This window comes from Rhinoderma darwinii, chromosome 1 (genome assembly GCF_050947455.1).
Source record: "Rhinoderma darwinii isolate aRhiDar2 chromosome 1, aRhiDar2.hap1, whole genome shotgun sequence".
Taxonomy (NCBI): Eukaryota; Metazoa; Chordata; class Amphibia; order Anura; family Rhinodermatidae; genus Rhinoderma; species Rhinoderma darwinii.
The window spans coordinates 591,064,863-591,209,041 of record NC_134687.1 but is presented as its reverse complement, the minus strand read 5'-3'; the positions used below and the strand labels follow the sequence as shown (position 1 = coordinate 591,209,041).

The 144,179-nt window shown below is 43.5% G+C and overlaps 3 protein-coding genes and 1 pseudogene across 13 annotated transcripts in view; 3 read left to right on the top strand and 1 right to left on the bottom strand.

Moving 5' to 3' along the window:
• Positions 1–7,423, top strand: part of UNC13B (unc-13 homolog B) — a 352,877-nt gene extending 345,454 nt beyond the window's left edge. For all 8 annotated transcript variants that reach the window (XM_075839917.1, XM_075839926.1, XM_075839936.1 and 5 more), the window contains 4 exons: positions 252–399; positions 3,174–3,266; positions 3,911–4,070; positions 5,868–7,423. In XM_075839917.1, coding sequence (XP_075696032.1) covers positions 252–399; positions 3,174–3,266; positions 3,911–4,070; positions 5,868–6,153 — 687 coding nt within the window. In that variant the 3' untranslated portion in view covers positions 6,154–7,423. The remainder of the gene's footprint in view (positions 1–251; positions 400–3,173; positions 3,267–3,910; positions 4,071–5,867) is intronic.
• LOC142722488 (U2 spliceosomal RNA) lies at positions 5,223–5,289 on the bottom strand (annotated as a pseudogene).
• Positions 7,424–30,657: 23,234 nt separating the features above from the next.
• Positions 30,658–127,900, top strand: FANCG (FA complementation group G). 4 transcript variants are annotated; one of them, XM_075854938.1, is made up of 15 exons: positions 30,658–30,754; positions 31,126–31,286; positions 40,130–40,220; positions 45,059–45,193; positions 45,424–45,614; positions 46,610–46,766; positions 48,640–48,770; positions 51,432–51,578; positions 53,895–54,055; positions 55,665–55,731; positions 57,357–57,661; positions 73,350–73,390; positions 77,056–77,196; positions 80,948–81,080; positions 127,531–127,900. In XM_075854938.1, exons 2-15 carry the CDS (start codon positions 31,203–31,205, stop codon positions 127,634–127,636), a joined length of 1,890 nt encoding a protein of 629 aa, XP_075711053.1. In that variant the 5' UTR covers positions 30,658–30,754; positions 31,126–31,202; the 3' UTR covers positions 127,637–127,900. The 4 variants fall into 4 exon arrangements, with proteins under 4 accessions (XP_075711053.1, XP_075711055.1, XP_075711054.1 ...); XM_075854940.1 differs by lacking the exon at positions 80,948–81,080; XM_075854939.1 differs by lacking the exon at positions 30,658–30,754 and having other exon boundaries at positions 30,857–31,286.
• An 8,564-nt stretch (positions 127,901–136,464) lies between these two features.
• Positions 136,465–144,179, top strand: part of VCP (valosin containing protein) — a 20,181-nt gene continuing 12,466 nt past the window's right edge. The window contains exon 1 of the mRNA XM_075839863.1: positions 136,465–136,689. Within this exon, the coding sequence (XP_075695978.1) occupies positions 136,673–136,689 (17 nt within the window). The 5' untranslated portion in view covers positions 136,465–136,672. The remainder of the gene's footprint in view (positions 136,690–144,179) is intronic.

Below are 144,179 nucleotides of genomic sequence, written 5' to 3'. Positions count from 1 at the left end.
CCTTACTTAGACTGTATTTTTTTAGCTTCCACTCTTTGCTTTAGGGTCGTTTTTTGGGTCCTCAGTTAATTGAAATCCAACACCTGTGTGGGACCAGTGGAGAGGAGGGGGCTCCACACAGATGAGCCCTATATCCGACCTCTTTATAGTCCATTGGGGAGTTGAATTTAGTGTTTTGTTGCTATGGTGTCCCCTGGGGGTTCTTCCTGGGTACTGCAGTCCTCTAAGCTTCTCCACTTCCTACTTTTCAGCAATACTTCCATGCAGGAGGAAACGGGCTTAAGAAGACCTTCCTGGAGAAAAGCCCGGAATTACAGTCTCTGCGCTATGCCTTGTCTCTGTATACGCAGACTACAGATACACTCATCAAAACTTTTGTGCAAACCCAGACGGCACAAGGTATTGTACATGACACTAATGGGGTCTAATATTTGCTGTAGAGCAGCATCCCCTGCTGGTCAAATGGCAGATACTATTGATCAAGGATCCGAAGTGGAACTTAGGACATTGTGTGTTTAGGAATTTTTTTCAGGGGTTGTTTGAGAGTAACATGAGAAGTCAAAACAAAAACAAAAACAAAACTATATAAAAATGTTTTTTAATATATTTGTAGTAGATTTATCTAAAATGATATGAACTTTTTGTTTCCTGCCTCGGTTATGATTGTAACATGATTCACATGAACTGCGACGAACAATCATTGCAGTAATCACCGGACATCACTTTGCATGTAGCATCACAATGTTAGAATAAGTAGAATATAACGTTTTTTTATTTTATACGGAGGTCTTTTTAAAAACCTCTCACCAATATATGTAGTTTAAAGGAGGCCTTTATTGGTGTAAAAATAAAGCAATATGGAGTGAGCAGCGGGGGCTGGGAATGACCTCTGCAGATACTTAGGGAATGGAAATCGTTAGGTCCTACCTCATAAAATATGTAAAGATCTGAAAAAAACAAAACACGCTCTCGCTGATCTTGTGACGACACTTCCTCTCTCTCCATACGGTTTTTTATTTGATTACATCTGTTGCTGAGGACAGTCAGTCTCTGTAAAGCATGTCGTTGTCTTCGCTTGTCGATCTTGTGCTTGTCTCTGTATAACTCTCTCTTCCTCTTCTCTCGCTTGCTGTCTCTTACATTCATGTCTCAGTGCATGATGGGAAGGGTATTAGGTATACGGCTAATGAGGACATTCACCCCGAGAAGGGTATGTGTGACCGTATCGTTGTAGTATGTGCTATAGAGAGACCAACCAAATCCCTCTACCCTATATACTAGTCACTGAGACACTTTACATCACCCCCCCCCCCCCCCTGCGACCATTCTAAATTAATCTTACAGGGATCCATAGAGCTGCTGTTTAAAGGGTTTGTCCTCCTTAAAAACGTAATCTTACAATTTATTTATAGAATAAATTAACAAACATTTGAGTCAGTGTGTACATACATTACGTATCTCCTGCGTTAAAGCCTGTATTATACTTCAGAGCTGCATTTCCAATTCTGCATGCTTCAGAGCTGAAGTTTCCCAGGATTCACTGCTTTTTCAGTCTGTGTACGGAGCTTGCGCTGGTGATTCTGGGAAGTGCTGTGCTGACACCATCATTTGATATTGGAAAAACTAGCCGTCCTCCATGCGTTATAGGAGTTCAGTTAACCTGGAGGTGTCCTTAACCTACTTGCTGACTGTTTCCTGTAACAAACCGAAGAATTAGGACTTCAGCTCTGGTGAATAATACAGGTTGTAACTCTAGGTCGTATAATGTAATTACAAAGTAACTCAAAGTGTCTATTTCCATCAATTCTATATGTAAACTATAAAATGCTGTTCAGAGGCACAGGATGATTGATTCTAGCTGAAATAGTAGTTGGAAGTCTTGAACCGCTGGGCTTGGGCCATATTCAATACTAAACCCCTTTTAAGTAGAACTTAATATTTGAAACTGTATTCTTCTAAAGGGGTTCCATTGCCTGACAAAGCATTCTGGGACTTATAGTTCTACTAATCTCTGTACTGAACCCCGGCTGTAGGTTTCTAGCATGTTCACTGCTGCGTGTGTTAATGTAACCGGGAATGATTCGGTAGGATGATTTAGTGCATAGATTAGAAGTAGTGATTGTAGACGTCGTCATGTGTCCGGCGGATCTTCATGTTATTCTCTGTCTTCCATGTCTTTAATACAAGCCACCGGGGATAAGCTATCGTCTTCTGCTGTGTACTATGCGGAAACCGCATATGAACATCATTTTACATGATAAATGTATATAAAATGTGAAGACATTTAGCAAATATTTCACTTCTCTTAAGTTACATCCAGTCTTAAGCTGGCCATACAGTTCAGATAGCTGTCAACAGAATAATCGTTCGGCCGACAGCTATTCCTAACGACTCTCACCAAGTATTTTCAATGGGGAGAAGGGATAAAAAGCGGCTGCCGAACTCCTCTGGCAGCAGCTTATCTACTAGCAAACTAAAGGAATGGGCATGTTGAATTTCAACATGCCCGACCGTTCCCTCCCCCAACATCTGCCGTCGGGGTAGAGTCGGGATGCCAGCATACACATTAGATGGTCGTCCAGTTCGGCCGACATAAATCTAATTTGTATGGCCAGCTTTATACTCCATTCACCACCAGAACTGCATTCACAATTAGATAGGCTCCTGTTGGCTCTCAGATGGGGCTTTAAATCTGCACACCGCAAGCAGTGGCCGCATTGTAATGAGATCTCGTGTTTACACCAGTACCTGTACCTCTCAGGAAAGCAATACATCTCCCATACACAAAGACACAGAGTGCAGTGCATTAAGAAATCTCCGCTAAACTGACAAGTGTGCAACTCTCTGTAACTTGGAATCCAATAACTAACATCGTGGAAGCAGGTTTGGATGTGAATGGAGGATACGGCAGGATATGTATGATGTATAGGATCCGTGCAAGATAAGTATTTGCATAGTTATTCAACGTTAATATGTAAACTTAAACTGTACAATGATGTTCAAATGCAGACCTTAGGTGTGATGTGTATGAACTACTGGGACGTGGGCCCGGGTATACCTACTGACTGGTAAAAATCCACCACCAAACTGCAGAAGCATCACTACTGTGGGCTGGACACAAAAGCACCGGGCTCACTGTACAGTCCTTCTATACCAATCTTTATTTTTCCCAGGCTCCGGTGTTGACGATCCTGTTGGAGAGGTGTCTATACAAATAGATCTGTTCACACACCCAGGGACCGGAGAACAGAAGGTGACGGTGAAAGGTACGGAGATCACGGCTCCACATATTACTTCTTTTTGTTGTCCAATAAGCACTCTCCAGATATAGGAACTGGGCAGAGCTGCAATGTATGACCTGTTAAGATCAGGAAACAGCTGCACTTCTCATATGACTATCTAATGGACACCAAGCAATTTATCAAGGTCTCCAGGCTCAGTCTGTGTGGCAGTTTCCTGATCTTTTTCTGACTGATGGTTTAGTAGCTTGTGGTTTATAATCCTTGTACTTTTCCTGTAATGGAAATGAGATCTCCAGTGCATATACAAGCTAATCAGAACTGCAGTGTAAAGCATAGGGGAGGTGCAGAGCAGCAACCTAAGAAAGAAGATTCATTTAAGTCTTGCAACCAAGGTGGAGCTGGTTAGAGCAGTGGTCCAATGCAGCAGTGCTAAAGAGTAGCGAACACTGGAAAAAAAAAGCCAATAGGCATTGTGACATATGTTCAAGCCCACATACGAACAGTTACTTCGCAATAATAGCGAGAACTTCATGAGCTACGCTTGTGTGAAATTCACAAACTTTTGCAAACTGTACGTTATTTTCATAAGTGGTCAGCAAATTCAGCAATACCTCCGTCAGCCTGTAGGGGTGTGAACTTATTAAAACTGGTGTCTTATTTTTCTACAGTGGTTGCAGCTAATGACCTGAAGTGGCAGACAACTGGAATGTTCCGACCATTTGTGGAGGTTACCATGATCGGTCCTCATCAGAGCGATAAGAAGCGGAAGTTCACCACTAAATCAAAGAGCAACAACTGGGCTCCCAAGTATAACGAAACATTTCACTTGTGAGTATAATGGTGTCATCAATGAGAATAGATATTAAGGGTGTCAAGAAATGTGGAAACCAGTGACATCGCTGAGAACACATGCAGTCTATGCATTTATTAGAGAGCAATGACATCACTGAGAATGTAGCCTACCAATTCACTAGCGAGTGATGAGCTCACTGAGAATGCCGCTTATTCCTTCACTAATGAGTAGTGTGACAGGCTGCATTCTCAGCTATATCGATTTACTAGAGAGCGAGGACATCACTGAGAATGCAGCCTATCCGTTCACTAGAGAGCAGTGACATCACTGAGAATGCAGCCAATCCTGAGCAGTGACATCACTGAGAATGTAGCCTTTTCATTCACTAGAGACTGTTTTTTGTTTTTTTTAAAGCCTGAGCCGTGCTTTCTATCACCCAGGTGCAAAAAAAGTGCAGGGGTGCCACACAAAAAGTGCACAAGGATGCAGTCTATCGCAGCCCTTCTCTTAAAAGAGAGAGGCCCCGCATAACCATTCCCCAACCCTCCAAGCCTTAGGCCAAGAGGATCGATGATCCCCCCTTGCCGGAGCTTAGGGAGACCCAACAACACTCCGAGGCTTCTACCTGGGCTGCCATCCCAGTGTCCACCTTGGAGCCTTCTTCTACTTGCACCTCCCTTCCGAAGAAGGGAGGCCGGGTTGCAGGGGAAAACGGAAACAGATGGCCACACATTTTCCCCCTAGACCTTGGAAGGGTCCCAAAAGGGCACCGCATCTGAAATCATGTGACAAACACACAGTGAAAAACAAAATTACATAAGTGGATGTGCGCTGTGATACAGCCTGGACATCCGCCAGGTATAAAAATTCCTCATCTCCCAGCCAGAAGGCCGGGAGAATAAAGGTGTGTGCTCAGAAGTGTGAAAGAGTGCGTGCAAATGTGCCTTCACTCAGTGGGATCCCACCCCCAGTGAGTTAGGGCACCCCAGGGTCACCAGCCCTGGGGCACATAGCAACTCGGGCTTCCAAACTACCTGACCTCCTGACCTCGATCCGGCTGTCGCCTGGTCACCTACAAATGGTACCTTTAAACCAAATGCGTACACCAGAACGATGACCGTTGTGGTTCCCTGCCCTCACCTCAGCGTTCTGTCATCCCCCTACAATGGCCACTGTACCACCGGCAGAGATGATTACTAACCTCAGCTTGAGCAGGTACTACACTTGATCTTAGCCAAAAGGCCGAGAAGCGAAATTCACTAGAGACTGGGGACATCACTGAGAATGTCGCTTATTCATTCACTACAGAGCAGTGACATCACTGAGAATCCAGCCTATCCATTCACTAGATCGATGACCTCACTGAGAATGCAGCCTATCCATTCACTAGAGACTAGTAATATCACTGAGAATGCAGCCTATCCATTCACTAAAGACTGGTGACATCATCAAGACTGTTGCTTATTTATTCACTAGAGAGCAGTGACATCACTGAGAATGCAGCCTATCCATCCACTATAGAATCACAGATGATGCAGCCTATCCATCCACTATAGAATCACAGATGATGCAGTCTATCCATTCACTAGAGACTGGTTACATAACAACAGTTCCGCTTATCCATTCACTAGAGAACGGTGACACCGCCAGGAATGTGTCTTATCCATTCACTAGAGAGCAGTGACGTCGCTGGCAATGTAGTCTATCCATTAACTAGAGCAGGAACTTGATTGTAACAAAGCTGCCCTTCAATTCATCAAATGCTACAGTGTCGTAGAAGATAGCTGCCGCTATGGTATTTACGTGACTAATTCTTGTTTGTGTCTGTCTAGTATTCTGGGTAACGAGGACGGACCAGAGTGCTACGAGCTTCAGGTGTGTGTGAAGGATTATTGCTTTGCCCGTGAAGACCACGTGTTAGGAATAGCAGTGGTTCAGCTGCGGGACGTTGCTGACAAAGGCAGCTGTGCGTGCTGGTGTCCGATGGGGCGCCGCGTCCACATGGACGAAACCGGACTGACCATCCTACGCATTCTCTCGCAAAGGACCAATGACGAGGTTGCCCGCGAGTTTGTCAAGCTGAAGTCGGAGATCCGCTCTACAGAGGAGGCCAGCTGAACCCAGACTGTGTCCTCTCTTATGTGCCAATTCTTTCAGCTTTTGCTGCCTCTGAGTTCCCTGTCCGATAGGTTGCACAAGTGGACAGGAGCTGACAGCAAGCTGCGCAGATTATTTATTTTTGTGTATTTCTTGATGCCACCGGAAACCTTCAGTAAGCAGAAGGCGTCTGGCATCTTGTACATAAGATATTTATATAAAATTACTCATTTTGCCCTCTGAGGAGCGATGGGTTCTGGACGTCCCGCGATGGTTGCGATCACCTGCTGTTCTATTTATCTGGCTGTTAAGGCAATAAGTCGCCGCTGGCTGTGGTGCAGGACTGTGCTACGTCCAGATGTGGAGTTCAGTCGTTCTTAAAGGCGCAGACACGTGAAGCATTTAAAGACAATTATCGGTTATGTGGTTTTCAGGAACAACAGTCCCCCGAAGCCCAACTTCATCCTCCATCTTTTTATCACCTTGCATTACACTTTGTTTGTCGTTGTCTTTTTTTTATTTTTTATTTAACATATTTAAAAACTTGTTTTAAGGTCAAATCATTTTATCTTCATTAAGGAGGAGTTGTAACTTTCTACATGTAGACCTCCATCTTTTTATTTTTATATATGTATGTATACTCTCACTGCAATTATTTTTTTTTTTAATTGTTCCTGAGAGAACTTTGCATAGTCCGGTGGTATAGTAGTTTTAGTCTATATTAATGATAAGTCGGGAGAATGCACTTTTAAGGGAGGAAGTGTTACAATAACTCTCTCTCTAAATATATATAATGTGCCATATAACGCACGGCGGGTGCTCCGCAACAGGCGCCGGTTTTCTTACAGCTGAAAGGTAGATAGAATTTTTTTTTTTTTTATGTTACATTTTGCACTAATTTGAGGAGTAGGTATCTGCATTCAGCATCAGATCTACTGTGGGTGAGAAGAACAAGACACGAGGATGGAGAATGTTCCTTCAGTCATTGTATTATACAGTGTAATTAATCCTAGTTGCTGAGTTTTGCCCTACAATTCCTCTCCTTTTAAAATCTACATTGTACAGACATGAGAAGCCCCCATTTCCTTCCCCCGGGCATGTAGTGTTCATTGCTGCTCCTGATAAGACTGCATCTCCTCCCCGGTGCTGCCTGTACAGCACAATAGCCGCCATTTGGGGCGTAACTGTGCATTGAGTGTAAAGGGTGAGAATATAATGTAGACTTGTCATTGTAAGTGCCATTGTCACTGATCACATAGCTCCGTCCTCAATAAAGATCTTTATTGCAGCATCTCGCATCTGTTTGTGTAATTTGTCACGATCCCACCGAGGTTGATTGGCGGTAATAACTGTCCTCTAGTCAACTTTTGGTCAGCAACTATCATATGATTCGGACCGGATTATAGCCTGTGCCTGTTTAGTACACAGTGCAACCCCTAGATTCACCCTCAGCAGACACGAAGGGCATCTGTACCTAAAGCTCTATGGACCTTATTCCAAACTGACTTCAGCATCCTGACCCTCTGTCTGACCAACGGAACTCCAGGGCCAATGCCCCCTGTAAATGAGAATGCTTTGGGATGAATCCCGTAATTACAGAAGAAGGAAGAAAGTGGATGCATGGTAGGAATTGTTAGATGCACAGTCTGCCTACGCCAGAAACCTTTGCGACACTAGAGATACTGCTCTAAGGTCTGGTTCAGCCTCTCTGTTTGGCCGTTAGTTTTTGTGTAATAAGCAGTGGAGAAGCTCAGAGCAATACTTGAAGTAGCAAAAAAAAAAAAAAAAGACATCAAGAAGCCCCTGTCTGACACAATGTTTTCTGGTATGCCATGGAGCCTGACCACATGCTGGACAAAGAGGGTCGACAGTGTAGCGACAGGGAAAGCCGGGCATGACATTTTTGTGAATCTGTCTACAACTACCCATATAGTATCCAGCCCCCCTTAAGTGGGCAACTCGACAATTCCATGGGTATGTGAGCCCATGGTCCCCTGGGTGTGAGTAATGGTTAACTGACCAAAGAATAGAGCCCTGGGTATTTTATTGCAGGCCCAAATCTCACATTCCCCAATAAATCTCTCCACGTCTTTCCACGTAGCTGGCCATCGCCGCTGATATAGGCAATTAACCCCTTAAATGCGGCGATCGATTGCGGTCGCCACATTTTGGGGGGTTTGTAGCACATCGGCAGCCCCCATGCAATTGTGGGGGTTGCTGATGCTTGTGATGGTATCCAGAGACCAGACAACAGCCTCCGGGTCTGCCATGTATTGAAGCCTATGAGGACCAACCTCTGGCTGGTCTTCGTAGACTTACTGTCAGAGTGACTGTAACGTCACACTAACAGTTGGAATACATTACACTACCGTTGTCATCCGTGTTACACCCGTATTTACGCAAATTCACGACTTACAGATTTCACAAACAGATCTACCGCTGGACAGATAGTCATTGCAGGGAAACGTTTAGACTTAGCTCTTATAGATAAAGGAACTTTACCTGAAGGATCATATTCTTGTTCTTTCAACAGTTCCTCTAAGTTGTGTAGGGTTTGTTGTTCCGTGATGGTTGTAAAAGTTTCATCAAATTCAGGCCTATGAAAGAATTTTTTATAGATCAAAGATCTGCCAAAAATATGGAGGTCTTTTATTGCAGAGAAACTATCAAATCGGGCACATGGGGAAAAAGTCAATCCCTTTTCCAGTACGTCCATGTCTGAAGTAGAAAAACTATGCGAGGAAAGATTAATTACCTTGAGATGGTTGGAGGATTCCCCCGTCCCAGGTTTCCTTTTGTTTGATGTTTGTTTCTGTGTTATTTTTCTTTTTAGTCTTGTGTCATAAGAATGGTAGGTCCGTTGACGGGACCCACCTTCAGACTCACTTTGTGAAGATAATGAAGTTACTGAAATAGAGCGATTTAATTTTGTCCAAAGATGTTTTTTTCTCCATTTATATACTTTTTTCTGTGCATAGTCATTAGTATCACTGGAAAACGTTTTCGATTTGGTTTCTTTAATCTCTTTTTCCCATTCTATTAACTGTTCTTCCAGTGTCTGATTGAAAGTACATAGACCTTCTGATGTCATTTTTAAGTTCAGCTGAGATTGTATGGTTTCAATCTCTGTGTCTAGTTGATCCAGCATAGTCTGGTTCAAACCTACAAGAAGTTCCATAAATCCAAAAGAACTATGATTGCATATATCTTCCCATAATTAGCATAAATCTAAAATTGTTCATAACTTGCTCAAAAATGATCGTTTTTCAAAATAAAAAAGACTTATCTATATTACAACGCCGATCAGATTATCAGAGGCTCTGTCACTAGTTTATAACTTTCCTTTCTCCTACCTAATCTATTAGGCGCTTTGATGTAGATAACGACTGTTTTTTTTAAAAAAACACATTATTGACCAAGTTATGAACATTTTTAAATTTATGGAAATTTTTTCTAAATGCCCAACTGGGTGTTTTTTTTTCCATTCACCAAGTGACGTCATACACTTCTCTTCATTCCAGCCCAGCTTGATTCATAGCACTGCGTGATCTCGCAAGATCACGCTGTGACGTCTCTTCCTCCCGCAGGTCCTTCACCGGAGCGACGGAAGACTGAACAGACATCGCCTCCAGCCACTGCAGATTCGGATAAATATCCTGTCACGGCTGGAGGTGATTTCTGTTCAGTCTTCCGTCGCTCCGGTGAAGGACCTGCGGTAGGAAGTGACATGACCGCGTGATCTCATGAGTTTGGCATTTAGAAAAAGTATGCATAAATCGAAAAATAAATAAGTTTTAAAAAAAACAGTAGTTATCCACATCAAAACACCTATTAGATTAGGTAGGAGATAGGGAAGTTATAAACTGGTGACAGAGACCCTTTAAGCCGCTGACAGATATATTGCGAACTATAAAGATCCCATTCCGATGGCTGTTCCCATTCGGGCTTGCTAACATGTGCGATGTAAAACAAGTTACTATCAAACACCCAGATGATCTCCAAAATCTGGCATAGACTTGATATTCCTACTCGTGACATCCCATCTTGGTTGCCTATCTGTCTTCAAACACCTTTTCTGGATATCCCGAAACAAGACGGTTGGCTCACTTACACCAAAGGGAAATCTCCCAAATTCAAATCTGGTGACCGCAACTTATCAGTACCCTAAAGATTGGGCTGGAGATTTCACGTAGAACTTGAATCACTTATCAACTTTACCTGGAGGAAGAATTGACTGTCTCATCTATGACCAATTTTCCTTTCTCTCAGGTTACACGAGTCTGTTCATATTATTTGCTATGTAGATCCGTTACTACCTTTTCTCCACAGGTCTAGTCTATGACTTCATGACGAAGCAGACTATTTTCCTAATGTATAGCACTTGTTAAGTTTTACCCTTATACGGCACACATCTAACGGCATTTAAGGGGCTATTATTAACCTTGAGTGCAAGTCTCTTGGAAGACCACGCCCACTAAAATTCTACCCCTAATTGCAATGTGATTTTATCTCATTGCGTTCTTCCCATTCAATACAATAAGTTCTGAGATTTTATATACTGTGACATTGCGGATAACCAATGTACTCCCTTGTACTGACAGTTCCTGTGATGTGTATTGTTTGCTCAATATTTTGGAAAAGTATTCTTCCCATGTTCTATCCGGCCATGTTTTGTACAAGAAACACATTTCCGTCATTCCAATGTTCCCTCACTTTCACACACTTTTTTCCCGACATGGTTCCACAGCACGTACTCATCTGCATCTAGAGGTACCAGTATTGGGATTAATAAACACAGTCCCTACACGCTAATTGCTCACCCACTGGACCCTGATGCGAGATACACCTTTGTAAAGTGGAAAATAGGAAATGCTCGGATTTTTCTAGCAAATTTGTACGCTCCTAACACGAATAACAATGCGTGGCTAGCTTCCACCCTCGAATCCCTTCATTTGTTTGCAGAAGGCTTATTGATTGTAGGAGGTGACTTTAAACTGTATAACTGACCCTATACTAGACATCACAGCTAAAATTCCCTCCCTCTCCACAAGAGTGACAAAGAAAATTAAAATGAACCTATCTGACATGCATCTCATAGACCCTTGGAGATTGTTATACCCGAACGAAAGGGACTATAACTTTTTCTCCCAAATGCATGGTACTTTTCATAGAATCAATAGACTCTATATCTCATAGAGACATGTCAAGGGACTAGTAGCTGTTTCAGACCACGCCCAGGTTTCAGTGACTTTATCCATTGCTTCTCTACCAACTAAGTCCTGGACCTGGTCTTTGAACGAGACTTTGATAGGTGATCCCAAAATTTTTTAATTCTTACAAAACTGTCTAAAGGAATACTTCGGCTTTAATGACATTCAGGTGATCTCAAGGCCGATTTCATGGGAAGCCCACAAATCCTACATCAGAGGATTTATAGCCTTAGGCGCAAGAGTTAAAAAGTCGTACAGCAAAGATGAACTCGCTCCTTAGTCAAATCTTCCTTCTAGAGAACCTAGCCAAAAGATCTAGGCTCTGTGATGCACAGAGTGATCTCCTTATAAGTCAGGAATAAACTTTGAGATCTCCCCAAAGTCAAAGCTGCAAAGAACCTACTAAGGCGTTAACACAAATATTATGCTCATGGTGATAGAGGATCCAAGATAATGTCAGCATTGGTTAAGAAACAGATAGAAAGATCCTACATTACGGGTGTATGATTGAGCGATGGTGGAATTGCTACTGTAGATATCGCATCCGAATTTCACAAATTTACATGAATTGAACTCCAGACAGGACTCACTAGACAAGATGAATCTAATATCAGCTTTCCTAGACTCCATTAATATGCCCAGTCCTTCATCCTCGTAACAAGCAGTCCTCACCTCCCCTTTCACGACTGAAGAAATTTCCAAGGTTATTACAACAATTCATGGAGGAAAAAGCCCAGGTCCTGACGGAGTGTCGATCCTGTATTATAAAACTTTTTCTGACATTTTACTCCTGCATTTTCTTTCACTCTAACTCCCTCCTCCAGGGTCAATTGCTCCCCCCGCCAAATGCTAGAAGCATTTATCACTATAATCCCCAAGGAGGGTTAAAACCCAATGAGGTGTGAAAGCTACAGACCCATTTCACTTCTCAATGCTCACACGAAGTGGTGGGCCAAACTATTAGCACACAGAATAAATCCTCTGTTGCCCAAACTTATATCTCCAGAACAGATTTTGTGCCTGGACGCGAAGGGAAATTTAACACTACCAGATTGATTAACGCTAGCTTGTATGTCAAGAAACGGCATATCCCATTAGTGGTATTAGGAACGGACACTGAGAAAGCCTTTGACAGGGTTTCATGGCAATACATGGAGGCTGTGTTGGGGAGAGTGGGTTTTCCGAGTGTTTGTGCAAGCTATACTTACGCTATATAGAGAACCACACGCCAGACTAAGAATAAATGGCACATTATCACCTACTTTTAAAATAAACAATGGCACTAGACAAGGGTATCCACTCTCCCCTTCACTCTTCGTTCTGACAATGGAGACACCGATTAGGAAAATTAGCCAATCCCCTGAAATACAAGGATTGAAAGTCGGTTCCCAGACCCATTCGATCGCAGCATTCGCAGATGACTTGCTAGTCTTCATTACCAACCCCATGCAGGCGTTCCCAAAACTATTGCACATATTTGATGAGTTTGGGCTCCTCTCAAACTTTAAAATTATTAATGGAAAATCAGAAGTACTTAATATTAGCGCCCCACCGTCCACTATTACAGCCTTGAAGCCACAGATTCCATTCTCTTGGCCCCAATTTACGATCAAATACCTGGGAGTAACGGTTTCCTCGAACCCTAATGAATTATACTCCAATAATTTCAAACCCCTACTACATAAGATAAATGTCCAACTCTCACAGCTCCAGATCCCCTTCGTCTCATGATTGGGCAGGAAAAATATTGTTAATACCTATGTTTTGCCCCAGATCTTATACACATTATTAGAAGCGCCCATTAAACTCCCTAAGCACTTTTTTGATCGAACAAATGGTACCCTTCCTCATGTTCAAATGGAGAAAAGTCTCCTTGGGAAAGATAATTTCACATGCCTTTGGTCAAATGTACGGTTACCACAGGCGAAAGATTACTTGACTTTGAGGGGCACTCTTCAAGTCTCCCAGGATTTTATTACTAACACACACTCGCCACACAGTGTATCTCCTCTCACGCCGATTAGCCTTACACCGGCTTTTGTTAGAGGGGAAACGTAAGCACCTTCTCTAAATTCGCTGTTGTCATCAGCTGGAGAGCATGGCATGTCCTTTTTACATGACATATCTTTTAAAAATATGTGTCAAAAATTCATTGAAATTACCCCGACTCCCATGAGAGAAGCCAATTAGTTAGAATCCCTACTTGTATCCCCGCAGCTTCCCAAGGGATTACTCTCTAAAATATACAAACAACTCCTAACACGGGATGGCCCGATTAAACCTATCTTTGTTTCCTCTTTGGAGAAATAACTTTATACCCAGTTTACTCCCATAGAGATTAATAGAATGCTCGACAGCTCTCACAGCTTCTCTAGGTGCATTAAGATACAGGTGAATTCCTTCATAACAATAACAAGGTGGTATAAATCCCAGTATCAGCACAGGGTCATGGGCTACACCCAGGATGATAAATGTTGGAGGTGTTCAATGGACACAGAAACGATGTCACATATTTGGTACAACTGTGCAAAAATGAAACCCTTTTGGCATAATATATAATCCCACTGTCATGTCCATGGCCACGGGCCGTCATGCTCACTCGTTTCCTGATGGCCGCAGCCATGGGTCTGCGAGCGCTGGCCCCAGTGCGCTCACTTCCGCTTACCTCGGCCGGGTCCCGCAGGGTGCACGCGCACGTTCGTGCCCGCTCTTAAAGGGCCAGCGCGCGCACCTGAATTTAATGTTAAAATTAGCACATGAGTACCCTGGACTATAAGAAGGGCTCAGCCCCTTCCTCCCTTGCCTAAGCGTTGTTGTCATACCTTAATTTTGTCTAGCAAATGGTCTCCTAGTGTTTTCCAGTTCCCAGTGTTCCCCATTCCTGTACCTGTATCCTGTATCCCGTGCTACCTGGTCAAGTGCCGTGCTGAGCTGTAGTCGTGCTGTATTCCACGCCTGTCCTGCTACACCACGCCTGATGTCTGCCTGCTGCCTAAGTCCCAGCCGAGCCTGTCATTGCTACTGTCCGAGCTGCCACAGGTACACTGTACGAACTATAGACTGTGACCTGCGTCCTGTTGGCCAGCTGCCATACCGTCAAGGTGGTACGGCCCAGTGGGTCCACGCACCCTACGTGACACCCACATTAACCCCTCCCCGCTGCAGCCACTTTTGACCTTCCTGACAGAGTCTTTTTTCTCAAATCTGACGTGTCACTTTATGTGATAATAACTTTGGAATGCTTTTACCTATCCCAGCGATTCTGAGATTGTTTTCTCGTGACACCTTAGACTTTAAGTTAGTGGCAAAATTTGTTTGATACATTCAGTATTTAATTGAGAAAAACAGCAAAATTTAGCAAAAAATTTCAAAGATTTGCATTTTTCTAAATTGAAATGTTTCTGCTTGTAAGACAGATAGTAATACCACACAAAATAGTTGTTAATTAACATTTCCCATATGTTTACTTTAGATTGGCATCGTTTTTTGAACATCCTTTTATATTTCTAGGACGTTACAAGGCTTAGAACTTTAGCAGAAATTGCTCACATTTTCAAGAAAATTTCAAAAAGCTATTTTTACAGGGACCAGTTCAGTTGTGAAGTGGTTTTGAGAGGCCCATACAATACAAACCCCCATAAGTCATCCCATTTTAAAAACTGCACCCCTCACAGTATTCAAAATAGCATTTAGAAAGTTTCTTAACCCCTTAGGCGTTTCACTAGAATTCAAGCAAAGTGGAGGTGAAATTTACAAATAATTTTTTTTGCAGAAATTCATAAATTCATATTTAACCCCTTCCTGCCACAGTCATTTTTCAGATTTTAATTTTCGTTTTTTCCTCCCTACCTTCCAAATGCCATAACTTTTTTATTTTTCTGTCAACATAGTCCTATGAGGGCTTGATTTTTGCGGGACGAGTTGTAGTTCTTCGTAGCACCATTTATTATGCCATATAATGTACTAAGAAACAGGAAAAATGTGCGGTAGAAAATGAAAAAAACAGCGATTCCTCCATTGTTTTTTGCGCTTAGTTTTTACGGAATTCACTGTGTAATTAAAACAACATGTTAACTTTATTCTGTGGGTCAATATGATTACGGCGATACCAAATATATATATAGTTTTTTCTATAGTTTACTACTTTTACAAGTAAAAATAAAATTTATTTTGTGTCGCCAAATTCCGAGAGCCATAACTTTTTTATTTTTTCATCGATTAAGTGGTATGAGGGCTTATTTTTTTGCGGGATAAGCTGTCGTTTTTAATGATACCATTAAAACGTTTTGATCACTTTTTATTTAATTTTTTGTGCGAGATGAGGTGACCAAAAAAATAGAGATTCTGGCGTTTACAATTTATTTATTTTTACGGCGTTCACTATTCTTCTCAAAAACGCACTTCTCCATCTTGGCATACAGACGATTCTCCCTTAATTGCAGCAGAACTTGACGGACATGTCTCCTATGAGTCGACGGATCTGGAGAAAAAATCAAAATGTAATCTAGATAGACCACAACACAGACCTAGTGGAGATTTCAGAAGATATCATTGACGAACTATTGGAAGACCGCGGGCGCGTTACACAGACCGAAGGGCATTACCAGGTATTCATAGTGCCCATCTCGAGAGTTGAATGCCGTCTTCCATTCGTCACCCCGGCAGATACGGATCAAATTATAAGCCCCCGCAGGTCTAGTTTAGAAGAAATCTTGGCTCCTCGTATGCAGTCAAATAGTTTGGAAATTAGTGGCAACGGATAGTAGTTCTTTTTTTTTAAATCAAATAGTTTTTATTGACACGTGTTTTCATAATATACAAACAAATAACATATGAGACAATAACATCCCATCTGGCCGATCCCTCCCCCCCTTCCCATCCCACCCACTCGCAAAGAGTACTATGCACTGTATACCATTCATATGATTAACCAATTCACTATATGCAGGTGAAGATGAGTCACCTCATAGCTATCAACTTACGAGCCTGATACAGTACTTTTTGAATCGTCAATCTTTGGAAATTAGTGACTTCAAGATCCTCCACATAAACCAGAACACCCACTAACGGATCACGTGGCACCCGAAGATCAAATACCCTATCTATCAATTCAAAAATGTCTTCCCAATACCTCTGCAAAATGGGACACCCCCACATCATATGAATAAGGTCTGCCTGTTCAACGGATATTCAACGGATATTTGTTCTTGACCGTGATTTGATTGAGACCACAGTGGTCAATGCAAGGCCGAAGAGATCTGTCTTTTTTCTTGACAAAGAAGAACCCGGCCCCAGCCGGAGAGAAGGATTTTTTTATGAAACCACTCTCCAGATTTTCCTTGATATAGGCTGACATAGACTGAGTCTCTGGCAAGGAGAGAGGGTATACCCGTCCACGGGGAGGGGACGCATTTGAAACCAGTTCAATGGGACAGTCATAAGCCCGGTGTGGGGGAAGCGTCTCAGCCTCCTTCTTGCTGAAGACTTCCGCAAACTGAGAGAAATGAGGCGGTAATCCTGCCAATGACTGAGGCAGAGGAGGGTGGACAAGATGGATCTGCAACAGACATCGGTCGAGAAATTTGGGACCCCATTGGAGAACCTCTCTGGAATTCCAGTCCAGAACTGGGGCATGTAGTCGAAGCCAAGGCAGGCCCAGTAGGACAGGATTGACCGCTTTGAGCACGATCCCGCTCGTTACTCTGAAGTGTCGGCTGTAACATACAGCCGACACCGGCATTGTATGGAACGGGTTCACTCCGTGAGCCCGTTCCATACTGCCCCTACCGGACTTTGGTGTATGGATACGTCAAATGTCGGGAAGGGGTTAATTAATTTTTTTCTGTAACGCAGAAGGTTTTACCAGAGAAACGCAACTCAATATTTATTGCCTGGATTCTGAACTTTTTAGAAATATCCAAATATCCCTAGTGTGCTAATGGACTAAAGCACAGGTCTCAGAAGCAAAGGAGCACCTACTGAATTTTGGGGCCTTTTTTTTTATTAGAATATATTTTAGGCACCATGTCAGGTTTGAAGAGGTCATGTGATGCCAAAACAAAGGAAACACCCCAAAAAATACCCATTTTGGAAACTACACCCCACAAGAAATTCATCTAGGGGTGAAGTGAGCATTTTAACCCACAGGTGTTTCATAGATTTTATAAGAATTTGGACGTGAAAATTAAAAATTTTTACTTTTTCCAAGAAGATGTAGTTTTAGCTAAAAAAAAATACCATAAGGATTAAAGAATAAGAAGCTCGTAACATTTGTAAAGCAATTTATCTGGAGTACGGAAATACCCCATATGTGGGCATAAACTGCTGTTTGGGCACACGGCAGGACTCAGAAGAGAGTCGCACCATGTCGCTTTTGCAAAGCCCCTAGTTACCAGTACACTGGAAACTACCCAAAAGTGACTCCATTTACGAAACTACACCCCTTGAGGAATTCATCTAGGGGTGTAGTAAGCATTTTGACCCCACAGGTGTTTCATAGTATCAGAATTAGGCAGTGAAAATAAAAAAAATCCTTTTTCTTCAATAAGATGTAGCTTTAGCTCAAAATGTTTCATTTTCTCAACAAATAAAGGAAAAAAAGAACCCTAACATTTGTAAAGCAATTTCTCCTGAGTGCAGCAATACCCCATATGTGGTCATAAACGGCTGTTTGGGCACACAGTAGGGCTCAGAAGGGAAAGAGTGCCATTTTGCTTTTGGAGTGCAGATTTGGCTGAATTGGTTTCTGGCGCTATGTCGCATTTGCAGAGCCCCTGTGGAACCAAAACAGTGGAAACCCCCCAGAAATTACCCCATTTTGGAAACTACATCCCTCAAGGTATTCACCTAGGGGTGTAGTGAGTATTTTAACCCCGCAGGTGTTTTGCAGAAATTAGTGTATACTCAATGTTGCAGAGTGAAAATGGGAATTTTTCTATAGATATGCCAATATGTGGTGCCCAGCTTGTGCCACCATAACAAGACAGCTCTCTAATTATTATGCTGTGTTTCCCGGTTTTAGAAACAACCTACATGTGGCCCTAATCTTTTGCATGGACATTCGACCAGACTCAGGAGTGAAAGAGTACCATGCGAAATTGAGGCCTAATTTGGCGAAGTCTTGGTTCATAATTGCAGGGTGTCACGATCTGTGGGTAGGTGGACCCACTGGCCCGTACCACCGTAGCGGGATAGCAGCTGGCCAAACAGTGTACCAAGTCAATGTATATATAGTCCAAGCACAAGGGTACCTGTGGTAGTTCAGACAGTAGCAACGGCTAGGCTCAGATGGGACCTTGGCAGCAGGCACCAGGCGTGGTGTAACACAGCAGGCGTGATCGGTGGCACAACACGACTCCAACTTTCTAAGGCACAGGAACAAAGGTAGCACGGGATACAGGTAGCAGGGTACAGGAAACACTGGGAACAGGAAAACACTAAGGGACCATTTGGAAGACTAACATGGCTAAACACAACAATGCTCAGGTAAGGAGTATAGGGGAAGGACCCTTCTTATAGTCCAGGATGATCATGGGCTAATAGATGATTATTTTCATGTGCGTGCGCTGGCCCTTTAAGGCCAGGCACGAGCGTGCATGCGCACTCTACGGGACAAAGCAGAACGGAGTGGAAGTGAGTGCTGGCATCTCCTAGGGAGGAGATGCCGGCCAGCGCTCACAGATCCATGGGTGCGGCCGTCGGGGGCTGAGTAATACTGACGGTCCGTGGCCACTACAACATCCCCCCTCTTACGCCCCCTGTTCTTGAGACCAGAGCGAGAGGGGAACTTAACGAGGGTAGGAGCATTGAGGTTCTCTTCTGCCTTCCAGGACCTCACCCCTTCCAATCCACCAAATAAAAAGTTCTTCCTCCTACTTTTTTGAAGTCCAGGATCTCCTTAACCTCGAACACGTCAGATGGGAGCCACTGCGGGACCATAGGTCTTACTATAGCGGTTCAGGACCACAGGCTTCAGGAGGGATGTATGAAAGGAATTGGGGATTCTGAGGGTAAGAGGCAGCCGAAGTTTATAGGAGACAGGGTTATTTGTTGTATCTCAAAGGGTCCGAGGAACCTGGGAGCAAACTTGTAGGAAGGCACCTTTAGATGGATATTCCTAGAGGACAGCCAGTCTTTGGTACCCGGCAGATATTGAGGCGGCTCTCTTCTCCTAGTATCCGCCTTTCACTTCATGCGATCTACTGCCTTCAGAATAGAGGACCAGGTTTGCTGCCAGACCTGTAGAATGTCTCCAAATGCAGAGTCAGCGTCAGCTGCGGGTACCTGGGATGTAGCCGGAACAGGAAGAGGGATTTGTGGATGTTGGCTGTACACAATGTGGAATGGTGTAGAAGCAGTGGACTCACTTGTGTGGTTGTTGTATGGGAACTCGGCCAATGAAAGAAGCTGTACCCAGTCATAATGGCGCGTGGAGATGTTGTGGCAAAGATAGTTCTCCATGATTTGGTTAATCCTCTCGACTTGGCCATTGGACTGGGGATGGTAGGCTGAAGAAATTCCAAATTCACGTCTAGGAGTCTACAGAGAGCTCTCCAGAATTTCAAGGTGAACTGAACCCCCCGATCAGACACGATAAGAAGAGGCAAGCCATGCAAGCGCAAGATGTGTTGGATGAAGAGGTTAGCCAGTCGAGAAGCAGAAGGTAGGCCGGTCAGCGGAACAACATCAGCCATCTTAGAGAACCGGTCCACCACCACCCAGACCGTATTGGATACTGCAGAGGAAGGGAGGTCTGTGACAAATTCCATTGCTATATGCTGCCAGGGAGCATTGGGCACAGGCAGAGGTTGGAGCAGACCGGCAGGCGTGGAGTGAGCAACTTTGTTGGAAGCACACACAGTGCAGGACGAGACAAAGTCTACAATATCTTTGGGGAGCGTAGGCCACCAGAAATGACGGGCAATCGGATCTCGGGTTTTACGAGCACCAGCGTCCTCAGCCAGTTTGGAGCTGTGCCAACCGCAAAAAAGTCCTCCCTGGAGGGATGCCTCTAACTTGCAGAGGATTAACAGAAATAATACAGGATGGATGAATGATACTTTGGGAGACTCCACAGTGTTTTGAATGACCTGGACAGGGCATCGGCCCTCACATTTTTGTCAGGACGGTAGTGGAGCACAAACTGGAACCGGGTGAAAAACAGTGACCACCTGGCTTGATGGGGCTTCAGCCGTTGGGCTGACTGGTGAGGTTCTTGTGGTCGGTATATATCAGGATGGGGTGAGCTGCACCCTCTAGTAGATGTCTCCACTCCTCCAGAGCCACTTTGATTGCCAGTAACTCCCGATCCACAATAGAGTAATTGCACTCTGCAGGAGAAAAAAGTCTGGAATAATAGCCACATACCACTGCCTTCCCTTTGGAAGCTCTCTGGAAAAGAAGTGCACCTGCACCAACAGAGGAGGCATCCACCTCCAACGAAAACTGTCGAGATACGACAGGATGATGGAGGGTCGATGCTGACATAAAGGCACTCTTAAGTCTATTGAATGCAGATTCTGCCTCTGGAGTCCACACCTTGGCGTTCATACCTTTTTTGGTGAAGTTAGAGATCGGAGCCGTCAGTGAAGAGAAGTTTGGGATAAACTGCCGGTAGAAGTTGGTGAATCCCAATAAACGCTGTATAGACCGCAGGCCTTGAAGACGTGGCCATTCCAGGACAGACTTTACCTTCTCAGGATCCATCTTGAGGCCTTGATCCGAGATAATGTAGCCCAGGAAGGGTAGAGAATTCTTCTCAAAAACGCACTTCTCCATCTTAGCATACAGACGATTCTCCCTTAATCGCAGCAGAACTTGACGGACATGTCTCCTTTGAGTTGACGGATCTGGAGAAAAAATCTAAATGTAATCTAGATAGACCACAACACAGACCTAGTGGAGATTTCAGAAGATATCATTGACGAACTATTGGAAGACCGCGGGAGCGTTACACAGACCGAAGGGCATTACCAGGTATTCATAGTGCCCGTCTCGAGAGTTGAATGCCGTCTTCCATTCGTCACCACGGCAGATATGGATCTAATTATAAGCCCCCGCAGGTCTAGTTTAGAAAAAATCTTGGCTCCTCGTATGCAGTCAAATAGTTTGGAAATTAGTGGCAACGGATATTTCTTCTTTTTTTTTAAATCAAATAGTTTTTATTGACACGTGTTTTCATAATATACAAACAAATAACATATGAGACAATAACATCCCATCTGGCCGATCCCTCCCCCCCCTCTTCCCATCCCACCCACTCGCAAAGAGTACTATGCACTGTATACCATTCATATGATTAACCAATTCACTATATGCAGGTGCAGATGAGTCACCTCATAGCTATCAACTTACGAGCCTGATACAGTACTTTTTGGATCGTCAATCTTTGGAAATTAGTGACTTCAAGATCCTCCACATAACCCAGAAAACCCACTAACGGATCACGTGGCACCCGAGGCCCAAATACCCTATCAATTCAAAAATGTCTTCCCAATACCTCTGCAAAATGGGACACCCCCACATCATATGAATAAGGTCTGCCTGTTCAACGGATATTTGTTCTTGACCGTGATTTGATTGAGACCACAGTGGTCAATGCAAGGCCGAAGAGATCTGTCTTTTTTCTTGACAAAGAAGAACCCGGCCCCAGCCGGAGAGAAGGATTTTTTAATGAAACCCCTCTCCAGATACTCCTTGATATAGGCTGACATAGACTGAGTCTCTGGCAAGGAGAGAGGGTATACCCGTCACGGGGAGAGGACGCATTTGAAACCAGTTCAATGGGACAGTCATAAGCCCGGTGTGGGGGAAGCGTCTCAGCCTCCTTCTTGCTGAAGACTTCCGCAAACTGAGAGAAATGAGGCGGTAATCCTGCCAATGACTGAGGCAGAGGAGGGTGGACAGGATGGATCTGCAACAGACATCGGTCGAGAAATTTGGGACCCCATTGGAGAACCTCTCTGGAATTCCAGTCCAGGACTGGGGCATGTAGTCGAAGCCAAGGCAGGCCCAGTAGGACAGGATTGACAGCTTTGGGCAAAACAAGAAACTAAATTAGTTCAGAATGAAGGGCTCCAGCTTCAGTGGCTTGGTTTCAGATACAATTGGGTCAGGCAGAGGCAGTTATTTCACCAAGGCAACAGCCAAAGACATCTCCAGAGGGACTGTGGGCAACTGGAGAAGATCAACTAGGTATTTTTGGATGAAGTTTGCTGCGGAACAAGAGTCCAGATAGGCAGAGATCCGGTGCTTCTTTTCGCCGGACACTATGGTCACGGGGATGGTCAGTTTTGAAGAGAATCTTTTATTCTACGCCGTACCGCCTAGGGTTGTCTCTCCAACCAATCCTAGGCATTGAAGTTTTTGGGCTTCTGAGGGCACAAACGCACATGGCCTCTGAGGCCGCAATACAGACAAAGTCCAGAAGTGCGTCTGCGTTGTTTCTCCGGGGCTGACAATTTGAGCCAGTCCACCTGCATAGGCTCCTCTGGTGGAAGAACTGGTGATGGCGACAGAGATTGCTGGAAAGTAGAAGTCAGCCTGGGGAATCTTCTCTCCTGACGAACCTCTTGGGATCGCTCCCGTATCCTCATGTCAATCCGGGTGGCAAGAAGAAGGAGGTCATCCAGGGTAGGTGGCAGATCACAAGCGGCAAGCTCATCTTTAATCTCGGAAGACAGTCCCTGCCAGAATGTAGCGACCAATGCCTCGTTGCTCCAGGACAGCTCTGCCACCAGAGTGCGACACTGAATAGCGTACTCGCCCACGGAGATGTTTCCCTGGCGAAGGGCCAGCAGAGATGCAGCTGCAGACGAGACTAGCCCAGGTTCCTCAAATACCATGCAAAAAGTCTGTAGGAAACACTGGAAGTCATGGGTCTCTGGTCCCTGACGTTCCCAAATAGGATTCGCCCATGCTAGGGCCTTGCCAGTAAGGAGCGAGTTGATGAAAGCGATCCTTGCAGCATCATACAGAAAAGCTCTGGCATGTAGGCTGAAGAGGATCTGGCACTGGTTCAGAAATCCCCTGCAGGTATTCGTCTCCGTTGAAGCGAAGCGGTAGTAGCAGCAAGACTCGGGAGTCGGCACCGGTACTGACAGGAGGAGTAGAAGGAGGAACAACCGGAGCAACGAAACAGGTGCCGTGATGGCTGCTGCTTGCGCATCCAGTCACTTTGCAATGGAGTTCACTGCCTGGAGGAGTTGGTCTTGTCGTGACCGAAGGTCTTGCAGGTCTGCCTGCATGGCTTGTGACATCGTCATGGTCTTGGGTTGATCAGTGGGGTCCATAGCCTGAGCGTACTGTCACGATTTGTGGGTATGTGGACCCACTGGGCCGTAGCAGGATAGCAGCTAGCCAAACAATGTACCAAGTCAATGTCTATATAGTCCACTGTAGCAAGCTTCGGATAGCACTAGGTAAACTGTGGGTGCATGTGTAGGGGCCCAACCCGATCCAATGGAAAGAAAGTACTATGCACACCAAATGGGAGATTTTCCAAATAAATTGTAAAGGATTTGCCTGACACAGCTTCTGTGTCGACGTCCGTGGTTAATCAGCCTGCATCTGTTCCTAGGTCTGCTAGAGTGACTCGATCTGCTACCACTCAGGCTGCTAGGCTGAGGAGTGGGAGAGCCTATCGCTGCCTGGCCAGACGGTTCTAGCTCCCGCCCTTGGTCTACTTATACCTTCATTTGCTGCTTGTCCTTTGCTTGTGATTCTCGTTTCCTGGCTCTGCTGTTACCATTGACCTCTGCTTCATATTGACTCTGGCTTGACTGACTATTCTCCTGCTCTGCATTTGTTACCACGTACACTCCTGGTTTGACTCGGCTCGTCCACTACTCTTTTGCTCACGGTGTTGCCGTGGGCAACTGCCCCACTTCCCTTGCTTCTGTGTACCCTTGTCTTGTTTTGTCTGTCGTGCACATATTGAGCGTAGGGACCGTCGCCCAGTTGTACGCCGTCGCCTAGGACGGGCTGTGCAAGTAGGCAAGGACTGAGTGGCGGGTAGATTAGGGCTCACCTGTCTGTCTCATATCCTGACATTACATAAATTATTTATTTTTAGCAAGTAACAGTGCGTGCGACTTTTCGGTCAATACCATGAACTTCTTCTGCCACTGTGTTTGTACTGGATCCTGTGTGAAGGCGCTTTCGTATGGCGGCTGACCGCTTGAGAGAGGCTCTACCTGAGAAGCAGGAGATTCCTCTCTTTTGTACTTTGCTGCGAGTGACCACATAGCCACTCGCAGCAAAGTACAAAAGAGAGGAATCTCCTGCTTCTCAGGTAGCGCCTCACTCTAGCGGTCAGCCGTCATACGAAAGCGCCTTCACACAGGATCCAATACAAACACAGTGGCAGAAGAAGGTCATGGTATTGTCCGAAATGTCGCACGCATTGTTACTTGCTAAAAATAAACCATGTATATATAGTCCAAGCACAAGGGTAGCTGTGGTAGTTCAGACAGTAGCAATGGCTAGGCTCAGATGGGACCTTGGCAGCATACACCAGGCGTGGTGTAACAAAGCAGGCGTGACCGGTGGCACAACACGACCCCAACTTTCTAAGACACAGGAACAAAGGTAGCACGGGATACAGGATAGAGGTAGCAGGGTACGGGAAACACTGGGAACAGGGAAACACTAAGGGACCATTTGCAAGACTAACACAGGTAATTACAACAACGCTCAAGCAAGGAGAAAAGGGGCAGGGTCCTTCTTATAGTCCAGGGTGATCATGGGCTAATAGATGATTATTTTCATGTGCGCGCGCTGGAGCTTTAAGGCCGGGCATGAGTGTGCGCGAGGCACCACACGGGACACAGTAGAACGGAGCGGAAGTGAGCCCTGGCGTCTCCTAGAGAGGAGATGCGGACCAGCGCTCACAGATCCATGGCTGCGGCCATCGGGGTGTGAGTAATCCCGACGGTCCGCGGCCATGGACGCTACACAGGGTTCTGATGTGAATTAATAAAAGAAACCCCTGAGAAGTGACCCCATTTTGGAAACTACACCCCTCAATGCATTTATTAAGGGGTGTAGTGAGCATTTTAACCCCACAAGTCTTTTCTATAAAAGATTGAACTGCAGATGGTGTAAAGTAAAAATATAAATTTTTTCCTAGATATGCCATTTCAGTGGCAAATATGTAGTGCCCAGCTTGTGCCGCTGGAGACACACACCCCAAAAATTGTTAAAGGGGTTCTCCCGAATATGGCGATGCCATATATGTGGAAGTAAACAGCTGTTTGGGCACACTGTAGGGCTCAGAATGGAGGGAGCGCCATTTGGCTTTTGGAGCGTGGATTTTGCTTGGTAGTAGTTTTGTTTGGAGTTTTACTGGTATTTCAGTTTATAATGTGGGGGTACATGTAAGCCGGGCAGATTACATCAGGGGCATAGTCAGGTAGTATAATAATGGGGTAAAAAAAAAACAATAAAATAATTCATAGATATGTGTTACGTTGTGAACCAATCCTTTATGCACAGACCAGTGTCGCACTGATAAATTATGTCCTTCATTATCCCCCTTTTGGTCCACACTCGGCACCTTTGCAGTTTAGGGAATTTTGATGGGAAAGTGTTGTCTTGGTATAATACGGGCACCCTTGCTTCCAGCAGATGTGCTTGGGCCCTACCCTTCCTGGTTCCCTAATTTTAGGGCCTTGATAAATCGCCTCTTGAAACAGTAGAAATGTTCCCCTCGGGCCTGCACAACTGCATATTTTTTATTTCCTGACTTATTGGAGCCTTAACTTATTTTATTTTTTCATAGATGTAGTGGTATGAGAGCTATTTTGTTGTGGGACAAGCTGTAGTTATTATTGGTACCATTTTGGGGTACATGCAACTGTTTGATCGTTTTTTATCCTATTTTTTGGGAGGCAAGGTGACCAAAAAATAGCAATTCTGGCATAGTTTTTTTAGGTTTTTTTATACAGCGTTCGCCATGCATTATAAATGACATGTTAACTTTATTCTGTGGGTCAGTACGATTCCAACGATACCACTTTTTTATGTTTTACAACTTTTTGCACAATAAAATTATTTTTGTAAAAAGAATGTATTTTTTCTGTCGCCTTGTTGTGAGAACCATAACATTTTATTTTTTTAGTCGACGGAGCTGTATGAGGGCTTGTTTTTTGATAGACGAGCTATAGTTTTTATAGGTGTCATTTTTGGATACATGCGACTTTTTGATCACTTTTTATTCCAAGTTTTGTAGGGCAAAGTGACCACCAAAAAACAGAAATTCCGGCATAGTTTTTAACTGGTTTTTTTTTTACGCCGTTTACCGTGTGCAATAAATAACATAATATTTTTATAGTTCAGGCCGTTACGGTCATGGCGATACCAAATATGTGTGGCTTATTTTTTTTCAATAATAAAGTACTTCATAAGGGCGTTGTAAAGAGTAGTGTATGACGCTGTCCAATCAGCGTCATACACTTTTCTCCATTCATTTTTAGCAGTACTTGCAACGCAGCGTGATTTCGCGTGATCACGCTGTGCAGTCACATACTCCCACATTAACTTTACTGAAGTGTCCTGAGAGTGAATAGACATTGCCTCCAGCCAGGACGCGATGTCTATTCACACTCCCGACACTTCGGTAAAGTTTCTTGGGGTTTTACTCACACAGCACTGCGTGATCTCGCGAGATTACAATGTGCTGTCATTCACAGAAACTTTACCGAAGTGTCGGGAGTGTGAAAAGACATCGCGTCCTGGCTGGAGGCAATGTCTATTCACTCTCAAGACACTTCGGTAAAGTTAATGTGGGAGTATGTGACTGCACAGCGTTTTCTCGCGAGATCCTGCTGTGTTGCGAGTACTGCTAAAAATGAATGGAGGGAAGTGTATGACACTGATTGGTCAGCATCATACACTTCTCTTTACAACGCCCAGTTGGTAAAAAAGTTTAAACACGCCCAGTTGTCTATTAAGAAACCAATTAGCATAAATCTAAAATTGTGCATAACTTTCTCAAAATTGATTGTTTTTCAAAATAAAAAAAAACACTGTTTGTTATCTACATTACAGCGCTGACCTATGTAGTGCAATGTATTAAATCTGTCAGTCATTCACTGACCGCAAGCCATTGTTAGGCCTCCTGTTGCCATAGCAGCAGTTGGCAGCCCTGCGATCGCATAGCAGGGCTACTAATCTGCTGCCAACCACTAAGATGCAGCGATCGCTGCATCTAAGGGTTAATGGAAGGAATCTGAGCTAGCACCGGTTCCTGCCGTTACAGGTGGATGTCAGCTGTAACATACAGCTAACATCCACCGATGATGACGCCGGCTCAGCTCCTGGAAGTCCACGGAGGGCTTCCATACCAGGCAGACCGGGTGGCCAGTATTAGGCCTCCGGTTGCCATTACAGCTACCGGCATCCCGGCAATTTCATTGCTGGGGTGCCGATGAGCTGCAAATCCCTTAAATGCAGCGATCGCTTTTGACTGTTGCATTTAAGGGGTTAATGGCAGGGATCAGAGCTAAGATACAGCTGATATCCGGGGATGGTGGCACCGACTCAGCTTCTGAGCCGGTGTCCACCATTTGTCGTATGGATACGGCAAAATGCGGGAAGCACTAGCTTTCCATGACATATCCATACGACAAATGTCGGGGAGGGGTTAATAGGATATGCTCCTTCTCTTTATCTCAGGAACTAATCTTGTTGTGGTTACCCACTTCCAAATTTTCTCCCCCCAAAAATTATCTACCCACCATTTTGCTCACAGAAGCAAAACTGCTATTATCTTTAGGCATCATTTACACGAGCGTAATATATGCGCATGCTTTTCACGCGTGTCGTACGCACCTATATTACTCTATGGGGCAGTGCAGACAGTCCGTGGGTTTTGCGCAGCGTGAGTCTGCTGCATAAAAGTCACGATATGTTCTATATTTCGCAGTTTTTTGCGCATCACCACCCATTGAAGTCAATGGGAGCGTGAAAACCACGCAGGTCGCACGGAAGCACTTCCGTGCGAACTGCGTGATTCGCGCAACAGCTGTCAAACTCTGAATGTAAACAGAAAAGCACCACGTGCTCTTCTGTTTACAAACATCCAAACGGAGTGTCATAATGGTGGCGGCTGCGCGAAAATCACGCAGCCGCGCATCATACAATGATGACACACGCAGCTGTTAAGTGCCTTTTGCGCAAAATCAGGCCTTATACTGGAAGTCGCCTATCCTCCCACCTCTTGACCGGAGGTTTGAGAGTATAAACCAGATAGCTAGACTGGAAGAGGTTACTAGTTGGGAGACGGGAAGACGCGCTAAATTTTTGCTTGTTTGGCAACCTTGGTTTGATTTCTAAACCTCCCAGTACTATTAATTTCCCTTAGGAGATGACTAAAGTTTTATCTCTATCATCTATCTAATCTATCTATCTATCTATCTATCTATCTATCTATCTATCTATCTATCTATCTATCTATCTATCTCTCATCTATCTATCTATCTATCTATCTATCTATCTATCTATCTATCTATCTATCTATCTATCTATCTATCTATCTATCTATCTATCTATCTATCCTACTCACTGAGGTCGGTGATAGCTGATAATGATGCTGGCCATCTCCCCGCCACCGACTAGATTCGTTTTTTCTTCTGTGGATCCCTACCCATCAGCTGTATCACACATCTCTCACACTTCAGACACAAGACACCGAAGCAACATTCTCCCTATAAACCAGCTTGCTCAACTACAGAAGGATTACATCCTAAGGCCTGATTCACACGAGCGCTGCGCATATCGGACGTGAAAAACTGCAGTTTTTCACGTCCGAGGTGCATCCGTGCTCAGCGCTGCGGGACGCGATGTCACGCATCCCCCATAGTTGAGAGTCTATATAGGGATGCGTGATGCGTCAAAAGATAGGACATGTCTGTGTGAATGGCCACATTGAATTACATAGGTCCGTGGGACGGCTGCTGTTTCAACGGCCGTCCCAAGGACATTTAACACGTTCGTGTGAATCATGCCTTATCCATACGTCTCTTTCCCACTGACCCCTCTTCTTATGTACCGATCAAGAACGCTTTGAGAGTCATTTAGTCTTGGCCTCCATGTCAGCCTTTTGCTATATTACTGTTTCTTTTGCTGTCCTTAGTAAAAACAGAATTGAGAAAAGTCTTATGTACCCCGAAATGGTACCAATAAAAACTACAGCTCGCTTCGCAAAAAATAAGCTCTCTCACTGCTCAATCGACGGAAAAAAGTTATGGCTTTCAGAATACAGCGACAGAGAACAAATTGTATTTTTAACCCCTTATCCTGCACGGTGAAAACAGTTAAAAAAAAAAAGAATTAAACCACTAAAATCACTGTTTTTTGGTCACCTCATCTCCCACAAAAAAATGGAATAAAAAGTGATCAAACACAAAATGGTACTAATAAAAACTACAGCTCGCTCCGCAAACAACGAACCCTCAGACCCCTGATTTGACGGAAAAATGAAAAAGAATATGGTGACAGAAAACAAAGTGTTATTTTTAACAATTGTTTTTTTCTTTGTAAAAGTAGTAAAACATAAAAAAACTAAATCAATTTGGTATTGCCGTAATCATTATTTTTACCGCAGTGAACGCCGTAAAAACAATGCCCCAAAAAAAATCTGCTTTTTTCCTATTTCCCAGTATAATATATGGTACAATAAAAGGTGGCGTAAAAAACGACAGCTCGTCCCACAAAAAAAGCTCTCGTACGACAGAAAACGAAAAAAGTGATGCCTTTTGGAAGTCGAGGAGGAAAGAACATAAATAAAAAAGCAAAAAATGACTGCAGCAGCAAGGGTTAAAGTGCATGGTCGGCGCCCTAAAACTCTAATGGGGTTCATTTTTGGGTCGTGATTTATTCAAAGTGAGGGGAGAATTAGAGAAAGTGACACGCAAATAAAATCTCAGCCTTGTGTTGTGTGGAGTTCATGTCACCTCAGGTGGAGCGTTTTCATTGATTCTGTAAAGATAGAGCCCTAGCAGCAAATTAAATAGTTGCTTCCATTTTCTAAACTATGAGAGCTGGAATCTGATTGGCTGTTATGCGCAGCCCCTCCAATTTATCTCTAGTTTAAGCGCTATTTGTATCTTCCCATTTTTACATTACTTGCCCTGTCCCTGACGTTTCCTTCTCCACACGCAGCCCGCCGTAAACTTTCTTACCTACCGGTCATAACGCTGCTTATTACAGGCAACGAGCACAATGCATGTCGGGAATCGTAGTCCACGACTCAGCCGTCGTCCTCACGTATATTACAGTATAAACTACAACTTCCGGCACACTCTGCGGTAGCCAATAGGCAAAGCGGAGCGAATGTTGTACTGGAAGCGGCGGCGGCGGCACTTGCGAGCGATGGCTCCTCATAGAGACTGAAGGTACCAGCCGGGGGACAAGTAAGTGTCATAGGTGTAAGTGTGTATATATATATATGTAATGTATTTGCTGTTATTGTGTCACATAACCCTTTGTTTATAAAGTTTGTTGAAGGAAGTAATGGCTGTGCTCATAGGTTGTAGTATATTATATGCTGTGAATTAGGGACTGAGTTCTGACCCTGGGGACTATGGTGGCAGCACGGAGGGGTGATGTGGTGAGACGGTGGATGGCCATCCCTTACTTTTAACAGCTGGAGTCGAGTGCCGGGCTATCAAGTAAACTTCTAATCGGGCACCAGGACTAAATTTGTACCATACCAGATCAGCAGGATTTCTGAACCTTTGGCTGACAGTTATTGGACTTTTACTGTAGATCTGTTTTTTCCTAGCTGTCATTATAGACTTAAGTCCCCGGCTCCTCTCTGCCCCACAAACTTCTGAAGATAAGTGGACACCTCGACCAGAGATGGAGATGGACACTGAGACGAGGGAGGAGAACTGCCGGACATGGTGGACGCAGGAGAACAACAACATCATTACAACATGGAAGGTAAAGACTGGCCAAGAGCGGTTGGGCTGCTGCATCGGCATCGTGTTCATACATGGAGCTGCAGAGCGTTGCATGTTTTGCCTCAATTTGTCCAGTACGTATAAGTGAATGGAAGTCACACACGACCATCAGACTTCTATAAAATAATACCAAATGCAGGAGGTAAAACCTCAATATCTTGTATCTATCATATATTACATATCACTAGGATAAATTCTAATTGTTTTGAAAAATGGGCAAAAGAAACTCCCAGAAATTCAAATATCACCAGTTGAGATCCAGGAAAAAAAATATAAGGGTTGGAAGAATACCAACATAGTGGTAAAATATGAGACTAAAAGAGACCTTCAATGGAAGATAAGTATTGTTTATACTCATTTTAATGTGGGGTTCGGACCCAAGAAAATTGAGCTGTCAAAATCCTGAGACCAACAAAGTCCAACTGATGCATGTCCAAAATGCTCCCTTCCCAAAGCTGGACCGTGGCGTTCTTTGTGGAAGTGTCCACAGACTCGATCCAGCCAGGACGGGATGTGTATTCAGACTCCTGACCACTTATGAATCTTTTCTGTGAGATTTCCAGCAAGGAAAACGTAATCTTGCGAGATTACGATGTAAACTATCATTTACAGCGAGATCTTGTTGTGCTGTGCTGTAGTCTCACACATATGCTACAGAAGTGTCAGGAGTCTGAATACACATCCCGTCCTGGCTGGAGGTAATGTATATTCATTGTCAGGACACTGTAGTAATGTTATAGTGTGTATGTGGCTGCACATAGGGATATAGCTATATCACCATCTGCAGTGTAAATGAATGTGGAGAAGGAGTGTGTTATTTTCCCCTCTGGCTTCCATGTACGCGTGCGCAGTATGCCACACTTTTGATTGTTAGACGCTATTTGCTTGACAACCTATCACGTGACTGTGGGCCACGCATGCGCAGTTGTGTTTAATGGATGCTGCAGCCGGAGTAGTGTGATGCGTTAGACCCATGAGTGCGATGTGCCTTCGCTTTGGGTGAGTGCCAGTGATTATACACTTATGTATTCCCTCCATACATCTGAAACTCTACAGCTGGTGAATATTAAACTTTGAGTCTGATTTAGGATATTGTGATGTTATTTTTATTATGTCACTGATGCGGAGTATTGCTGTTCATATGTTCACATATACGTGGTTTTTCTATGTTATGATATTGACACTACGGATCTTGTATGATCAATTGTGCACTTATAAAATGTTAAATCTTTTTATTAAGATATTTCTGATTATGGCTCCTCCCATTATGGGTTGTATAAATGCACTGAACCATCTGTTTTATTTATTTTTTGAATACATTTTGCTACTTTTGACTTGTGGAGTGCTGCCTCTTTTTTTCAATTTTTTTCTGCATTTGGGGATTTACGAGTCGGATCCCTGGAGGCCTGCACCCTAATACCCTGGAGGTTTTCTGTTCTACTGTGCTGCCCGCTTCTCCTTTGGATACCTCCACTGACAAGTTATAGACTGCTGTTACTGGAGATTTATTTATTTATATATATATATATATATATATATATATATATATATCCAAAAAGAAAATTCAGCAGCACTCCAAAGATCAAAGTGAAAAAAAGTGAAATTTATTGAGCCAACATGGCAATGCAACGTTTCCGTCCCACCTTGGGACCTTTCTCAAGCATAGTGATACATACAAATTCAGTGGTTTATATAGTGTGTATACAATCAGTGTCATCAATCTCATTAGAATAATGAGGTTGATATATACATCTCAAAATAACGTGATACAGCAAAGAAAGAGTATCGAAGCGACATCAATCGATACAAAAAGTGAAAACAATACATTGAAGTTAAAAACAACATAAAACATACATTTGTCATGCAAGAAAATATAACATTCTTTAAATCGTAATATTCACCAGCTGGGTGAGACTCAGAGACTGCATGACCACTTAACCAATCAGAACGCAGGTATTGTTGTAAGACGTGTAACACTTGTCATTTCACAGCCAGTGTCTGTCCAGCTCCACTGCGCATGCGTCGGATCAGTCCGGACCGGATATGACGTCTCGCAATAGTAACTAGGATACCGATTGTTAGTAAACAAAGTCCTCATAATATTCAATTATATGTGGTCGATCCGTATAACCCGGAGATGACACATCGCTTCCAAAATTAAGACATATCAATCCTCCGAAAAGGCCATTACATACAGTACAGATAGAAAATATGAATTAACTAAAAAGATCTTTTGCTCATCTTGTCTTTACACAGCACCAACAGGGTAAATATACCCAAGTCTTATACCTGCATGGGAATAGGCAGTTTACCGCACATCATAATTAGGGTAACAAAAGCTCATACATAGTAATATATCAGTAGAGTCCACACGAGAAGGACGGGATCCCGACCACATTCCGTGGGCGGCGGTCTCCATCAAACAGGTTCGTGGAAAGAAACGCACACCACATCGTGTACGCGATCCCAACCATATCACCTGTAACCCGTGTAACGGACTCACTATATTAAAATAATAAACATAAATATAAAAGAAAGGGAAAAGATGTGCCGTAAATATCACCCAGCCATGGGAAAGGAAGAAACTAATAAAATTCAAATATGCTGAGAAAAAGACACATTGAGCAAGAGAACACTTCAACCACCTTTCCATCACAGATATAGCTAATATTGGTTATCGTAATATCAATAAAGTTGATCTGAAGTGGTCCTGCAGTCCCATGTTTATCTATAATAGAAAAATTATTTATTAAAAACATGTCAAAAATTTATGTATCACACATTATTTCTTTAAAGAGGAGAACATCACCAGAAGTCCAGACACAGCAGGAGGTAACGGTCTCAGGAAGCAACTCTGGCTACATTAAATTCAACGTTAAGACCATTAGGTCGCAAGGTATTCAATTGGAAAATCCATTGAAGTTCGCATTTATGTAGTGCTCTATGTCGATCACCACCCTTATAGGATACAGGGATATGGTCAAGGATCATAAATCTTAGATCCTTTTCCGTATGGCCATGATCAGTAAAATGTTTTGCAACAGGTAAGTCGCCTTTCTTTTTTCTTATTGAGTACCGATGGTTATTCAACCTTGTTTTAAAATCACATGTAGTTTCCCCCACATACAATAAATGGCAGGGGCACCAAAGTACATAAATAACCCAGTCTGTATCACAAGTTACATGGTGTTTAATTTTAAATACCTTATGTGTCACAGGATGATCGAAAGTATTACCCCTCTGCATAAGATTGCAATTAATGCATCTATGGCATGGGAAATTACCTGGTCTTAAAGACTTTAATAATATTTGTGTCCCTTTTAACTGTTGTTCACCAACTCTGGTCCTAACAAGGTTGTCCCGTAGATTCTTAGATCTACGGTAAGACATTAAGGGTGGATTGTTAAGTTCACAAATATGGTTATAGCTATTTTTGATAATAGGCCAATGTCTATTCAAAATACTGGATATACTGCCACTCAACACATTATATGTAGATATAAATGGTAATCTTTTGCTTTTCATGTGTTTATACGGTTTAGTCAATGTTTCCCTCGGAATACTCTTAATCTTCATTTTGTGAGTATATAATAGATGTTTAGGGTATCCCCTTTGTGCAAAATTAGCGATCATGAGGTCTAAGGACGTATCTAAATCATTCGGATCATCTACAATTCGTTTTGCTCTCATCATCTGACTCAATGGCAAAGACCGTATCATGTTCTTAGGGTGACAGCTCTCAAACTGTAAGAGGGTATTACGATCTGTATCTTTCGTATAAAGCCTAGTAGTTAGGACATTGTCCCTCAGTATTACATTGACATCCAAAAACTGTACCATTTCATTAGAATAGGTCATAGTAAATTGGATGTTTTGATCAATCTGATTCAGAAACTGGTGGAAAGACTCCAAGTTAGCCACAGTATCCGTCCAGATGAGGAAGACATCGTCTATGTATCTCCACCACCCCAGTACATGGGTGAAGTGGTGGGACACATAGACGCATGTGGGACGGAAACGTTGCATTGCCATGTTGGCTCAATAAATTTCACTTTTTTTCACTTTGATCTTTGGAGTGCTGCTGAATTTTCTTTTTGGATATACGTATGGTCTTTGGATCGGGACTATCAGCTGGCACCCTTCATTTCTGGAACCTATATACTGAATTTGAGTGCTGCCGTTTTTTCTACTGGTGTGTATTGGATCCTATCAGCCGGCACCTATTATTGGAATTTACTAAATTGTTTTCACGATGGAACGAAATGATGTTAATTATGAAATATCGTCTGCCAACACTGCTGTTGTTTTTACGGAGGAGGATATCGCCAGAATTCTTAACGGAGCAGAGGGTGACGTGTCCTTTTTGAGTACACCTTCATTACCGGATGTTAAGTGGAATTTGGAGTTTGAGTCCAAGAAGCTGATCAATGTCGATTTACATTTACTAACACTTGGTCAGTATTATAAGAATAAAATGGTTCCACGTGGGATGCGCCCACAGATGAAACCTACTATGCATGTACAACATGAAGAATTTAGATCTAAATACGAGCAACTGTCAAATAATTACGCTCTTGATACGATATTGTTGAATATGGATTTCTTACATCGAGACCAAATTAACTTAAAGAAAAAAGTTCAAGAATTGAGTGAGATATTACGTACCCTTATGTCTATTGAGGAATTTGGATTGCACATGGATAAACTACAGGTCACTCTCTCTAAAACACGAGCCGAAACAGAGGAAGTCAAAAAACGCAAATGGTATAGAGATCAACTTGACTATAAAACGGGTCAAATATTTATATGGGACCGTGCTTATGATCGAGTGATGGATCCATCAAGGAGGGAACAAAGAGGACGTGGTCTTAAAAATTATTCCAGTGGAGAAAATCGATATCAGGAACATCGACTAAAGGAAAATGGTCAATACCGATATGAAAATCAGGCCAATGATTTTTTAGGAGGAACAAGTATGGAGCACAGAAACCAAAACCCACCAGGAGGGCAGGACATAAAAGAAACCGAGGAAGGAAGAACCCGCTCACAAAGGCAACAGCGTCTAGTGAATCAGAGGACTGTGTACAACAATCAAAAACGGAGTGTAGTGAAATCGTGGTAAATATCTCTTCCCATATATTGTCTGATGCACAATTGCAATTGTTAGCCAGGGGCTTGTCTTTCTGTCCGAGTCAACGTCTAGATTGGTTTCAATTAGAACTTGATTTATATAATTTTATTAGATCAATTAAACTGAAAGTGTGGTTTGACTCCAAGCCCCATGACAATATAGTGGAGATTGAATCTAAACCAATTTGTCTCAAAGACTTTGGCTTATTTAATAAGAGTGGCTTTCAGCCACCTGTGATATCGAATTCTATTGAAACATATGTGGAGTTAGTCAAGAAAGATCTGTCTAAATTACGTGTACTGAACAATGATTGTCTTAATCACCCAAATGTCACTACTGCAGAGATGACAGCTATGCATGAGTTGATCCATAACCACGACCTCACCATCAAACCCGCTGACAAAGGGGGTGCGGTCGTGGTTATGGATACCGCTACATATCTGTTGGAAGCTCATAGGCAGTTGAGTGATACAGATATTTACAAATTATTAAGAACTGACCCTAGGTGTGATATTGAGATGAAGATTAACAATTTTCTGACATCAGCAGTGGATGAGGGTATTATCGACTCTGCGTTATATACCTTCTTGCTTATAGATCATCCAAATACTCCTTGTCTCTATTTACTTCCCAAGATTCACAAGGGCTTAGTGAATCCGCCAGGTCGCCCGATTGTATCGGGTAGGGGTTCCCTTTTAAACAACATTTCGATTTTTGTAGACAAGGCGTTGAGACAATTTGCAACAGACACTAGATCCTATATTAGGGACACCACAGATTTCCTTCAGAAATTAAAACAGATAAGACCTCCAGCAGGAGCCCTGCTGGTATCTTTTGATGTTGTCTCCCTCTATACCTCTATAGGACATGATAGAGGTATGGAGGCAGTGAGACGGAGACTAATGGATTCTGACTATGATATCCCGTGTAGGGAATTCATTGTGTCTCTCCTAGAACTTATTTTGACTAATAATTACTTCATGTTCAACGACAAATTTTACATTCAATTGAAGGGGACGGCGATGGGGTCCAATATGGCCCCCACCTACGCTAACATTTTCATGGACATGATGGAGGAGACATGCGTCTATGTGTCCCACCACTTCACCCATGTACTGGGGTGGTGGAGATACATAGACGATGTCTTCCTCATCTGGACGGATACTGTGGCTAACTTGGAGTCTTTCCACCAGTTTCTGAATCAGATTGATCAAAACATCCAATTTACTATGACCTATTCTAATGAAATGGTACAGTTTTTGGATGTCAATGTAATACTGAGGGACAATGTCCTAACTACTAGGCTTTATACGAAAGATACAGATCGTAATACCCTCTTACAGTTTGAGAGCTGTCACCCTAAGAACATGATACGGTCTTTGCCATTGAGTCAGATGATGAGAGCAAAACGAATTGTAGATGATCCGAATGATTTAGATACGTCCTTAGACCTCATGATCGCTAATTTTGCACAAAGGGGATACCCTAAACATCTATTATATACTCACAAAATGAAGATTAAGAGTATTCCGAGGGAAACATTGACTAAACCGTATAAACACATGAAAAGCAAAAGATTACCATTTATATCTACATATAATGTGTTGAGTGGCAGTATATCCAGTATTTTGAATAGACATTGGCCTATTATCAAAAATAGCTATAATCATATTTGTGAACTTAACAATCCACCCTTAATGTCTTACCGTAGATCTAAGAATCTACGGGACAACCTTGTTAGGACCAGAGTTGGTGAACAACAGTTAAAAGGGACACAAATATTATTAAAGTCTTTAAGACCAGGTAATTTCCCATGCCATAGATGCATTAATTGCAATCTTATGCAGAGGGGTAATACTTTCGATCATCCTGTGACACATAAGGTATTTAAAATTAAACACCATGTAACTTGTGATACAGACTGGGTTATTTATGTACTTTGGTGCCCCTGCCATTTATTGTATGTGGGGGAAACTACATGTGATTTTAAAACAAGGTTGAATAACCATCGGTACTCAATAAGAAAAAAGAAAGGCGACTTACCTGTTGCAAAACATTTTACTGATCATGGCCATACGGAAAAGGATCTAAGATTTATGATCCTTGACCATATCCCTGTATCCTATAAGGGTGGTGATCGACATAGAGCACTACATAAATGCGAACTTCAATGGATTTTCCAATTGAATACCTTGCGACCTAATGGTCTTAACGTTGAATTTAATGTAGCCAGAGTTGCTTCCTGAGACCGTTACCTCCTGCTGTGTCTGGACTTCTGGTGATGTTCTCCTCTTTAAAGAAATAATGTGTGATACATAAATTTTTGACATGTTTTTAATAAATAATTTTTCTATTATAGATAAACATGGGACTGCAGGACCACTTCAGATCAACTTTATTGATATTACGATAACCAATATTAGCTATATCTGTGATGGAAAGGTGGTTGAAGTGTTCTCTTGCTCAATGTGTCTTTTTCTCAGCATATTTGAATTTTATTAGTTTCTTCCTTTCCCATGGCTGGGTGATATTTACGGCACATCTTTTCCCTTTCTTTTATATTTATGTTTATTATTTTAATATAGTGAGTCCGTTACACGGGTTACAGGTGATATGGTTGGGATCGCGTACACGATGTGGTGTGCGTTTCTTTCCACGAACCTGTTTGATGGAGACCGCCGCCCACGGAATGTGGTCGGGATCCCGTCCTTCTCGTGTGGACTCTACTGATATATTACTATGTATGAGCTTTTGTTACCCTAATTATGATGTGCGGTAAACTGCCTATTCCCATGCAGGTATAAGACTTGGGTATATTTACCCTGTTGGTGCTGTGTAAAGACAAGATGAGCAAAAGATCTTTTTAGTTAATTCATATTTTCTATCTGTACTGTATGTAATGGCCTTTTCGGAGGATTGATATGTCTTAATTTTGGAAGCGATGTGTCATCTCCGGGTTATACGGATCGACCACATATAATTGAATATTATGAGGACTTTGTTTACTAACAATCGGTATCCTAGTTACTATTGCGAGACGTCATATCCGGTCCGGACTGATCCGACGCATGCGCAGTGGAGCTGGACAGACACTGGCTGTGAAATGACAAGTGTTACACGTCTTACAACAATACCTGCGTTCTGATTGGTTAAGTGGTCATGCAGTCTCTGAGTCTCACCCAGCTGGTGAATATTACGATTTAAAGAATGTTATATTTTCTTGCATGACAAATGTATGTTTTATGTTGTTTTTAACTTCAATGTATTGTTTTCACTTTTTGTATCGATTGATGTCGCTTCGATACTCTTTCTTTGCTGTATCACGTTATTTTGAGATGTATATATCAACCTCATTATTCTAATGAGATTGATGACACTGATTGTATACACACTATATAAACCACTGAATTTGTATGTATCACTATGCTTGAGAAAGGTCCCAAGGTGGGACGGAAACGTTGCATTGCCATGTTGGCTCAATAAATTTCACTTTTTTTCACTTTGATCTTTGGAGTGCTGCTGAATTTTCTTTTTGGATATACGTATGGTCTTTGGATCGGGACTATCAGCTGGCACCCTTCATTTCTGGAACCTATATACTGAATTTGAGTGCTGCCGTTTTTTCTACTGGTGTGTGTGTATATATATATATATATATTTTTTAAATTTATTTATTTTGATTTTTTTGTCAGGATACGGAAACCTACACGGATGCTCACATTAGGAAGCAGAGGAGGCAGCAGTGTCACTCAGACTTATCCCACCTCCTCCAGAAAATACAAGGTAGCGGCTGTCTTGGTGGTTGTCAAAGCCCCGCCTTCTCCCTCTTACCAGCATCAGTAAACATGGTCCTAAAGGGGACTATACTGTAATGACATGGTGCCCAGATGCTGGGATCAGCACCGTTTAAAACATATACTCTATCATGATTACACCATGTGTTGTTTGTGGGATAACAATGGACTTCAGGTAAGGCTGGCCATACAATTTAGATAACGGTCGGCCAAATTGCTATTCCTCCTGACACCCCCCCACACACATGCACGCTCGGCAGCGGCTTCTCTAATAACAAACAAAAGAATCGGGCGTGTTTAAATTCAACATGCTCGACCCTTCTCTTCCCCGACGGCAGATATCGGGATGCTGTCATACAGATTAGATGGTCGGCCAGTCCCGCTGAAACAGCCTGGTTTGGCCAACATACATCTAATGTGTATGGCCAGTTTAACACCTACTGCTTTATCTGTGGTCCGCTATCACTCTGTTATCGGTGGTGTTAAAGGGAATGTGTCGCTAGAAAAATATTATTATTTTTTTTTAGTTAAACTGTTAGTGTATAAATGATTACACATTGTTCAAATTTTTTTCACAAGTCAGGAAATATTATAAATTAGATTCTAATTTATAACATTTCCATGTGCTGGTCACTAGAGGGAGGAATTCCCAAAATTGCATCATTGGCATGTGGTAAAGCAACCTCATTGCTTTATCCTGCAAAATTGAAGAAGACACACTCGCTCTAGTATCCTCAAACAATCCCCCCTCCTTTATCCTGGCTACTGCCAGGAGAAAGGAGGGGGTTGAATGTTCAAACCTCCTACACTGTGCGCCGCCATTTTTTGAGTGAATGCACAGTGTAGGAGGATTAGATACAGTGGTAATCACACAGCATATCACAAACCTAACGTACCTGCTCCTGCCGCTGCATCCGCTCCCTCCGCTCCTAGTCCTTGCTTCTGAACATATGGACGGAAACGGCGACCGGAAGTAGTCCTCTTACTGTCCGGCCGCGGTTTCCGGTCCACATTAAAATGGCGCCGGATGTCGCTCTGCCGAAGACCTTCCTTTTGGACTGTGTGGGAGCGGCGCATGCGCCGTTCCCACACAGACGGCCTACGCTATAGTGAATGGAACGGCTACTGTTCACATTCTCTATGGGGATGTATGTGCCGTATTCCATCTCTGTATGTGTCGTTAATCGACACATACAGAGAGGAAAAAAAAAATGGCAGCCCCCATAGAGAAGTAAAAGTAAGAAAAAAGTACAACACAAATAAATAAAATGTATTTTAATGACATACTAAAAGCCATAACATATAACATTTTTTTTTTCGTGACCCCCTTCCCTTTAAAGAGGCTCTGTCACCACATAAGTGGCCTATCTTGTACATGATGTGATCGGCGCTGTAATGTAGATTACAGCAGTGTTTATTTAGAAAAACAATCAATTTTGACGGAGTTATGACCTGTATTAGCTTTATGCTAATGCAGGGGCGTAGGTAGGGGGGGGCAGGCGGGGCACTTGCCCCGGGCGCAGTTCAGAGGGGGGCGCCAGCGCCCCCTCCTCCTGCACTATAATTGTACCTGTGTCGCAAGGACACAGGTACAATTAGAAGCAATGAATGACCGGGCACGTTCCGTGCCCGGCCATTCAGGCCCTCTCCACGAATGAAGCGACTGGTACCTTTTGTACCAGTGACGCTTCCATCGATGAAAGGCGCTGACTGACTGGCAGGGAAAGTCATCCTGCCCAGCCAATCAGCGCCTTTCATAGACGCCGCGTTCAACCCCCAGGAGACCTGCGCAGAAGAGAGCAGGTCTCCATGGCTGTCGGACGGCGTGGGAGTGGGAATAAGGTGAGTTTGAATTATTTATATTTTTTTTAATTGTAATAGAAGTGTGGCTGTATCTGCGGGGGGGACTTTGTTTACGAGGGTGTCTATCTACAGGGGGACTGTATCTACAGGGCTGGGCTATATACAGGGGGGCTATATCTACAGGGGGGCTATATCTACAGGGGGGCTATATCTACAGGGGGGCTATATCTACAGGGGGACTATATACAGGGGGACTATATCTACAGGGCTGGGCTATATACAGGGGGACTATATCTGCTGGGCTATATCTACAGGGGGGCTATATCTACAGGGGGGCTATATCTACAGGGGGGCTATATCCTGGAGTGGGCTGTCTATAGAGCACCATATACAGGGGTGGGCTATATAGTATATAGCCCCCTGTATATGGTGCTCCATAGATAGCCCACCCCAGTATATAGCCCCCCTGTAGATAGTCGCCCTGTATATAGCCCAGCCCTGTAGATATAGCCCCCTGTAGATATATTCCCCCTGTATATAGCCCCCCTGTGTATAGCCCACCCCTGTATATAGCCCCCTTGTACATATAGTCCACCCATGTATATAGTGCTCCACAGATAGCCCACCCTTGTATATAGTATATACAGGGGTGGGCTATCTGTGGAGCACTATATACAGGGGTGGACTATCTGTGAAACACTATATACAGGGGTGGACTATATACAGGGGTGGGCTATATCTACAGGGGGGCTACATACATGGTTGGGCTATCTGTAGAGCTCTATATACAGGGGTGGGCTATATCTACAGGGGGCTATATACAGGGGTGGGCTATCTGTAGAGCACTATAGGGGGAGTTATTTGTGGGACACTATATACAGTGGTGGTCTATATGGGGGCACTATCTACAGGGGCTCTATGGCAGGCACTATCTACAGGGGGCACAGTGTGTGTGTGGGACACAGTGTATGGTGCTATTATAATTAGAGGTGCAGTGTATGGCGCTATTATATTTAGGGGTGTACTGTGTGGTATAATAACTTTATATTTATTTATAGGTGCAGAAATGTTGGAAAAGTGAGAAGCTGAAGACCTCTAAGCGGCAAACTGCAGAAATGGACCGGGAGAAGTCATCATAGAGGTCTGGACCAAATGGAGAAAAAGAACTAGAATCTGAGACGTCACCGGTGAGTCACTTAATGTAAATGTTCATTCTGCCTCTAATCAGTATTGTAGTCACTGTGTGATCTGCAGCGAGATGATTATGATAGGATTTATTTTTTGTGAAACGGCATCTCCCAGCATATCCTTATCATTGTTCGGGCCATGCTGGGAGCTGTAGTTTTACGCCGTACACACCTATACAGCAGGGGTTGCACTAAATTGAGCTGTATTTGTGCTGGTGTTGTATATATGTAGTGAGCTTGGTTCTTGTGTTGTGTATAGAACCATATTGCTTGTGACATGTACAAATAATTGTATGCTCGCGTTACATAAAAAGAAATGACACGTCGATTGGTAGAGAAAACAAACACGGCGAGGGAGAAGGAGATGTTGGGGGGGGGGCAAAAAATATTTGCCCCGGGTGCTGGAGAACCTAGCTACGCCTCTGGCTAATGAGTTTCTCAATGGACAACTGGGCGTGTTTTACTATATGACGAAGCGGGCGTTGTACAGAGGAGTGTATGACGCTGACCAATCGGTGACCAATCATCGTCATACACTTCTCTCCATTCATTTACACTGCAGATAGCGATATAGATATATCACTATGTGCTGCCACATACACACTATAATGCTACTCATGTGTCAGGACAATCAATATACATTACCTCCAGCCAGGACGCGATGTGTATTCATTATCCTGACCACTGCTGTAGCGTTTGTGTGATTTACAGCATAGCAGGCGTAGTCTCGCGAGATTACGCTGTAAACTGTCATCCACAGCGAGATCTCGCTGTGCTGTGCTGTAAATCACAGACGCTACAGAAGTGGTCAGGATTCTGAATACACGTCCCGTCCTGGCTGGAGGTAATGTACAGTATATTCATTGTCAGGACACTTCAGTAATGTTATAGTGTGTATGTGGCTGCACATAGTGATATAGATCTCTATATGCAGTGTAAATGAATGGAGAGAAGTGTATGACGCTGATTGGTCACTGATTGGTCAGCGTCATACACACCTCTGTACAACGCCCACTTGGCCATATAGTAAAACGCGCCCAGTTGTCCATTAAGAAACTCCTTCGCATAAAGATAAAATAGGTCATAACTCCGTCAAAAATGATTGTTTTTCTAAATAAAAAACACTGCTGTAATCTACATTACAGCGCCGATCACATCATGTACAATATAGGCCACTTATAATGTGGTGACAGAGCCTCTTTAAGCTTGCCATACATTAGAGATTAGACGGCCGTTTTTTCAATAACTTGTCGTTCTTGGTTTGTCTGTGAATGTTGTCGTTTGGGATGACAACTGCATAAGTAAAAATTATAAATCGCCACTCGTCTGCTTTGACCTGTGCCTGGCATGGGCTTCTGTAGATCTGTCGTTTAGCGTGAATGACTTTACAAGACTGCACCCGACAACAACTGAAAAAGTCCATCACAGCAAGTCAACTTTTCCATCGATCTCTGCCTTCAGTCAGCGTCTGTTATTTATCCTTGTAAAGGCGCCTGACAGTCAGCAGAAAATGGTCTAAGTCGGCCTTTTTGGCCGTCCAAAATCTCTAGTGTATGGCCAGCCCTACATAGGACTGGTGGTCAGTTCACTATTCTTTATTCTCTTCTCCTGGGCTATTACCCGGGACCTGTGCTGCAGTTTCTGATTTATGCTGGACCCTCCGCACCATTTCTTGTCCGTGTTCGTGGCTGCGCAATACTTGATCATATACAGACTGTGCTGCTGATGTTAGAATTTTCAGCGCTGTGTCCAGAACTGTCGCATTGTAGATTTACTTTCCATTCACTGATGACTGACTAAATAATATAATTTTTTTTTTCCCCATATATAATTGCAGGGTTACCTCCGGATCTGCTCACCCTCCCCCTGGAGCTGACCGTCTTGTATAATATGGTAATCATACACAGTAATATACCTGGTGGTGGATTCCTTACTGAACACTCGGCAAAGGCGCAGGATGCTCTGAACAGAGGTGAGGAATGTATGTGGTCCATCAACTACAGTAAATAGAAGAAATCTGCAGGCTTCATAGCTGAATTCTCGCAGCATTCCCTGCTTGTTCAGAGTCTGAACAAAGCGTACTCTGGTAATTTGAATTGTTGGAACGTCGTCTTTACGGAAATCTTATGGCGAAGAAACAAACTGCCCTCCTGCTTTTATAGACCATGTGTAGTAAATGTGGTGCCTCTCGTATCCTTGCAGTGATGGAAGCTTTGGGACAGGGCAAACTGAGTGACACAGCCGGTACCGGACTTTGGGAGAGGATCCTTGCTGTTGACCTTTCCTCCGAGATGACCTCTGCTCTGAATAGACTGGCTGGGCTGCAGTGTGCACTTTGGCTGTCAAATGGTCAATTGCATGAATCTGTGGGTCTGTTTTCCTTACTCAGCCGTGTGAGTGATTGGAGGGTCTCGTTGCTGCTGGTTTAGCGACTGCACTCAACATTAGTGTTGATCTTCAAGGGGTCATAGATTGGCTTACAAAAGGCTTGATATGCGATGGTCGTACAGCTTTCTAGTAGATACTCCATCCTGATTCTGCCTGATAATCTTTGGGTTTGCAGAAAAGGGACTGGGGTGGGCTGTGTAAGTGCACCCCCTAGACATCTCTTCCAGGATATTCTCGCCCTGCCATGTATGTTATGAATACCCTAAATTACATATAAATGTATGTGGGCCAGATAGGGGTAGCTTTGGTCTGCGGTGCACTTTAGGAAATTGCTTAAAGTGAATGGCTGCCTTTTTTAATGCCATGTCGTTTGGAAGTCTAAAATTTTGTGCTTCTTAATAATTTTATATCGTCCGGAGCTTTGTTTTTGCGCCATATTTCTGTATAGACACATAAAATTCTGGCTACCTGCAGCCACCACTAGAGGCAGTTTTTTGTATTCAATGTATAAATCGTATGCAATAAGCTCCCTCTAATCCTGGCTGCAGGTAGCTCATTTTACTTTGTCTGCAGGGGATTTGGAGATCTGTAACAGAATTTTTTTTACGACAACTGCTATAAAGATTATTACAACATCAAATCTGCACAGAAGTTTTGGCCTATTCAAACAAAATGGTTTTCAAAGGTGGACATTCCCTTTGAGTAGCATTTCCCCAATATAATGTAATCATTCATTTTCGCTGCTAGACGGTGCATTTCCTAGACAAGACGTCATCCTCTTGTGTGCATGATCACTTGTGTTATAGAATAGGCCTTTCTGCACATACATCATGTACTGAATGGGACCCACCGGGGGGAGGCAGTATCCCAAGGAGGTGTATTTTAGGTTAATTCACCTCTACCCAATTCCAGCAATTTGAGAACAATTTTTTTATTGTGTAGCACCCCTCTAATTTGTATGACCAGCTCCCTAAATTCATGTTCTTTCTCCTATCTCTAGAATCCAGAACTCCATAACTGTTCTCACAAGGAAGACGACCTGTTACTGCTGATCAAGGCATGGACCCTGTCACCGGAGGAGCCAGAGGGCGTCCTCACAGTCCAGACCACCAGCCATGTAAAAGACGTTCTCTACAATGCCGCTTCTCTCCTTAAAGGTAACTCCTGCCCGTGTCCTCTTCTGTATGTTGTGGATACATCTCTACATATTGCCAGTGCTAAGCTGGACATAGAAATTCAATATTGTATAGCGTATCTCGAGAAAGAGAGAGGCAGAGGCGTTTCACCCCCCCTCCATTGAAACGACATTAAAATGCTACTTATGGGTCTGGCATGTTTTAGCTTGCAAAACAGGAACATGTGCCGATTTTCAAGCAGTATTCGAAGGGTAGAGTAAGGGTATGTGCACACACACTAATTACGTCCGTAATTGACGGACGTATTTCGGCCGCAAGTACCGGACCGAACACAGTGCAGGGAGCCGGGCTCCTAGCATCATACTTATGTACGATGCTAGGAGTCCCTGCCTCGTTGCAGGACAACTGTCCCGTACTGAAAACATGATTACAGTACGGGACAGTTGTCCTGCAGCGAGGCAGGGACTCCTAGCATCGTACATAACTATGATGCTAGGAGCCCGGCTCCCTGCACTGTGTTCGGTCCGGTACTTGCGGCCGAAATACGACCGTCAAATACGGACGTAATTAGTGTGTGTGCACATACCCTAACTTATGTCATAAAAACATCTATTGGCCTAATAGAAAGCAGAAGTGGTGCAACCAATCTAGTATTAAAGTGTAATTCTAGTATTAACTAAATTTGGCAGTATAAATATAAAAAGTTGTTTAACTTTTCAAGTACTCATTTACTGTTTTTGTAGTGAGTTCTCAATTATTATACAGAGCTGCTTTCTAAATGTATTCAAAATTCTGCTGGTCACCCTTGGAAACAGACATCAGTTTAGCTCCACCCCTTTGTCAGTTTAAGGCCACATGCACACAATACCTATTACGTGCGGATTTCCTACAGCAAATCCATAGCTTAAAGAGGATCTGTCACTAGTTTATTAATGTCCTCTCTCCTAACTAATCTAATAGGCGCTTAGCTGCTCCTAACTACAGTTGGATTTGTTTTAAAAACGTTATTTGCAAAGTTATGAGCATTTCTCTAAATATTCTAATGTGGCTCTAATAGCCAAATAGGAGGTGACTCTTACTTTTCACTCTGGGCGGTGTAATGTTTTCTGTATGACGCTGTCCTATCACCATACAGCTTCTCCCCCCTTCCCTGCCCAGTAACACAGCGTGATCATATAGTATACAGCTTCCGTTTCCGACTGTGTATACAACTGGTGATATCTCCGTTTGTGTCACAGAATGTGTCTAGAACTGCGATCCTGGTGTCATGTGAAAGATTAGAATCTCCTCCTTCATATGCCACCAGAACCCCTGTTTTCAAGTAATCTCATCTAAACATTGCAGAATTTATCCACACGTAAATTGTGCTGCGGTTCAGATTTCAAAATCCACAGCATGTCTATTTATCTCAGGTTTCTCTCTCAGAATTGTATCTGGCAAGCTTATCAAAATAAAAAAAAGATTCCCCATCTAAAAGCGCATGAGAAAAACCGCAATATTAAAGGGGTATTCCGGTCAGAACAAGTTAAAGTAACTTGCTGATCAGAGGGTGTCCACCACTGATTACGAGAATGGGAGTCCCGGTCCCCGTCATTTAAACGGACCAGCAGGTCACTCATGCGCACTGCCGCTCTATTTATTCTCTATGGAGCGCCAGAAATAGTCGAACGCTGTACACCGCTATCTCCCTGCCGGCCTGTTTAAACGGGGGGAACTGGACCCCCGTTCTCGTGACTGGTGAGGTCCCAGCTGTCGGAGAACCCTTTTTTTTTTTTTTTTTTTTTTTTTTTTTGTGGGTTTTTCTTAACTTTTGACTCGCCTTGTAAATTATTAATACCATTTTTTTTACTTCTACCTATAAATCCTGCATTAATGAGAATGTACCCTTTTTCAGGTGTTTTTGCGATGAACGCATCAGATTTCCCCAGGGCGGTGGTTTTCCTCCAGGAAGCCGCCAGCAGTCTGTGTTCTAGCAGAGTGCTAGCGGAGATCTACACTTGTCTAGGATGCTCCTTCTACAAGATGGTAAAGTAGTAATGTTAGTCGCCTATAAACATGTGAATACCCTCCATTACCAGACAACATATGTGAGAATTTCAGCTTAACCCCTTAGTGACCAGCCCATTTTAGGCCTTAATGACCAAGCTATTTTATTCGTTTTTCTATAGTCTCATTCAAAGAGCTATAACGTTCTTATTTTTTCGTCTACATAGCTGTATGAGGACTTGTTTTTTGCGGGATTAGTTGTACTTTTCAATAGCACCGTTTTTGGGTACATATAATTTTTATATTAACTTTTATTAACCTTTTTGGGGGGGATTATAAAAAAATACTGAAATTCCGCCATTGTTCTATGCGTTTTTAAATTGACGCCGTTCACTGTGCGACGTAATTAACATGTTACCTTTATTCTATGGGTCGGTACGATCACGGCGATACCACATGTGGAGGTTTTTTTATGTTTTATGACTTTTGCACAATAAAAACACTTTTGAACTAAAATTATTTGTTTTTGAATCGTTGCTTTCCAAGAGCCGTAATTTTTTTATTTTTCCATCAATGTAGTGATTTTTTGGGCTTGTTTTCTGCGGGACAAGACGTAGTTTTGAATGGTACTGTTTTGGGGTACATGGGACTTATTGATTCATTTTTATTATGACTTTTTTGGGGGGCAATGGAAAAAAATTGCAATTTCGCCATGGTTTTTGGCGTTTTTTTTTTAAGGTGTTCACTTTGCGGTTTAAATTACATATTAACTTTATTAATGGAGTCATTACGGTCGCGGCGATACCACATATGTGTACTTTTTTTTTTTTTTTTTTTTTTTTTTTTTTACACTTTTACTAAATAAAACCACTTTTTATGGAAAAAAATGGTTTTATTTATTTTTTTACTGTACTTTTTATTAATAATCTTTATTTCACTTTGATGACTGATTTTATTAGTCCCACTAGGGGACTTTACTGTGCGATGTTCCGATCGCTGCTATAATGCTCTGGTATACTTCGTATACCAGAGCATTATTGCCTGTCAGTGTAAATCTGACAGGCAATCTGTTAGGACGTGCCTCCGGCGCGTCCTAACAGGCATATGTCCAGGGCAGACCTGGGGGCTTTTATCAGTCCCCCGGCTGCCATGACACCCCATCGGAGACCCGCGATTGCATTCGCGGGCCGCCGATGGGTGACAGAGGGAGCGCACTCCCTCTGTAAACAAAGTTAAATGCCGCGGTCGCTATTGACGGCGGTATTTAACGGGTTAAACGGCTGCGATCGAAGTAAACTTCGATCGCGGGCGTTGGAGCAGGAGCTCAGCTGTCATCAGACAGCAGAGCCCCGGCTCCTGCCTGCACGGGAGACCCGTGCAGGACTTAGACTAGGCTGACGTGAAAAGGCGTCAGCCTAGCCTAAAGCCCAGTAGTGAATCACGTTAAAAGGCGTATTAGTGGTCACTAAGGGGTTAAAGGGCTAATCTAGTCTTATGTAAATAAAGCTTAATCGTTGTATAGTGAGCAGTTCAGAAATGTTTTACTATACTTTGCATCGCCATTTCCCACCACTTTCAAAATCTTTGCTTGCTTTTAGTGAATAGAAACCTTCTTTACATGCAGAAGTGATCTGTCCTGACCCTGCTCTTCTCACACAGTTGGTGTTTTTATCCTGGAGTCCAGGACAGAAGAGAGATTTGTGCTTCTGCTGTGTATGTCTCAGAGGATTGCCTACACAAAACATACCCTTCTTTTCTATGCGCAGCACTAAGTCAGGACAGGTTTTTGCCTCGGAATGTAAACACAAATGTTCCATTTTACTGACAACAAGTGGAGATCTTGAAAATGGTAAGAAATTGGAACACAAAGTATGTTAGAAAGTTGTAGACTTCCATTATGCTATGAGTTAGTCTTATTTATATAAGGCAGGACTAGCCCTTTAAATTCTACAGCTTTTAAACAGCAACTAGAAAGTGCCACAGCCATCAGACGGTGATACTAGAAATAGGGTCGTGTATAAGATTCCTATAAAGGGTTAAATCATTGAATACACACAGCATTGCCGCATGGCAGTATTTGGGGGAGCTGTACACTACTTCTGCAGTCCGCTCGCTCTTGGCAACATTGATTTGACTCAATCCGCTGACTGACTGGTTCTTCTCCCAATGTTCCAACTTAATTTTTAAGAAGATCTGTAATAGTGGTATGCAGCACCCTGGCTTTCAGCGCCTGCGGGTTTAACACATAATGGGTATCTTAAAGACGCCCTTATTTATAGCATTGCTGTTGCATGACGTTGGCGCTATAAGTAGCGATTCCCAACTAGGCACATTCTGTTGGATACAAAATATAGATGTCTATAGCCAGGAGACAGTTGAACGGGTCCTACACTTCTAACTGTGCAGCCGTCCGGATGGGGTGCAGATTTTGCATGTAATAAACACTCCATTCTTAAGTGATCTCCTTGTGGGGCTTATGGACTAAGTGCAATGGCTAAGATGAACGACCGCTGCATCACTGACTGGAGACTGGATCGGGGCAGAGCTATTTTCAGAAAGTTACCCCCTGACCCGATAGTTACCTTTGTATGAAAGTAAAGAACCCCCATTAAATGTCTCAGGAAACAGGTGATCTTTTATAAAGAAGATTTAGCATCTGTCAAAATGTAGGGGTTATTGACCTTGTGATATTTTCCCCAGGCAAAGCCGCAGGTGTCCCTGCAGTACTGGAAGCTGGCTCTGAGGAGGGACTTCCGGTGCCTGTCTGCTCTGTACCACAGTTCTGTCTTATATCGTGACCTGGGAGAAACCGAGTCTGAACTGGAGGCTCTCGCTCTGCTTCATACAGTAAATATCTTGTGACTTGTAATAGATTCCGTGGTTCATTAGCCGGGAGTATAGTGTTATGTTGATTATTCTTTGCTATATAGCGCCTCCTACTGGAGACTTTTATGTAAAATATTGTATTGAATAATATCAGGAACACATGAATGGTAAAATGGTTGTAAACCTGAATAAAAAATGTGATCCTATTGGTGCTCACCATCTGGATTGCCGATGCAGAAATACAGAATCATAAAATGTTGTGCATTTGAGTTAACTGGTTCCCGACCGCTGGCTGTATTTTTACGGCCTGCGGTCAGGGTCCTTAAAACCCGAGCCATAGACTTTTTACGGCTCGGGTTTTAACTTGCTGCCCGCGCGATCGGGCAGCTGAATGTCGGGTCTCCGGCTGTCAGTGACTGCCGGGGACCCTGAGGAGAGGCTAGAAGCAGCTTTCACTGCTTCTGTCTTCTCCGATGTGTTTTTACACAGCGCTCAATGAACGCTGTGTATAGGAATAGAGACAGCAGCAGCGGCGCTGTCTCTATTCCTCCCGGTGATCATGTGACGGGTCACATGATCGCCGGGTCCCGTTAGTGACAGACTGCTGCTGGGTCTTACAAGACCCAGCACAGCCCTATTAGTGACAATCGTCACTATGAGAGGGCTGATTTCCCCTGTAACTGGGGCTGCTGTGCAGCTCCAGTTACAGTGGAAAAGATGGTGTAAAAGAAAGAAAAAAAATATATACATAGTTCCCCAAAGGTCTTCTTTGACCTCTGACAGACAGACCATAGTAATAAAAAAATAATAAAGTAAAGTGCAAAAAAAATTAAATAATAAATACACATAAAATACCCACCCAGAAAAAAAAAACGTTCCCCCCGCCAATCATTGTTGTAACGCTAGCGTTGACCCAATTACTCTAATATAGACATGTAATATATAAAAATTTACGGTAGACAATGACGATCACAAATAAAAGGTCTATTTTAGGTTAAAACTATGTTATTACCCCAAAAAAATAGCTGAAACGTAAAAAAGCTTATTTTTTTACTATTATTTTCAAACTTTATGAATAAAAATTCTAAAATCGCAAAAAAGGTGTGTATAAAAACGATAAAAAATGAAACCTGCATTGTCTACGGAAAAAACGTCGCAAAAATCACGTCGTTAGCCCAACAAATAAAAACGTTATAGCAATTTAACGAACACGTGCTAAAAATGGCTAAACGGTGTCTGGTCCTGAAGGCGCAAAATAGCCCGGTCCTGAACTGGTTATATTGTCCAGTAAATATTATGGTATAATGAAAAGTTTAGCAACTTTCTAATATACTTTGTTTCAATTTCTCATGATCTTCAAGATCTCTGCATTCGGTCAGTAAAAACAAATATGTTTTATTTACATGTAAAGGCTGAAAACCCTCCATCTAACCTAGTCTTCCTCACACAGCAACTGATGGTTTGTTGCAATGTGTCAACATTACATGCATTGTAACAAACCCTCAGCTGTGAGCAGCACTAGTTCAGGACCTCTGAATGTAAACAATGTGTTACTGTTCAGGCTGCTGCAATGTCTGGCTCAGAGGATTGCCTACTCTAATACATTGTAGCAAACCTTGAGCTGTGGGAGCAAGACTAGGTTAGACCGTTTTCAGGTTGTGGGTGTAAACCAGAGTGTTTCTATTTACTGACAGGAAACGGAGATATTCAGCTGGTGCAATATATACATATTGAAAGCTTGTGTGCGCAGAATTTTATCGACTGTCTGGAACTGCGGCACCATGTGTCGGCGTTGTCTGGCCGCACAGACTTAAGCTTTTCAAGGAACGAGCTAATGCAGATGTTCCCAGAGGACGCTTTATACTAAATGCCCTAAAATAAAAGATTGTGTCTGGTGATGCCTTTTAAAGAGATTTTCATATACTAAGCATTAATGTCATGCCGACATTACTCCTACTGATGCGTGAAGGGCCTGTGGCGCATAATAAAGTCTGGAGGATCCTTCAACGTCCTCGGAAAGCAGCAGCACTCCAGACCCAGTGTTGTTTTGTAACTCCCTAGCTTGAGTGTTGTAATCCCTGACTCCGCGCTAGGTTAGGAATTACACCGTTTTGAAAAATAATAAACTTGTGAGCCTTCGTTTATGATCTGATCAGACACTCAGGAAATATCATATCAATATCCAATCAATGCTGGTGAATGCCCCGTGTGATGATGGCAGGTGGCACCATGGGAAGCTGCATAAGACATTACTGTATGTGTCTTCCCTCAGCAAAATCTGCAGTGTGCACATCCCAAGGACAGACTGAGGGTTAAACTTGATTTGTTGATTTCCAGGCCTTAGAAAATCCCATTGCAGCTGATTCCTCCAGAAAGACTACCTATCCTTTCAGAACTGAGCTGATCGCCAGCGCTCCAATTCTGAGCAGCTTCATCCACACACCAAGCTCCTGTGAGGTGAAATATCTCATGGCGAGGCACTGCCTGCAGCACAAAAGGTAAGATCCATGGTGGAAAAAAGCACAATCTAACACTTAGCCGAATGTTAACACGCTGAGGATTTCTGCTATGTTATAACAGAAGGCTAGGCCTAGGAGGTCATCAGCATTATGTCCATGTTGTGATTGACTGTATCTAAAGATCAAAGACCAGAAAGATAAAGGAAATGTTGTGTGACTGCTATCCAGCAGGAGGCTTTGTTCTCTTGGAGCTCTAGGGCCTGTTCACATCAGCGTTGCCTTTACGTTGGGGGGTTCCGTCTGAGTTGACTGCGCTATTGATTTTGTCAAAACGGAACCCTGTCGCAACGTTTCCGTCACCATTGAGATCAATTGCGATGCAAATGGAAGCTAAGTTTTCCGTTTTTGCCTTTTCGTTGAGGGGGTTAACACGACCGAAACCTCCGACGGAACCCCTCAACGTAAAGGCAACGCTGATGTGAACACAGCCTTACTAACAATTTGTGAAAGTCAATTAATAACATTAAGGCTGTGTACACGTTTGAGGGCTTTTTTTATTATTTACTTAGTCAGTGTCATTAGTGTAACTTTGTAAATTCTGTATTCTCTATACAAATCAGCTGTATCGCTCGTTTTACACTGACTCAGTCAGTCCCGCGGACCAGACTGGTTCGGTGTCGGCAGTTCCTGCGTGTCTGACACGCAGGATCCACCTGTAAACGATCACATGTAAGTTCATAATTTAGATGTGATAGATAACAGGTGGATCTTGTGTGTCAGAGACACAGGATCCGCTGTCGCTGAACCAGTCAGGTCCGCGGGACTGACTGATTCAGTGTAAAACGAGCGATACAGCTGATCTGTATAGAGAATACAGAACAGCTGTATCTCAAAGTAAAAGGAATTTTTAATAAAGACTATTTACACTGACTATTTATTATGAAAAAATGACCTCAAAGATGTACATAGCCTTTTAAAGCACCACTGTCGTGTGTGTGTGTGCGTGCACGCGTGTGCGCATGAGGAATAACACTATTTCCGGCCATTATATGATTTGTATTCTGCATTTATCAGCAGTCGTCCCCGTCCCCCCCTCCCCTCCTTCAGGCTCCATCTCTAATTCTCAGTTTTCCTTAATGGTCTGTTGTTATGTTGCCCATTCACAGTAAGAAGCATAGAGGACACTAAAGGGGTTGTCTCATGAAGACAACCCCTGTCCATATGCTCTATTTGGACATCATAGATGGGGTTCTCCGATCAGGAACCTCCTATGTGAGCCAGAATGGAAAGATGCTCTAAATGAGCGGCGCCCATTCTGGCAGGCTCGAGCCAACACTGGCATTACAAGAAATGACCATTCAGGGGAAATATCTGTCTGGTCGTGGTTTCCCCCAGCTGATCACTCCAGGAGCCACATTCTGATGAGACAACCCCTTGAAGCTGCCATACACATAAGATCGGCTCACCATCATTTTAGAAACGTATAGGCGATGGTTCGTGAAGGTAGACTACTGTCTGCCGAAAAAGTGATCTGTGATGTTCTCGACCATTGACTACTAAAACTAGGCATGTATGGGGTGTTTGGACAGTTACAGCTACACACGAGTGGTCCAGACTGTGATGGGTTTGGTGTTTTGTCTCCTTACAGTATAGAACAAGCAGTGGGGCATTACCTAGAGCTGATGAGCACTCTGCAGGATGGGTCTCAGCGGCAGGTAAGTGATAGATTGGCGCTGGGCGAGGTGATCTGCTAAATAACTTTATTAAAGTGCTTTAGACACACACCACGTATGTAATATTTGAGCATATGAAGATTCTAGAGCGGGAGCCATCTACAAAGAGCAGCTCTCGATCTGGAGGACGCAGCATCCATGCAGTACAATGACTCAACAGGCGTTGTGTAATGCTTTGTTTTTAGAGGACTTGTCTGCTCTCCTGACATATGTTTTAGTAAATATTTGCTTTCCCTGTGAAATCCTAGTTCTGGAGCTGTTATTTTTAGAACTTATCCATTGTGCCAATCCTCTGTTGTTCCTCCTGGAAATGTATGAATTGAGGGCTGGGTGTTACCATTCCCTTTTGTCCCTACAGTGTCAGCACTGATTGTGTTGTTTAGCGTGAATAGTGACACATCTTATTGACATTGGGCACACATTCCCAGGAGGAATAACTGAGGAATGGCATAATGTAGAGTTTTATGAAAAGTGGCTCCACAAGTGTCATTTACTAAAACATACACGTTATGAAAGTAGACAAGCTGTCTTTTTAATAGTCTTTGGACGCTAACCGCTGATTTCTTGTGCTAGTACCCCTCATGATCAGTTAGTCACCTGGGGAAGAGCCACTGAATGGGGGTTGTCTAAACTGGACATCACCTATATATCTCGTATACATCCTGGATGAGTAATCTAGCCCTTCCAGGAAAAGATCTCTCCGTCGTTTGCCATTTAGTCCCATAATGGACAATAGATGTGGCCTGAGCAACCTTAGGCTATGTTCACACGGAGTATTTTGGGGGAGGAATATCTGCCTCAAAATTCCGTTTGGAACTTTGAGGCAGATATTCCTCTCCCTGCACGCCGATTTTTTTGCGGCGATTTTCGCACCGTTTTTCGCCCGCGGCCATTGAGCGCCGCGCGCATAAAACAGCGCGAAATACGCTTTCTCTGCCTCCCATTGAAGTCAATGGGAGGTCAGAGGCGGAAGCGCCCGAAGATAGGGCATGTCGCTTTTTCCCGCGAGGCAGTTTTACTGCTCGTGGGAAAAAGACGCCGACGCCTCCCATTGAAATCAATGGGAGGCATTTTCGGGCCGTTTTTGCCGAGTTTTGCGACGCGGTTTCCGCGTCAAAAAACTCGGCAAAATACCCAGTGTGAACATAGCCTTAAACCTCACACAAGCATGGGTGTTATTGGGTAGTAGGGCACACCTTCTGGACCTTTTCATATTTCAGCTGTTGTGGTGATCGGGTGATCACCGCGGGTCGGCTCCCCTGTCAAGCTTCTGTTTTTGCTGTTCTCTGGCCAGATCAATAGCCATGCAAAAATTGCCCTGTATGATGTCCAAAGGCCCTGGATAGGGGTTGTCTTCATGAGACAAACCCTTTAAGAAAATTTATTGCTAATCACCTGAATAAAACATTTGGAAAACAACCAATATAACAGCAGCCACATTGGTTGTCCCCGAGCTTTCCCAAAATCGGATAGAACTAAAAGAAATGGCTTCATAAAATATCTACCTGAGCGGAAGCTTCAGCGATTTCTATTGGGGATTTTCTGCCTTTTGGGACATTATATACCAGGTCCATATGAGAACAGGTTTGCTGACTTTCTCTTCTCAGGGTTTCTGCACCAGTCCTGCTCCTCTGCCCAGGATTTCAGTCCTTTATCTTGAAGCCGCAGCAGCTCTTCTGGAGAATCTGAGGTTTCAGGACGCCATCACTGTGTGCTCGGAGCTGCTGGAGAGTCTCGGTCACCTCACCACTGGTGTTATTAGTATAGATGTCCTCAGGAGCGACCACGAGAAGGCCGAGTCTATGAGGGAACAGCTGAACTGTGTCCTATGGGCATCTGCGGCTCATCTGCTGCAGGGAGAGGCCCAGGGCATGCTGGGAGAGCACAGGGAATCCATTGCTGACTTCACAAGGTATGCGGGGAGGGGGCCATGCCTGTACCTACATTGTAACATAGGAGCATGAACTATAAGTGTGGAGAAGTCCCTAATCTTGGGTTTATTTTTGCCTTCTTTTTGAGCTTGCATTTCCCTCGGTCTGTGGATTGCACTAGGTTCATGGCGCCTTTCTTTACATTTTCCCTTTCCGTTTTAAACATATAATTTATGTTTCAATCATTTTTATTGAAGGTTTTCAAGAAACGATAAACTGTACATCAAACAATGCAATGCGCATCCGGGGGCAATCCCCATAAAAAGGAATATATCTGTCTGTCATGATTTAAATATTGCCCCATTTCAAAAAAGAAAGAAGGAATAAAAGGGAGGAGAATGAGGGTCAAATGTCTTCTAGGCAAAATGAACCTAAGAGATTTATCTGAGAACACACAGTGTAAACGGTCCAATTCAGTTTAGTCTTAAAGAGGCTCTGTCACCAGATTTTGCAACCCCTATCTCCTATTGCAGCAGATAGGCGCTGCAATGTAGATTACAGTAACGTTTTTATTTTTAAAAAACGAGCATTTTTGGCCAAGTTATGACCATTTTTGTATTTATGCAAATGAGGCTTGCAAAAGTCCAAGTGGGCGTGTTTAAAGTAAAAGTCCAAGTGGGCGTGTATTATGTGCGTACATCGGGGCGTTTTTACTTCTTTTACTAGCTGGGCGTTAGGAATGGGAGTGTATGATGCTGACGAATCCGCATCATCCACTTCTGTTCGTTAAGACCCAGCTTCTGGCAGTGCAGACACACAGCGTGTTCTCGAGAGATCACGCTGTGACGTCACTCACTTCCTGTCCCAGGTCCTGCATCGTGTCGGCACCAGAGGCTACAGTTGATTCTGCAGCAGCATCAGCGTTTGCAGGTAAGTAGCTACATCGACTTACCTGCAAACGCCGATGCTGCTGCAGAATCAACTGTAGCCTCTGGTGCCGATGTGTCCTCGCTCGTCCGACACGATGCAGGACCTGGGGCAGGAAGTGAGTGACGACACAGCGTGATCTCTCGAGAACACGCTGTGTCTGCACTGCCAGCAGCTGGGCGTTGTGTAGAGAAGAGGATGTTACTTCTCGTCAGAACGCACAGCTAGTAAAAGTAGTAAAAACGCCCCGATGTACGCACATAATACACGCCCACTTGGACTTTTACTTTTAAACACACCCACTTGGACTTTTGCAAGCCTCATTTGCATAAATACAAAAATGGTCATAACTTGGCCAAAAATGCTCGTTTTTGAAAAATAAAAACGTTACTCTTATCTACATTGCAGCGCCGATCAGCTGCAATAGCAGATAGGGGCTGCAAAATCTGGTGACAGAGCCTCTTTAACCAGATGAAGAGGAATTACAGGATGTAGCTATAGCAATTTTGGCTGCCAGGAAAAGAGGATACAAATTTATGAGAGGCCTTAGATAATCCAGGGATGGTCTCATTAAGTAATGCCTGTGACTGGGGAAAGTTGAAATTAATCTGAGTGTTAGAATATAACATATTAAAGATTCGTTGCCGGAACCGGCGTACGTTTGGGCAACCCCGTTATATATGCAGAGGGTCTTCCACACATCCACAATGTCTGAAGCAAGAAGACGAGGTAGAAGGGAACATCTTGGCCAGTCTAGAGGGAACGAAGTACCATCGTAAAAATACTTTATAATTGGCTTCAACCAGCGAAGCATTAATGGAGATTTTTGCAGTACGTTCTGCCATATCTTTCCATTCCCTAAGGCCTCATGCACACGACCGTAAAAACTCCCGTTATTACGGGTCGTAATTACGACCCCTAATAACGGGCTCATAGACTTCTATTGGCGACGGGTGCCTTCCCGTTTTCTCACGGGAAGGTGCCCGTGCCGTTGAAAAAGATAGAACATGTCCTATTTCAGGCCGTAATAACGGCACAGGCAGCCCATAGAAGTCTATGGAGCTCTCGTAATGACGGGTGGCTACATGTGTGCACCCGTCATTACGGCAGCGTTGCTAAGCGACGTCAGTAAATAGTCACTGTCCAGGGAGCTGAAAGAGTTAACTGATCGGCAGTAACTCTTTCAGCACCCTGGACAGTGACTACCGATCAGTATAAACCTGTAAAAAATAAAAATAAAAGACGTTCATACTTACCGACAACTTCCTGCTTCCTCCAGTCCGGTCTCCCGCCCGTTGCCTTGGTGACGCGTCTCTCTCGACATCCGGCCCGACGTCCTGGATGACGTTTCAGGCCATGTGACCGCTGCAGCCAATCACAGGTCAATCACAGGCTGCAGCGGTCACATGGACTGCCGCGTCATCCAGGGATGTCGGGCTGGATGTGAAGAGAGGGACGCGTCACCAAGACAACGGCCGGGTAAGTATGAATTTCTTTAACTTTTATTACAGAAAGGGCTGTCCCTTCTCTCTATCCTGCACTGATAGAGAGAAGGGCTGCCGATTAGTGCAGTGCTATTTTGCCGCCAAAAACGTGCTCGTAAATACGGGTGGAATACGTGTGACACCGGACCCATATTTACGGGCACGGGTTCGTAAATACTGGTGCAAAACGGGTGGAATACGTGTGACACCGGACCCGTATTTACGCCAGTATTTACGGGTGGGAAAAAATACGGTCGTGTGCATGAGGCCTAAGAGTATGTGCACACAACCTATTTTCAGGCGTTTCACGCCTCGAATTACGCCTGAAAAGATGGCTCCATTACGTCTGCAAACATCTGCCCATTGCTTGCAATGGGTTTTACGATGTTCTGTTCAGACGAGGTGTAATTTTACGCGTCGCTGTCAAAAGACGACGTGTAAAAATACGCCCGCATCAAAGAAATGCAGGACACTTCTTGGGCCGTTTTTGGAGCTGGTTTTTCATTGACTCCAATGAAAAACAGCTCCAATAACGTCCGTAAAACGTCTGAAATTCAGGAGCGGTTTTCGCCTGAAAACAGCAACGTAATTTGACGTATTTTACGTTTGCGTGTGAACATACACACATTCTTTACTGTTAGGGTAAGTAATTTCCCCACATAGACATATATGATAGTTTTGTCCGATGGAGAAACCAAAAATGAGTAAACATTAAACAAGAGATGATGACCACTAGAATTATTCAAGTATAAATTCTAAAACACTGAAGTACTTTGCAGAACTGAAGTAGGTTTAAATTACTTAAAATGGTGAATCTGGTGAAAGCGAAAAATCTCCGGCGTGTGATATATAGACTGATAAAAATGACAGGGTTTTACGCCCAGTCTATCAAAGTGTCTATTACGGTATCTCTTTTTATCCAACCACCATTGGAACGCTGATGGTTATATTCCAGGAGCAAAGGTAGGAGTGTGTGTGTGTGTGTGTGTGTGTGTGTGTGTGTGTGTGTGTGTGTGTGTGTGTGTGTGTGTGTGTGTGTGTGTGTGTGTGTGTGTGTGTGTGTGTGTGTGTGTGTGTGTGTGTGTGTGTGTGTGTATATACACACACACACACACGCACTGTGGGATAGGTTGAATCACAGTTTCAAAGGAAGAAGAGAGGAGTGGGCATAACACAGGTGGTCTTTGTTTAGGTTTCAGCCATAGCAACTGGTCTATAGGAACATCAGGAGTAGCTGCCTGTTCAATAGAAATCCTACGTGTTTGGTTACTTAAACTGTGGAATTGAGACTAAGGGTGTCAAACGAGCAGCATAGTATTTAGTGAAGTTCGGTAAGACTTTAGGAGCATAGAGAGTACTTTGTGGGACTCTACATAGTTTAGGACCCCAAACGAAGGACAATAGAAGCCTTTGAAGGTCTTTTAAATAGGGGGCAGGGACATCTATTGGTAAAGTGCGGAAGAAGTATAAGATCCTGGGAAGAACCGTCCTTTTAATAGCTGCTATCCTGCCGAACCAGAAAAGAGGCATAGAAGCCCAGTGTAACAGTTCTGTTTTCAGTTTTTGTTTTAAAGGGAGGAAATTTGTGCAAAAAAGGGTGCAATAGCAAGGCGTGAGGTGAACCCCCAGATAGATTTTTTTTTTTTTTCGTCCCTCTATCTCTGCTCAGTTTAGTCAACTTGGCCATGGAATGTGGAATGCTGATGTTCAAGACCTAAGACTTGTCATGGTTGACTTTCAATCCTGAAATTTGGGAAAATCAGTCTGAGACGTGATAAAGATTTGGTAGGAACGTGAGGGTATGTTCACACGGCCTATTTACGGACGTAATTCGGGCGTTTTTGCCCCGAATTACGTCCGAAAATAGTGCCTCAATAGCGCTGACAAACATCTGCCCTTTAAAATCAATGGGCAGACGTTTGTCTGTTTACACGAGGCGTAATTTACGCGCCGCTGTCAAATGACGGCGCGTAAATAGACGCCCGCGTCAAAGAAGTGACCTGTCACTTCTTTGGCCGTAATTGGAGCCGTTATTCATTGACTCCAATGAATAGCAGCGCCTATTACGTCCGTAATTGACGCGGCGTTCAAGCGCCTGCACATGCCGTTACGGCTGATATTACGGGGATGTTTTCAGGCTGAAACATCCCCGTAATTTCAGCCGTTACGGACGCCCTCGTGTGAACATACCCTAAGGGGGGATGACCACACCAATAAGATGTTGTCCGCATATAGTGCACACTTGTGTCTGACCCCTAACCTCAACTCCCTTTTGTCTTTATTCATCCTGATCAGGTGGGCCAGGGGCTCAATTGCTAAGACAAAAAGTATAGGGGAAAGGGGGCACCCCTGTCTCGTCCCCCGAGCTATGGATTTACGGTCTGAGAAAAATCCTTTGATCATTACCTGGGCAGATGGAGTCGAATATAGACTTTTCAAAAGGGTACTAAATTTATCGCCAAACCCCCAACGTCTTAAAACAAAAAATAAGTCGTCCCAGGTCAGGCAATCGAAAGCTTTATGCAGGTCAAGCGACAGGCGCCATGCTCACATTGGGATGGATCGCGGAAAACGGGAACGAACAAGGGATATAAGATGAAGATAGTCTTCTAGTTTGGTCAGCCGCTTATCTGTTCGGTACGAAACCCACCTGATCAGGGTGAATGTATTGTTCTAGAAAGGCATTGAGTCTCGTGGCCAAGATTTTAGTGAGAATCTTCATGTCGACATTAATTAGTGTTATTGGCCTATAATTTTGACTAGAAGAGGGGAAGTTACCTGGTTTTGGGATCCCCGAAATGTACGCCCTCAGGGCTTCAGGTCCAGGAGAACCACCATCTCTCAAAGCATTAAAGAGGGTGACCCAAGCGAGGGGCCAAAACATCTGCAAATTTTTTTTGCGTATAGTGTAGGGAACCTATCTGGTCTTGGGGATTTAGCTGATTTGAGGGATTTAATCACTTCCTGAGTCGATATAGGGGCCTCTATATTATCTCTGTGGGGATCCTTTAATACAGTCAAGGAGATTCCTGAAATAAAGCCTCCGCTTTTACTTTATCTAGCTGGGGAGGGGATTTGTACTAGGAGTAGAATAAAAAACTATTAAGAACCTCTTTATAATGGTGTTGCGTGAGATTACAAATCGCTAGCCTTAGTTTAGGGACCATAAAGTTACGAGACAATGGAGCAAGTTTCTGAGCTAATATGGTCCATGGTTTGTCACTTTGGGAAAAAAAAATTATACTGCGTCCAACGAATGTGACTTTCTAGATAGTAGTATCTTCAATTTTATAGCGTAAATCAAGTTGTTTATCTGCCTTTTGTTCTCTAACTAAAGCTAAATAAACCGCTTCCTTTTTGGTCTCTAGTTCTTTTTAGATGTGAGGCAATCTGAATAAGATTCCCTCTAAGGGTAGCAATCCAATGTAAACAAAACCAAGTCATGATCTGACCACGAAATGGTATGTATTTTGGCATAGAGTAGACTATTTAAGAGCTGAGATGGAAGGAAGAGATGGTCTATGCGAGAGTAAGATGACTGGGCATGAGAATAAAAGGTGTAATCCCTGGTGCAGACCTTGGCGGATCTCCGAGCATCAACAAAATCATGATTGTAAGAGTTTGGCTAATTGCAACCCTTGTTTAGGAGGGGGTGAAGGGAGAAAGGACCTGCAATCGTTCTGTCAAGGAGATGATCCAATGCTACGTTAGAATCCTCGCCTAAAAACACTTTACCAAGGATATGAAGTAATTTTCTGAACATTGCATTGAAAAAACTTATTTGGCCTTCATTTGGTGCATAATAAGAAATAAATGTGACCTGGGTGACCTTTAGTGTACCATTTATGAGCAAATACCTGCCCTTAGGATCTGCCACCGTGGTTTGATGTGTTTAGGACAAGAGTTAGTGGACAAATGCAGTTCTTGTAGAAACACAATATCACAATGCAAGGATTTATATGTTTGGAATGCTTGCTGCCGTTTAGTCGGCGAGTTGAGGCCTTGAACATTGTGAGTGACCATGTTAAATGAGGGTGGAGGGTCACCATGACCAAAATGTTCACAGAAAACACAATTCCTAAGACATTCGACCATCATAAATAGGGGACAAGAAAGGAGCAAAAGAAAAAACAAAAACAAATTATTTTGGTACATATAGCAAGATGTAGAGCAATGCCCAAATAGGGCCATGGGGGATGTTGAGAGATCACCACCACAAGAACAATATAATATCAGTGGAGTCTCAAGATCCCAAGGCGGGCATGCCATCACCCAACGGGAGGGCCAGCTCTCGATAGCTCAGCCCATATCTAGCTGAAGGACAACAGCATAAAATACCACAATAGTAAAGGCTATATTAATGTGAAATTAAACGTTAATAGTAAACCGTAAAGAGAACTAGTACGTGGAGAAGGTTCCAATCACAGGATCCTGTGAGAATTCTATCCGGAATGCATCAAGGACTTGCAAGTTCAGGTAGTAGAAGTCGAAGGCCGGGACGAAGATCTGGAGCTCCAGAGCGGTCGAAGACTGGCTGTAGAAGAGGAGGAAACGGGTGGTGGTGATTTCCTCTGCGGTGGTGATTTCCTCGGCGGAGCTGTACCATCCTTTGAAAGAAGTCCCAAACGTTCCATAATGGCTTCTCCTTCCTGGAGAGAAGCAAAACTGTGATCGATTGCGATAGGAAAATCTGAGATGAAAAGGGAAGGCCCATCTATATCTAATCTCCTGGTGTATCAGTACTTGGAGGGGAGGTTTTAATGAATGACTCTGGATCGTGCAAAGAGCCAGATCAACAAAGATCTGTATATCGCAGTTACGCAGGCATAACTGTTCAGAGGTCTTGGAAGCTTTCATAACCTGTTCCTTCACAGAGTAAAAATCTCTGGGCTGTCCATCCGTGCGGGGAGTTGTAAGTGCCCTACGCACTCTGTCAATATCAAAGTAGCGGTCCGGCAAATCAGCGAGGAGATGTTTGAAAAGATCGTGTACCGCAGTTTCTAAATCAAGGATGTTTTCTGACAGACCCCTTATACGGAAATTTTCCTACCTGGATCTATTTTCCATATCTTCAAGCTTATAGTGGGCTTCCTCAAGCTGTTGGTATATGTCGTCAATGCAATCAGAGTGCTGGTTAAGATATAAATGGGAAGGAGGCTGGCACTGAATCGGAATGGGAGTATAGAAGTATGGCTTTCTTTCTATTTGGATAATTGCAGGTAAATTGCCACGGAGTTGCTCATCGAAAGTGTAGCACAATCAGCTGAATATATTGTAGAGGAATAATCGAGGCACTCACCGGAGCTGGCAAAACAATTTCTTTATTACAAAAAGATCTCGGTCAGGATGTGGAATTGCCTACGGCCGTTTCACGTGCGTACACGCTTTCTCAAGGCCCTGGCGTCACTTCCTTCACCTGCCCTTTTTATTTACAAATTAGTGCACATTGTTACATAACAAATAAAGGTTAAAAAAGACAGGAAAATGCACAGTATACTTTTGTGATTCATGCATCTGATACATGTTAATCTTAAAATGACAATACTTCAGTATTGAGTGCTGGTTAAGGCTGGGTTCACACGACCTATTTTCAGACGTAAACGAGGCGTATTATGCCTCGTTTTACATCTGAAAATAGGGCTACAATACGTCGGCAAACATCTGCCCATTCATTTGAATGGGTTTGCCGACGTACTGTGCAGACGACCTGTCATTTACGCGTCGTCGTTTGACAGCTGTGAAACGACGACGCGTAAATTGACTGCCTCGGCAAAGAAGTGCAGGACACTTCTTTGCCACGTAATTTGAGCTGTTCTTCACTGAACTCAATGAAGAGCAGCTCAAGATTTACGAGCGTCACAGACGTCTCGCATAATACGAGGAGGAGCTTTTACGGCTGAAACGAGGCAGCTGTTTTCTCCTGAAAACAGTCTGTCATTTCAGCCGTAAAAGCCTGCTACCGTGTGCACATACCCTAACAGTTGTCACTGTGTTAACAATTTTAGTCTCCATTTCTTCCATTCTAGACCCCAGAGCATGAAAGTCAGCTTTAAGTTCAGATGTGATCTTTACACATGTTTTTTTTAAAAAAAATCTTGCTGTAAGGCATTATTTACACGAGCGTAATATACGCGCGTGCTTTTCACGCGTGTCGTATGCACCTATATTAGGCTATGGGGCAGTGCAGACAGTGCGTGAGTTTTGCGCAGAGCGAGTGCGTTGCGTAAAACTCACGACATCCTTTCTTTGTGCGCTGTTCGCGCATCACGCACCCATTGAAGTCAATGGGTGTGCGTGAAAACCACGCAGGTCGCACGGAAGCAATTCCGTGCGAACTGCGTGGTTCGCGCAACAGCTGTCAAACTCTGAATGTAAACAGAAAAGCACCACGTGCTTTTCTGTTTACAAACATTCAAACGGAGTGTCATAATGATGGCGGCTGCGCGAAAATCACGCAGCCGCGCATCATACACTGATGACACACGCAGCTGTTAAGTGCCTTTTGCGCACGCAAAACGCCGCGTTTTTTGCGTGCGCAAAATGCACACGCTCGTGTAAATCAGGCCTAAGAGTTGTGAAAAGCGTGCAATAAGAACTTTGTTACCAGAATATGCCCCAGTTTCAGCATGCAGCTGTGAGGAGGATAATTGAGAAGACCCCCTCCTGCCCAGCCTGGCTAATTGAAAACCCCCGCACCGCAAGTCCTGTGGAGGAAGCATTGGAGTCATCTTCACCAAACAAATCTGAGGCAGGGCTTGGGCTCTGAAAACATGGGGTACCGCAATCCACACTGTGTATTGGGTCCGATGAGGGTGCATGCAACTGTGGTGAGGCGGGTCCGGCGCCATCATGGCCTGCTCCGCATGTGCAATCTGCAATGGAGGCTCCGGCTTAGCAGCCACCGATCTGGTCATGATCCCTGACTTTTTGGCGTTCCCTTTTGCCATCAAAAGGTCCCTGAGGGGAAGCAGAAGGAATTCCGGTGGGATGTGAGCAGCTGAAAATAGCTGGATACTCCCGTTGAGGTGCGGAGCTCTAGGGAAACACGTCCACCGTTAGCCCCGCGCGCATGCGCCTCTCTAAACATATAATTTAATAAAGAGTGTATGATGGCCGGTAGGATTCTCCGATACGTGAAAGACTTTCTGTATGCAAAATTAAATGTTCAAATTATGCATCATCCATAGGCACAGCATGTTGTGTGAGTGTGAAGGCCAGTCATTGCTAACAGCAATAATGTCACCCGACATCTACCTTATGGTCTTCTAGACTCCTTTTAACCCCTTAAGGACGCAGCCACTTTTGGACCTTATGACACAGCCTAATTTTTTAAATCTGACGTGTCACTTTATGTGGTAATAACTCTGGAATGCTTTTACCTATCCAAGTGATTCTGAGATTGTTTTCTCGTGACATATTGTACTTTAAGTTAGTGAAAAAATTTGGTCGATATATTCAATATTTTTGTGTGAAAAACACCAAAATTTAGAGAAAATTTGCAAAAAATTAGCATTTTCTAAATTCAAATGTATCTGCTTGTAAGACAGATAGTTATACCACACAAAATAGTTACTAGCTAACATTTCCCAAATGTCTACTTTTAGATTGGCATCGTTTTTTGAACATCCTTTTATTTTTTTTAGGACGTTACAAGGCTTAGAAGTTTAGCAGCAATTTCTCACATTTTCAAGAAAATTTCAAAAGCCTATTTTTTTAGGGACCAGTTCAGTTCTGAAGTGGCTTTGAGGGCCTTATATATTAGGAACCCCCACAAATCACCCCATTTTAAAAACTGCACCCCTTAAAGTACTCAAAACAGTATTTAGAAAGTTTCTTGACCCTTTATGCGTTTCACAGGAATTAAAGCAAAGTAGAAGGGAAATTTGCAAATTTCATTTTTTTTTTGCAGAAATTCCATTTTAATCCATTTTTCCTGTAATACTGAAGGTTTTTACCAGAGAAACACAACTGAATATTTATTGCCCTGATTCTGACGTTTTTAGAAATATCCCACATGTGGCCCTAGTGCGCTACTGGACTGAAACACCGGCCTCAGAAGCAAAGGAGCACCTAGAGGATTTTTGGGCCTTCCTTTTCTTAAATTATATTTCAGGCACCATGTCAGGTTAGAAGAGGTCTTGTGGTGCCGAAACAAAGCAAACCCCCCAAAAGTGACTCCATTTGGGAAACTATACACTTTGAGAAATTCATCTAGGGGTGTAGTGAGCATTTTGACCCCACAGGTGTTTCATAGATTTCATTAGAATTGGGCAGTGAAAATGAAAAATTACATTATTTTCCAATAAGACGCAGCATTAGTTAAAACTTTTTTTCATTTTCTCAACAAATAAAGGAGAAAAAGCACCATAACATTTGTAAAGCAACTTCTTCAGAGTAGGGAAATACCCCACACGTGGTCATAAACGGCTATTTGGACACACAGCACGGCTCTAAAGGGAAGGAGCGCCATTTAGTATTTGGAGTGGAGATTTTATAAGATTCGTTTTTTGACACCATGTTGCATTGAGCTATAGTACCAGTACAGTGGTACCCCCCGAAAAATTACCCCATTTTTGAAACTAGATCCCTCAAAGAATTGATCTAGGGGTGTAGTGAGCATTTTGACCGCACAAGTGTTTTGCAAAAATGAGTAAACAATAGATGTTGCAGATTGAATATTGCTGTTTTCCACAGATATGCCATTTCAGTGGCCAATGAGTTGTGCCCAGCTTGTACCACCGTAGACACACATCCCATAAATTGTTAAGTGGGTTCTCCAGAATACCCCCATATGTGGTATCAGGGCATATGTAAGCTGTGAGGAGTAAATCAGGATATATGTAATATGTGCGGAAACATCAGGGTATATGTAATATGTTCGGGTACATCAGGGCATATGTAATATGTTCGGGTACATCAGGGTATATGTAATATGTGAGGAGTACATCAGGGTATATGTAAGCTGGCCGGAGTACATCAGGGTATATGTAAGCTGGGCGGAGTACATCAGGGTATATGTAAGCTTGGCGGAGTGCAACAGGTCATAAAAGGATGATGTAATAATGGGGTGAATGAATAATCCATGGATTGGTGTGGTACGCTTTGAACCAATCCTTTATACACAGGTTGGGTTTATTGGGTATTATACAAAATATCTGCGCTCCAGTGTTGCCTTATATTTGACTTCTTCACCAGCCCTATAAGCCGCACAAGGTCCTAAAGTTTCCTCATATCCGCTGTGTCCATGGGGTCCACCTGGGGGGTCCAGCAAATGACGATGTGGGGTGTTTAGTGAAATTCTACTGGACCTAAAAAGGAGTCTGGGCCGTCATTTAGAATTATTTTGCATCATTGCGTTTCGAGAGTCATAACGTGTTATTTTTCCGGTGACGGAGCTGTGTGAGGGCGCATTTTTTGTGGAACGAGATGTAATTTTTATTGGTTCCATCTTGGGGTACATGCGATTTTTTTTTTTTTTTTTATCACTATTTATTCCATTTTTTTGGGAGATGAGGAAACCCAAAAACAGCCATTCCAGCACGTGTCTTTTTTACAGTGTTCACCGTGCAGTATAAACAACATGTTAACTTTATTCTGCGGGGCGATACGATTACAGCGACACCAAATTTATATAGTTTTTTTACGTTTCACTACGTTCCCACAGTAAAAATACTCTTTTCTAAAAAAAATCATGTTTTAGTGTCGCCGTTTTCTGACAGCCATAACATTTTTATTTTTTAGTTGATATCGCTGCGGGACGGCTTGTTTTATGCGTGACGAACTGTAGTTTCTGTTGGTACCATTTTGCGTTACTTGCAACTTTTTGATCACTTTTTATTAAAAAAAATTTGAGACAAGATGACCAAAACATAAAATGCTGTCATTGTTTTTTATTAAAAAAATTTACGGTGTTCACAGTGCGGTAAAAATAATGTGATATTTTTATAGATCAGGCCGTTCCGAACGCGGCGATACCTATTATGTATAGTTTTTTTTCATATTTTCATGTTTTTCTAATAATAAAAGGAGTTGATCAGGGAAACAGGGCAAGTGTTTTTATTATTTATTAACTTTTATTTATTTTATTTTTTCTTTCACATTTTTTTTTAGATTTTTCACTTTTTCTTTTACACTGACCTGGGGACTTGAAGATCTGGTCTGCTGATCCCCGGTACGATGCCCTGCACTACTTATGTATGTAGTGTAGTGTATCGTAACTGTCATTCTTCATTTGACAGTTCGCGTATTAGGTCCTGCCTCGAGCAGGACCTAATAGGCTACCGTACCTGGGCAACCAGGAAGCCTAGTAACGGCTTCCTGGTTGCCATAGCAACAATCGCCACCCGCGATCCATCGTGGGGGGGCCCGGGGGTTACAGAGGGAGCTCCCTCCCTCTGTAAACCACTTCAATGCGGCGGACGTCATTGACAGCCGCATTGAAGGGGTTAAATGGCTGCGATCGGCGGTAACAGCCATTGCAGCGGCATGTCAGCTGTGTATAACAGCTGACAGCCGCTGAAGATAAAGTGCGCACAGCTCCTGTGCTCGCTTTATCTCCAGGGCGTAACTGTACGCCCGTCTGCAGGAAATCACTTGGTTTTCGGACGTACAGTTACGCCCAAATGCGGGAAGGGGTTAAAGTAAAAATAACCTTGGTGACGTGATTTTGTATTTTTATTTTGCAAACACCTCTGGTCCTCCCATTCTGAATCCTTTTGTAGTCCTGTTCCGCCTCAGGACCTACCATACCCGGACTGACCATCTGATTCTGTCCGTTTCCAGAAGGACCAATCAAGTAACCGTAGAAGGGATGGTATTTGGTACAAATGATTAACAAATTATTAGGCCCAAAGTTGAGATAAAAGGTCATAAATCTGCCAGGATTAAAGGAAGCGGCTGAGATCCTCGCCATTACTCCTGAACTGACTGCTTAAACTATACAGTCTATGAAGCTGCTGCCGTCACTAATGCCTTCAATTCAAGAAAGCGATATTTCACACCTTCATTTCAATATTTTCTTTCTCACTAGAAGATGTGGGACTATGTGTAGATCTAGTTATTCCAGAGGTCTCGTCACACGTGGCAAATGACACAAGGGGGGCACCGACAACAGGGGTCCCTGTGCAGGAACAGTATAGAGGGTCCTTGATTTCCAGCCACTAATTTGATGACGGTGGGGTGCTAGCCATACACTACCTATTCAGAAAACCCCAATTGTGAGACACATTAACAATAACGGTTTGTGCAGCTCGCGGTTTTAAGTGAAGTCACTAAATCGTCCACAGGGTTTAGTTTTTTTAAAGCTAGCGTTCGCTTCAAATAAAAGAAACCTATGGACCATTTAGTGACTTCACTTAAAACCATGAGCTGTGCAAACCGTTATTGTTAAGGTCTCTGTATTAAAGTTTTGACTTGCTCCTCGCTGGTTTTGTATTGCTCCAGTTACGTGAGCAATTCTTTACCATACAGTTCTTTTATTGTAATTGTGAGACACTGATAAGGAGTGTAGCCCCTTACATATCCTTTAATGGACAGTAGGGACCACTATTATTTTTTTTAATATAACAGTGGTCCCCCTTGCCAGCAGGGCCCCCGTGAAGCTGCACAGGTTACATATAGGGTATGTCTGCCCCTGTAATTTCCGGTTGTTACCGCACACTTTGGAGATACAGTTGTCATTTAAACCACTTCTGCCATGTCATAGAGAAGATATCGTCTGTAGAGTTTAAGCTCTGAGAACCTTGTAGCCTAGAATATCAGAAGGTTTGTTCCCCTTTGTGCTAGCGATCACTGGGGTCTCAATACATAGACAATCACAACATCTGACGTGTCTCTAAGATAGGTCATAAGTTGTATAAAGCGAGAGGTAGACTTTAAAGGGGTTTTCCCATCTTGAATATGCCATAAATGTGTACTAGATTGGGACCCACACCTATATCTAGTACAGGGCTCCCTGACCCCCGTCTTACCTGGTCCCGCTGCTGTCTGGCCACTGTCTGACAAGGTGATAGTGTGGAAACAATCGAGCTTACTGTGCTATGCTGTTTCCCGGTCTCGTAAATGATAGCAGTAACATTTTTATTCTAACCAACTCCTAGATTAGGGTTAAAGTACGATTTGGCTAGAGGGGCATAAGTAGGCAGCACCAATTCTAGTGTCTAGATCAACATAGTAGTGGGGGTCCAGTGCCAATGTGCTGGAAGACGTTCCTCTAGTCTTCTGAATGTGTGTATTTCTATGTACTCACTACATGCATGAATGGGCTGCAGTCATTCGTCAGCCTGGGCTGATTTTTATTCCCAGTCCTGTCCAGGGAGCTAGGCTAGGTATAACACATACAGAGTATATAGCACTGGTCAGAGTGGGGGTGCTCAAGCAGGAGGGTGTCATGCCACTGAGCTCATTACCACAACATAATGAATTGTCCGAGAGGTAAGTGACTGGGACTAGGCAGCGTTTATGTTCTGGGTAATACTTCATGAACTTTTCAGCAAGTTTTTCACATGTTTATATTTCAAGCAAGATTTTATAGAATAGTGAGGTGAACATAGTGAAGGTGGAGAAGAAAATGCTCAGGGGATGTAAGGAGCGCTTGTGATAAGACAACATGAAAGATGTTTTAGATGGATATTCCCTCTAGATATTTATTGTATATCCCAAGATAACCCATAAGTTTCTGATAAATACTGGTATTCGCTCCGGTATCTGCACCTATTGCCAGAGCAGTGGTCTCTGAACTCACATCCAGGCGGAGAATGGAACGAGAGGTGGGCGCACAGGAGGAACCCGCTTCTATCAGACATTAATGGCATACCCCGTGGATATGCAATAAATGTCTAAGGTTGGAATATCCTTTTGTGTCAAAATACAGCCGGGTTATAGATGGATATAGAATCTAAATAAATTGATGTTTATTACCAGTCAATCACTCATAGATGCAATGTATTAAGCCAATTAATCTGTGTCAGTATTTATTATTCATATTCGAATGTGTTGAAGACGCACCATAAATGAAAGCGTAGTTATTATTACTGAGCACTAGATGGCAGACCCCGACCACAAAATAATTTATTACGTAAAATTCCCTTCATCTGGCGTCAATGGGATTTGACAGGTGCCGGATTATAAAATATTCTGGATTATAGGAGGCAAAGTGTGTGTGTGTGTGTGTGTGTGTGTGTGTGTGTGTGTGTGTGTGTGTGTTTCCTTTACCTGTGCTCGATGGGATACCATTAGCCTCTTATTGCACATCCCTATGGAGCCTATTGTTTATATATTATACTTGATATTTATTAATGTAATTCATATTTTATTTTAGGTGCATTAACCTATTGATGAAAGTCCAGTGTGGTAATTCTGGTGAGTGTCGTGCTCTAAAATTTTGAACTTTGGGATGTTCTATCTGAATATAAAACTCTCCCTGTAGTGACGTGCTGTGCGTCGCAGTGTGTACGGCGTCTCCACATGTTTAAAAATTAAAGCCGCTTTCAAGGCTCTGCCCCTATTGATTCCCGTGCTATGCTGTCTATGTGGAGCAGGCTCCTTATAATCCTCATTTCGTCACTGCTGGTTTAGTTGCTTGTAGTTTATAATTGTTCTCTCCTGGTTGTAAAAGAAATCCGTTCTCCATGTACAGACTTCCCGCTGAGCTTGTGCTTCTGTGCTGCAGCCAATCTGAACCAGCAAGCTGCAGTGTAAAGCATGGGGGCGAGGACAGAGCGGCAGACTGAACCTCTGTTGATACAAGATGTATTTTAAAATTAGTTTGGGCCGATAGACACAGTATCGTAAACTACCATTTAGTCATACTCGCATGAATTACTAAATTTACATGTAATATAACAAAACCGTTCTTGGTTCTTCGCAGTACGCTACAATTTTTAAATTTTAAGCAATATGTGCGTGCATCCCCACGCCTTCATTAATTTAGGCATGGCACACAAACTGTAAACTTAAAAAGAGGAGCCAAGGAGTGGGGAGTAGAAAGCATGGCCAATGTATTTCTATGAAGTCTGGGTGACTGTGACTCAGTGATGATTTCATCGCTGCTAAAAATGGCTGCTATAGGGTAGTTGTCTCCAAGAAGTAGCTGAAAGAGAAAGGAGAGTTCAAAGGCAGAACCTTGGAAGAGAAATCCTAGCACACAGATGTCTTTCTCCATGCTTTTCCTCTCTCTCACTGCATGTGTACTTATACAGACACTGGGAGAGATATTGCAGCTGCATCCCCCTCTTCCGTCGTCCCTGGTTAAGGGGAACTAAGAGCTGGTGGAAAGTAAGGAAGATGCCACTTTTTTCCTAATTGTTCCTGGCCCGGGTTTCTCCCATGTGTCGCTTTGATCTGCCGCTGTGTTCACTGGTGCACAGTAATATGGGATGATCCAATGGTAGAACTTTCTGTAAATCAGAACGGTCTCTTTTCTCCCAGCAGATCATGTAATTAATGCCAGGCGGGTCAGACACTAAGTAATGGCGTTCAATATTCCGTGATTTGCAGGATTATTCTGCACCACTAAAGCCGAAACCACCTCTCCTGCTCCAGCTCACCCATGTATCTGTATGAAACCACATCAATTTATCAATAGTGTAAGAAGAATAACACTTTAGAAAAGGAGAGTGACTTGTTTAACAGTGTTATCCCATCTACATAAGCTTAAAGGGATCCTGTCATCAACATCTTACCTGTTAAACTCGCCTGACCCCTCAATGGCCGCAGCTGTCCAGAGTTCGTTCCTGTTCTCTTCTTTCCTGAAGTCCTCCTCTGTCTGTAAATATCGTCGTTTAAACTTTTCCCGCCTTTTATGGTAATTATTTTTCCCTCTGGGATGCAGCTTCTTAACCCCGCCCACCGTTGCCACCTGTCTGGCCCTGACTGGCTAAGGAGTTGTCAATCAAAAAGGAGGTGGAGTCCACTCTGAGATGCTGGAGGAATGAAAACCTGACTCTTTTCAGATGAAGATTTGACTCTTCTGCTCATTTGCATACGGCGTGGGACCACTGAAAAACGGAATACTAAAGTTACAGAACTTACTTACTTAGAACATATAGCTTAGATGACAATGATTTTTCACCCACTTTCACCAGGTATTGCTGGCTTTATAGCTAAAATGCTGGTGACAGGTTCCCTTTAAAGCGTGTCTGACTTTCCTGTTGACTTTTTTTTTTTTTTTTTAAGAAAAAATAAGCTCTTATGTATGTACATGAGGAATAACACTATTTCTGGCAATTATATGACTTGACTTCTGCATTATTTAGCAGTTTTCCCCTCTGCGGTCCCGATCTCTCATTTATAGTTGTCTTTGGGCTAGTGAGTGGAGCCTAATGGCTATCATGTCTTCTATTGACTGCACACACAAAAGAGGAGAATCTTTTGTGTGTGTGTATATGTGTGTGTGTATATATATATATATATATATATATATATATGCAGCACTCATAAAGGCTTATAGTGAAAGAGGGTGTTTTATTGACGCCAAAAGTGCACCTTTCGGCTCACACAACCTGAGCCTTTCTCAATGGCTTGAGAGAGGCTCCGGTTGTGTGAGCCGAAACGGTGCACTTTTGGGGTCAATAAAGCACCCTCTTTTTTCACTATAAGTGCTTCCTATTTACTGCTTTTTGTCTAAAGTGGCAATGGTCAGTTCCCTAAGACTTGCACCCACTTTCATTTAAGCCTGCGCGGAGATTATACAGCAGTAATGAGCATTGTAGTTGAGAATCCAGCACTGGGGTGATATAGAAATCTTACCAGCAGTCTGTCTTTCTCACTTTACTCCTGCTACCTCACCTCCTGCTCACGCCTCACCCCTTCAAAAACTTGTATGCAGCGTGTCTGCTGCTGACACAATCTCTCTCAGCTTCCTGCTCCCCCTCCCCTCTCCATAGACTTGTATGGACAGGCAGTGAAGAGAGGCAACCCCCACCTTCTGCAGGCGTCCATACTGCTCTGTAACCAGGGACGGAGTTTGCTTGACAACAGGGGGTGGACAGCAGATTACAGGAGACAGCTAGTGGCAGTAACTTCACATAAATTTGCATGGATAATACAACTGCATTTTTACAGTAAGTTACAAAGTTGATCTACATTAGGTATACTATTAGATGAGCACAAGTTGTTTGAAAAGTGGGAGCATTTGCGGTAGCTCCCGCCCCAGCCACCTCTCAAGCTGTATTCAGATCTGTGGATGAGGGGGGTATCGTCTCAACCCCGCTTACCATTTCTGGTTGAGATGAGCAGTCCGAATGCTTTACTCCCGATGCTGCTAATACTAGAGTAACGGGAGCGCACACGGAGAAGGCAGCACAGGTTTAGTGACATCAAGCGTGTACCACCCACATTTGCTCACGATCAGTGGGGAAAATGGAAGGAAAAAGACACTTCTGGGTAACACATCAGATGGAATGATTAGACTTCAATTTTAATGTTTATTGAAGCTTGGGGGTGGGGGGGGGGGTGAAGGCTTCAGATATGAATAACCCTTTAATTATTGTATAATGAAAAGTTCTGCAACTTTCTAATATACTTTGTGTCTCTATTCCTCATCATTTTCAAGATAAATTTGAATTTGGAAACAGACCTGGAGATGCTCACACAGCTGAGGGTTTGTTACAATGCATCACTCTAGGCAATCCTCTGTAAGCTAAACAGTCGGACTCCTGACTTATACATTTTACCTGCACTAATTCATTGAAGAAAACTGCTTTGCTGTTTAGATCACAGAGGATCGTCTAACATGCGCCCATCTATGAGAAGGACTAGGTCTCTCAGGGAATGGCCTACAGGTCTGTGTTGTAACAAACCCTCAGATGTGTGAGCAGGACTAGGTCAGGCTTCAGCCTCTAGATCAAATTTACGTGTTCCCATTCACTGGCCGAAATCTTGAAAATGGAAATCAAACAAAAATATGACACCGTTACCCAGCATTTTATTATACAGTGATTAAATGTTGTTGGACGAGCCGTTTAATAAAATGAATCTGATTATATAAAGTTCTGGGTTTGAGCTGCTGGTCGATGTCTCTGCAGGGTTGGTGGATATCACAGATTATAAATTGTGCGGGATCCTGAAATCAGCCGCCTTCCTTGGGAGAAGCCACCAGTTCCAGCAGATGGGGGAGGAGGTGAAGGCTCTGATGAACGCTCGGCTCAGCCTGCAGGTCGCTCCAGGTAAGAGGTCCGGTCAGGATGGTGGCACAGCGAAGAAAGGAATAGGTAATCTATCATATCCTGTACTGGAGCCTGTGCACTCGATTCCTTTATTTCTCTAATCTCCGCCCCTTCTGGTAGTCACACCTCTTGGGCTACCATGGACTAAAGGGGATTTTACACTGGACGATTATCGGGCAGACGAGCATTCACAGAACGCTCGTTGCTGATAATTGTCCTCTGTACACAGGGGAACGATCAGCAGGGGAACGATCAGCAGATGAATGAGCAAACACACAATCATCTGCTGGTTGTATCGTTTTAAAAAAGTTAAATATTATCGTTGTCGGCAGCACATCTCCCTGTGTAAACAAGGGGACGCGCTGCCGACATGATGATGTATGGGGACGAGCGATCGGAGTAATGACTGCTCGTCCCCATCCATAGCTCCGTATGACAGGAGCAAACGAGTGGCAATGAACGATGTCTCGTTGATAGGCGCTCGCTGCACCGGCCGCTTATCGGCCGATGTAATAGGGCCTTAAGTCACTTTTGGGCCTGTACTACACAGCAAGATACATTTCTAGCAATTGCAATGAGGCAGAGTCAGGTCATGTATTCAGGAGACGCTGTCGTGACATTGTAGGTTGTCGCAGTCCAGTGTTAAGCAACAATTTAATTTTAGACTGCTGTCCATCCACTCTGAAACACCCATATTTTTTTTTTTTTTTAATTAGGCCCAACATTTTGTGCTGGTTAATAAGATCTGACCCCTTGACACCGCAGCCATTTTTTGTTTTTTCATACACGCCATAGCTCTATTTTTTACATCTACATAACCATAGGAGGGCTTTTTTTTTGCAAGACAAGTTGTTGTTTTTAACGGCATAATTTATTGTACCATATAATGTACTGAAAAAAAATTCTTTGCAGGATGGAATAGAAAAGAAAAACCGCAAATCCTCAATTGTTTTTATGATGATCGCTGTGTGGTAAAAAAAAATAAAAATAAACATTTTGTGCGTCAATACAATTACGCAGATTTACATTTATATCGTTTTTAATGATCAACAACTTTTACAAAGAGAAAATTTGTTCTGTAGTTTTTACTGGTACCGTTTTGCGAAACATATGACTTTTTGATCAATTTTTTTTATTTAATTTTTTTGGGAGGCAAGATGACAAAAAAAAGCAGCCATTCTGTTGCTTTTCTATTTATGACATTTATTATTTTATTTTTTACAGCGTTTACCATATAGGTTAAATAATGTTCTATTAAAATAGTTGACACTTATGGATGCGGCTATATATATTTTTTCTTTGAAATATTTTTATTTAAGAGTCCCCGTATGGGAATTGAACAAGTGATCATTAGATCGCTGGTACAATACTTCTCCTATTAATTATATTATGCCCTCCCACAGCTCCATCAAAAGAAAAATAAACGTTTTTAGAATATGGCGACACAAAACAGATTATTTCTTTTTTTGACCGTTTTTATTTTGTAAAAGTAGAAAAATCGAAATAAAAAACATAAATTTAGTATCACCGTAATCCTACTGATCTGCAGAATAATGTTAACATATAATTTTCAACACATGGTGAAAGGTCGCATTCTCTATGGGGATGTATGTGCCGTATTCCATGTCTGTATGTGTCGTTAATCGACACAGATCAAAAAAAAATGGCAGCCCCCATAGACAAGAAAAAGTTAGAAAATAAAAAAAAGTAAAACACAAACACACAAATAAATACAATTTTTTTTTTAATAAAACACTAAAAGCAAATTGATATAATTTTTTTTTTTTCGCGACACCCTTCCTTTAAGTGTAACGAGCGGGATTCCCCTCCATTAACCCCTTAGATGCTGTGGTCCGTTTTATCCTTGTAGATGTAATAAAATATCAAAATTTGGTATCGTCGTAATCGAACTGACCCGCAGAATAGAGTTGACATGTTTTTATCACACCGTGAATGGCGTAAAAACGAAAAAAAATAAAATTGGGGAATCTGTTTTTGTCCCATTCCACCATGCAAAGAATTTTTCCAGTTTCCCACTACAATATATGGTACAATAAATGGTGCAGTGAAAATCAACAACTTGTTCCGCAAAAAAAACAAGCCCTCATACAGCTATATCAACGGAAAAATAAAGTAATGGCTTTTGGAATGCGGGGAGGAAAAAAGTGAAAGTGAAAACCAAAAAATGGCTGCGACGGGAAGGGGTTAAGCATTTATACACTTATAGCAATACCCTACGCAGAGGCGTAGCTAGGTTCTCCAGCACCCGGAGCAAAGATTCAGTTTGTCACCCCCCCAACCTCTTTCCCGACATCTCCTTCCCCCTCGCCGTGTTTGTTTTCTCTACCAATCAATGACGTGTCATTTCTTTTCCACATTTCTTTTTATGTAACTCGAGCATAAAAGCATTTGTACATTTTACAAGCAATATAGTTCTATACACAACACCAGAACCAAGCTCAGTACATATATACAGCACCAGAACCAAGCTCAATACACATATACAGCACCAGCACAAATACAGCTCAATTTATTGCAATCCCTGCTGTATAGGTATGTACGGCGTAAAACTACAGCTCCCAGCATGGCCCGAACAATGGTAAGGATATGCTGGGAGATGCTGTTTCACAAAAAATAAATCATATCATACCACCCATCATCTCGCTGCAGATCACACAGTGACCACAGTGCTGATTAGAGGCAGAATGAACTTTTACATTAAGTGACTCACCGGTGACGTCTCAGATTCTAGTTCTTTTTCTCCATTTGGTCCACACCTCTATGATGACTTCTCCCGGTCACAGCCCATTTCTGCAGTTTGCTGCTCACATGTCTTCAGCTTCTCACTTTTCCAACATTTCTACACCTATAAACAAAGATAAAGTTATCATTATACCACACACTACACCCCTAAATATAATAGTGCCATACACTGCACCTCTAATTATAGTAGCACCATACACTGTGCCCCCTGTAGATAGTGCCTGCCATAGAGCCCCCTGTAGATAGTGCCCCCTGTCCCACAAATAGCTCCCCCTATAGTGCTCCACAGATAGCCCACCCCTGTATATAGCTATATAGCCCCCCTGTAGATATAGCCCACCCCTGTATATAGTGTCCCACAAATGGCTCCCCCTAAAGTGCTCCACATATAGTCCACCCCTGTATATAGTGCTCCACATATAGTCCAACCCTGTATGTAGTGCTCCACAGATAGCCCCCCCCCTGTAAATGGTGCTCCATAGATAGCCCACCCCAGTATATAGCCCCCCCCCCCGTAGATAAATCCCCCCCCCCTGTAGATAAAGTCACACACTTTTTTTTTTTTTTTTTAAATAAAAAAACTATTCAAACTCCCCTTAATCCCGCTCCCACGCCAGCCGGCAGCAATGGAGACCTGCTCTCTTCTGTGCAGGTCTCCTGGTGGTTAAACGCAGCGTCTATGAAAGGCGCTGATTTGCTGGGCAGAATGGCTTTCCCTGTCAGTCAGCTCCTTTCAGCAACGGAAGCACGATACCGCTTCACTCGTACAAAAGAGCTGAATGGCCGGGCACGGAACGTACCCGGCCATTCATTGCTTCTAATTGTACCTGTGTCCTATAGACACAGGTACGATTATAGTGCAGGAGGAGGTCCCCCCTCTAAGTTGTGCCCGGGGCACATGACCCGCCTACCCCCCCCCAGCTACGCCCCTGCCCTATGTAATATTTGTTGTGAATTCTGTACGATAACATTACATTTTCCCCCTCAGCCTCTCCAGATGTGACCTTGTGTCTGCTAAATGCCCTGTGGAAGCTGGGACGGAAGAAAGAAGCCGCGTCTCAGTGGAGGAATTTCCAGAGCAAGCAGGCAAATTTATATCAGCAGTGGGAGGTTATAAGAGGGTTAGTACCTACTCTCAATAATATACCAGTATGTATGTACTGTGGGTAAATGGGGGTGGGATTTTATATGATGTCATTTAACTTAAGTGGCCCAGTCCTAATAGGTTATGATGATCGACTTCATGTCCATAGGTGCCATCAGACAGTCCTGACCATCCAGTCTTGGGAAAACATAACTTGTCGGATTTCATGTATGTGGGGAAATGCAGCCTGTTCGCGCATTCCCACGTGCATGTACATGATGGCGATCACGTGGGCACAGAAGCAGTTTAAGCCATTAAATGCCGTGGTCCATAGCAACCACGGCGTTTAAATGTTTTGACAGAGGGAGGGCCCGCGATCAACGGCCACCGACTGGTTGGCATGGCAGCCGGGGGCCTAACAAAGACCAGAGGCACAGCCTAATAGATTGTCTCTCCGTTTTACACTAACAGGCAATAATGCTTTGGTATACTAAGTATTTATATTTGCGATCAGAATATCGCATGGTGAATTCCCCTAGTGGGACTTAAAAAAAAGAATAATTAAAAACAGTTACGTTTTTGAAAGAAAACAAAAACGTGAACAGTAAAAATAAAACAATTTTTTTTCCATAAAAAGCGGTTTTATTTAAAAATTGTAAAAAAACAGGAAAAGTACACATACATGGTATCGCTGCGATCGTAACGACACACAGAATAAAGTTAACACATTAATTCAACTGTAAAGTGAACACCGTACAAAAAAACAACAGCAAAATCGTGTTTTTTTTTTCTCCATTCCCCCACCAAAAATTTTTAATAAAAGTTAATCGATAAGTCCCATGCACCCCAAAATAGTAGTGATGAAAACTACGCCTTGTCCCACCAAAAAAATAAACCCTCATATGGCGATATCAACGAAAAAGTAATATAGTTACAGCTCTTGGAATGCGGTTATACAAAAAAATGTTTTTGTTTAAAAGGTTTCTTAACCCCTTCCCGCTCCTTGACGTACTATTACGTCATGGCAGCTGTATCGTTCGCGCTCCATGCCGTAATAGTACGTCTCGGGAGTAACGGCCGTTTCGGCCGTCCTCCCGACACATACAGGAGCTGTGACACTGCTGTCTTGTTCAGCAGCTGTCACAGCTCCTACAGCGGGGACCGATCGCTGTGTCCCCGCTGATTAACCCCTTAAAAGCCGCGTTCTATAGAGATCGCGGCTTTTTAGGGGTTAAGCTGCCATCGCCGGCCTGCTACGCGATAGCGGCCGGCGATGGTGACTATGGCAACCGGACACCAAACAATGGCGTCCGGCTATGCCATAGACGGAAGCCTAGTGGGTCCTGACAACGTCAGGACCCACTATGCTTGCTGTCAGTGAGTAGCTGACAGTTCTAATACACTGCACTACGCATGTAGTGCAGTGTATTAGAATAGCGATCAGAGCCTCCTGCCCTCATGTCCCCTAGTGGGACAAAGTAATAAAGTAAAAAAAAAGTTAAAAAAAGATGTGTAAAAATAAGAAAATAAAAGTTTTAAAAGTAATAAAAGTAAAAGTCCCCCTTTTTCCCTTATCAGTCCTTTATTATTAATAAAAATATATAAACAAACAAATAAACTATACATAATTGGTATCGCCGCGTCCGTAACGGCGTGAGCTACAAAATTATTTTGTTATTTATCCCGCACGGTGAACGCCGTAAAAAAAAATATTAATAAACCGTACCACAATCACAATTGTTTGGTCACTTCACCTCCCAAAAAATGGAATAAAAAGAGATCAAAAAGTCGCATGTACCTAAAAATGGTATTGATCGAAACTACAGTTCGTTACGCAAAAAATAAGTCCTCGCACGCCTTTATTGATTGAAAAATAAAAACGTTCTGGCTCTTAGAATAAGGTAACACAAAAAGTGAATGATTGTTTACAAAACGTATTTTATTGTGCAAACGCCATAAGACATAAAAAAAAACTATAAACATCTGGTATCGCCGTGATCGTATCGCCCCGCAGAATAAAGTGAATATGTCATTTATAGCACACGGTGAACGCTGTAAAAAAAAAAGTATACAAAAACAATAGTAGAATTGCTGTTTATTAGTCACCACGCCACCTAAAAATGGAATAAAAACTGATCAAAAAGCTGCATGCACCCCATGAAAACTACAATGGATTCCTCAAGGGGTCTAGTTTCCAAATTGGGGTCACTTTTGGGGGGTTTCCAATGTTTTGGCACCACAAGACCTCTTCAAACCGGACATGGTGCCTAATAAAAAAGAGGGCTCAAAATCCACTAGGTGCTCCTTTGCTTCGGAGGCCGGTGCTTCAGTCCATTACCGCCCGAGGGCCACATGTGGGATATTTCTCTAAACTGCAGAATCTGGGCAATAAGTATTGAGTTGCGTTTCTCTGATAAATCCTTTTGTGTTATAAAAAAAATGGTATAAAAAGAGTAAATTTCACCTCTACTTTGCTCTAAATTTCTGTGAAACACCTAAAGGGTTCATAAACTTTCTAAATGCTGTTGTGAATACTTTGAGGGGTCTAGTTTCTAAAATGGGGTGTTTGATAGGGGTTTCTAATATATGGGCCCCTCAAAGCAACTTCAGAAATGAACTGGAACCTAAAAAAATAAATAAATGAGGCAATACTTCGCTTCTTACATTATACTGATAATGAGCCGTGCCCACTCCGAGATGACCCCAGTTTTGACCGTTTGTATAAACGGAGACCCCTATTAGACCGTTCCAGTGCCCGGTTTTCCCAAGCATACACCCCCGAGAAGTGTTTTTCTATTGATGAGTCCCTGGTACATTTTAAAGGGAGGGTTCAATTCCGCCAGTACCTGCCAGGTAAGAGGGCAAGGTATGGCGTGAAGATGTATAAGCTGTGCGAGAGGGCATCAGGGTATACCTACAGGTTTAGGATATATGAAGGAAAGGCCACCCCAAAACCAGACTGCATCCTGGACTACAATAGGTACATGGGAGGGGTGGACTTGTCAAATCAAGTCCTGAAGCCCTACAGCGCCATGCGGTGTGGTAGAAGAAGCTGGCCGGGCACATCATACAGATGGCTTTGTACAATGCGTATGTGCTACGTCGATGTGCAGGCCAGAGGGGAACTTTCCTGGAATTTCAAGATCTAATCTTTAGGGACCAGGAAGGGGGGGCACCCAGTACTTCTGGAAGCGAGGCCACACGCATCGTACCAGGGCAACACTTTCCAGGAGAAGGTCCCCAAACCGGTGGAAAGGGAAAGAGTCAAAAGAGGTGCAGAGTCTGCTATAAGAGGGGGATAAGGAAGAACACAATATACCAATGTGACACGTGTCCCGAAAAACCAGGGCTCTGTATAAAAGATTGTTTTAAAATGTATCATACATCCCTTGATTTTTAATTTACCCTGATGCACTCCGCACAGCTTACCCCCCTCATCTTTCCCTTCTGAGCCCTGCCATATGCCCAGGCAGCTGATAACAGCCACATGTAGGGTATTGTCGTGCCCAGGAGAACCCACATTACAATTTAAGGGGTGTATATCTCCGGTGGCGCATGCTGGGCACACTATATTGGACACTGAAATGGCATATACATATATAAAATTGCAAATCTCACACTGCACCATCTGCTGCGCATTATCTTTTACACAGTACCTGTGGGGTCAAAATGCTCACTACACCTCTAGATGAATGTCTTAAGGGGTGTAGTTTTTAAAATGGGGTCACTTCTCGGGGGTTTCAACTGTACTGGTACCTCAGGGGCTTCTGCACACATGACTTAGCACCAGAAAAGCTCCAGTAGGCCAAATGGTGGTCCTTTCCTTCTGAGCCCTCCCATGGGCCCAAAGGGCAGTTTATCACCACAAATGGGGTATTGCCGCACTAAGGACAAATTGGGCAACAAAATGGGGTATGTTGTTCCTTGTGAAAATAAGAAATTTTGATCAAAAATGACATCTTATTGGAAAAAATATCATTTTTTTCATTTCACAGCCCAATTCAAATAGGTGCTGTGAAAAAACTGTGCGGTCAAAATGATAACAAAAACCATAAATGAATTCCTTGAGGGGTGTAGTTTCCAAAATGGGGTCACTTCTGGTGGGTTTCCATTGCTTTGATACCTCTGGGGCTCTGCAAATGCAACATGGCACCCGAAAACCAATCCAGCAAAATCTGGACTCCAACAAACACATAGCGCTCCTTTCCGTCTGAGCCCTCCCATGGGCCCAAACGGCAGTTTATCACCACAAATGGGGTATTGCCGCACTAAGGACAAATTGGGCAACAAAATGGGGTATGTTGTTCCCTGTGAAAATAAGAAATTTTGATCAAAAATGACATCTTATTGGAAAAAATATAATTTTTTTCATTTCACAGCCCAATTCAAATAGGTGCTGTGAAAAACCTGTGCGGTCAAAATGATAACAAAAACCATAAATGAATTCCTTGAGGGGTGTAGTTTCCAAAATGGGGTCACTTCGGGTGGGTTTCCATTGTTTTGATACCTCAACGCCTCTTCAAACCTGGCATGCTGCCTAAAATATATTCTAATAAAAAAGAGGCCTCAAAATGCACTAGGTGCTTCTTTGCTTCTAGGGCTTGTGTTTTAGTCCACGAGCGCAGTAGGGCCACGTGTGGGACATTTCTAAAAACTGCAGAATCTGGACAATACATATTTAGTAGTGTTTCTCTGGTAAAACCTTCTCTGTTACTAAAAAAAAATTGAATAAAATTGAAATTCAGCAGAAAAAATGAAATTTGCGAATTTCATTTCCACTTTGCTTTAATTCCTGTGAAATGCCTGAAGGGTTAAAAAACTTTCTATATGCTGTTTTGAATACTTTGAGGGGTCTAGTTTTTAAAATGGGGTGTTTTATGGGGGTTTCTAATACATAGGCCCCTCAAATCCACTTCAGAACTGAACTGGCACCTTCAAAAAAAGGCTTTTGAAATTTTCTTAAGAATATGAGAAATTGCTGTTTATGTTCTAAACCTTGTAACGTCCAAGAAAAATAAAAGAATGTTCAAAAAACGATGCCAATCTAAAGTAGACATATGGGAAATGTGAACTAGTAACTATTTTGGGTGGTATAACCGTCTGTTTTTCAAGCAGATGCATTTAAATTCTAAAAAATGCTATTTTTTGTAAATTTTCTCTAAATTTTGCAATTTTTCACAAATAAAGACTGAATATATCGACCAAATTTTACCACGAACATGAAGCCCAAAGTGTCACGAGAAAACAATCTCAGAATCGCTTGGATAGGTTTAAGCATTCCGACGTTATTACCACATAAAGTGAAATATGTCAGATTTGAAAAATGGGCTCTGAGCCTTAAGGCCCAAACTAGGCTGCGTCCTTAAGGGGTTAAGGTGCAAACGTAGTAAAACATAAAAAACCTATACATATGTGGTATCGTCGTAATTGTACCGACCGATAGATTAAAGGTAACCTGTATTTTATGCCGCATAGTGAACGGCGTTAATTTAAAACTCGAAAAAACAATGCAGGATTAGCGTGTTTTTTTTTTTTCAATTCCCTCCCCACAAAAACGTTGTTAAAATTAAATTCATATAATATATGCACAACTCGTCCTGCAAAAAAACAAGCCCTCATACGCCTATGTCGATGGAAAAATAAAAAAGTTCTAACTCTTGGAATGTGAAGATGAGAAAAATAAAAAAGAATGCTTGGTCATTAACCCCTTCCCGCTTTGGCCACTTTTGACCTTCCTGACAGAGCCTCATTTTTCAAATCTGACATATTTCACTTTATGTGGTAATAACTCTGGAATGCTTTAACCCCTTATCGCACCGGTACGTCCTGCATTGAAGTGCTTTAAGCCACAGGGACGTACTGGTGCGTCCTGGCTAAAAACTGTCACCCTGGGGCGTGGCCAGCTATGGGAGAGTGAAGACGTGCTCTCTCCAGCTCCTCAACTAGCGTTGCTGAAATTGGCTGACATCCGCTCCCAGATATGGGGAAGAATTCTAAAAAAGCAAGAGCAGCAGCCCCTACATGTCCCTCATCGCCCCAGCGCGATATCGGGGATTATTTTGGGCGACAGCCCCAGATGCAGCTGCGGGCTGCGACGCGGGCCGAGGCTGGGGGTCAAAATGGCCGCCCGACCTCTCCATCTCCAACGGACCAGGGCCCGGAGATGACGGCAGGACATATCCACTCACCCTCTGAGGTGCAGACCCTGGAGTTCACCGATCCTCTGTCTCCTTCCCGGGCTGCGATGGATCGTGCGGCCCGGGCGACAACGGCTGCCGCTTTCCAAGATGGCCGCCGGGACCACGAGGCTTGCGGATGCGGGCCTGCTCTGGAGAGCACGGCCCTCCTTTCAGCTGCTCCGAAAGAGAGCGTGCCAGCACAGGAGGTACCGGACCCAGAGGCACCAGATCCCCGGTCTTGCTGGGAGACATCGGAGGCCCCTGTGGCGGCGGACGCCGTTCCCCGGTCACAAGACCATGTGGCCTCTCAAGATGGCTGCCACCCTCCGTCGTCTTTGCTTTCATGGCCTGCGGGCCCTCTCCTTCCGAGATCCGACTGCGGCCTACTACCATCCCCTGGAGTGAGAGACACCGCACCTGCCCTGCCTGCAGTTCTGCAGTTGGAGGAGCTAGCTAGGAGGCACAGTGAGTACCGAGGCCCTGAGCCTCCCATCACCCAGCTCACCTCACACCCTATGGGACTGATAGCCCCAGCTCTCCCCCTTCCACCCAGGTATCCGGGGCTGGTGGGAGCCTCTCCCTCTCGGTCCTCCAGCTCCGCACGGCACGGATACCCCAATGCCCCAACAATCTTAGCCTCGACCCTGCTTATGGGATCTCCCCAGCACCCCGGGACTATGCCTGCACTACCTGCAAGTGGCCAAGGTCCTCAATTGCACCCACTCCCGTCGCCTGAAGTGGACACGCCAGCCAGTAGTGGATTAAGTTTTACCGACCCGTTGTCTGGATCTATGTGTGAAAATCGGCCGGCGACTCTCTCAGATATCCGCCAGCTTGTTCAATTGTTGCCTACTAGGGCTGATATGACTTCCTTTGCCAGACAGATCGTGGAAGAATGCAAGCTGGAGTTTACACAGTTTCGTGCGGAACTTTCCTCACTTTCTACGACGGTGGACACTCTTACGCAGGATCGGGTTGCTGAAAATGCCACTATTGCAGATATCCAATCCACTATCCAGCAGCACTCAGCTCAGTTGTTCACTTTGCAGCAGCATCTTGATGATATTGAAAATCGTAATAGGAGGAACAACCTACGTGTTCGAGGATTGCCCGAATCTGTTCCTGCGTCTGATCTGTTTTCGACTCTCTCCACCATCTTCAATACTTTACTAGGCCGTCCGCCGAATACCCATATAGAGATCGACCGGGCACATAGAGCTCTCCGCCCTGTAAGTGTTGACGATCCTCGGCCGAGGGATGTCATTTGCCGAATCCATTTCTACGCAATCAAGGACTCTATCCTCCAAAAAAATCAGACGGCAGCCCATCATTCTCCATCAAGGCACGCAGTTACGTATTTTGCCGGATTTATCTCGACATACACTGGCGCAAAGAGCTGCTCTCAAACCCCTGCTGGAGGTACTGCGAAACCGGGACATTATCTACAGGTGGGGCTTCCCGTTTGCCCTGATGGTCCGACAGGAGGGCCGTACCTACACTGTGCGATCCCCGATCGACCTGCCTGGTTTCTTGCGGGACTTGAATCTTCCTCATGTTGCATTACCGGAGTGGCCCTCGTTGTTATCCTCTGCTGGCGGGGGATCACGGGGGAGACGCCCAATCTCGGGGCCCCTAGCGGTGGTGGAGGGTCGCCCTCCACGTGGACCCCGCAGACGATCTAGACGCCGACAAGAACGTGACCCTACTCCACCCATGGAGATCGCCCGTTCGGCGTGATGACCCGGATGGCCGCTCTTGGAATTCCTCCTTTTATTTACTTACTGCTGTCTGTTTTCAAGATTGCTTGTTGCTTTGAGCGTTACCTTCAGATGCCTTCCAATGTCTTCCTCTCTTGTTATTTAAAGTGTGCAAATGATGTTAAAGCTGTTAATACTTATATTATTTTACGCTAGGGAGTGCGGATAACTCTTATGCGTAGTTGTCACCTTCCCCCTGTAGGTTTTGGACCGAATTTTTGGTCTTCCGCAATTGTGCGATTAGCTTGTGCGGCAGTTGTTTTTCTACTGCCTTTTTTGTTTGATTTTATGTCTGTTTTTCTCTAATGCTCTGTTCTTTACTCCTAGCTTGTTTCCCTCCTCTACTTCCCTCCTGGCGATCCTGGACTCCGATCCTTCGTGCGTTAGCCGGCATTCCTCAGCGAGCCGTTTAGTCTGCATCCATGGCTGACCTTAATATTGCCTCCTTCAACGTGAAGGGGCTGAATGTTCCTGAAAAGCGGGCGCAAATTTTACACCATCTACACAAACGTATGGTACACATTGCATGCTTCCAGGAAACACACTTTAAGGAGGGACATACCCCTACTATCAGGCACAAACACTACACTACGTGGCATTTCAGTAATAATCCCCTTTCCAGATCGTGTGGAGTTGCCATAGCCCTCCACAAGTCTCTCCCCCATCAGGTTGTCGATCTTGTCGTGGATCCCGATGCGAGATACCTCATCTTAGTGCTTAATATTGGTGGGAGGGAATTCACGGTGATTAACGCTTATGCTCCTAACCAGGGTCAGGTGCCCTTCATTCTTCAACTAATAGAAACCGCCCTTCCAGTGGTCCGAGGGACTGTGGTGCTGTGCGGAGACTTTAACCTTACTCTGGATCCGACGGTGGATAATTCTACTGGTCGCTCTAGTGTTGCATACGGTGCTATTAGGCGGGTGAGGCGTGCTCTCCTACAGCTTCAACTGTGTGATGCATGGCGCATTCAACATCCCGCGGATAAGGATTATAGTTTTTACTCCCATCCGCATGGCACCTACAGTCGCTTGGATTACATTTTCCTTCAGCAACATGCTCTCCCCTGGGTAGCATCTACGTCCATTGGCAGTATCCTGTGGTCTGACCATGCCCCTGTATATTGTACCTTACATCTCCCCTTCATCACTAAGGGCCCCTGGACTTGGAGACTGAATGAGTCCCTGCTCCTGGATGGGGTGTGCCATGCTGATTTGCTTCAAACGGTGGAACATTTCACTCTTGATCATGCCCAGGATGACACGTCCCCCTTGGTTCGTTGGGAAGCCCTTAAATGTGTTCTCAGGGGGGTCCTCATAAAACATGGGGCGCGCCTTAAGAGGGAAAGGGCCCACTCCCTTAAAATTGCTCTCCAAAAAATTAGTGCTCTTGAACTGGCTCACAAACATGCGCTGTCTCTTCCGATTTTACGTGAGTTACAGATTGCCCGACAGGACGCCAGACAGCTGTTGGACTCTGCCCAGCAGCGCGCTCTTCAAGTCTGTCGCAGTAAATTCTACGAGTTTGGCAATAAGAGCGGACGTATGTTGGCCAGAGCTTTAAAAACCAGAATTGCCCAGTCACACATCCCAAATACTAAGGCTCCTTCTGGCCAAGTTGTTCACACGACCGCAGAGATAGCGGAGTGCTTCCATAGCTTTTTCTCTGATCTTTACAACCTTGACCCTCCCACCCCCGCCCCCTCCCATCCGCCAGGACGGGACTCTTTCTCCTCTCCCTTCACACCGTTGTCTGGGGAGATAGCTGAGGAACTTGATACGGACTTCACTCCCTCGGAGCTCCTCATGGTTATAACCGATCTTCCTGGGGGAAAGAGTCCTGGCCCGGATGGCTACACTGTCAAGTTTTACAAGGTGTTGGCGGACCGGTTGCTACCGCTTTTGTTGTCAGCTTTTAACTCTATTTCCCCGGAGGTCCTGTTTCCTCCTAGCTCCACCTTGGCTCATGTCGCGGTTATCTCTAAGCCGGGTAAGGACCCTCAACTCTGCTCCAGTTATCGTCCCATCTCCTTGCTCAATGTAGACTTAAAAATGTACGCTAAATTGCTCGCCAATAGACTGAATAAATACCTGCCAGATCTAATTCACCCGGACCAGGTGGGGTTTGTGCCTGGTCGGGAGGCCCGTGACAACACCCTTAAAACTTTTGATATCATTCACCACGCCCAGACTAACCGAATCCCGCTCATGATCCTGTCCCTAGATGCTGAAAAGGCGTTTGACAGAATATCGTGGCCTGCCCTTTACCAAACCCTTCGGCATGTGGGAATGGGACCATCTCTCTTGGCAAAAATTATGGCATTGTATCGTACACCCTCGGCCCAAATAAAAATAAATGGCTCCCTTTCGGCACCTTTCCCTATTTACAATGGCACACGACAGGGCTGTCCCCTATCCCCCCTGTTGTATGTCCTGGTTATGGAACATCTCATGGCCTCCATTCGGAGCAACTCGGATATTAAGGGTATTAACATTGGAGGGAAGGAATACAAGTGCTCGGCATTCGCTGATGACCTATTGGTCTATCTCACAGACCCTCATGTCTCTCTCCCTTCACTGATGTCCGAGTTGTCTCGTTTTGGAACATGGTCTAATTTCAAAATCAATTTCTCTAAGTCTGAGGCGCTAAATGTTTCTCTCCCGGGCCCGTTAGTGTCGCTTCTCCAAAGTAATTTCCCCTTTTCATGGCCCTCCAGAGGTATTACATATTTGGGTGCCCGTATAAGTGGGGACCTTACACAATTGTTTACAAATAATTTTATCCCCCTACTGGCCAAGTTTCGCACTGACCTTAATTCCTGGCATAAGACTGAGTTTTCCTGGTTTGGCCGTATCAATATTATTAAGATGTCTCTCCTCCCCCGCTTGCTTTATCTCCTGCAGACGATCCCCATCTCTATCCCATCTTCCTATTGGTTGCGGCTTCAGCGATGCTTCGGCTCCTTCATTTGGCCGACTGGTCGCCCACGTCTGAACCGGGCTCTTCTGACTCGTTCCAGGGGTACGGGTGGGGTTGGTCTGCCGGATTGTCGGCTCTACTATCTGGCATCAACTCACGCACGGGTTTTAGATTTTTTTCTTAACCGTGAATCAAAACTATGGGTCCGTTTAGCTCAACAACTATGTCCCAGTACCCTATCATCCCTGCCGTGGATCCTGCCCGGGAATAGACCGATTCAAGCCTCCTTTGTTGTTTACCATACTCTCATGGCGTTGAGGTCCTTAGGGCCTGGAAGTACGCTTATAGACCCCCTGGGTCCTTTAACTCCTATCACAGATAATCCAGCCTTTCCTGCTGGCAGGGCTGGTCGCTCCTTCCTAGGCAGGCCGTCCACCGGCCCCATGTATTTTGCCCAGGTCCTCTCCGCTTCCTCTCTTCTCCCTCTAACCTCCATCTGCCCCGATGCCGTGCCCCTCACTCGCCATATATATGAATATGCCCAGTTAAAACATTTTTATGGAGCAGTTAACCGACGCGCACATCTTCACAGGTCGTTGACGGACTTTGAGCGCCTATGTGTCTCCTCCCAGCCCCCTACCCATACCATATCCACAATATATAAATTACTCCTTTCACAGCGTTCCCAACAACTCCCCTCCTTCTGCGGGGCCTGGGAGAGAGAGTTACATACTACATTTACTGATACACAATGGAAGCGGTGTTTCTCCCTCTCACAAAAAGCCTCTATAGCCATTAGGGCCCAGGAAACTAGTTATAAAATTGTCTCTAGATGGTATCGGGTCCCGGCTGCGCTTCATAAATGGTATCCGTCTGTGCCTGATAATTGTTGGTGCTGTAGGAGGTTCCATGTCTCATGTTTGGTGGAGTTGCCCCTTGTTGAGGAGTTTTTGGGATGCGGTACTTAAATTGATATTGGAGGTTACTGGAGTCTCTGTCCCCAACTCTCCGGAGGCAGCTCTTTTATTCATGTTCCCGATGCCATTACACATTTATAAAAGCTCTTTAACTAGACATCTCCTTCAGGCGGCAAAGTCAGTGATCCCGCGTAGGTGGAAAACGGCAATACCCCCAACATTAGATGAGTGGTTTCGGGAAGTTGCCTTGATACAGCGAATGGAACACTTGGTGGCTCACTCCCCGGCAGCTGTGGTAAAATACACGTCTACATGGTCTCCTTGGATAGTGTTTCTTTCTTCGCCTTCCTACCTCACGGCTGTAACCTGAGTCGGCCTATGCCCCTGTGAAATACACTACGGCTCTTGCTCGCTGCTGATTTTTTACTCATAATACGCCGGAACTGGAGTCCAGGATCCCTCCTGTCCTCTCCCCTCCCTCCTATCCTTCCCTCTCTTGGGGCCTTTTTCTATACTTTCTTTCCCCCTGACTAGGGTTATGTGCCTCTCCTTCTCTGTTTGAGTTAAAGAGGCTCTGTCACCAGATTTTGCAGCCCCTATCTGCTATTGCAGCAGATAGGCGCTGCAATGTAGATTACAGTAACGTTTTTATTTTTAAAAAACGAGCATTTTTGGCCAAGTTATGACCATTTTCGTATTTATGCAAATGAGGCTTGCAAAAGTACAACTGGGCGTGTTGAAAAGTAAAAGTACAACTGGGCGTGTATTATGTGCGTACATCGGGGCGTTTTTACTTCTTTTACTAGCTGGGCGTTCTGATGAGAAGTATCATCCACTTCTCTTCAGAACGCCCAGCTTCTGGCAGTGCAGATCTGTGACGTCACTCACAGGTCCTGCATCGTGTTGGCACCAGAGGCTACACTTGATTCTGCAGCAGCATCAGCGTTTGCAGGTAAGTAGCTACATCGACTTACCTGCAAACGCCGATGCTGCTGCAGAATCATCTGTAGCCTCTGGTGCCGACACGATGCAGGACCTGTGAGTGACGTCACAGATCTGCACTGCCAGAAGCTGGGCGTTCTGAAGAGAAGTGGATGATACTTCTCATCAGAAAGCCCAGCTAGTAAAAGTAGTAAACACGCCCCGATGTACGCACATAATACACGCCCAGTTGTACTTTTACTTTAAACACGCCCACTTGGACTTTTGCAAGCCTCATTTGCATAAATACGAAAATGGTCATAACTTGGCCAAAAATGCTCGTTTTTAAAAAATAAAAACGTTCCTGTAATCTACATTGCAGCGCCTATCTGCTGCAATAGCAGATAGGGGTTGCAAAATCTGGTGACAGAGCCTCTTTAAGTGATCTCGCTGTACCTCCTGATGTTATGCCTCTAGGATTATTCATGCTACTGTTGTACACTGACAATTCTTTTTCATGTCAAGATGTGATGCACATTATTGATTTTCCCTTTTTTCTTGTTTGTTTTTGCTTTGGTCCACTGACCTTGTGTGTTCTTTTAGTTACGGGTGGAGGCCTTCCCTCCACTATGTTTTGTAATTTTGTGTTCTGAAACTCAATAAAAAAATTTTGAATAAGAAAAAAAAAAAAAACTGTCACCCTGTCAAAGGACAAGGTGACAGAACTGTGCCGTCAACTGTTTGACAGTTGACCGGCACAGTAAGACGGCAGGGAACCATTCACAGCGGTCTCCTGCCGGCGATCGCTGTGATTGGTCAGTCAAAGCAGACTGACCAATCACAGCTCCATGACGTAAGGTATGTGATGGCGCTGGCTCAGCTTGAGCCAGCGCTATCACCACTGGTAATCAGATGTCCAGCACCCTTCTGCAACGACCAGGACCGGAGTTAGGCTCCGATCCGGCCGATTAACCCCTTCGATGCATCGATCAACGCGATCGATGCATCGAAGTGTCTTGTAGCCTGTCGGCAACCACGATGGTTGCCACGGGCGCGGGTGTCAGCTGTTTGTCACAGCTGACATCATGCTCTAACGGCCAGGACCGGAGCTAGGCTCCGATCCGGCCGATTAACCCCTTAGATGCAGCTATCGCTGCATCTAAGTGATTAGACCGCACGCTATGGTTGCTAATGACAACCATCGGCACACGCGGGTGTTCCGATGGTTGCTATGGCAACCATAGCCTAACAATCGCTTCCTAGTACGGAAGCCTATTAGGCCCCGCCGGGAGGCGAAGCCTAATAGGCTTGCTGTCAGTGAATAGCTGACAGCTCTAATACACTGCACTATGTAGGTAGTGCAGTGTATTAGAATAGCGATCAGGGCTTCATGCCTTCAAGTTCCCTAGTGGGACACAAAAAAAAGGTAAAACAAGTTAATAAAAATGTTGTAAAAAAAGTTACAAAAAATAAGTTTCATGAAAAAAATAGTTGCAAAAAACTCTAACAGCCTTTTTTCCTATAAGAAGTCTTTTATTATAGGAAAAACATAAAAAAAAGTACACATGTGGTATCACCGGGTCCGTAACGACCCATACTATAAAAATATCACGCTATTTTACCCGTACGGTGAACACCGTAAATTTTTTTAATAATAAACGATTCCAGAATCGCTGTTTGTTAGTCCCTACCCCTCGCAAAACAATAAAAAAAGGGATCTAAAAGTTGCATGTTCCCCAAAATGATACCATTAAAAACTGCAGCCCGTCCCGCAAAAAACAAGCCCTCCCGCAGCTTTTTTGACGGAAAAATAAAAAAGTTGCGGCTCTCAGAATCTGGTGACACCAAAAATAAATTTGAAACAAGTGATTTTATCGTGCAGAAGCTGCAAAGCATAAGAGAAACTATATACATATGGTATTGCCGTAATCGTACCGACCCGCAGAATAACGTAAAATTGTCATTAATAGCGCATGGCGAACGCCGTAAAAAAAAATAATTCTAAAATACATCAGAATTGCAGGTTTTTGGTCACCTTGCTTGCCAAAAAAATTAAATACAAAGTGATCAAAAAATCGCATGTACCCCAAAATGGTACCAATGAAATCTATAGATTGTCGCGCAACAAATAAGCCCTCACCCAGCTCAGGTGGTGAAAAAAAAAAAGTTCTGGCTCTCAGAATATGGCGATGCAAAATGTGCAGAGTGTCCAAAAGCGGATAAGATCTGGCACCATTTATCAGTGTGACACCGGCCACATATCTGCGGATTATTATTTATTTACCCCATTATTATACCCTCTTATTATACCCTGATGTACTCCGCACAGATTACATGTACCCCCACATCATAAACTGAAATACCAGCAAAACCCCAAACAAAACTGCCACTAAGCAAAATCTGCGCTCCAAAAGCCAAATGGCGCCTCTCCCTACTGAGCCCCACAGCGTGCCCAACAGGCAGTTTACGTCCGCATATATGCCATCGCCATACCCGGGAGAACCCGCTTAACAGTTTGAGGTATTTGTCTTCAGTGGCACGAACTGGGCACAAAATATTGTGCACTAAAATGGCACATACCTGTGGAAATTTGCAATTTTCACTTTGCACCATCCACTGAGCATTCATTTATTATAGAAAAAAAAAACCCTGTGTGTTCAAAATGCTCACTACATCCCTTAATAAAATGCCTTCAGGGGTGCAGTTTCCAAAATGGGGGTCACTACTTGGGGGTTTGTTTTACTATTTGACCCCAGAGCCCTGCCATTGTGGGCTAATGCTGCGAAAATCACCAAAATAGGTCTCACACGCGCCTTTCACGCCTAAGCCCTGTAATATATCCAGGCAAATGATAAATGCCTTGAGGGGTGTAGTTTACAAAATGGGGTCACTTCTCATGGTTTTACACTCTACTCTGGTACCTAAGAACGCTCTGCAAATGCGACATCGCGCCCGTAAACCAGTCCAGCAAAATCTGTGCTCTAAAAGCCACATGGCACTCCTTCCATTTTGAGCTCTGCCATGTGCCTAAACAGCAGTTTAGGGCCACACATGGGGTATTGCCGTACTCGGGAGAAATTGGGTAACAAATAATGTGTGGTTTTTTTCTAATATTACCCCTTGTGGAAAAAAAATTGGGTGCAAAACTACATATTCTTGGGGGAAAAAAAATAATTTTTCATTTTCATACTGCCTCATTCTAATACAATCTATGAAACACCTGTGGGATCAAAATGCTCAGTACACCCCTAGATAATTACCCTGAGGGGTATAGTTTCCAAAATGGAGTCACATCTCAGGGGTTTCTACTGTACGGGTACCTCAGGGGCTCTGCAAATGCGACATGGTGCCCAAAAAACAATCAACCAAAATCTAAATGCCAAGTTGCACTCCTGCCATTCTGAGCCCTGTGGTGTATACAAGCAGCAGTTTATAACCACATATGGGGTATTGCCAGACTTGGGAGAAATTGCTTTACAATTGTTGGGGCGCTTTTTCTCCTTTTATTCCTTGTGAAAATGAAAAAAATTCAACATTTTAGTGGAAAGAATGTAGATTTTCATTTTCACTGCATAATTCCAATAATTCAGCAAAAAAACTGTGGGGTCAAAATGCTCACTATACCGCTAGATAAATTCCACGAGGGGTATAGTTTCCCAAATGGGGTCACTTTTGCCGGGTTTGCACTATTTTGGCCCCTCAGTGGCTTTGCAAATGTGATATGGGGCCGCAAACCATTCCAGCAAAACTTGAGCTCCAAAAGTCAAATGGCGCTCCGTCCTTTCTAAGCCTTGCCGAGTGTCCAAACAGCCGTTTATTACCACATATGGGGTATTGCTGTGCTCAGAAGAGTTTGCTATACAAATATTGGGGTGTTTTTTTTCCTTTATCTATTGTAAAAATGAAAAAATCTGAGCTAAAACTACATTTTATTAGAAAAAAATTTAGATTTTCAATTTCACGGGATAATTCCCATAAATTCAGCAAAAACCGTGTAGGGTCAAAATGCTAACTAACCCCCTAGAAAAATTCCTTGAGGGGTGTAGTTTCCAAAATGGGGGTCACTTTTGTAGAGTTTCCACTGTTATGGTCCCTCCAGGGCTTTGCAAACACGACATGGCACCGAAAACCTATGCAGCAAAATCTGCGCTCCAAAATCCAAATGGCCCTCGTTCCCTTCTGAGCCCTGCCGTGGGTCCAAACAGCAGTTTATTACCACATATGGGGTATTGCCGTAATCGGGAGAAAGTGCTTTACAAATGCTTTTTCTCCTTTATTCCTTGTAAAAACTAAAACATCGTATGTTTTTTCAGAAAAAAAAGTAGATTTTCATTTTCACAGACCAGTTCCAATAAATTTAGCAAAAAACCTGTGGGCTAAAAATGCTAACTATACCTCTTTAAAAATTCCTTGAGGGTGTAGTTTGCAAAATGGGGTCACTTTTGGGGGGTTTCAAACCTGACATGGTGCCTAAAATATATTCTAATAAAATAGAGGCCCCAAAATCCACTGGGTGCTCCTTTGCTTCTGAGGCCGGTATTTCAGTCCATTACCACACTAGGGCCACATGTGGGATATTTCAAAAAATTGCAGAATCTGGGCAATAAATATTGAGTTGCATTTCTTGGGTAAAACCTTCTGTGTTACAGAAAAAACTGTATTACAAATGAATTTAGTAAAAAAAAATTTAAATTTATAAATTTCACCTCTACTTTGCTTTATTTCCTGTGAAATGCCTAAAGTGTTAAAAAAAATTCTGAATGTGGTTTTGAATACTTTGAGGGGTGCAGTTTTTAAAATAGGGGGTTTTATAGGGGGTTTCTAATATATAAGGCCCTCAAAGCCACTTCAGAACTGAACTGGTCCCTGAAAAAATAGCCTTTTGAAATTTTCTTGAAAATGCGAGAAATTGCTGCTAAAGTTCTAAGCCTTGTAACGTCCTAGAAAAATAAAAGCACGTTCAAAAAATGATGCAAACATAAGCAGATACATTACAATTTAGAAAAATGCAGATTTTTGCAAATTTTCTCTAAATTTTGGTGTTTTTTACGAATAAATATTGAATTTAACGACTACATTTTTTCAGTATCATAAAGTACAACATGTCACGAGAAAACAATCTCAGAATCGCTTGGATAGGCAAAAGCATTCCGGAGTTATTACCACATAAAGTGACGCATGTCAGATTTGCAAAAACCGGCTGTGCCACAAGGCCAAAACAGGCTGTGTCCTTAAGGGGTTAACCAATCCAAGCGATTCGGAGATTGTTTTCTCGTGACACATTGGACTTTAACCCTTTAAGGACGTAGCCTAGTATGGGCCTTAAAGAGGCTCTGTCACCACAGTATAAGTGCCCTTATCTCCTATATAAGGAGATGGGCGCTGTAATGTAGGTGACAGATCGTTTTTCAAAATAAAAAGCATTACTATTTTAAACCACTTTATGATCGATTTTTCGCTTTATGCTAATGAGTTTCTTAATGCCCAAGTGGGCGTGTTTTACTTTAGACCAAGTGGGCGTTGTACAGAGGAGTGTATGACGCTGACCAATCAGTGTCATGCACTTCTCTCCATTCATTTACACTGCACTAGCGATATAGTTATATCGCTAGTGCAGTCACTTACACAAACACTAACATTACTGCAGTGTCCTGATAATGAATATACATCACTACCAGCCTGGACGTGATGATTATTCAGAATCCTGACACTTCTGAATCTTTTCTGTGAGATTCCAGCAAGGCAAGCATAATCTCGCGAGATTACTATGTAACCTGTCATTTCAAACGAGATTACGCTTGTCTTGCAGGAATCTCACAAAAAAGATTCAGAAGTGTCAGGATTCTGAATAAACATCACGTTCAGGCTGGTAGTGATGTATATTCATTATCAGGACACTGCAGTAATGTTAGTATTTGTGTAACTGCACTAGCGATATAGTTATATCTATATAACTATATCGCTAGTGCAGTGTAAATGAATGGAGAGAAGTGCATGACGCTGATTGGTCAGCGTCATATACTCCTCTGTACAACGTCCACTTGGTCTAAAGCAAAACACGCCCACTTGGGCATTAAGAAACTCATTAGCATAAACCGAAAAATCGCTCATAAAGTGGTTTAAAATAGTAATGCTTTTTATTTCGAAAAACGATCTGTCACTTCATTACAGCGCCATCTCCTTATATAGGAGATAGGGCACTTATAATGTGGTGACAGAGCCTCTTTAACCCCTTAAGGACATAGCCTGTTTTGGCCTTAAAGGGAATGTGTCGCAAATTAAACCTTTTTTTTTTTAAGTGTCGTTACTTATTTCTATTATATTTTTTACGTTTTTTGCTGTATTTTTTTTTTTTTGTTTCCGTATGGTGGAAAGTATTAAAAATTAAATAACAATTTGACATGTTTTCCAATGTTGGCCACCAGGGGGAGCACTTCCCAGAATTACAGCAAGGTGAATAAGGCAAAGCAATCTGACTCACAGCTGCTGTAAATGTGGGAGGGAACCTCACCCCCCCCCCCTCTCACAAGCCAGGTAAAGGTGTCTTCAAATTGGTAAGCAGTGTCCGGCAGCCATATGGGTGTGATTCTGCAGCTGGAAGAAGTTATAGGACACACCAAAAGGCTAAGTGTATGTTCACATGCTTACTAAACAAAGGGAAAACAGCTCCTGATTTTCAGCCATTTTTTAATCAAACTCGCGTTTTTTAACGGCTGTTTTTGGAGCTGTTTTTCTATAAAGTCAATGAAAAACGTCTCGAAAAACGTCCCAAGAAGTGATGTGCACTTCATTTTGGTCGGGCGTCTTTTTACGTGCCGTTTTTGGAAAACTACCACGTAAAAAACGCCCTGTCGGAACAGAACGCCGTATTTCCCATTGAAACCAATGGGCAGATGCTTGTAGGCGTTCTGCTTCCGATTTTTCAGCTGAAAACATTGTGTGTGAACATACCCTTAAGATATGTGCACACGATAACTGCATTTACGTCTGAAATGACGGAGCTGTTTTCAGGAGAAAACCGCTCCGTCATTTCAGACGTAATTGCTTGTACTCGCGTTTTGCGAGGCGTCAATTACGGCCGTAATTTGGAGCTGTTCTTCATTGAATTCAATGAAAAACGGCTCAAATTACGTCCCAAGAAGTGTCCTGCACTTCTTTGCCGAGGCTGTTATTTTACGCGTCGCTGTCAAAAGACGCTGACAAAATTACAGGTCGTCGGCACAGTACGTCGGCAAACCCATTCAAATGAATGGGCAGATGTTTGCCGACGTATTGGAGCCGTCTTTTCAGGCTTAATCGAGGCATAAAACGCCTCGTTTATGCCTGAAAATAGGTCGTGTGAACCCAGCCTTAGAATGATGAAAGTGAAGTGAATGACTTTTCAGTTGACCGGTTTACACGCCGTGTATTTGACATGGTTTTTTTTTGCACATTTTACGTGCAAAAAACACATAAAAAACGCTTGATTACACTTGATTTTGCGTGTTTGGGGGATTTGTGTGTGTGTGTGTGTGTGTGTGTGTGTGTGTGGGGGGGGGGTGCTCGCCGCTGATTCTTCAAAACAGCTGTTAAGCGGCTATGAAGTATCAGCGGCGCCCGTGCACACTCCGCTCTGCCACACACACACGGGAAAAGTCTTAAAGGGGTCGTCCAGGAAAACATTGCGCCGCACCTGTCCTCAGGTCGTGTGTGGTATTACAGCTCTGTCCTATTCACTTCAATGGAGGTGAACTGCAATACCAGACACAACCTGAGGACAGGTGCGGCGCTGTGTCTCCAATCCAGACACCCCTTCTGTCCTGAGATGACCCGACGGGGGAGGCGGGTGTCAGAGCCACCCACCGCCATCACTGCAGACAGAACCACACAACTACGGCATGAGGGCAGGGCTTGTCCTGAGTGCACTGTCTCTTGTTATGGACAGATTTATAGTCACATGAACCCCGTCTGATGAACCGGTAACCTAGGTCCGATCACATGACAGAGGGGATCACCAAAAACCCTGTGCACCCTCAGCCCGTCCATCCAGCCCTTTCCTGGTTATATCTGCGTCTGGGAAAGCTGGGTGACCACCATTACCCCTCATACTGGAGTGTTTAGGGATGTGACTAATGAACCTCTCACACTCCAGTGGGAGGGGTAATGGTGGTCACCCAGCTTTCCCAGACCCCTGAACGGTAAATCTCTCTAGTTGTGCTGAGACTGTTTGGGAATGTGACTAATGAACCTCTCAGTCTCAGCACAACTAGAGAGATTTATCGTTCAGGGGTCTGGGAAAGCTGGGTGACCACCATTACCCCTCCTAGTAGAGTGTGTTTGGGGATGTGACTAATGAACCTCTCACACTCCAGTAGGAGGGGTAATGGTGGTCACCCAGCTTTCCCAGACCCCTGAACGATAAATCTCTCTTAGGCTGGGTTCACACGACCTATTTTCAGACGTAAACGAGGCGTATTATGCCTCGTTTTACGTCTGAAAATAGGGCTCCAATACGTCGGCAAACATCTGCCCATTCATCTGAATGGGTTTGCCGACGTACTGTGCTGACGACCTGTCATTTACACGTCGTCGTTTGACAGCTGTCAAAAGACGACGCGTAAAGGGGGCGTGGCCTGGATGCTGACCGTGGCGGACGCTTGATTCGGAGCTCCGTCCTTAGACCTCTAAGCGACACTAAATAAGCGACAGAAAGCCGACTTACCTGAATTATACCGGAGTCCCGGAGTGCAGGCGAGATGATGACCAGGAAGAGGGGCAATAAAACCGGCCCGAAGCGCCTGACGGACTTCTTCTCCACCCGCAGCATGAGGCGGGACGATATCCAAGATGGCGCCGGCGGGACTTCTCCAGGAGATTCCGGCGCCTGTGGCAGAGGCTCCGGACCAGCTTCTCCTGCAGCGTCTCTGGGTGAGTCACCACACACTCCGGTGTGCCCCAGACAGAGATCTAAGGAGAGAGAAAGAGATGGGGTGCTTGCAATTAGCACTTTGCCAATACAGCATGCCGACAGGGCAGAAGATCAGAGGCTGGAAAGAGAGGAAGACGGGCATATAGCAAACCCTGACAGACAGAGTCCAGGGGTTTTGGAGGAAGGGGCTGCAGGGGACGGTGACCCCATATCTAATCTGCCCACCACAGATCAGGTGGCGTCAGAAAAGTTTATTAAAGGCATTGTAATGGCGCTCAGAGGATCTTTGCAACAGGATATGGCCAAAATCACTGCCAAGCTAAATACTTCCATAGAAGATCTAGGTACTAGAGTGGATCACGTGGAAAACAAGATGGGAGATTTCACACAGGCCCATAATGATCTGGTGGATGCGCACTATGTGTTAGAAGAGGAGGTGGAAGCTATGAAAAATAAAATGGCGGATATGGAGGATCGAAACAGACGGAACAATGTTAAGTTTCGAGGCATTCCGGAATCGGTGGCACAAGCAGATCTTCAGGGGTATCTCCAGAAGCTGATTAAAACCTTATTACCCGACACCCATCCTCCGGATTGGATTATTGATCGTGCTCACCGTCTGCCTAAACCCAAAGCTTTGCCGGCTGACATACCACGCGACGTGATCTCCCGCATTCATTTTTATCATGTCAAGGAGGCCTTGATGTTCGCTGCGCGGAAAAGGCAGCCCTTACCAGATCCATTTGGAGGGGTCCATTTATATGCGGATTTCTCGCAAGCTACGCTGCAAGCAAGGAGGGCCTTCTCTCCGGTAACCCTGGTACTTCGGAACCAGAAAATACCTTATAAGTGGGGCTTCCCTACGAAGCTGTTGATAAGGAAAGATGAACGCACCCATGTATTGTTTAAACCTGCTGATGGAGAAAAATTGATGTCAGACTGGGGGTTCCTGCCCCCTGGTCCGCAGCGGAAAATATCTCCCAGGGGGCCAGCGAGGATCTCCCCAGAGTGGTCAAGGAGCACAGATACTAGATGAAAGACTGGCTTTATTGGCTAAACGAGAGGTCGAGTCTCATCTAGCCGAACTTTCACCCCCGAAACCTTTACGGGATCGCCAAGGTCGATGGGATCCTACTGGAACTGTTCCTGGTTCCGGAGAATGTTGTTCTTCAAAAAAGAATGCAGTTTTTTATGTTTCTGTTTTTCCCGGTTGTCTTCCCGGTTGTTTTATCCAAGCAGCTTTTTCAAGAATATCCTTTTCAGTACAGTCCAAAGATGTCATGTAAAAATGATTCAGTGCCTTGTGTATGTTATATTGCAGCTCTGTAATAGGGATTATGGCGGTTAAAATAATGTCTCTTAATGTTAAAGGTCTAAATAGCCCTTTCAAAAGGTCGTCAGCCTGGAAAGAGGCTCTGAAATCTGGGGCAGACATTATGTGTCTGCAAGAAACGCATTTTCAGCAATTGAAATGTCCGGCCTTTACAAATGCTAAATTTCCTCATGTTTTTATGTCTAATGCGGGGAAAAAAAAGGCGGGTGTTTTAATAGCTATCAGAGATACGATAGATTTTAAATTGGTGGACTCCCGAGTGGATGAGGGGGGGAGATTTCTTGCTCTGATATGCTCCATTAACGATACCCTAATCACACTAGTCAATATATATGCTCCTAATGTCTCTCAGATTAGATTTCTAAATAAAACCATAAAGAAAGTTCGCAAAATCCAGCAGGGACAACTTATTTTCTGTGGAGATTTCAATATTATTCCAGACAGAGTTTTGGATTCTACCAGTAGGAGCAAGAGGTCTCTCCCCACTTTGTCAAGGTGGGTTCAGCAACAGGACATATATGATGTGTTTAGATGTCACAATGCTTCGTCAAGAGAATTCTCCTTTTACTCGCCTTGTCACCACACTTTCTCTAGGATAGACCTGTTTTTGGTAGATAAGTGGTTGCTGAATTCAGTGATAAAAGCTGAGGTGGGAGACATTACGTGGTCGGACCATGCCCCGGTCTCCATGCAGGTTGCGCTGTCACCCTGGAATCGGCCGCATAGGTCATGGAGGAACAATACCTTTCTGATGGCCTTGACCCAGTATAGAGGGCGTATTTCCTCCCAGATAAAGGACTATTTTGACCTAAACGATTCACCGGACATAGACCCATTTGTGCTGTGGAACGCCCATAAGGCGGTGATGCGCGGTCTGTTGATCCAACAAAGCTCTCATTATAAGAAACAAAAACAGCTGAACACAGACCGCATACTAGCTCAGATTAAATCCCTGGAGATGCAACAGCAATCCTCCCCGTCTTTTACGGTCCACGATGCTCTGGCTAAACTAAGACGGGAATTGAGAGAAATACTGATTGCAGACTTTGATAAAAGTTTGACCTCCCTTCGCATGACATACTACACCTCACACAATAAGGCGAGTAAATATATGGCAAACAGGGTGAAACAAAGACGGCAGAAGTCGAGGATACCGTTTTTCATAGCGGAAGGAAGTGAGCCAAAAATCTCGAATCCCCAAGGGATAGCGGATAGGTTTAGCCAGTTCTACTCCAAACTATACAACTTACAAGGAGACCCCAGTATAGTGCCACCTACAGCAGAGGGAATAGATATATTTCTAGATCAGATTCAGTTGCCGAAAATAACTCCTCTTCAACTAGAGCAGCTAAACGCTCCTATTTTACCAGGCGAAGTGTCCAAAGTTATTAAATTAGTTAAACTAGGTAAAGCCCCGGGGCCGGATGGGTTTTCATCCGAATATTACAAATTTAACGAATCTATTTTGACCCCTTACTTAGCTCGTATTTTTAATGTAGCCATAGATAGGGGAAGCCTCCCGGCCGAGATGTTGCAGGCTACTATTGTAACAATACCTAAGCAGGGGAAATCCTCGACTCTCCCAGCCAATTTCCGACCCATCTCATTGTTAAATTGCGACACAAAGCTTTATGCAAAAATTTTGGCCCAACGTCTTTTGACAATACTCCCCACAGTGATTCATAACGATCAAGTGGGATTCACTAAGGGGAGACAGGCGCCAGATGGCACAAGGCGCATTATAAATCTAATTTCCAGGGTGGAGGCAGGTCGAACGCCCTCTGTTCTCCTTACTCTGGATGCAGAAAAGGCGTTCGATAGGATACACTGGGGATTTGCCTTTGAAACTATGAGGAGATTTGGTTTTTCGGGAGCCATACTAGGAGCAATCGGGGCCCTGTACTCTGCACCTTCAGCCCGGGTGTTGGCTAATGGGATGCTGTCTGAGACATTTAGTATCACCAATGGAACAAGACAAGGTTGCCCATTGTCTCCCCTGCTCTTCACTATGGTGATGGAGCCGATGGCGGAACTGATACGAATGGATATGGGGGTGCGGGGGATTTCTGTAGGACATAGACAGCATAAAATTGGTTTGTTTGCGGACGATGTCATACTGACCCTTACAGAACCATTGTCCTCTCTCCGCAGAGTAGCAGAGATTTTAGCACAATTTGGCAATGTGTCCTATTATAAAGTTAATGCCTCCAAGTCTCAGATATTGGGAGTGGCCATACCATTGACACTGCGACAAGATATACAGAGGGAGTTTCCGTTTGGCTGGGAGGAGATGTCGATCCCTTATTTAGGCATAAAATTGTGCTCGCCAACATCTAAATTAGCTCATATTAATGTTCTTCCTCTTCAGGATAAATTGCAAGACGAATTAAATCGTTTGTCAGATACAGAACCATCCTGGATGGGCAGAATAATCCTGTATAAAATGCTTATTCTCCCCAAGATACTCTATGTGTTTAGGACAGTGGTGGCGCCTATACCGGCTTTTATTCTCCGTAAGTTACAAGATCAGTTGATGCGGTTTATATGGAAAAATAAGAAACCTCGGGTAGCCAGACAAAGTCTATACATACATAGACAGAGAGGAGGAATGGGGGTACCGAGCCTAGAGGCCTACCATAAGGCCATAGTGTTACGACAATTGCGATACTGGTGCACCGCATCCTCTGGCTCTAGTTGGCCGACGATTGAGCAACACCTGATAGGGGATATTCCCCTGACCTCGCTACTATTAGTTCATGCAAAATTTCCAAGGAAGGTACTTCCTAAATTCCCTACAGTAAGAGTATCGTTACAAGCATGGAGACATATCCTGACAGGGACACCCTCCTCTATTCCGGGGTACAAACTCTTTTTACCAGTAGATGCTCTTGAACTGTTAATTCCTGATCTGAATCTACGTAACTGGGTCAGGTTAGGAGTGGCGACGCTGGCAGATCTTTATGGAGAGGATAGCATTAAACCCTTCTCAGAATTAAGAGAAGAATTTGCCTTGGCTCATTCCGAGTTCTTTAAATACTTGCAGATTCGACATCTCCTCCCGACAAGGGCACATGCACAGGTTTGCATCCCCTCTAGGATACATCATCTGCTATTCGAGACATCAGTCATAGAATCTAGCTTGACAAAGTCCTTCTATGAAGTGCTATTGGGAGATACGATGATGGCCAAAAATAAATATATGCTACAATGGGAGAGGGACTTGGGATCCACTTATACCATAGAGGATTGGTCCAGGGCCATTAAGTGGACGTTAGGGTCCACCGTGAACTCGAACCTCCTGGAAGTCTATCATAAGCTGGTGTTACGATGGTATTATACCCCCCTTCAGATCTCCAAGATATATCCAGGGGCTAACGCGGAGTGCTGGAGGGGGTGTGGAGGGCTGGGGACCCTACATCACATATTTTGGGAATGTCCCATTATCGCTTCGGTGTGGGTTTCAGTGTTCAATCTGGCCTCCAGACTGTTGGAGGTTCAAGTGTCACCAAGTGCAGATCTAGCCCTTATGTCCCTAAATATGGGAATAATTTCACCGGAAGATAGAGCCTTGTTTTGCCATATTTGTCTGTCGGTTAAACTATTGGTGGCCAGAAACTGGAAGTCAGTCTCGGTCCCGTCTTTGACGGAAATTATAGAAGAAGTCTCATCCCATTGTGTATATGAAAGATTATTTGCACTCCGTCAGAATAGAATGAATAGATTCGAAGCTCAGTGGCAAAGGTGGACTGACATGTTCCCAGGTTAGGACAGACGAAGGTAAAATGGGGACTCGCACGTGGATTACAAAGCAATAAGAGGAGATTGGGTTAATAATAATGGTGGAACACAATAAAGGATATGAGAATGTTCTGAGGAAGCCTTCCCTGTTTCCCTATCCCTCCCTTTCCTCCCCACCTTCCCTTACGAGATAATGTTTTCAGGTTGCCTACCTGAGTTGTACAGGATAATATTACTCTGTTTGTGAACATCTTCTTGATGATATAATTTATTTGCTTCTGTACAAAAATGTTTTCTATGTTTTCTATGTTTAAAATCAATAAAAATCTAATGTTTAAAAAAAAAAAAAGACGACGCGTAAAATTACAGCCTCGTCAAAAGAATTGCAGGACACTTCTTGGGACGTTTTTGGAGCCGTTTTCTCATAGACTCTATTGAAAACAGCTCCAAAAACAGCCGAAAAAACGCTGCGAAAAACGTGAGTTGCTCAAAAAACTTCTGAAAATCAGGTGCTGTTTTCCCTTGAAAACAGCTCCGTATTTTCAGACGTTTTTGGCTCAGCATGTAAACACACCCTTATTGTGCTGAGACTGAGAGGTTCATTAGTCACATCCCCAAACAGTCTCCGCACAACTAGAGATTTATCGTTCAGGGCTTTCCCAGTACAGTTTCATCATGTGTCCTTCATACAAGGGGGGGGGGCCGTCAGGGGGGGGGGGCGTCGGGTGGGGGGGGCCCGTCGGGGGTCACGAGAGCGGGTGTCTGTGAGATAGAGAGTGGGACATGCAGAGACACACATCTTACCTGCAGTACAGCTGGTCTTCAAAGTGGCGCCTGCTATCTCCCTGCAAACAGCTGCTCTGCTCTGTGTGACTCTGACCTGCGTCTGCGCAGTACAGAGCCAGAGAGCAAAGTCAATGGAACCGCTCCCGTTCATTGACTCCTATGCACTGTAGCTGCGGTATTCCATCTCTGTATGTGTCGTTAATCGACACACACAGAGATGAAAAACAAAATGGCAGCCCCCATAGAGAAGTAAAAGTTAGAAAAAAGAAAAAAGTAAAACACAAACACACATAAATAAAAGATTTTATAATAAAACACTAAATGCAAATTGATATCAAAAATAATTTTTTCGTGACACTCGTCCTTTAAGGACACAGCCTATTTTTTCAAATCTGACGTGTCACTTTATGTTGTAATAACTCCGGAATGCTTTCACCTAGCCAAGCGATTCCGAGATTGTTTTCTCGTGACATATTGTACTTGATGTTAGTGAAAAAATTTGGTCGATAAATTCAGTATTTATTTGTGAAAAACACCATAATTTAGAGAAAATTTGTGAAAATTTGCATTTTTCTAAATTTAAATGTATCTGCTTCTAAGACAGATAGTAATACCACACAAAATAGTTACTAGTTAACATTCCCCATATGTCTACTTTATGTTTGCATCGTTTTTTGAACGTCCTTTTATTTTTCTAGGACGTTACAAGGCTTAGAACTTTAGCAGCAATTTCTCACATTTTCAAGAAAATTTCAAAAGGCTATTTTTACAGGGACCAGTTCAGTTCTGAAGTGGCTTTGAGGGCCTTATATATTAGAAAGTCCCCATAAATCACCCCATTTTAAAAAATGCACCCCTCAAAGTATTCAAAACAGCATTCAAAAAGTTTCTTAACCCTTTAGGCGTTTTACAGGAATTAAATCAAATAGATGTGAAATTTACTAATTTCGTGTTTTTTTTGCCAAAATTCATTTGTAATAAAAAAAAATTGTACCACAGAAGGTTTTAGCCAAGAATTGCAACTTAATATTTATTACCCTGATTCTACAGTTTTTTTAGAAATATCCCACATGTGGCTCCAGTGTCCTCTTGGACTGAAACACAGACCTCAGAAGCAAAGGAGCACCTAAAGGATTTTGGGGCCTCCTTTTTTTAGAATATATTTTAGGCACCATGTCAGGTTTGAAGAGGTCTTGTGGTGCCAAAACAGTGGAGAGACACCAAAAGTGACCCCATTTTGGAAACTACACCCCTCAGGGAATTTATCGAGGGGTGTAGTTTAGCATTTTAACCCCACAGGTTTTTTGCTACATTTATTGGAAAAAGTCTGTAAAATTGAAAATCCACCTTTTTTTCTGAAAAAACATAGAATTTTTTAATTTTTCCAAGGAATAAAGGAGAAAAAGAACCCCAGAGTTAATAAAGCACTTTCTCCCGATTACGGCAATACTCCATATGTGGTAATAAACTGCTGTTTGGACCCACGGCAGAGCTCAGAAGAGAAACAGCGCCATTTGGATTTTGGAGCCCAGATTTTGCTGGATTGGTTTTCGGTGACATGTCGCGTTTGCAACGTCCAGGAGGGACCAAAACAGTGGAAACACCCCAAAAGTGACCCCATTTTGGAAACTACACCCCTCAAGGAATTTTCCTAGTGGTATAGTTAGCATTTTGACCCCACAGGTTTTTTGCAGAATTTAGTGGAATTCGGCCGTGAATATGAAAATCGACTTTTTTTTCTGAGAAAACGTAGAAATGTTTAATTTTTACTAGGCATAAAGGAGAAAAAGAACCCCAAAATTTGTAAAGCAACTTCTCCCGTTTACGGGAATACCCCATGTGTGGTATTAAATTGCTGTTTGGACCCACGACAGGGTTCAGAAGAGAAGTATCGCTATTTGATACTCGGATTTGTCTGGAATGGTTTTCGGGTGCCATGTCGCGTTTGCAGAGCTACTGAGGTACAAGTACAGTGGAAACCCCTAGGAAGTGACCCCATTTTGTAAACTACACTCCTTGAGGAATTTATTTAGGGGTGTAGTGAGCATTTTGACTCGAAAGGTGCTTCTTCGAAGTTGTAAACACTGGGCCGTGAAAATGCAGAATTGAATTTTCTCCAATAAAGCTTCTCCTGCTTTATCCTCAAATTTTTCTTTTATACAATGGTAATAAAAAATAAAAAAAAAGCACCCCAAAATTTGTTGTGCAATTTCTCAGGATAAGGCCAATACCCCATATGTGGCCATTAACTGCTGCCTGGGCACACTGTAGGGCTTAGAAGGGAAGGCCTACCTTATGTTTGCAGAGGCTCCAGAACATAAAGTAAGTTGAAGAAATGCCTCATTTAATAAAATTGCACCCTTCAAAGCACAGTATTCATCTAGGGGTATAATGGGAATTTGTATTTTTTTGGGGGGGGGGGGCGGGTGTGGTATTATTGAGATATCAAATTAATTTGGAAAATAAATGCCCAGGGGGTATTTAAGAAATAAATGGAATGGATGTGATGTCATTGGAGTAGTAAAAATTAGATTTGACGAATATCAACAGAGGTGTGATAAAAACGGAAGCATTCTCCGATGCAGAGGCCTGGTTTAGAGGGACAGGTCGTACAGTAGTGAGTGGTGTCTTTCCTTATCCCTCTGCTTGAGCAAACTCAACACATTTTCTGGGGTTTTTGTTTTTTTTCTGTGGGGGGGGGGGAAGTACTCCCGGGAAATGCTGGCCAGGTATTATTCTGGAGATCCCAGAAGTGCTGCTACCTTCACTGCTGCCCTCTGCTTCAGGGTCTCCAAAAATCATTTTTTTAATAATTTTTTCTTGGAATCCCAGGAAAGTCTGCGTATTGCCTGCCGTTCTGTAGAGAACAAAGGCGTTAGAGTGCCACTTGGGTGAGGTATACCGCCAATTTTTTATACCACACCTTAGATTTTCTTAGGGCACAGTAGGGCTGCAGTACCTGGTCCGAAAGATCCACCCCTCCCATGAATTGGTTATAGTCCTGGATGCACACAGGCTTGATGGTCTGCTCTGTGGCTCCTCTGACTGGAACTGGGGTGGATCGATCAGTATGCAGTGTGGTCAAAATAAAGACATCACGCTTGTCTTTATATTTGACAAGCATCAAATTTTCGGAGCAAACAGCCCTGCTTTCCCCAAGGCGCATTGTCTGCTCTATAAAGGACTTGGGGAGACCCTTTTGATTTAGCTGAATTGTGCCACATGTTAGTGTGCCCCTTGCAGAAAGGCACTTCAGGAGGGGGACGCTATTGTAAAAATTGTCCACATACAAGTGGTATCCTTGGTCTAGTATGGAGTGGAGCAAATCCCATACTATCCTCCCACTTATTCCCAGGACAGGGGGACAGTTTGGTGTCTCGATCTTTGAATCCTTCCTTCATATACACGAAAGCGCATTGTATACCCAGACACACTTTCACAGGCCTTATACAGCTTCACGCCATACCTTGCCCTTTTATTGGGCAGGTACTGGCGAAACTGTAATCTGCCTTTAAAGTGGACTAGGGATTCGTCCACTGCAAGGCATTTTTGGGACGTATAGACCTGACTGAATTTTAAGTTGTAGTGGTCAACTACTGGCCTAACTTTATACAGTCTATCACAATTGGGGTCGTTTGGGGGTGGGCACTCATCATTATTGTTATAGTGAAGAAATTTAAATAAAATTTCAAAACGGGCCCTGTGCATGGCAAGAAAATAAAGCGGGGAATGATAAAGGATGTCTTTGTTCCAATAGGAACGTATCGTGGGTTTTTTGGTAATGCCCATACTCAATAGAAGTCCCCAGAACTTGTGGGGTTTGTGGGGGTCCATTTTTGGGGCCTGGCATAATAACTATTTGGATTGCGGGAAATAAATTGCTGGACATATACAGTGAAGGAAATAAGTATGTGATCCCTTGCTGATTTTGTAAGTTTGCCCACTGTCAAAGACATGAACAGTCTAGAATTTTTAGGCTAGGTTAATTTTACCAGTGAGAGATAGATTATATGAAAAAAAAAAAAAAGAAAATCACATTGTCAAAATTATATATATTTATTTACATTGTGCACAGAGAAATAAGTATTTGATCCCCTACCAACCATTAAGAGTTCAGCCACCTCCAGACCAGTTACACGCTCCAAATCAACTTGGTGCCTGCATTAAAGACAGCTGTCTTAAATGGTCACATGTATAAAAGACTCCTGTCCACAGACTCAATTAATCAGTCTGACTCTAACCTCTACAACATGGGCAAGATCAAAGAGCTTTCTAAGGATGTCAGGGACAAGATCATAGACCTGCACAAGGCTGGAATGGGCTACAAAACCATAAGTAAGACGCTGGGTGAGAAGGAGACAACTGTTGGTGCAATAGTAAGAAAATGGAAGACATACAAAATGACTGTCAATCGACATCGATCTGGGGCTCCATGCAAAATCTCACCTCGTGGGGTATCCTTGATCCTGAGGAAGGCGAGAGCTCAGCCGAAAACTTCACGGGGGGAACTTGTTAATGATCTCAAGGCAGCTGGGACTGCAGTCACCAAGAAAACCATTGGTAACACATTACACCGTAATGGATTAAAATCCTGCAGTGCCCGCAAGGTCCCCCTGCTCAAGAAGGCACATGTACAGGCCCGTCTGAAGTTTGCAAATGAACATCTGGATGATTCTGAGAGTGATTGGGAGAAGGTGCTGTGGTCAGATGAGACTAAAATTGAGCTCTTTGGCATTATCTCAACTCGCCGTGTTTGGAGGAAGAGAAATGCTGCCTATGACCCACTACCAGAATCAGAGTACTCAAAGAGCATGGCACATGCCTATTTGGCAGTATACAGACGCTTAGTCATTTTTTTTTTCTTCTGTAAACTTGGTAACAAAGTGTCACTGGTGTTGAAAGTAACGTAAAACTTTTTTTGTATTTTTTTAGGAGTTTTTTTATCGTTTATTTTATAGAATAACTAATTCCCTAAAACAAAGGTATTTTTTTAAATATATCTACAAAAACTCCCGGGTAACAGGTGTCAAACGCAGGTGGATGGAGTTTGGTATGTCCCAATTAGGCGCAGAATACAGGACGGTAGCGATTTGACAATATGTAGGTCACAGGACAGCTGTATAGGTCACAGGACAGCTGTATAGGGCACAGGACAGCTGTATAGGGCACAGGACAGCTGTATAGGGCACAGGACAGGTATAGGGCACAGTAGATTGGCTGCTGGGTGATCCAGGGGTTAATTTATATGGTTAATTACTAATTTATAATCTATCTAGCAATAGCTCCTTCTCTGATCGCTTCCCTGACAGAAGTGAAGCGGTCAGAGACGGAGACTACACTAAACTCCCCTCACCAACTGTCCTAATAAACTGCGATTGGTCCATCAGCACTGATGGACCAGTCACAGCGATCGCCGGCCGAGGACAGCTGTGGTTGGTCCTCGGCTGGCATCCCCTGTTACTAAGCTGTCTTGGACAGCTGTATTTCCAGAACTGTAATCCTGTCAAAGTCAAATTAAGCTGTGATTGGTCCATCGGCACTGATGGACCAATCACAGCGATCGCCGGCCGAGGACAGCTGTGATTGGTCCTCGGCCGACATCCAGAGTTGCTAGGCTGTCTCTGACAGCCGTCTTTTTTAAACTTCCGCCGCACCAGGATGTGCGGCGGAAGTTTAAATCGTTCGGAACGTCACACTAAGCTGTGATTAGTCCATCTGCACTGATGGACCAATCACAGCCATTGCCGGCCGAGGATAGCTGTGATTGGTCCTCGGCCGGCATCCTCAACTGCTAGGCTGTCTCGGACAGCCGTCTGTTTTAAACTGCCGCCGCACATCCCGGTGCGGCGACCGTTTAAAGCGTTCACGTAACTGTACGTGGAGATGCGCGAACAGACCACATCCCATCACGTACAGTTACGTGAAATGGCGCGAAGGGGTTAAGGCTCAGAGCCCATTTTTTAAATCTGACATATTTCACTTTATGTGGTAATAACTTCGGAATGCTTAAACCTATCCAAGCGATTCTGAGATTTTTTTTTCTCGTGACACATTGGGCTTTGTTAGTGGTAAAATATGGTCAATATATTCAGTGTTTTTTTATTTGTGAAAAATTTTGAAAAAATAGCATTTTTCTAAATTTAAATGCATCTGCTTGTAAGGCAGATGGTTATACCACACAAGATAGTTACGAGTTCACATTTCCCATATGTCTACTTTAGATTGGCATAGTTTTTTGAACATTCTTTTATTTTTCTTGGATGTTACAAGGCTTCGAACATAAACAGCAATTTCTCATATATTAAGAAAATTTCAAAAGCCTTATTTTTAAGGTACCTGCTCAGTTCTGAAGTGGCTTTGAGGGGCCTATGTGTTAGAAACTCCCATAAAACACAATTTTAAAAACTAGATCCCTCAAAGTATTAGTATTAGAAAGTATTAGAAAGTTTTTTTTAACCCTTTAGGCATTTCAGAGGAATTAAAGCAAAGTGGAGAAGAAATTAGCAAATTTCATTTTTCTTGCTGAATTTCAATTTTATTCCATTTTTTTCTGTAACACAGAAGGTTTTACCAGAAAAACACTAATAAATATGTATTGTCCATATTCTGCAGTTTTTAGAAATGTCCCACATGTGGCTCCAGTGTGCTCGTGGACTAAAACACAAGCCCCAGAAGCAAAGCAGCACCTAGTTCATTCTGGGGCCTCTTATTTATTAGAATATATTTTAGGCAGCATGCCAGGTTTGAAGAGGTGTTGAGGTGCCAAAACAGTAGGAATCCCCCAAAAGTGACCCCATTTTGTTGCCCAATTTGTCCTGAGTGCAGCAATACCCCATTTGCGGTGATAAACTGCCGTTTGGGCCCATGGAAGGGCTCAGAAGGAAAGGACCACCATTTGGCCTACTGGAGCTTTTCTGGTGCTATGTCATGTATGCAGAAGCCCCTGATGTACCAATACAGTTGAAACCCTGAGAAGTGACCCTGTTTTAAAAACTACACCCCTTAAGACATTCATCTAGAGGTGTAGTGAGCATTTTGACCCCCACAGGTACTGTGTAAAAGATAATGCGCAGCAGATGGTGCAGAGTGAGATTTGCAATTTTATATATATATATATATATATATATATATATATATATATATATATATATATATATATATGCCATGTCAGTGTCCGATATATTGTGCCCATCATGTGCCACCGGAGATTTACACCCCATAAACTGTAATGTGGGTTCTCCCGGGTACGGCAATACCCTACATGTGGCTGTTATCTGCTGCCTGGGTACACGGCAGGGCTCAGAAGGGAAAGATGAGGGGATAAGCTGTGCTGAGTGCATCAGGGTAAATTAAAAATCAAGGGATGTATGATAAATTCTAAAACAATCTTTCATACAGAGCTCTGGTTTTTCAGGACACGTGTCGCATTGGTATATTGTGTCCTTCCTGATCCCCCTCATTGAGCAGACTGCACCTCTTCTGACTTTTTCCCTTCTTGCCAGTTTGGGGAACTTCTCCTGGAAAGTGTTGCCCTGGTACTTTGATGGGGCTCGCTTCCAGAAGTACTGGGTGCCCCCCCCCTTCCTGGCCCCTAAAGATTAGGTTCTCGATAACCACCTCTTGAAATTCCAGGAAAGTTCCCCTCTGGCCTGTACATCGACGTAGCATGTACACATTGTACAAAGCCATCTGTATGATGTGCACGGCCAGCTTCTCATACCACACCGCATGGCGCTATAGGGCTTCAGGATTTGATCTGACAAGTCCAGCCCTTCCATGTACCTATTGTAGTCCAAGATGCAGTCTGGTTTGGGGGGTCTCTGTACTGGTACATGGGTACTGGTGTGGCCATGTATTGTCAATACAAGGACATCTCTCTTGTCCTTGTACTTGAAACACAATATGTTGCTGCTAAAATGTGCCCTGCTCTCACCCCTTCTGAGTGTTTGCCCAAGCAGTGTCTTAGGGAGGCCTCTCAGATTTCTTCTAGCAGTGCCGCATGCCGCAGGACTTCTGGAAGCGAGGCACTTGAGTAGTGGGACGCTGGCATAAAAATTATCCAGTTAGAGGTGGTAACCCTGGTCCAGCAGTGGGTGCACCAAATCCCACACAATTTTTGCGTTCATTCCCAGTAAAGGGGGGGGGGGGGCATTCTGGAGGCTGAATACTGGTGTCCTTCCCCTCATATATCCTAAATTTGTACGTATACCCTGATGCACTCTTGCACAGCTTATACATTGTCACGCCATACCTCGCCCTCTTACTCGGTAGGTACTGGCGGAATTGAAGCCTCCCTTTAAAATGTACCATGGACTCACCCCCGAGAAGTGTATTTCTGTTGTCTGCTTGGGCAAACCGGGCACTGAAATGGTCTAATAGGGGTCTCCGTTTATACAAACGGTCAAAAATGGGGTCATTTCCGGGTGGGCACTGCTCATTATCCGCATAATGTAAGAAGCGAAGTATTGCCTCATAACGCATCCTGGACATGGCCATGCGGTACATCGGGGTGTGGTATTACATGTCTGTACTCCAGTAGGCCCTAATGGATGGCTTTTTCAGAAGCCCCATGTTCAAGTGAAGTCCTCAGAACTTGCCCAACTCTGCTGCGTCTACAGGGGTCCACCTGTGGGATTGGGCATAAAATGATGTGGGGTTCTTTGTTACATACTGTTGGGCATATAAATTTGTCTGGGACACCATAAGCTCTATAAATTCATCCTTAAAAAAGAAATTGCAAAAGTCCATCTCACTGAGCCCTGCCGTATAAAATTTTATCCCTGGGCTGCCTGTGTACTAAGGGATGTGGGGCTCGTAATTGTCTGGTGTGGTGGTCCAAATGGGGTCACTTTGCTCGGAGGTTTCAACTGTTGCGGGGTCACTTCTCTCAGGTGTTTCAACTGTGGTGGAGGTCCTGGGGCGTCTCCTAGGGGGTCCCTCCTCTTCATCACTGGATGAGGAGGTTGATAAATAAGAGTCTCGCCATCTGACGAGTCAGTGTCATAGGCAAGAAACGCATAGGCCTCTTCAAGAGAAAATGACCTTTGGGACATATTTTATTATTTGTCATGTGTATACATCAAAATGTGTTCTCTTGAACAGTACTTTTTATTAGTACTAGTATAAGCAATAGACTGCTACCTAAATCTTTTTTTTTTTATAGAAAGATTCCCTGACACTGACAAAGCTTAATACTAGCTGAGATGCTGCAGATAAAAAAAAAATAAATATATATATATATATATATATATATATATAATATATAAAAACAAAAGTTTAAATATTTAGTTATGTTTTTATAGAACGAGTGGACTTCCCGGACACTAAACCTCACTAGGGCAAGGGTTCCTAACACTAAACCTAACTAGATTTTATGTGAACTTCCCTGACACTAAACCTAACTACGGCGACGATTCCCTGACACTAAACCTACCTAGATTATTCCGAGCTTTCCTGGCGCTAACAACTGGCTTTATGTGAACTTCCCTGACGCCAAACCTAACTACAGTGATGGATCCCTAACGCTAAACCTAACTACGGTGACTGATTCCTGATGCTAAATTCCCTGACGCTATACCTAACTACGCTTTTTGACGGTTCTCTGACACTAACTAACCCTAATACTAAACTATCTGCTGACTTTCTAAACTGAATTTTTTTATTATATTTTATAAAGAAAAAAAATATATAAAATAATCCCCAGGGACCAGGGAAATGTGGCCCTGAAGACTCAAAAGTGGTCAGTGATAGAGATCACTGACCAAAAACGTGGGTGACAAGGAACACAAGGACAGGAGTGGGAAGTGGATTCAAGTAGGTAAAGCAAAAAAATTAATGATATTTATTTTTTCTAACTGCTATGCTCTGACTCTCTCCACAACCGCTCTCTTCGACTAACTAACTCCAACAGAGAGCGGGTGCGGCAGGATCTGAGGTCAGAGCAGGAAATTACGTATGTGATTGCTGCTATTGTTCGGTCGTCACTAACTAACCAATAGCAACGATCGCGAAGGCAGGTCCCTGCAAACTGAGCTGTGATAGCCTGCTGTCGGAAACAGCAGGCATCACAGCTCGATGAAAGATACACTTAGCGCGACGGAATAGTACGTCGCTGAGCGCGAAGGGGTTAAGTTAGTGGTAAAATTTGGTACGATACATTCATTATTTAATTGTGAAAAACACCAAAATTTTGCAAAAAATGTCAAAAAGTTGCATTTTTCTACATTTAAATGTATCTGCTTGTAAGACAGGCAGTTATACCACACAAAATAGTCGCTAATTAACATCCCCCATATGTCTACTTTAGATTGGTATCGCTTTTTGAACATTCTTTTATTTTTCTAGGACATTACAAGGCTTAGAACTTTAGCAGCAATTTCTCATATTTCCTAGAAAATTTCAAAAGGCTATTTTTATAGAGGCCAGTTCAGTTGTGAAGTGGCTTTTAGAGCCTTGTATATTAGAAACCCCCAATAAGTCATCCCATTTTAAAAAGTTCACCCCTCAAAGTATTCAAAACAGCATTTAGAAAGTTTCTTAACCCTTTAGACATTTCCTAGGAAGTAAAGAAGAGGTGAAATTTACAAAGTTCATGTTTTTTTTTTTCCGAAGTTCATTTTGAATCAATTTTTTTTTAACACAGAAGGTTTTACCAGAGAAACACAACTCCATATTTATTGCCCAGGTTCTGTGCTAATGGACTGAAGCACCGGCCTCAGAAGCAAAGGAGCACCCAGTAGATTTTGGGGCCTCCTTTCTATTAGAATATATTTTAGGCACCACGTCAGATGTGGTCATAAACGGCTGTTTGGACACATGGTAGGGCTCAGAAGGGAAGGAGCACTGTAATGTCCGGGTAGGGAAACAGACAAGTGAGCCCTAATCTACCCGCCACTCAGTTCCTGCCTACTTGCAACGACCCGCCCTAGGCGACGGGGTACAACTGGGCGACGGTCACTACACTCAATAGGTGCACGACAGACAAACAGACAAGGGTACAAAGAAGCCAGGGAAATGGGGAAGTTGCCCACAGGAACACCGTGAGCAACAAGCGAGGTGAACGAGCCGAGTCAAACCTGGAGATGAGCGAGGTACAAAAACGCAGAGCAGAAGAGTGGTCAGAAAAGCCAAGGTCAATCACAAGCAGAGGATCAGTAGTTCAAGAAGCTGCAGCAGGGCCAGGAAACAAACAGAAGAATCACAAGCAAAGGAGGAACAGGAAAGGCAGGTATAAATAGACAGAGGGTGGGAGCTAGCTCCGTCTGGCCAGGCTGTGATAGGCTCTCCCACTCCTAAGCCTGCCATCCTGGGTGGTGGAAGATGGAGTCAGTCTCACAGACATAGAAGCAGGTGCAGACTGATTACCTATGGGCGTCGACACAGAAGTTGTGTCTGGCAGATCCTTTACAGTACCCCCCCTTTTATGAGGGGCCACCGGACCCTTTCTAGGTGGACCTGGTTTATTGGGGAAACGAAGGTGGAACCTCCTGAGCAATACCCCAGCGTGAACATCCCGGGCAGGTACCCAAGTCCTCTCCTCAGGCCCGTATCCCCTCCAATAGACCAGGTACTGGAGGGAGTCTTGAACCATCCTGCTGTCCACAATCTTGGCCACCTCGAATTCTACCCCCTCAGGGGTGAGAACAGGGACCGGAGGTTTCCTCGAGGAAGCCAAGGACGGGGAGCAGCGTTTAAGGAGGGAGGCATGAAACACGTCGTGTACTCGAAAAGACGGGGGCAACTCCAGTCGGAAGGAGACAGGATTAAGGACTTCAATGACCTTGTATGGCCCTATAAACCGGGGAGCAAACTTCTTGGACGGGACTTTAAGGCGCAAATTCTTTGACAATAGCCACACCAGATCCCCGACCACAAACAAGGGGTTAGCAGAACGTCTTCTATCTGCCTGAGTTTTTTGTATGCTCTGGGACTCCTCTAGGTTCTTCTGAACCTGGGCCCAGACTGTGCACAGTTCCCGATGAACGACATCTACCTCGGGATTGTTGGAACTACCAGGTGAAACGGAGGAGAACCGTGGATTAAACCCAAAATTACAGAAAAAGGGGGAGACCCCTGACGAGTTACTGACCCGGTTATTAAGGGAAAATTCGGCGAGGGGAATGAATGAGACCCAATCATATTGACAGTCAGAGATAAAACACCTTAAATATTGTTCTAGAGACTGATTAGTCCTCTCAGTTTGACCATTAGTTTCAGGATGGAAGGCAGAGGAGAAGGACAGATCAATCTCCAACTTTTTACAGAAGGCTCTCCAAAACAATGAAACAAATTGTACCCCTCTGTCAGAAACAATATTGACAGGGACCCCATGGAGACGCAGGATGTGTTTGACAAACAAGGTAGCTAACGTCTTAGCATTGGGTAGTTTCTTGAGGGGCACAAAGTGGCACATCTTACTGAAGCGGTCTACTACAACCAACACCACCGACTTGCCTTGAGATGGAGGCAAATCGGTGATGAAATCCATGGAGATATGGGTCCAAGGTCTCTGGGGAACGGGCAAAGAACATAGTAAGCCCGCTGGTCGGGACCTGGGAGTCTTGGACCTAGCACAAACTTCACAAGCGGCGACGTAGGCCTTAACGTCTTTGAGCAACCCAGGCCACCAATAGTTTCTGGCAATGAGGTGTTTGGTACCCAGGATGCCTGGATGGCCAGATAGTGCAGAGTCATGATTTTCCCTAAGTACCCTTAGCCGGAATTGCAGGGGAACAAACAGCTTGTTCTCAGGAAGGTTCCCGGGAGCTGAACCTTGATCAGCCGCAATTTCAGAGACTAAATCAGAATCAATAGAGGAAATGATTATACCTGGAGGCAAAACACAAGCAGGATCTTCCTCCGAAGGAGGGCTGGCCATGAAGCTACGCGACAGTGCATCAGCCTTAATATTTTTAGACCCAGCCCTATAGGTGACCAAAAAGTTGAATCTGGTAAAAAATAACGCCCATCGAGCTTGTCTTGGGTTTAGCCTCCGGGGCAGATTCTAGGAATACCATATTCTTGTGGTCGGTAAGGACCGTAACCTGGTGCCTAGCCCCCTCCAGGAAGTGGCGCCACTCTTCAAATGCCCATTTAATGGCTAAGAGTTCGCGGTTGCCAATATCATAGTTACTCTCAGTGGGTGAAAACTTCCTGGAGAAGTAGGCACAGGGGCGGAGATGGGTGAGGGACCTGGTACCCTGGGACAAGACAGCCCCCACTCCCACCTCGGACGCGTCAACCTCCACGATAAATGGCTCCATTTGGTTGGGCTGAACCAGCACTGGGGCCGAGATAAAGCACTTCTTAAGGAGCTCAAAAGCCTGGACAGCCAAAAGGTCTTGTTGTTTTGACCGAAACGTCACATTGTCTAAGGCCTCATGCACACGACCGTATTTTTGTCCTCCCGTAAATACTGGCGTAAATACGGGTCCTTGGTCACACGTATTCGACCCGTATTGCACCCGTATTTACGGGCACGTTTTCGCTACAAAAATACACTGCAGTAATCGGCAGCCCTTCTCTCTATCGGTGCAGGATAGAGAGAAGGGACAGCCCTTTCCGCAGAAAAAGTAAAAGAAATTCATACTTACCCGGCCGTTGTCTTGGTGACGCGTCCCTCTCTTGACATCCAGTCCGACCTTCCTGGATGACGCGGCAGTCTATGTGACCGCTGCAGCCTGTGATTGGCTGCAGCGGTCACATGGGCTGAAACATCATCCCAGGAGGCCGGACTGGAGGAAGAAGCAGGGAGTTCTGGGTAAGTATGAGCTTTTTTATTTTTTTACAGGTTGATCTATATTGTGATCGGAAGTCACTGTCCAGGGTGCTGAAACAGGTACTGCCGATCATTTAACTCTTTCAGCACCCCGGACAGTGACTATTTACTGACGTTGCCTAGCAACGCTCCCGTAATTACGGGTGCACACACGTAGTCACCCGTAATTACGGGAGACCCATAGACTTCTATGGGCCTGCCTGTGGTGTAATTACGGCCTGAAACAGGACATGTTCTATATTTTTCAACAAGAAATAGTAAGGATGCACTCCAATTTGTTGGTGCTATTCAGGTTCGGGTTGTACCCCACTAATAGATATATAGAATAACCTAAAAGCACTCCAAAGACATATGATTGTATTGATTCCAAGGAAGAATTATTTATTTTCATTCATTCCACATGGTATAATATTGTACAGAGCAGAAATTTTTAATGCAAGCGATAGGCATTTAATTGACGTTTCGGCCCAACCAAGGCCTTTCTCACAATCGCTGCAAGGAAAGCAAAAAATACAAGATCACGTATAACATTTTGTATAGGATAAAGGAAAAAAATTAAAATACAAATAGAAATTAGACATAAATACAATCAACAATTCAAATAAGAAAGATCAATCCTGATAGAAAATAACGATATAAATGGTATACTGCGTGAGCGGCGAGACATATTTCATATACTTGGCCGTTTATGATCCAGTGCTTGTAATTCCATAATGTAGTAGAGATAATCCCTCTAAAAATAGGTATGCAGGTATACATAAGGGATATGACATAAAAACACAGGGATATGCAAATTACGATGTATAACATAGACACAATTTAAGGCATCCGAGCCTGATCTGGTTGGAGAGGTATTGAAAAAATACCTCTCTGGACCATACCATAAAATACCGGCGTGGAAAAAAGAATGGTGGATAGAGATATGAACATAAGAAGTAAATAGAGGATGGAAGAATAGATTGGGACCGTGGGTACCTAGATAGTATAGCTGATGGTGTCGTACCTGCATGTAGTTTCCGAGAAGTGTAGTATTACGACGGCGTCTGCCAGACGCTCCAAGGTGTAAATGTGTTCACGGCAGCGTCCATTTTTATGGCGCCCGCTCCTACAACCGGATATCCGGTACATGGCACGCAAAACAATGCTAGCGCATGCGCAGTCGAAGGAGTACCATCGCCCAGTGGAACGCAAGCTGTCCTCATTAATATGACGCCTATTTCAGGTTTGTAGACTTACTACATTATATTTATGGCATAGTTAATTATATAGACGGCATGCGACGGTATAACAGTCCTAATGGTAGAGGTGAGATAGTTGTATATAAGTAATCTAGTGAATAACGTGGTGTATAGACTAAATATATATGATGATACAAAACGGACTAGATGGCATAGCAGTCTTAATGACAAAAGTAAGAGAGTAATTTGAAATGTATAGGTAGTTGGTGTGATACATAAACGAATACATAAGATGGTCACAAAGAGTTTATGGAATAATCAGTCATAATAAGATGGATTCAAATTATGCAATGGAAAGAGATCTACATATATATGTCTATATTGTGTTATAAAGACTAGTCGTATATATATATATATATATATTTTAAATGAAAGTCCATGTGTAACATATATCATACTATTAAGAAACCCTTGTTGTAAGTGAAAGGTGAAATATTCAATGTAAATAAAGAGAAATACGTTATGTAACATATGCATATCACAATAAAAGATGAAAAGCGAGAAGTTAGTAAATTATGTCAGAAAATGAAGAAAGCTAAATAATAGATAGGAAGAAAGTGAACCGGTTTTATGGTACCTGTATCTGGTCGCACATTGGGTCTCTGTTACAAGTTTTTTCTAGCGTGCCTGAGAAAGAGATAAATATATAGTGTTAGTTACATAGACCACTGTCATCGACAGAAAATCTTAATATTGTCAGCATAACAGGTCAAATTCTCTGTTTAGGCCTTTAGGTGCCAGGGTCTCTAATGTGTGGATCCAGTACGACTCCCGTTGTTTTAATAAGTGTACGTGATTGCCTCCCCTCCTAGGCCTCGAGACCTGCTCAATGATTTGAAATCTTAGTTGGGAAATATTATGGTTGGATTTGATAAAATGATCGGGGAGAGGTAGCCACGTTTTCTTGCACCTTATTGTGGACTTATGGCTCGATATCCGATCTCTTATATGTTGGGTCGTTTCACCAACATAGGTCAAGCCACACGGGCATTTAATTAAGTAGACCACGAAATTCGAGTCGCACGTAAAAAAGCCCTTAGCTGAGAAGGTCTTATTGGTATGGGGGTACTGGATCATGTCCCCCTTAATAATATTTGAACAGCACGAGCAATGCAAACATGGGAATGTGCCATTGCGTTTCGTCTGTAGAAACGTTTTTCTTGGTATTTTAGAAAGGCTGCCAATGTCCGCTCTAATAACGCGGTCACGAACATTTGGGGGCCTCTTTGAACACATCACCGGATTTTTGAATTCCTCGATCCCCGGGTAGGCGGTATGTAATACCGACCAATGTCTGCGGACGCTTTGTAATAATTTCGGTATTATAGGGTGATAAGTCAAGATTAGTGGTAACCTAGCCTGTTTCGGTCTTTTCACCATGGTCTCCTGATTCGTCACTAATAATTTATCCAGTTCCTTTGACAAAAATGGTATAGGATAGCCTCTCTGCTCGAATCTTTTGGACATATTCTGTAGTCTGATTTTTTTAGTGTCTACATCAGACACGATCCTGGACACTCGCATAAATTGTGAACGTGGTAGGGAACAAAGCGTGTTCCTAGGATGGTTACTGCTATAGTGCAGCAAACCATTTCTATCTGTAGGTTTCGAATAGAGGTCTGAGCTAAGAGATCCAACTTCATCCAGCACAATGATAGTATCTAGAAACGAGATTCTTTCTTTACTAAAATTAAGGGTAAACTTTAATTCATCTCTTACTTGGTTAATGTAAGTAACAAAATTATCCAGGGATCCCGGGGGACCGTCCCAAATGCAGAAGATGTCGTCTATGTATCTATACCAACATAAGGCATGTTGTATAAAAAGAGGATTGTTGTATACATGTTCCTCTTCGAAAAGAGCCATATATGCATTTGCATAGGGTGGGGCTACGTTCGAACCCATGGCCATTCCGCATGTTTGTTCATAGAATTTGTCTCCGAATAGAATTTTTTTTTATGTCGAATTAGTGTAAGTAATTCGAGGCCTAGTGATATTGAGTCGGGTGTCATTGTAGTGGAATCTAGAAGACGAGTAACCGCTTGAATACCTTTCTGATGTGTAATAGAAGTATATAAACTACTAACGTCCAGGGTTACTAAGGTGCAGTTATGACTAACCCTTGGGAGATCTCTCATTTTCTTTAGAAAGTGTCCTGTATCCAGGATGAAAGAGGGTGTTGTCTTGATTAAAGGAGTAAGGATCTTTTCTAAAAAGATAGAGAGGGGAGAGGATAGAAGCCGTCGAGGCTACTATAGGCCTACCAGGTGGATATTGTAGAGCTTTATGGATCTTGGGTAAAATATAAAATACTGGAATTATTGGGTGGGGATTCTGTAAAAATGTATACGTTTTGTCATCAATCGTCCCCCGGCCTCTATAATCTTCCAAGATAGTAGCAATGTTGATACGGATCTTAGACGTAGGATCACTATCGATTTTATTGTATGTCATTGAGTCTGATAACTGTCTCCCTATCTCTGAGATATAGTCTTTTTTATCCCATACCACTATGGCTCCTCCCTTATCCGCAGGTTTAATAATTATATCCCTGTTGTTACTCAAGGATATCAGAGCCGATGACTCTAATCTTGTTAAGTTATTTTTGTGCGGATAGAGGCCCATCCTATATCTGGTCAAGAGGGCTTGTGTATCCCTTTTAATTAGGTCGATAACTGCCTCTGTGGCGTGATATGATCTTGGGGGGGAGGTACCCGTGGCCAATAGAAGTCCATGGGCCCGTAAAAACGTGGCGTAATTACGGGCGTATTTACGTTCGTGTGCATGGGGCCTAAGTCTGTGGATTGCAAATAAAATAATTGTTCAAAAACAGAATTTTTGGAGTGCCAGGTTTTCTTCTAAAATACTACGGAGTTGAACCCTGCCTGAGCACCCTTCTATACTGCGTGCCGTGGTTTCTTCGATAATAATAGTTTTATAGTTTGGGTCGTTACGGATGCGGCGATACCAATTATGTATAGTTTTTTTCACGGTTTTTCCCGTAATAGACACGGAAGCCGGTCGGGTTAAAACCCATCAGATGCTGCACTCTATTGAGCGCAGCATCTGAGGGGTTAATCGGCCAGATCGGAGAGTAGCTCCGATTCTGGCAGTTACAGGAGGGTGCCAGCTGTATAATACAGCTGTCACCCTGCGGTGATGGTGCCAGCTCCGCTTCTAAACCTGCACCATCACCGCAATGTAACTGTACTGCGGTTTGCGGGAACACCTTCCCGACAGCGCCATATATATACGGCGGATAATGGGAAGGGGTTAAGGCCAAAATAGGCCTGGAAGTTAAGGGGTTAATCTAATAAAACACAAAAATACAAATATGTTACATAGCAGTCAGTTGCTGGCAAGGCAAACAAAATAATAGATTGAAAAGGGGCCTAGATACATATAATGAGAAAATAATTATCTCTATATAAATCACCAGTCAAGCTGCATATGAAATGTTGTGTTTAGTGCAGAAGAAAAATATATAGCAGAGCGGGGGAGGGCTTAGAGGTGACAAAGTAATTAAACAAAGCCTCCAGAAAGGGGACTATATTGCCCCCTCTACATTCTCAAAAGCAATAGTAAAAGAAAAATTTTAAATGATCCATATTCTACATAATAGTTTACTGGAGGTTTTTAGTCATTGTTCACATCTAGCAGGTTTCATATAGAGGAGGAGACTTCTAGAAATTAAAGCTCATCTCTGTGTGAGGATGTAGCTGGGGACACAGGCTAGAGTATTAAGAGGAGGGAGGGTGAACGAGCATATTCACAGGGAACGCCCACTGAGCTCTGAACCTGCAGCGTTATATAAAGAAATGTCCGAGAAATCTGGTCAATAAAGACCTGCTTCAATTAACCAACAACGTATTACATATATACGAGCCTATCCATGTACATGGATGTATATAGCTCAAAATAATTTAGCATGGGGGGCGGGGGGTTACATGATAATTGTATATGTGACTTGTTCTTTTCGCCACTTTGTTACCTGCTCTTCTGCTTTCTCTGCAGTGATCTGCCCCTGTACCTGTCTCTGACCAGGAAGAAAAGACAATCCATGGACCCATCTCTGATTAAAGAATTGGAAGATTTTGTACAAAATGAAAACATGACATGACGACTCAAATTCTATTTTATTGTAAATTCTCGTTACCTGTTCAGTGGTGCAACTATAGGGAGTGCAGAGGTTTTAGCAGGCCCTGGTGCCTGAGTGGGGTCCAAAGACCCCACTTAATAGGATAGAAGGATTATAGTGTTTCGGGCTTGTACAAAATATGCAAGAACTATAATCTACACTTTTGTTCTAGTCCATCAGTTTAGTAAGTATATAAGATTCTTGATGGCATTGTAATCAAAATAGGTTTTCCACCGCAGTGTAATAATCTTAGTGTCTGAGGAGAACCAGAAAATAAAATTAATTATTTATATATGGAGAATGAATGTCAATTAAATCTAACCTGAGTCCAAATGGACAATTTTTGTTGGGTATCAAACCTGCTATATTATTGCCCCCTCTGGACAAGAATATTTCTATATTACTGCCACTATGTACAAGAATATGACTACTGTAATACTGCTCCCTATGTACAAGAATATAACTACTGTAATACTGCCTCCTATGTACAAGAATATAACTACTATAATACTGACCCCTATATACAAGAAAATAACTACTATAATACTGCTCTTATATACAAGAATATAACTACTATAATACTGCCTCCTATATGCAAGAATATAACTACTGTAATACTGCTCCTATGTACAAGAATATACCTACCGTAATACTACCCCTATGTACAAGAACATAACTACTGTCACGTAGGGTTTGTGGACCCACTGGGCCGTACTGCCTTTGCCTGTATGCAGCTGGCTAATGGCACAGGTCAGAGTCTATAGTTCATATAGGGTACCTGTGGCATTTCGGACAGTAGCAAGGCAGGCTTGGCAGGAACTAGGCAGCAGGTAGTCGTCAGGCGTGGAGTAGCAGGACAGGCGTGGTATACAGCACGGCACTAGATCAGGATACAGGGGGGGGAACACTGGGAGCAGGAAACACTAGGGGACCATTTGCAAGACAAACTTGGAATACGACAACCACACTCAGGCATGAGAGGATGGGGCTGGGACCTTCTTATAGCCCAGGGTGCTCGGAGCAATTGGCTCAATCTCCAACATGCGTGCGCTCTGGCTTCTTAAATCTTCACTGAGCTCGTGAGCGCACCCTGGTGGTCACTGTGGAGCAGGACGGCCGTATGTGCAGACATCTCTTCAGAGAAGGGCGTTGACTGGATGGAAGGAGTTCGTGGTCAGCGACCACATACGTTACAACTACACTAATACTGCCTCCTATGTACAAGAATATAACTACTATAATACTGCCCCTATGTAGAAGAATATAACTACTGTAATACTTCCCCCTATAGACAAGAATATAACTACTATAATGCTGCCTCCTATGTACAAGAATATAACTACTATAATACTGCCCCTATGTATAAGAATATAACTACTATAATACTGCTCCTATGTACAAGAATACAACTATTATAATACTGCCCACTATGTACAAGAATATAACTACTATAATACTGCTCTTATATACAAGAATACAACTATATTCTTGTACATAGGAGGCAGTATTATAGTAACTACTATAATACTGCTCTTATATACAAGAATATAACTACTATAATACTGCCCCCTATGTACAAGAATATAACTACTATAATACTGCTCCTATGTACAAGAATATAACTACTATAATACTGCCTCCTATGTACAAGAATATAACTACTATAATACTGCCTCCTATGTACAAGAATATACCTACTATAATACTGCTCCTACGTACAAGAATGTTACTACTATAATACTGCCCCTATGTATAAGAATATAACTATAATACTGCTACTATGTACAAGAATATAACTATTATATTACTGCTCCTATGTACAAGAAAATAACTACTATAATACTGCCTCCTATGTACAAGAATATAAATACTGTAATAGTGCCTCCTATGTACAAGAATATAACTGCTATAATATTGCCTCCTATGTACAAGAATAGAACTACTATAATACTTCCCCTATGTACAAGAATATAACTACTATAATACTGCCTCCTATGTACAAGAATATAACTACTATAGTACTGCCTCCTATGTACAAGAATATAACAACTATAATACTGCCCCTATGTACAAGAATATAACTACTATAATACTACCCCTATGTACAATAATATAACTACTATAAAGGTATGTGCACACACACTAATTACGTCCGTAATTGACGGACGTATTTCGGCCGCAAGTACCGGACCGAACTCAGTGCAGGGAGCCGGGCTCCTATCATCATACTTATGTACAATGCTAGGAGTCCCTACCTCGCTGCAGGACAACTGTCCCGTACTGAAAACATGATTACAGTACGGGACAGTTGTCCTGCAGCGAGGCAGGGACTCCTAGCATCGTACATAAGTATGATGCTAGGAGCCCGGCTCCCTGCACTGTGTTCGGTCCGGTACTTGCGGCCGAAATACGTCCGTCCATTACGGACTTAATTAGTGTGTGTGCACATACCCTAATACTGCCCCATATGTACAAGAATATAACTACTATAATACTGCCTCCTATGTACAAGAATATAACTACTATAATACTACCCCTATATACAAGAATATAACTACTATAATACTGCCCTCTATGTACAAGAATATAACTACTATAATACTGCCTCCTATGTAAAAGAATATAACAACTATAATACTGTTCCCTATGTAAAAGAATATAACAACTATAATACTGTTCCCTATGTACAAGAATATAACTACTATAATACTGCTTCGTATATACAAGAATATAACTACTATAATACTGCCCCTTATGTACAAGAATATAACTACTATAATACTGCCCCCTATGTACAAGAATATAACTACTATAATACTGCCCCCTATGTACAAGAATATAACTACTATAATACTGCCCCCTATGTACAAGAATATAACTACTATATAATACTGCTGTCTATGTTCAATAATATAACTACTATAATACTGCCTCCTATGTAAAAGAATATAACTACTATAATACTGTTCCCTATGTACAAGAATATAACTACTATAATACTGCCCCTTATGTACAAGAATATAACTACTATAATACTGCCCCTATATACAAGAATATAACTACTATAATACCGCCCCCTATATACAACAATATAACTACTATAATACTGCCCCCTATGTACAAGAATATAACTACTATAATACTGCCCCATATGTACAAGAATATAACTACTATAAGTCTCTGGGCACTTATAAGGCTCTGGGCACTGTCTTATGCCTAACGTTTTACAGGAAAAGCACCCGACGTTTGTCAGTCTTAGGCTGTAACTAGCATATATTGGCATACATTTAAACGTACATGCCATGAACTCTCATTACCCTTTTCATGACTTATACATTAAATGGATACAATTATAGTATATGGGTGACAGATGCCACTGCTAGGCATCCGTTTAACACATACAATGCATTCGGAAAGTCTTCAGACCATTTACATTTTGTTATGTTGAGGCCTTGTGCCAAAATAAAACCAAAAATAAGTTTTTCCCCATCATTTTGCACTCAATACCCCATAACGACAAAGTGAAAACAGAATGAAAACAGAGTGATAACAGCCTCCGGTCTTGGGTATGATGCCGCAAGACTTGCACACCTGGATTTGGGGATTTTCTGCCATTCTCTGCAGAAACTCTCGAGTGCTTGTCATGTTGGATGGAGACCGGCGGTGGACAGACCTTTCCAGATCTCTCCAGAGATGTTCCATTGGCTTCAAGTCAGGGCTCGTACTGGGCCACTCAAGGACATTCACAGAGTTGTCCCTAAGCCCCTCCAGTGTTTTCTTTGCTGTGTGTTTAGGGTCATTGTCTTGCTGGAAGATGAACCTTCGGCCCAGTCGGTGGTACAGAGCACTCTGGATCAGGTTTTCATTAAGAATATCTTTGCACTTTGCTCCATTCATCTCTCCCTTAACCCGGACCAAAAACACCCCCACAGCATAATGCTGCCACCACCATGCTTCACTGTAGGGATGGCATTGGGCAGGTGATGAGCAATGCCTGGTTTCCTCCAATTCTAAACGTCATGTCTTAAATTCAATCTTTGTTTCATCAGACCACAAAGTCTTTTTTCCCACAGTCTGAGAGTCCTTTAAGTTTTGTTGTTTTTTTTGCAAACTCCAGGTGGGCTTTCATGTGTCCAGATGGGCTTTCATGTGTCTTTTACTGAAAAGAGGCTTCTTTCCTATTGACCATTGGGTCCTTGGTCATCCTCTCTAACCAAGGCCCTTCTCCCCCGATTACTTAGTTAGGTGGGGCGGCCAGCTCTAGTAAGAGTCCCGGTTGTTCCAAACGTCTTCCATTTAAGAATTATGGAGGCCCCTGTGCTCTTGGGAACTTTCAGTGTAAGTAAAAGCCATTAGTAACTCAGGAGAGTGATTGGTGCTGCTCATAGGACGAACCACATTCCACATTAATACATTGTAAGAAACCCCTTATCTCTGGAGCAGGACAATATCAGCATGGGTTTAGAGCCACTAGATGAATACAAGAATATTTCCATTCACTGATCGCAAGCAGAGATCTTAAACGGTAAGCAATTGAAACAAAATAGATTAGAACTTGCCATTATAAAAAGATTAGGCTTTGTATAAGACTGGACAATTACTTTAAGGCACAACACATAATTAAAAGCATGTCCATCCCTCATGACCACCTCCATATTTCTTTCATGAACATCTGATAACTAAACTATGGACACGACTATGGAGCTGGTCTTCTCTTTGATGCCATAACCGCCTCCACTCTTCTGGGAAGACGTCAAACTTGCTAAACCATTTAGACCCTACCTTTGTGCCCAGTGGCATTGCCTTGCGGATAATAAGGAAAGGCCTTACCCAGACTCAGAATCTTACAGTTCCCTAGTTGTCATTGTAACAGGGACATTAGAATTTCCCATCACTACAAATAAGAAGCTTAAACTATGAAGACCAGCCTCTACAGGTAAGGCTCTGTTCACATCTGCGTCATGGGTTTCATCGTGATGTCTGTCCTTGACTGGAAAAATAGCCTAACCATACATATCTGGGCCTGAAATATTCTCCAGGTGTCTGCCAAAGCTTGATTCTTCCCTCAGACTGCCAGGGGGTGAAGTGAGATCCATCGCTATAGAGAATGAGTTTCCGCTCCACTAGCTCCCAGTGTTGGTGGCTTTACACCACTCCAGCTGCTGCTTGGCATTGTGTATGGTGACCTGAGGCGTTTGGCTGCTCGGCCAGACACCTATCCGCGAAGCTCTTTTGCAAATGTTGCTGTGTGTGTTATCTGGACATTATGGGGGACCAAGATGTCAGACCACCAATGCTTTATGACCTTTCCGTGTCTCGTTTATCTGTCATAAAACATTATGGTAAAAAGAAAAAAGCACAACCTTTTAAAAGTTTTCGTTGAGGGTATACCACTCCTATAGATGTTACCTATTTAATTTCCAGATTTTAGAACATTGTTCTCCAGCATTCGGCTCTCCATCTGTTGCAAAAGTACAATTCGCAGAATGCCGGCTGCCAGTGCATGCTGGGAGTCGTAGTTTTGCACCAGCTAGAGAGAGCCACAGGTTGTGGAATACTGCTTTAGAAGAGGAGATCTGCTTGGTTCTGAATTGATCCTTTGCATCCACCTTTATGACTACAGTCCTCCGATTGTTGGGAGCTCATTCTTCAAAAAATATCTACGGTAAAAGGGAGGGACCGCGATGGTGTCTAATGTGGCCCCCTACAGCGGCCAGCATATTCAATGCTGAAGAATGCTGCAGGGTTGAGACAAAGGCTAGGCAGCCACTTAGAGGTGTATCACATTGCCCATCCCCCTGCAGGATTGACAGTAGCAATGATGCAGTACTCCTGCAGATTATTAGAAACATGAGATGTGGCTGTTATAAGACGGTGATGGTAGTGCCCTGTCCTCCCTTTCCTGTACTAATAATTGACATCAGTGAAGAAGCAGAAATATATCAGTGACCTGCCTTGTGCGGCTTAGGCTGTGTTCACATCTGCGTCTGGATTCCGGTTTAAATAGATCCTTATTTTATTTGACAGACAAGGCTATGTTCACATCTGCGCAAGGTATAACGTTAATCTGCTCTTTCATAGGATCAGAATAATGAAAAAAAATGAAAGAGCCACATCCGTTGCGCGCCCTGCAGAACCCATTGCCGTTCATGGGTTCCGTTGGATTTCCATCATGCTTTATTTGGCAGGATAAAATAGCGCTACGTGCTGCACTGTTTTACCCATCAAAAATAACGGATTTTGCAACGGAGCTTCCGTAACAGATGTGGACAGAGTCTTTGCAATGTCCAGTGTATGAGGGACTGGGGAGCGTGGTACTTATGGGGCACGGGAGCTGGCACTGCTGAAGTGACTGGGAATAGCACTGTGACTCGACCATTTTCTGCCGACTGTCGGCATCTTGTCATGTCAAAGTAGAAGCATGATGGATGCCGACTTGAGTCATACCTGAGGAAACGTTGATATGCCTGTTTTTTTCGATTGCTGTCGGGTGTAGTCTTATTAAGTTGTTCATATCAAACAACAAATTAATTGGCGACTTGTCATTTTAACTTACGGCGTTGTAGTCCAGAATGACACGTCGTTCAAAAAAAAACTGCCATCTGAAATCTCTAATGTTTTAAAGGGGTCGTCCCAAGATCGACATTAATCAACTATGCAGAGGATCGGTGCTAAATGTCTGATTGCTGGGGGCCCCCTAATCCTGATGTCACCCCCTGCCGTGAGGAGGAAATTATATACTCATTTTTTTTTTCAATTGTGGTACAATCACCAAAAAATAGTAATACAAAGTAACACTACCCACAATACCCTAAACATTACCCCCCTCAACCCTCAAGATCCGTGAAATAAAACAAAAACTCTGTTTCCCCTCTCTATTTCACATCACTTTGACTGCGCCATTGATTCCATCAAAACAACGGAACCCTGTCTCAACGGTGACAAACGGAAACCTTTAGCAACGTTTCCGTCACTATTGAGATCAATGGTGAGGGAAACGGAAGCTAAGGTTTCTGTTTGCCTTTCCGTTGAGGGGTTAACCCGACAGAAACCTCCGACGGAACTCCTCAATGGAAGGGCAACACTAATGTGAACAGGCCCTTACATATTCACCCATTTCTCATGATTTATTGGGCCTAAGTCCCTTATCCAGCCAGTTTGACTTGTGAAAACAGTGTTTCGTGAGTTCTAAATTTGTAATTATTTCCTTTATACTTGAGAGAGAAGTCTTAGCTGCATTCATCTCAGGAATACCTTCTCAAACAAAATGCTTTTGAACTCTGAACAAATTTTTGTCCAGGCTTTTAGTGCTAGCGTGCCATGATTGATAATGCCTATAGCCAAATGTCTTATTTCCCCCATATCTGAATTGTAAATACTCAAAAGAAATGAATTGTCCTTTTTTGAACAAGTGCCTTACTAGTGTAATACCAATTCTTTCCCAAAAACTATAGTCGGGAATTGTCATAAATTCTTTATCATTGTGATTATTCAAATCGGAGTAAAAGATACGGCGTCCCTAATCCCACTCAGCCTCTTAAATTCCACCCATCTCTTAAATATGAAGCTACTAATATGGAGGGACTTAAACCACCTGTGATTCATTTGTCAAGATTCTAAAAGTTCAAAAATATTACGCACGTTTCCAACTGAATTATCAATTAAGATCTTAAAGGCGGAAGAGTTCTGACAACTCACCACAAATTGGAGCTGCGCGGCCAAAAAATAGCCCTCCGGCCGACTTCCTCTAGAGAGCTCGAAACACTGACTCCAGCAGTAGGTGAACTATACGTCGTCTTTACCATATCTATAAAATTACTTCCAATCCCAAATTTTGCCATAACCCTCCAGAGAAAAAGCTACTCCACCCTATCAAACGCCTTCGTGGCGTCTAAAGACAGGATGGACCCTCCGGCCCAACTGTCCCCCCCATATTAGCCAACACTCTACGGATATTATTGCCCCCATTTCTGCCAGGGATGAAGCCATTTTGATCCTCATGAATTATAGCGGTTAAGTCCTTTTCGAGCCTATTTGCCGATACTTTGGCATATAACTTGATATCTGTGGAGGGATATAGGTCTAGAAGCTTCTCTATCAGAGATCTTTCCCTTTTTTTTTGGAAAAAGAACCAAAATGGCTTCCGACATTGATTTGGAGAGGTTCCTCTCCCTTTATTTATTGAAATTTGTTAAACACTCGAAGTAGAAAGTCACAATTTCCTCAGAAATGATCAGTCGATTACAATGGGGAAGAAAATAAAAGAAAAAATACTGAAAATGGTAAATATGACATAACTGGCAGAAGGCGCAGGGAAGGTAATGCTGCTGTGTTTAGAGTGTAAGCTCACTGTACTACATATACATGTATATAATTGTATAGCTCATATACATTTCATATCCATGGGCCCAGACATGACCATGACTAATCACTTATAACACTGATGTATGGCTGCTACTTTGACTGACAAGTATGCTGGCCAATGCTTAATTGTCAGCCGCTCCAGCCAATCACCTACAGCCAGATAACAGCTTCCTCCAACCACAGAATTTGCTTTGACTTCCTTTATGCTGAAAGTCCCATTAGCCACACCTCTTAGCTATTTTATCGGCTAATCAACGGCCGCGGATTCTCAGTTGCTAGGCAGCTCTATGTCACCGAAGCAAGTAACAGAGCTGCAAACCAATGGAAGGCGGTCACCAGGTAAAACGCGTGGGGCGGACTTAAGATCACGTGATTATTTTTACCGTCTCCTCCCTTCAATCTTTGGCAATCGCTGATTGGTCACGGTACATACACGCATGCGCGTTTGGGGTGAATGACGCAGCTCTTTGCCGTGCCGCAAGCTCCTCCCCCCCGCCGCAGTCAGTCAAACAGTGAGAGACACCGGGCGCCGAACGTTCACAGCCAGCGTGTACCGGAGTCAGGGGGCGGAGCAGCCAGCACAAGCGAGAAACCCGGGACTCGTCTCCATCCAGTTCGTGAGCGGCGGCGGGGCGCACGGCCCGGACACTGAGAATGGCTTCCGGATCAGAGTAAGTGAGGGGCGCCGGTAGGCCGCGGTTGTCAGCGCCGCGGAGGGGGAGGCCGGGGTCTGCTCTACTGACTCATTTGGGTGAGGGGGTTAGGTAAGTGATCGTTTTCCTCACTGTTGAGGGCTGGCCCCGGTGCGGCCTAGTTATCCTGGCCCTGTCTCTATCCGGCTCCCTGCATCCTGCTGTGTCATGCAGGCCCGAACCCCACGGGGCCCTGACTCACGGCCGCCTCCATCCGCCTGGGAGCGTCATCTAAAGGGAGAGAGACTGCTCAGTTCTGCTTTATAGGAGGAAAGTGATGCTGCCAGATCCGGGGGCCACGCTCCTCTATTATTACTACATAGAGCGGAGTGGTGGGGGAGGGGAGCGAAGCCTCTATGATCTTATGGTATACATATCTATCAGATGTCATTTCTTTCAGGTGTATTTAGACTGGTGGAGCTGCCATCTGATACCATGTTACACTGTATGCTGCCAGTCAATGCCAGGTTGTACCCTCTGACCCGCACTATTCCTTCAGAAAAGCTCAGTCCTCTCCTGTATCTGGCATCACAAAGTCCTTTATAACATGTGAGACGTGGATCAAGATTCCTGTGGCTGTCCGAGCATCCTGGGAGTTGTAGTCTTGCAACAACTTGGGGACCTCAGCTCTATGGCATACATTAAAGGGACCTTATGTCCCAAATATTGGTCCAGTGGGGGAGGGCGTCGATGTCTATTGTAGTGAATAAGTTTTACCCCCAGGGTCTGGACCCCATTGATCCCACTGTTATCTGCCTGAGTTATTGGTGAACCCTAATAAGAGATTGCAGACTGCTTGGTCTATAGAAAACCAAGTGTACCTACCGGCATGGACAGGTAATAAGATATGAATCTGCCTTCAGACACGATAATCATAAGCTATGTGGCCCCAGGGGCCCCTCGTCATATCGGGTCAGTCTTGTGTAGGGTTCTCTCACTATACCTCGTAGAGGGGGGATTATGTAAGGGGTTAATGCTTCAGATACTGCTCAGGTCTGATTTCCTGTGTAGTTGTGTCTCTTAGTTACACATACACCTTGGTGACCTGTGATATCTCTATTAGCAGGGGATGCATTACCCCATATACACAGTAGGGGGCACCTGAGAGCATGCAGGGCTGCAGTAACATGGGCAGAAGATGCTTAATCAGGACATTAAATGTTTTTAAAGGGGTTTTCACCAGTTTCTTGAAAATATGGCCAATAAATCTAAAAAATAAGTTGTAAAATCGGGCAAGTCCTGGAAAAACCAGTGCCCTTAGTGCCCACGTGATATATACTGGTCACTGCCAGCCTATATTGTAGATCAGAGTCAGCAACCTTCGGCACTCCAGCTGTTGTGAAACTACAATTCCCAGCATGCTGTGACAGCCAAAGGCTTTATTATTCCAGCCAATGGCTGTCAGGGCTTGCTAGGAATTGTAGTTTCACAACAGCTGGAGTGCCAGAGCGTGATTTCAGTTGTGTAACTTCCCCTTCATTCTATTTTCCCATTTTTTGTCGCAGGAAGTTCTGCATCACAGCAAATCACATTAAAATAACACATACATTGCAGATAAATCCCATTTATTTGAATCTATGAATAATAACATGTGGCATGTAAGTCCCATCCATGGAGGGCCAGTAGGTCCGCTGTTATCTAGCCCGGCCATAAAGGGATTCAGGGGCCTCTACAACTAGCCGATCAATGGGACCCCAGGAGATCAGCGTATCCACTGTTAACAAAGCCACTGATCATTTCCACTACACAAATTCACTACACAGACCCCAATTGCAGCGACATCTCCAAGTCCTTCACCTGTTTTCAGCAGCTCTGTACTGCATAACGGAGGGGGAAACCATTCATATGGTCTAATGGGGGTGACGGAAGAAGCAATTGAGTACTATCTGAATCCTTTTCTCAGCTCCTCTACCTGGATAAGACCTAGCTGCTAGCTCAATATTTAATAGGGACATGTCACCTGAGGCCCCGGCACAGGTCAGCTGCACCACGCGGTAATGGTGATGGCTAGCAGCACTTATGGAGTCATTGCGGTAGATGTATCAAAACTGGTGCAAAGGAAAAATGGCAACCATTCAGGTAGGTGCTTTAATATAAGGACTTATAAAATTGGTGATGCGGAATCTGATTGGCTGACATGGGTAGCTACTTCCCCATTGAGTGACTTAACGCCTATAGGATGATTGCAATGAGTCGCACAGTGAGACTCACAGCCCTTGTTAATGGAGATGCCACCGTCTGGGCAGAGGACGTGTCGTTTTATGGCCAACCTATATGATGTGAGCTGTAAGGGAGAAGAGTCCCTTCAGATAATGGCCTCATGATGTCACTAAGCATAGGATCACTGCTGCCTACACAGAATGGAGGCTACTCATTGTACAGAGATACGTGTGACCCCGGCATAGAGCCCGCTAGTTGTTGGTTCTACCTGCCACTTTGTTAAATGGTTTCCACATTTTATGTTACTGAAGCTTAATCATTGTATAACGGAAAGTGCTGCAACTTTTTAGTATGCTTATTTATTTTTTCTTCACCATTTTCAATGTGTCTGATTTTTGTCAGTGACTGGAAACATTCTCGTTCACATTTAGTAGCTGAATGTAGTAGATCAAAGTTGCAGATATATATTTCTATATTTAAATCAAGACAACACAACATCACAAGCGACTGTGACGCACAGATTTCTTATGTGGTCGGATATTTTTGTATTGGTTGCCATGTTGTTTCTTACAACCCCACCACCACTCCAAGGCTGACCCTGCACACCCGCATGCTATGCACATTTGTACAAATGCCATTGTACAGCGACTCCATGTCCACCTCATGTAGCTGTGGCCTCACATAAGACCGGACAGTCCGAGCTCCTTGTTGGCTCTTAGAGAGCAAGTTTCCACGTGTGGGCTAGTTTAGATTGGGGATCAGCCACACGAGTGTTTCCGTTTTGCAAACCACTGATCCAAGTGGCTTCTGTGCGTTGTAGGTTTTTTTTTTTTTGTTTTTTTTTGTGGACCTATACGCTAGAATGGGTGAGATGGACTGCAAATAAGGACAAGAATAGGACCTGTTGTAAAATTTGCGCAATGGACACACGGATCCGCAAAGAAAATGGGAAGTGTTCACAGCGTCATAGAAATGAGTGGTTCTGTATGTTATCCCCAGAAAAAAACTGGTAGCACACTGAAGAAAACAAGTCGTATGTGTGAGCCCTTAGACTGGGTACTCCTGCTGAGGACGCACCGCGGCGACATATAGAGCGGCGTGGTTTTCAAATTGACTGCACGTAGAAGCACTTTCATTGTTCACTTTTCAATATGAAAATGATTTTACCTACAGCCAATTTGACAAATGCCGGCACGGTTTACAGCGCCTCACGGGTGCACTGCGGTGCGTTTGCAATATGAGAACCCAACCTTTGTCTATGGAAATGTGAACTCAGGGGCGCGGCTCCTGGAGCAGACAGGTGTGTGCCAATAGTTTATAGTCCTGTATGTGACAGCTGCCATCTTATTTATTTCATATGTACATTGTCAAAATCTTCAGTGTGAACCTTTAACCCCTTCCTGACATTTGTCGTATGGAAAATCAGTGCTTCCCGCGTTTTGCCGTATCCACACGACAAACGCATGACACCGGCTCAGAAGCTGAGCCGGTGCCATCATCGCCAGATGTCAGCGGCGTATTACAGCTGACATCCGACTGTAATGGCGGGGACCCGCCATTAACCCCTTAAATGCAGCGGTCAAAGGCGATTGCTGCATTTAAGTTGTTTTCAGCTCATCACACCCCATCAATGGCCTACTGCTCTGCCATTACGGAAGCCGATTAGTCCCAGCTGGGAGGCGAAACCTAACAGTCTTGCTGTCAGTAAATGACTCACAGATCTAATACATTGCACTATATAGGTAGTGCAATGTGTTAGAAAATAAAAAAACAGACAGTTGAGCCTTCAAGTCCCCTGGTAGGACTTGTGTAAAGAAAAGTAAGAAAAACATATACGCTTCTAGTAATAAAATCAAACACAATCGTCCTGTTCACTTATCAAGTCCTTTATTATTGAAAAAAATAATAAATAAGTAAACCATACACATTTGGTATCGCCGCGGCCGGAGCTATAGAAATATTATGTTATTTATTCCACGCGGTGAACGGCGTAAACCCCCCCCCCCCCCATAAAAAACGATACCAGAATTTCTGTTTTCTAGTCACTCTGCCCTACAAATATTGGAATAAAAAGTGATCAAAAAGTCGCATGTATCCAAATATGGTACCAATATAAACTATAGCTCGCCTCGCAAAAAACAAGCCCTCATACAGCTCAGTCGACGGAAAAATTAAAAAGTTATGGTTCTCCCAACTTGGCGACAGAAAAAACACATTCTTTTTACAAAAGTAATTTTATTGTGCAAAAAGTTGTAAAACATAAAAAGTGCTATAAATTAGGTATCGTTGGAATCGCACTGATCCGCAGAATAAAGTTAACATGTAATTTATAACGCGTGGTGAACGCTGTATAAAAAAAACAATGCCAGAATTGCTATTTTTTCGTTACCTGGCCTGTCAAAAAATAGAATAAAAAGTGATCAAAATGTCGCATGTACCCCAAAATGGTACCAATAAAAACTACAGCTATCCCCACAAAAAAACAGTCCACATACCACTAAGTCTATGAAAAAATACAATTTGTTAAGGCTCCAATAAGCCAGGAAAGAAAAAAATGCGTTTCTGCAGATCAGAGGGCAACATTTTGTCTGCTTCAAGAGGCGAATTATCAAGGCACTAAAATTAAGGAACCAGGAAGGGGAGAGCCCAAGCATATCTGCTGGAAGCGAGGGCGTCTGTATTATACCAGGACAACACTTCCCAGCAAAATTCCCCAAACTGCAAAGGTGCGGAGTGTGGACCAAAAGGGGGATAAGTAAAGACGCCATATATCCGTGCGACATCGGCCTGTGCAGAAAGGATTGTGTCACAGCATAACACACATCTATGGATTATTTTATTGATTTTAATAACCCAATTATTATACCACCTGACTATGCCCCTGATGTACTCTGCCCAGCTTACATGTACCCCCACATTATAAATGGAAACGCCAGCAATACTCAAACAAAACTACTACCAAGCAAAATTCCTGCTCCAAAAGCTAAATGGTGCTCCCTCCCCTCTGAACCCTACAGTGTGCCCAAACAGTTTACTTCCACATATATGGCATCGCCATACCCGGGAGAACACTTAACAATCTTTGGGGTGTGTGTCTCCAGTGGCACAAGCTGGGCATGACATATTTGCCACTGAAATGGCATATCTAGGGAAGAATTTCAATTTTTACTTTGCACCATCCGCAGCACTATCCTGTATTGTGAAAATGCTCACTACACCTCTTAATAAATGCCTTGAGGGGTGTAGCTTCCAAAATGGGGTCACTTCTCAGGGGTTTCTTTTTGTTTCACATCAGAGCCTCTGCAGTTGTGAACCAATACTGTGTAAATCACCAAATTAGGCCTCAATTTTACATGGTACTCTTTCACTCCTGAGCCCTGTCAAATGTCCAGGCAAAACATTAGTGCCACATGTAGGGTGATTCTAAAACCGGGAAACACAAAATAAAAATTAGAGAGCTGTCTTATGGTGGCACAAGCTGGGCATCACATATTGGCATATCTATGGAACAAATACCATTTACACTCTGCAACATCGACTTCACACTAATTTCTACAAAACACCTTTGGGGTTAACATTTTCACTATACCCCAAGGTTATTACCTTGAGGGGTGTAGTTTCCAAAATGGGGTCACTTCTGGGAGGTTTCCACTGTTTTGCTCCCACAGGGTCTTTGCAAATGCGACATAGCGACCAAAAAACAATCCAGCAAATGCTGCACTCCAAATGGCGCTTCTTCCCTTCTGAGCCCTTCCGTGTGCCCAAACAGCAGTTTATGACCACATATGGGGTATTGCCGTACTCGGGAGAACTTGCTTTACAAATGTTGGGGTTCTCTTTTTTTTTTTTCCTTCATTTGTTGAGAAAATGAAAATTGTTGCGCTAAAACTTCGTCTTATTGAAGAAAAAGGATTGTTTTTATTTTCACTTCCCAATTCTAATAAATTCTATGAAACCTTTGTGGGGTCTTTATGCTGACTACACCCCTAGATGGGGTGTCGTTTCCTAAATGGAGTCACTTTTTTTGGGCGTTTCCACGGTCTTGTCCCCTTAGTGGATCTGCAAATGCGACATGGCCTCTGCAAACCATTCCTGCTAAATGTGATCTTCAAAAGCAAATGGCGCTCTTTCCCTTCTATGCCCTGCCGTGTGTCCAAAGAGCCGTTTATGACCACATGTGGGGGTATTGTTTTACTTGGGAGAAATTGCCTTACAAATTTTGCGGTTCTTTTTCCCTTTTAGTCCTTGTGGAAATTTAAAAAAAAAAAAATTAGATGAACCTACGTTTTCTTTGAAAAAATGTCGAAAATTAATTTTCACGGCCTACTTCCAATAATTTCTGCAAAAAAAACCTGTGTGGTCAAAATGCTCACTATACCCCTAGATAATTTCCTTGAGGGGTGCAGTTTCCAAAATGGGGTCCCTTTTGGTTGATTTCCACTGTTTTGGCACTGCAAGAGCCCTTCAAACCTGACATGGTTCCTAAAATATAGTTTAAAAAAAAGAAGGCCCCAAAATCCACTAGGTGCTCCTTTGCTTCTGAGGCCGGTGCTTCAGTCCGTTATTACGCTAGGGCCACATGTGGGATATTTCCTAAAACTGCAGAACGTGGTCAATAAATATTGAGTTGCATTTCTCTGGTAAAAGTTTCTGTGTTACAAAAAAAATAGATTAAAAATGAATTTCTGGCCAAAAAAATAAAATTTGTAAATTTCACCTCTACTTTGCTTTAATTCCTGTGAAACGTCTAAAGGGTTAAGAAACTTTTTCAGTGTTACCTTGGTGCCCATTGCCACTTATTGCCCCTTTTGGTGTCCTGTTCAGTACCCCTTCGATACCCATTTGCCATTTATTACCCATTTATTGTACTTCTGTGACAGAGGGTGCTAAAGGAGCAGTAAATGGCAAATATGCATCAAGGGGGCACTGAACATAAGGACACTAAAAGTGGAAATAAGTGGAAAATGGGCACCAAGGTGGCACTGAACGACTGGCAGAGAAACTTTCTGAATGCTGTTTTGAATACTTTGAGGGGTGACGGTTTTAAAATGGGGTGACTTATTGGGGGTTTCTAATATATAAGGCTTAAAGCCACTACACAAATGAACTGGCCCCTGCAAAAATAGCCCTTTGAAGTTTTTCTTGAAAATGTGAGCAATTGCTGCTAAAGTTTTTAGCCTTATAGCGTCCTAGAAAAAAGTGTTCAAAAAACAATGCCAATCTAAAGTAGACATATTGGGGATGTTAAATAGCAAACATTTTGTGTGGTATAACTGCCTACCTTACAAGCAGATACATTTAAATTTAGA

Coding starts and splice junctions, on each gene's coding strand:
- FANCG (XM_075854938.1), top strand. CDS start 31,203: ATGGAGATGGACACTGAGACGAGGGAGGAGAACTGCCGGACATGGTGG. Junction 40,221..45,058: donor CCTCCTCCAGAAAATACAAG/GTAGCGGCTGTC, acceptor ATATAATTGCAG/GGTTACCTCCGGATCTGCTC. Junction 77,197..80,947: donor CAGCCTGCAGGTCGCTCCAG/GTAAGAGGTCCG, acceptor TTTCCCCCTCAG/CCTCTCCAGATGTGACCTTG.